The following is a 144,179-nucleotide window of genomic DNA, read 5'->3' on the forward strand; positions in this document are numbered from 1 at the left end:
ACAAATAAACCCAGATAAACTTTAAGATGAATTACTTAAGCAGGTGTGCAGGTTAGAAAAACTCACAAATAAATTCCCACTGTGAAAAGGCATATATTCACCTCGTTAACTGCCTGGGTTTCTATGTTCACAACTCTTTGGTCTTTGTTTTCCATTAATTTTAGTAAATGAAGGTATTTGTAGCAAGTGAAAGCAAAATATGAATTTAAACAAAACCAATACCGTTGAAAGGCAAATTTGCAGTATTTCAAGCTCATTTTGGGATTTATACCAAGATGTGAATCTTGCAAGCTGTGCTCTGAGTGTGGGAGAAGGAATATTTTGGCAAGCTGTGCCTCTGCGAAGAGCACAGCTCTCCAGCCACGTGCATATTCCTTGCACACCACAATTTTCACAAAACTCATCAAGCCTCCAGCTGAAAGTAAAATGACTGAATCCAAGGCTTAATGTAGATGTCTCATACATTTCCATCACATCATATTTACACTGAAAAAGGTCATGAGCTGAACTTTGTAAAACATAGCAGATCCAGTGTGGTGAATCATCATACTGTTGGCTAATCATTTTTACATATAAACAGGCTGAGCTTTCCTCAATTGTGTTTCAATACAAGCCTTGGCATAACATCTAGGTGGCATCCTCTTCGCTGAGCCAAAATCAGCTGCAATGAAGAAGAGTATACTCATTTATTCCCAGGACCTTTCAGTTAAGCCATCATTCTATAAGGAACAAATAAGCATTTTCAGGATATCTGCAATCTACTCCATTCTGCACACTTTTAGGCTTAGTTCTGCATGGGTCTGGCATCCACAGTCTCCCAGGTAGACTGGTTCAGGCAGCCCTACAGCAAGTAATAAAGAATGGAATTACTGAAAAGATGTTCTTGAGGGTTTTTTCCCATCTTCTATTTGCACTGCAAGTTATTATGAATTTTCAGTGTTTCCCTGGCACTCATTATGACACCTGAACACCTGGATACAGGCAATACACTTTGACCTGGCTGGCTACAGCAAAGTAAGTCTTCCTGTAAAATCAAGCTGTTAATTTGGGCAGCCTCTGTCATATGATTGGTTTTTTTATTATTATTATTTTACTGCCCAATATCAGGACCTCTGTATTCTCTTTAACTGACTTCTTTGTCTGGTTTGCAGCTGCTGCAAATGAAACACCTGCAACCATTGTGGATAACTACTGGAACACAAATTGGAAGTTGAAAGACTCACAAAATCAGAATGTAGTAAAAATTCTTTAGAGAACTGCAATAAACATCACTTTTGCCCAATCGTTTTGATTCTGTGTAGGCTAAACCTACAAGCTAACCTGCTAAACCTGCAAACCTAATATCCAGCTACACACAGTCCACATGACCCTTTGGTTACAGTGCAAAGATGATTACAACCTGCAGCCAGTTCTGGAGAGGCATCCAACAGATGAGCCATGCAAATAAGCCTTGTTTTTCATGAGGAGTCTTTCTGCTGTCGACTCTATTTACTGTCACTGTTACATTATCCGTTGTGCCGTGGAAAGTGTCAGACGTAAAAATAAAGTGGAAATCTATAAAACTGGTTTTGAGCCAGTAAAAAATGACAATTTCGTGGCAGTCTTTATTAATCCTATTAACTGCAGTACTCTGGAACCAGTAGGATTTCATAAGACTCATAATACGAGCAGAATTTGGATAAAAGAAGACACAGAAAGCCCATGTATGCGTATGCATTTGCACAGAACTTTAAGGGAACCACTCAGTGGCTGACATCCAGTTGTGTTTGTAATGTCAGAGGTGATACGGTTAAGAAGGCTATGCAGTCTTGTCAAGCTGGGTATCTTCTCCATGGTATCACCATGGGAAATTTTAATGTTGCAGTTTAGAAACGTAGCTTCATACAGTTGACTTGAATAATATCCTCTCCCTCACCTGTGGGCGGAGCTGCCATGCTGAATGAACTGTGTCTCCCTCTATGAGTCATGCCACACCTCTCTTAAAGAAAATCTTCTGTTTCCATTAGAGGAGATCTAATCCAGCTAGTCACACACAGTTAAGTTTGCAGAACATCTTTTGAAATGTTTTTCCTGCTATCAGAATCACCCTTTCATCTTTTTGCTTTGTGTAATATTCAGATTTACTATTTTTCCTAAATAATTGTGTGACATGCGTAACTGGCCTAGAGGATATAGAATGAAATATTTTACAATTAGAAATTCTGAAGGAAAAGAAAAAATTATTCTCCTTCTTCAGCAATATATTTAGCTCTAATCATATACAATAAACTAAAAGTCTGCCTGTGAACCTTTTCTTTCTCCAAGGGGAATACTTTTTCACATAAATAACCCTATTTATTTACACTGGGAGAAGTACTCTAAGGATTCCAAAGACAAGTGTCAGAGGAGAGTGTTTCAGCTGGAGCTGTACATGAGATGATGGGCTATGAACTGTGGCTTATTAATTCTTTTTGGCAATGTGACCTATTAAGCGCAAAATAACAGTAATGTGAAATATGGTATACAAAATGTGACTAACAGCATTTATGCTAACTGTGAGTATAATCTTGGAGAAAGCAGCAATGACAGATGCTCAGCATCCCAGGACACGTGTGGTTAACCCCAGCTAACTGGATTAATCTCCCTATGCTCTCTGTTATGTCAATGAGGAAAAATAAGTTCATTCAAACCATTATTCTAGAGCAAAAGCTCAACTTTACTTATTTTGACTTACTCCTGAGGACTCTCTGTGTCTGTCTCTCCACACACTGGAGGAGGACTCTTAGACTGTCTTAGAAAAGTGGCTCTTATAAATACCCATCTTAGAACTGTGGCTGAAAGTAAATTCCAACATGTAAATTAATCTAAGTTACATATGAATATACATGTTGAATGTCAAGATATAACACATAGATTGACACCAATGATGCAAAAGAGGGTGCAAATGAAGCACATGTTCAGTGGCTTTGGTTGCTGGCAAACATAAAATACAATGTACAAATCAATAACCACTGCACTGGGAAGAGCAAAATAATTCTATCAACACAGGGAAGAGGGCCAAGGGCCCAGGGGGGAGGTTGTCACAGGCTGCCCATGGCTGTTCAGTGCTGACACTTCTCTGACCTGGGGTCTAGCCTGGGCCAAGCGGTGCTGCCCCACACTGTGCCCAGGCAGCACCAAGGCAGATCCTGAATCCCAGGAAAGGTACTCAGAGGCTACCCTGCTCTGCGATGGTCAGAGTGCCAGCCATGCAGACAAGTTATGTCAGGCTGTTTGCCCCTAAGGGGCAGAGGAAAAGCTCTGGCCCACTTGATTTAATAGTGTAAAAGCAGCCTGTCTTGACAGGACTGCATCACAGCTGCACAATGTGATATTAATTTCCATCCCCATGCCTGTTTTCATGTCCATCTTCGCAGGCAATATGGACTCCGGTTTCAACATTACTATACACAGGGTCACAACCAACATAAAAGAAAAACCCTAATACCTCAGCCCAACCCCTGGCACAGGCATGTTTTGTTAGTATAGTGACTGAATTATTCCCTTACCCATGACATCCTCCTATTAATAATATTATGCTCTGACTAACAAACAGCTTTATTTTATTGCTATGATTTCTGGCTTTCTTACAGTCTTTAAAAATATGAACTGAAACAGTTACTTCAGGAGTGGTCAAAAAATTTTACTGCTTCAATATTGCAGGTAGTAAATCTTCTCACATATGAAAATTAATCCCTTTGCTTGTTTAGAGAGACACATATTGCAACATAAAATCACAACTGTAAGTGATAAGAAAATCTCCACAATTGATGTCCCTGCCTGCTTTCAACTGATAGCAGAGGTATCTGGTATAAGGAAATCTGCTGCTTTCGTAGCAATATCAACCATAGTGGAGATGACATTGCTGGTATGCAGCACATCAGCAGAGAGAGGAGAGAGAATTGTCATTAATAGCATCTCAATTAAATGGGATATACAGGGTCGATCCTGGGCATACTGACTTAATTGGTGGTGTTTGCTCTGTACAGACTTCAGAGGGAAAAGTAAGTCTAGTCTGAGGCCTCAGTCGCTGACAACATCTCTGTTCTCCTCATGGAGCAGAACTTTCTCTGAGGAGGCAAAACTTGGCTGGGCAAAGGCTTCCTTGAAGCTTAGTTGGAGATAGTCAAGACATCTAAAGTCTCTAAGGTCTACAGTAAACATCAACACATTCAGCTTCAAGTGCAAGGCGTAAATCTTTCCATCTGCCTTCTCTAACAGGAACACAAAATAATATGTATATTTAAAGAAAGAAAAGAAAAAAAAAGAAGCCTCACATACTTCACAGCCCACATATATCTAACTGAAGCACTCAGACACTGGCAACAATGGTAACAGAAACTTAGTGAAGCCAGAGGGGCTGCAGCTCAGGGTCAGGCAGTGCTCCATGGGTCCACAGCCACACAACCGGCATCTTGAGACACCTTCCTAGGTGGCTGAGGGTACCTCCTGCCCTGAGAACCCCTTACACATTGGGAAAACTTCCCTCACTGAGCCAGGACAGAGTGTCTAAGTTCACCAGTCAAGCTAAAAAAATTATATCTTTGGAGGAACCAGTCATCTTGAGACTTAGGATAGCTCGATCACATTCTAAAACCCCTAAGAATTATCCTCCTTGTTTCCTCTGCAGCAACATGATCATTGATTTGGGTGACAGGATTGACTACTTGGGCAAATGAAGGTGACACATCAATCCTAAGAGCAACAAACATCCTCTGCTGTGCTCCTGGCGACCACCCCTTAGCATGGGATTTGTACTGAGTGAGCTCGTACAGCTCCAAAGTAAAGATAATCTGTGTAAGTAAAAATGCAAAATCAAACCAAACCACCAGAAAAAAAAAACCCAAAAACCCACCCCAATTTGCAGTACTTTAATCAAGATGTGAAGGAACACAGGGTCCTTTATAGAAAATAAACCAACCACATTTTGTAGCTTTCAGGCAAGCAGCCACGTAGTGTGCTAATAGGGAGAGGGATGCTGGCAGCCTCAGAGTCCTGCCTCCCGAGGCACCAGCTCCCCATCCCACAGCATGTTCTTGGCTTTGCTGCTCTGGTGTGCAAGTATGGCCGCAGTTTAGATGCCTTAACAAGAGCAGGCCAGTTAAATTGGATGTAACCAGTTCTCCTACACGCTTGAGAAGGGGGATTGATGAAATCCTATACTCTGCAATCTAAATAAAAATAATCATTTTTTATTAATTTGAAACTTACTGTCAGAAAAGGAAATAAAAGCAAATAAAGCAAAGCAAGCTATTACAGCAAGTATTTCACTGCCATGGCCAGTTGAGCTTAAGGCCATGCATGCTTTCACTGGTTTGGTATGTTCTGAAGGAAGAAGGAGTTTACAAGTCTGGCGCACCACGTGAGCTGTGAGCCGGTGCAGGCTGCTCCACCCTGCCTCACAGCACCCCATGCCTGCCAAGGCTGCCGCTGACGTTCCCTCGCCGCCTCCTCCGGGACCCAGAGCACTGCACAGCTACCCCCTTTTTTCTCCTCCATGGGTTGTCACTGCCATGACAAAGTGTTTTGGGTGTTGGTTTCTTTTTTTTCCTGCTTCTTCTCTGTATTCTGTGTTACTTCCCACACTTCCTTAGGGGATATAGAAATCCAGTCTAAACGGTTTATTCCTGAAGCACGAGGGACTACCAGATAAAATAACGCAAACTAAGGAACATAGGCCAAGTATCTGTCCCAATAGTCAAAGTGAGTTTCACCACGGACTGCAAAGGGACTCAGACTTGGCCCTGTTTCTGCAGATATGGAAAACATTAGTGAAGCTTTAGAACATGCCTGGGGCTCTGTCCTAACCTCTGTTAAGCAGCTACAGCAAAAATGTAGGAAATACAAATTTCTCCTCTGCTCGTGAGCCGGGGTGGGTGAAACAAACCATCTGTGACAGCACATTTTGAAGGTGCCATACGTTTTCCAAGCTAATAGAAGATAAAAATACGTGCAGCAGCAGATATAGCCAGTAGGGAAAGGTGGGCTCCTCGCGGAGCACAATGCATCCCCTAAGGGCTGCAGCCAAGACATACAGTCCTGCTGGGAGCTGACAGTGTCTCCAAGGCAGAGGAAACATTAGGCTGTGCTCTTGTTCTGTACTGCTGTATGAGCTAGGCAGGTGTAGCTTATACTTCATAATTACCAAAGGTGATTTATTCTCTTGTTATCATCACAGAAGCTTAATCAAGAGAAAGGTCATAGAAAAGATCCAGACTTTTACACATTGCAAAAGTCTGGCTTGGATATTTTGCTACGTATTAGGAGTAGAGCTTCTTTGCTCCATAGTCTGAGCAGAAATGGACTTGGCAAAAGAGAGGATCTAATCAACTTCATTTGTACTTTGCCTTCTCTCACAGAAACTGGGAACATATGTCAAATCAAGCAACCACAGAAGTGTCCAGGATCATGGTTTTCATTTTTCTGGAAAAACAGAACAGATGGAAGGCCAAGTAACCACATTTATTCATTTTACGTGACTTTCTATCATGGGTGTGTAAGAGGTTAAACATTATCTTCTTCCTGTTGTTTGTCTGTTCAAGTTTAAGGAGTTTGATGTGGAATTCTTATTAAAGAATTGTGTATGAGACTGACAAAAACAGCTAAGCAATACGAAAAAAACCTCTGCAGAGTGTTTAGGCACATAACTGCAGTAACTACAAGACTTAAAGAAGATAAGAATTGCTATGGTGTAATGCAGTTTTGCTATGGGAGGGAGGTTAAAATCTCTCCATATGGTTTGGTCTTATTTTAGAGTGATGCACATAGACACTGTAATTTCATACACAACAAGTGAAAAGGGTGATTTCTGCATAACAATATGTCACTTTCCTCTGTCTCAGGCTGTTCTGTATTCTGACCATTCTGGCATGACCTTTCTGGTGCTGAAATCAAGCAGCTCCCTGATAGTGTGCGTGAAGGGTTTAGCTATGTTTGGTGTTCAATATAAAGATCCAGGCATATCATTTTGCCATGGCAAATTTAGAGTGAAAGAATGGATTAGTCATGGCAAAAATGCTAAGTATAGATGAAACTCAATAAAAGCTGTGGGCTTGTTTTGTAGTGACTTGGTGAGGGTTCTATCAGTCTATTTATCAGAGAGGGTTTTGCTGTTGATTGGTTTTCTGTTGGTTTCGGTTTTAAACATGAGGGTAGCTAAGAGTGTCATGGGTGAGGCAGTGCTGGAACTGAAGGCCTGCAAAGACTATCATAATATTATTGTCCTTCTATAAAGATAAAAGACATGTATTATTTACATCTATATTGACTCAAAATTCTAGCCAGTGACCAGGAGTTCAAAACATTTTTTGAAGGACACAGTGAAGACAGTCAAAAGCATAGAAATTAGGTATCAGATGAGAGGGAGTGCATGGCTTTAGGCAGAGAGTCACTGGAATATGAAGAAGTAGTGGCATGGATCCTGTCCCTCACAAGCATTTCCAGCAGAGCAGCATTTTGCTTTTCAGAAATGCTGGGTGGTACAGAAAGGGAAAATGAGAAGGAAGATATTGAAGGAGAATAACAAATTAAAAAGTTGTGAATGTTTCTAGTTCAGAGCATGAATTAGTTAGAAATAACTACAAATGTATGTGGGCCACAGTTAGTGATTTCCAGTGTGACCCAGGTCATGGCACGGCCTGAGCCCTGAGCAGCCATGATTGTCTTCAGCTGACATGAGGGAAGAGTTATTTTTGTCTTCCTGGGTGAAGGTCAAGACTCTCCAGGGCATGTGACAATAGGATCAGTAAACCCATCAAGTTTAGTGTTGTGAGTAAGTGCAAGAATCCCATTTTCCTGTTGTGAAATTCACTTTCTATTTGGGACACCCGTGCCCAAAGCAAACTCTCTGAAGTTCATGGAGTTATGCTGTTAAATTTTACTCTGGGAGATTCAAGTAAAATGTTCAATACTTGTGAAATTTCTATGCTCAACACTTCTGTTTGTTTTCCTTTGATTTTGGATTTTTTTCTAAAAAGAACTTTGATTTTCAGGTTGAGATTTTAAACACACAGAAGTCTTCAAATTCTAAATTACTGTTACCACAGCAAGCAGAATTGTATACACCAATTAAAGACTGTAAGTGTAACAATCACACAGTCTAATACCAATTCTTATGGAAGGAGTCTCCATTCTGGCTAATAAGCATCTTTGCTTGAGTTTTTGTGGTTTTATGTGGATTAGAAACAGATATGCAAATAATGACACTTCTCCAAACCAAAAGTCTTCCAATCAAATTACTGCAAAAACTTTTGATTGTAGAATTTTCTACTTTTCCTCCTACATTATCCTTGATTTTGGATGTAGCAGACAGTACTCCCTTCCCCCAAAAGCTAGAAATCTAAACACAAGAAAAAAAGAACAATTAATCTTGAAAATTAAACCATTATTAAACCAAATGAAATAATTTAGATTTTAATTACCTTTTGTTTAGTTCTGCAACTCTGATTGAAGGGCTTGTGTTGCACTGAAACTTCAGAAGCTGTCTTTTCCTCAGAGCCAAGTCTTATACAAAAAAGCATGCTAGCACTGGGCTGATTAATTTGCTTCGTAGTGGTTGTCATTAATTTATCACCCTGCTCCTAGAACTGGTAGATAGCTATGATTAAAAAAATTACTTGTTTCTCAAAAACTGGAATACAATTTTTTTCACAAAGAAACTGCATGCACAGGACTCATCTTACTAAATCAGTCTCTGGAAAAGCATGTCCTTCTCCACTGACCATAAAAGTGTCTGGCTGACAAGCTGAGACCTGAAGCCTAACTTTTACTCGCTAAATTCAGGTGAGATTTTTTTTTTTTTAAATGGATGATACACTACTTTTTTTCTGTCATTGGAAGCAAGGTCTGCTTGAAACTGACTTCTGAAACTGGACTTTTTGTGCAGCCCTGGGATAGCTGATGGGTTTTAAAGAAAGATGAAGCCACTGGGATGTCATGAGAACCCTTAACAAGTGGACATTTGAAGTTCCTATTACCTGCCCTATAAAATAGGAAGGAAAAAAATAATTTTGATTTTCAGGACCTTTAAGCTAACAGTATGCACAAGATGGGCATCACAGAAGGGGTGTGCACATGAAGAGGTGACACACTAGGGATTGCCTAGCTCAGTCCAAGTGGTGTGACGTCCACACACAGTGCCTTGCAGGTTAATCAGGCCACATAGTACATTAGCAGCTTATACTGCTTCATTTTGTCTGTGTATATATGCACTTCATGTCATGTGTACATACATGCCACCACTGAGCAATTAAACCTGCTGAAGATGACAGGCCTCACTGTGATGTTTTAAGCTTTACGCTGTCATAACTGAAGGAGAAAAACTAGTTTTAAATGGGGAGCTGTGATAAATAATAAATGTTAACATTTCAAAGAAAATTATTAATCAGTCAGAGGAAGCAATGTCCCTAGGTTTCAAGCACAAAATATTAATAGATTTCAAGGCCAGGGATGCACTTCTGAAAATGATGGGGCTTGGCATCCACCAAAATTTCACCCAAATAGTAATTTCAGTGTTTTATCATTCTTTGCTGTGAACTGATACAAGAAATCAAAACCTTGTGAAATAATTGCAGGTACGTAAAATTTGCTGACATTCAACCATGACTTCCTGGCTTTATGGGTCATCACATCTACCCTGTTTCCAGTAACATGTCTATTTACACTCCTTGGGGAAACACTTGTGCCTTCTAATCAAATAAATCCAGTAAAATCAATTTCACATGCAAATCACAGACATGATGGAAGATATTTCACTTCCAAACCATTTGAACCCTGAAGGTTTCATGCACCAAGATGCTAGTCTGTGATTTGAAGTATTGCTCCTGAGATTTTCAAGAAGGTGGCAATCTGCTAGGTGGATATTTAAAAGTATACAGCTGCTGGCACTTTTACTTGTTGATCAGAAACATTGTTTGCTCTGAATCCCCTTTTTGTGGTTATCCTGGAGTAAAGGAAAATCACACTAGAAAAGACATAGACACTAGACATGCAAACACATAAAGGGAGGCTGGTAGGATAACTCTCACAGTTTCTAGGCTGTGCTCATGTTTTATCTCTCCCATCACTTATACTTTTTCTCTCACACAGATGCACACCTGAGGATAGGAGTCATCTCACTTATCTTTATTCATCTGAAAATTGTCTAGTCTAAACTGGTTATCTAGCTTCCCTCTAGAGTCTGTGCCAGGAGAAAAAGCAAGAGGCAGGCATATCCAGAGGGCAATTTACTCACCTGCATTAGACACTCAGGATGAGATGAATCAGCTTTTAGAAATGTTCCTCTCTCTCCTTTGGCTGTAGACAGAGCATAGACAACCTGCCTGGAGAAGATAAGTGACTGATAAAGTTAGGTAAGGTAATTCCCACTCCATATGTAGGCACATCCTGCCCTTGGAGACTGTGTTGTCCTTTGTCGGGATTTATCATGGTAGCAGAAAAGACAAATCTTTCACTAAGACAAACCAGCAGTGTGGTGGGAATCTAATCTGAGCTCAGCCTGAACATTTTTGCTAGTGAGAAAGTGTTTGGAAAGCATCCTTAAATTTTCATGCACCAACGTGTTTCCTACTTCAGGTTAGAACTGGAAGTGATGAAATAGCAGAATCCTTGGCTTTCCTGCAAAACAGCTCCCATGAGATTTCTTCCCAGGCTGAAAAAGCAAAGTATTTTAGAATAGTTCAGTCAAATTCTGGGCAACTGTCTACACTTTGGGATGCAGCAAACAAAGCAAAGCACTTGAGAGATTCTTCATGGTCTTCTTCAAAGACTGCCTAATTTCAATTGCTGCTGAAGATTTGAAACTGAAGACTAGTATAGTGTATAGTAGACTAGCTACAGTGCAGGATAGGGCATATAAAGAACACAAGGCTCAGTGCATTAACTCTCTATGTAATTCATGGACTTAGTCATTATTTACTACAGTTTTAAAGAGGCTACCAATAGCCCCCTCAGGAATCAGCACTTGCTCTGCACTCATTGCAGTAGTATGCATCCAGTGAAAGCCCAATATACCTCTCACATGACACGAAGCAAAGTGTTATGGAGATGGAGAGTTGTTTAATATGTGGCCCCATGCTGCACACTATTCAAATGCTTTCTGGAGAGAGGACTGCTCCTGGGTGGCTAAACACATGCAGCAGCAGCAGTGCAGAGGTATAGAGGTCAAAACCTTCACTAGCCTTGAATGGCCATTCTAAGGCACCTTATACCGTTATTTTCAGAAGATGCAGCACTATATAGCATTCGCCATGTAAAAGGAACAGATTTTGTCAATGTAACTTGCGACAGTGAATCCACAGAACTTCCAAAAAACAGACGTTGGATGCTTTATCACAGATAAATATTTAGAAAATGAGACAAAAGGAAGAGAAGTTTGTTGTTTTGTTTGTTTGTTTGTTTGTTTTTAAATACATGAGCTACTGTAAAAAGTTTGGTTTGAATGTCTTGCTTAGCATGAAAAGAGAATGTAAAGGAAGAGAGAGACAGAGATTTATTCATATCAGTAGATAAATGCCTTAATTGCAAGTCTTTCCTCTTACTGCAGTTTATGCTTTGTTTCTTGCACATCCTCCCATTTCTGCAAAGGTCCTACAGAAAACATTTCATTAAACAAATCTTTCAGCTTTCAGTTCTTACAACATTCACTCTATTTTAAAAGGGATAGCTGAAGAAGGGTTCAAGACCTCACCTATAATCTTTTGAAATTCTGCTCCACAAAGCTTCATGAAAATACAGTCTTGCAGTTGTTGGGGTTTTTTTCTTACATCTCCCTTTCTAGTGAGAGAAGCTCTCAATGGGACTATCTAGTGTCCCAAAATTCTCGCATTGTCACTTTCTTCTTTCTCTCTTCAACATCCTTCAATAATTCATCTTGTCTTGAATATCATCTAGACTTGGCCTCATTAGGCTAGGAAAAATCCTTCTTCATTTAAGAGCAAAAGTAAAGTTTCTTAAGACAATTTATTAGCAAGTCACAATCATCAGCACTGGAATTTGGCATCAGTACTCCCTTTAAATAAATTGTCATTACAGCTTTTTGCTTAAGAGGTTCAGAGACTGAGCTGTACAGTTCACATTGTCCAATTATCTTAACCTGGAACAAAATAAAATCCTCAACTTTTACAAAACTGAGCAAACCTGCAAAGTGCATCTTAAAGGTGCAAAGGTTGCCTTGTCCCAGTCTGATGGAAAAGCTCTTGTACTGATGGTTACCTCTGTTTTGTAGCAGAAGAGTACTACAGACTGCTTAATGAGAAGTGAAGTGTCCGTGGCATACTTTAGTCACTTCTCTATTAAAAAAGGCAGCCTATGCCCTTAGTGGTTATCATCACTACCAATGACCCAATTGGAAGAAAAGCTGGAAATTGATTTCTAGCTTCATTTCTATTTTCTATAGAAAGGACATTTCTAACCTCTTTCTTTGTGATTAGAGCCTTCAACGTGCAAGCTGCTAGAAAAGTGATGTAACCAGATTGTCAGGATGGAAAGAAACAAGCAGCTGGGATCCCCATCTGCTGCAATAAGGAGCTAAGCTAAAAATCCTCCCAACATACTCATCTGAGGTAAAATGAGTCAATAAAACTGTATTTTTAGCCATAGAAACAGTCCACAAACTCCTTCCTTTTCTTCTACTTCCCTTTACCCTACCCCTTTAAAATACACTTAAACAAGCACCATCCAATATGCTTAAGGTTTTGCCATGTCCACAGTCTGCTATAAGAACAAAATCCATAGCACATAATTTATGTTTAATGTCAAGGGCATAATTTGCCTCATTGTCTTCAACAGTGCTACACAAATGTGTCAATTGTGGTGCTTCCTTTGATCTACTGACAGTTCCCACAACTGCCACTCCAGTGTGATGGAGTCACCGGTGTCACTGAAGCAGCGTTAGGCATTTGGTCCAGTCTTTTTCTCTTGAATGCTAGTCAGCAGTACAAATAAATGGTAACGCACCAGTTCCACTACCAGTGACTCCAGAAACTGAGAAATAGGGAATACTATTTTAAAAGATAGTTCAAAATATGATAAAAGACAAGATTGATTCAAATGAGAGACATAGTGGCATTTTAGGATGGGAAAAAACAGAGAAAACCAGAAAGGAATTGAGAGTTTCAGGTATGTATAATATTTTAAAAATGGTAACTCTTAATATGTAATCAAGAAATCAATTGATCAATAATTAAAATCAATCAACCCAATCAATAAAAAAATCCATTTAATCAATAATTTAATATCAATAAAGTTGAAATTGAAGTCATGCGGCCTTTCTGTCTTTGTTATTTTTAATTACTTTCCTTTTTTATATAAATGATACATTTAGTTTCTTTTCTTGGTCTTTTAAAATATTTTTCTTTTTATATATCTTTTGTATTCTATTCCCTCTATGTTAGTTTTTATATTATTTTTCATACTTAAAATGTTTTATTCTGTAAGTATAAACTATTTCCTCTTTTCTACTTTTTGACCTTGTTTTGGTGTTCTTTCTCTCTTCTTATTCTTTCAGTTCTTATTTTTGAATATTTGAAGCTTCAGCACGACTCAGAGGTTGATCTTTTATTTAGACTATTCAACTTTAATACTTTTTTTGGAGAATGGAAGAGATTTCCTTTCATAGAACTTTAAATTCAATTAAGGATTTTAAGGTATTAACAACAGCGAATATTTGATTACTCGATATGCTTATGTAAGGTTACATCAAAATGCTTAGGACAGAGACAAAATACTAATTTTTTTCCAGGTAAAATATTTTGTAACACAAAGCATTAGTATTTTAACACAGAAAGCATTTTAATTGTAATCTACAAAGACCCCCCCTGCTTCTTAGCTCTCAAAGCAATTTTTTTATTTCTTTGTAAACAGAGAAAAGCAGAGAAAGAATATAGGAGAGAAACAAGGGAGAAAGTGGGACCAGTGAGCAGTTTCAGGGTACATACACCTTCATACAAACAGAAGAAAACCAAGGTGCCCGAGCCATCCTGTTTGAGCAGTCTTGGCATTCTGCTTTGTTTGACAAAAAATGGTAATTATTCGCATGTATTCTCTCTCATCAGTGTACTCGACTTTGTTGACACCTCACACCAGCCACAGACTATGTCCATAAGATCATTGCATTGTTGCTATATAAGTTTATAAACATCAAACTAACATAATTCCACAGAGGATGTATAGACCTTGATGTTAGGATTTCAAACTATTTTCAAAATACAACTATATTTCTGCTGTTTCATAAATTCTTCATGGTGATCTTCCCATGAGGCTTGGTTTCCCCTGTTTTTACCCCATGTCCAACAGCTTCAGCTACATAGCTTCCTCGAGTACTTTATCTTTGTAATAGCATCTCAGGATCCACACTTTGTATGTATTCATCAACCCAGAGAAAAAGTGGCAGTAGGCATCTCCTATGTAAAGCCTTAGTACTGTGTGGTCTGTATTTTGCCATGGACCAGCAGCAATGACCTCTGCGGGTGGTAGACGTGAGCCACCAGACTCTGCAGCGGTGTATCTGGGTTTCCACTGCAGCACCATTTGTGGTGTCACACAGACTACCAGGCACCAGCCCCTTGACAGGACCACAGACACAGCTCAAAGGACAAAATGACAAAAAAAAAAAAAAAAAAAAAAAAAAAAATCCCAGAGAAGTAGCATTACACCATGGCTTATTGGCTGTGGTAAAAACAAGTTTCAGGGGTATAAATAGCAAGCAGAACTCTCTCTCTCTAGCACTGATGGTGCACTGAGGGTTTTTTTTTTAAAGTGCTCTTCAGATTTGGTGCATGAATTATCACCTCTAATAGCTGATAATTAAACCACTTCAGCAAAGCTGTGAAATAGAGAGGACTAGCAATAAAATCTCAATCTCACCTGGCAATTATTTTGAAACTGTGCTCCAAATAACCAGATAAATAAATCTGTCTACGTCACAGGCAATTCTCTGCAGACTGACAATTCCATAAATAAACACACACACAGAGATGCACACATCCATAGCCACATCTATATGTATAAGCTTTAGTGAAATATGGAACAGGTCTTCAAATCAATTGCAAAATCAAGGAGAAGAATATGCTAAAACTAGAAATGTACTCAATGACCTCTCTTGAATACTATGTAACTGGCTCAAGAACATAATAGAAGACCCAGATAAAAAAAGAGCTAATAAGCAGATATTTTTCATTTATGGAATCTGAAAAGCTATCTGGCAATCCTGCTTATTGTTCTGTTTTAGAAGCAAAACAAGCTGTTCTAGGGACAAATACTGATTTCACTGTTAAAAGAAAACTACCCATTCATAAATATTAAGTGATGATATTATCTCTTTCCATGACAGCTTTCTTGTAGGCAACAAAAGGACCATAATACGCATCCAGGAAAACAATAAATAGCTTTAGCAGCTACAGAATGTACTCATCCAACACATCTTTTAAATGGAAAACTGGAAGGACATTTTGGGAAGATATCCCAGTACTGAAGCAAGTAAGAGCATCCCATAAAAAACTACAGTGCCACAGACAAACTTCTACAGATATAGAAGGGACAGTATTAAGTCTTTCAAGACTTCTTATCTGATGAAAAATTCCCTCTGTGTTTCTTACCTTCAAAAAAATAAGGTTTTGTACTCTATAGTTGAGGGATAAAACAAAACAATAGCCTCATACAGTAGTGTAAGAACCTTAACATTTAGAATTTTGTAATAAAATTACAGGTTAGAGCTCAAAATTTCTCTGTACTTCTCCTTCCTTAGGAAACCAGGAGGTTCAAATTTAGAGACTCTTTAGGTAAAGAAGTAGAACACTGGAAAATTCTTGTGGTTGACAGTGAAGTTGTAACAGTTAATTTGTAATCAAGTCCAAGGACCTCTTCCAATATCTTTACCCTCTTCTCAAAATTGAGATTTGCTTTATGATTATATATTCAAAACCTGCTGACTTTTAGAAACAGTTGTGAGTTTTGCCATTTCAAGATGTAACTAATTTATTTTTCCATCTCTTCTCTCCAAGTTTGATTGATAGAAAATTTGGCTTGTTTTTGTTTACACAAAAGATGGTAAATTCCTATAGCCACATCATCTAGGAACTGGAGCTTCAAGAAAAACACTAGATGTGGAATCATGCAAAAAGAAACAGTAAAAGAGAAGAGGACACTAGGGCCACATGCAGGAGTAAATTAAGAGGACAGAAAAAGGTGTCAATTGTTAAAAACATGATATTTATAGTGCAGAAATATTTGAAAACACTTTCTGGGGTGAAATCTTTATCATGAACCCTGAAAAAAATAGTCACTACAGAACAGGGAAGTTGAGGTAGAATCAGTCCTAAACAAAAGCTTAGTCCCAGCTGGATGGTGCCATCTGTAGAGGAAGGCCATTTGGAGCAGAAGGAAATGTAGATCTACTTTGCCTCCCATGAGGCTGCCCTTTCTCCTTGATGCTCTGCTACATATTTTTTCCCTAGAAATACTTGAAAGAATTTCTTTTTGCTAGGTATAGTCATACAAAAATTGCCCCAAGGCCAATTGCAGGGAGGAATATAATTGATAAAGGAAGCAAAAAACATAGGAATGGGAGTATGCATGGTCAGACAGAAAGATAAACTAGGATTATGTTAGTCTCACTGATTTCTCTTGAGTTATTCCTAATTTGCCCAGCAAGAAGAATATCAGACCCAACAATTCATAGCTATTATTTGATTCAGAAATGTCAGCACAGAAGGGAACAGTGCAAGTGAATAAAGTATTTTCCCTAACGAATGCATACATATCATTAGGATTGAACTTTTTATTTTATAATCAGTATAGTTGCTAAAATTAAATATAAACCCAAATGCTTCAGATAAAGCCATCATCACTTATGATAGTCATGTTTCATGCAGTAGCTTTTATTATAGTGTAGGCAAGCAATGACTTTGTTTCTGCAGTACCAAAACCTCCCACTCTATAATCTACATCAGAATCGAGGAGATAGAAGTTTTCAAAATTTCTCCAGAGCTGACAAGGAGAGAACAGCAACAAGAACAACAAAACAAAGAACATTTCAGTTTTGAAAAGATCCTGCGAATTTTGATTTGTTATGAAAGGCACGTTTCAGATAAGTCCTAGTGGAAGAAGTTTTTGAACGGAAAAATCATATTCTTATAGAATTTGGATATAGTCACACACCTTAAATCCAAAGTAATAATTCAAGCACCTTGCACCTTCTTGTGAAGAATGAAGCAAATGCAAATTGTAAAGTTATGCAGCTTCTGAGGAATTTTTTGTCTGTGTGTGGAGGTTATGTCTAGGGGGTAGGCTGCAGCCTGTTTTCACTGTATTACTTCTGCAACTTTGGTGCAAAAAGCAAAGATCCTCTGATGTTATCAGTTAGCTGCTTTTTGGCAAGCACTCTATCGTTATTTAACTCACTTTTCTCTATCTAATACTCTATGCATTTCACAGATTAATGGGGTTTATACCTATATTATTATTTTATATTTCATGGTAGTGTCTCATAAAATAGCAACTTCTAATTTAAAATAAAAGAGGGTGAGTTAAAAAAAAAAGAAGAGTTACTGAAAGAAAAAAATGTTCCAGACAGGTCTACTGGTTTCTGTCCTGGTCTCAAAAGACCAAGCATACACACTGATGACAAAGTCACACTATAAAACAAGGTACATTAAAGGAATCCCTGAAATCCAAGAAAATATGTCCTCAGATAAGCCGTGCTAAAACAAAAATTAACTGCAGTGGTAAATTAGACAGAGACTGATAGGTTTTACAGGAGGAGCAGTGAGAAGTGAGGTGGGTAGTGATATGATAAAGTCACTCCTAAGCGGACTGTGAGAAATTGCAGATGGATCTCACAATGCTGACCATCCAAGTGGTTAAATATAAGATTAAATTCAGTGCTGTTAAGTTCAGTGCATGTGAGAAAAACAATTTTAACTGCATGTATACTTCAAGAGCCTCTAAATTACCTAATAACCCTCAGGAAAGAGATTTTACGTTCATTGTGAATGCTCTAGGAAAATGTCAGCTCAGTGCCTAGTGATGGTCAAAAGAGCAAACAGCATCATCTGAATTGTCAGAATAGGAATAGATAGCAAAGCAGAGCAGAAAATATGCTGCTGTAGAAATCAATGGTGCACCCATTCCTTGAATCCTATGTGCAATTTTGGTCCCACTATTACAAAAATGATAGAGTAGAGCTAGAAAAGTTGCAGAAAAGGGCAATAAAAATCGATTATTGAATGGTGTTGGGAGGAAAAATTCTAAATAAGGTATGACTCTTCAAGCAAGGAGTAAGGGGAAGTAGAACAGAGGTCTATAAAATCAGGTTTGCTAGAGAGAAGTTGCAGGGACAACATATATTGACAAGTGCCATAGGTCGTACAAAAATATTATTAGACAGCAGACTTAAACCTAGAAAAATGAAGTACTTTTTCAAACAACATGTAAATTCTAAAGCTCATGGCCACAGGAAGTTCTGAAAGCCAAAAATATAAATTGGTGAGGGATTAGACTGGCTTTTAAATGCAGCAGTATGGGTGTGACCTCCAAATGAGACAGTCCCCAGGCTGCCGACTGCTGGGAGGCAGGAAGGCGAAGCTGGAAAGCATGATTTCCAATATGCCTTTTAAGATCAGAATATTCAGAGGGTGACATTTTCCTTTTTGGCTTGTGAACAATAAAAAGCATTACTATGCATTTTCATTCTCTCTCTGCAAATACCACCTATTAGAATATTCCTGTTTCCTTTAAGGCAGAAAAACTAAATATCTGATTCTTCAGCTCTGTTTCAGGCTGAAACTGTCTTATGCTACTGCGTCTCACAGAAAGAGGGATAGAGAAGTAAATGGACCTTTCCGTTCATAAGTTATTGCTAAATATCTAGTAAAACAAGGTTTAAACAATCACAACTTCCTTAACTGTCTTTATATAAATGCTGAAGGTAAAGTAACATCCACAGTGCATCAAAGTACAAATTTCTTAAAGTATCATGTAAGAGTTTTCTTCCTTGCCATGTTGTCTTCACCAGTTTTTTTAGACTTGCAGAAGCTTTGTATCAGTCACAAACACTCATTTGAATTGTGTAAGTCAAAATGTTCTGGCATTATAGGGTAGATAAGTCTAAATAAAAGAGCTAGAGAAAAGGACAGCAAAAAGCATCGTATCTTCCTTAATAGCAGCATCAAGTATTTTTACTTCAAGGGCTCTGTAATGTCTTGTTTTTGTCTGACATAAAGTTGCATAACCAGAAATACATTCAGAAATGGTGTCAGAAAACCATTTATTTTTTTTTTTAGCTTTCCTGTTACAAAAAGAACAAGAACTTTCTTATGATTTATCTTACCATTTCTGGAAGTATATGGTACTGCCTATGCTGTTCATAACATCAGGTAAATAACAGATCCTCTGTCATTTCTTTAGTCTTCTCAATATACTGATCTTAATAATGGAGATCCTAAAGGAGCCTAACTGTATTTCTGCAATAAATTTGTCCTACTAGCTATCCGCTGTAGGTTGAGTTTCCCTGCTTTAAGATCATATTGCATTTTTTCAAGTCCAGCAGCTGTAGAGTCTGGACATCAACCCAGCTGAGTGTCCTGCCTGCAGCAAGCCTGGAGAGCTCATTAGGCAAAGCTTGCAGGGAAATCATTGGAAGGAGGCAGAGGTAACTGACTGAAAAAGCATTTCTCTCTGGGCTGTGGCTGGAATGCAGCCTCTTTTAGAGCAGCAGAGGCTGTTGCTTACACAGGTCTACGTGTAAATAGTGTTAATTTATGAAAACTTGTACTGAAATGCTGTTATACTTAGAAGCTGTCTTTATATTTTAAAATTTTTAATTATCTAATAATCAACAAGGAATGTCATTTTTTTCTTTGGTTTTGTTTTCCTCTATATACAGCTTGAAGAGGTGGAGGTACTGAGCAAGTGATAGTAAAGATGAACACTAAAGTTTCTGGAAAAATGCTGGTTAATCTTAGATTTCCTCCATATCTGCTATGGAGAGCTGAATGGGGAGAGTGCTGCCCTTCTGGGTGCAGTGTAGCATCAGTCCCGCTCCTTTTGTCCCACTGCAATGTCATGGGATGATCCATACTTCCATCTACAGTTTGCACAGCTGCATCTGAGCAACTCTGCACTGTTAAAGCAGAGAAACAGACACTTCTGGAGCACAATTAATCTCACATGCTTTAGTTGTTTACTTGAGGTTGAGATAAATTACATTCTAAAACTATTTATTTCTGCTGATTTAAAGGGAGTCTGGATGACTTGCTTGGGTACTTGCCATCTGTAGTGTAGTGTCAACAGTTAGGTGAGACGAATCCCCCACATTTCTCTTGCTTGCTTTGCTGCCAAGACTACACCCACCAAATCCCTACTTCAGTTTCCTTTGTCCATATTTTCTTCCCTGGGTGAAAATGAACTGTCCCAATCCTGTTTTTACTGAGCTTTGCTCTTGGGACACAAAACCTCGGTGGCTATGTCCCTGTTTCCACTATCAGTTCTGCAGATGCTAAACCATAATCTTCACCTGCTGGTCTGAACTCAGTCATATTAGATTTGATGCCAGTTGCATTGGTTCCCTCATGTTTTCCAGGTGGCTGCCTATGACCATAAAAGAAGAGACAACAGCACACTCTGTAATCACTCCCATTCCCCAGTGGGGCTGGTTAGACAGGCTCTGCTTTTTGCTTTCCTTAGAGCATAATTTTTCTGTCCTTAGTCATGGCACAATCCCAATAGAGTCCAGGAGAATTACTCCCTTGAGTTAATACTACTGAACTCCTGTTTCACTTCTCTTTAATCATTCTAATCTTCATCTTTTATTTACTAACTGATAACAATGGAACTGCAAGCTCTACCTTACCTTCATCTAAATCTTGGGCAATGATATGCAATCCCTTTAGGAATTCCAGAGAAGATGGGAGATTTAGCTCTTTGTTAGTGGCCATAGGTGAGTCATCTGGTGATTCACAAATCAGTAAAAAAAATATCTGGTAGACAAATTTGTTTGGTTTTGGTTTTTTTTTTTCCTGTTGGCATATTTTTCTGGCTTGGAAGCAATTTCTTGCCCTGATTTGTACAATACTGTAAGTAAAACTGATCTCCAGACATCACAGCATTTCACTGGGTGGCAGAAAAAAAAGGCTGATCTTTAAACTGCTGCTACGGCTATTCTGATGGTCTGTCAGGAAGCCAATACTATTCAACACCTATATGACTGATTATACTTCAATCCCTCACCAGACAACCAAACAGATGTCACCACCAACGATGCCTAGTGGCTGCTGAATAACATTTCTGCTGCAGTGACATGGCCTCAATCAGGAAGAGAGGGGATTTTCTCAGGGAGGTAATTACTTCTTACTGATATGAAATCTGGGTGCTGAAAACAGTGAAGCACCTAAACAGCGTGGTAGAAGGAACAAATTTAAAAAGAACAGAGGCATCCCACCTTACCTACAAATGGTGAATATGAGCCTAGCAACAAAATTTTTGCAGAACTAGGCTGAACTCTATGTGAACAAATACCTTCTCAAAGTGCTGGGGATGACAAATACTGTATTCTTGACTGCACTAACACATTATTCAGTCAACACAACACATCTGAGTGAAGAAATGGTCTTTGCTTTGAGCTGATATGCAGGAATGCTACCGAGACTCAGGCATAGCATTCAAATATATTTCGAGTATGTTTTGCATAAGCCATTTCTAAAGAAGAAAAAAGCTTCTGAAATATGAAATTTACACTAAAAACAATGAGTATGTTGATGGTTTTGTGATTTATTGCAGAATTAGAACAGTAACCTGTGTGTTTTCCCACCTCCTTGAAATGCACTGTGATAAACATGCCGAGTTACTGTTAATGATAGTGATATGTAGTCTGTTCACACAAGAAGAAATATATTCCAGATATGCATTCATCACAGCTTTAGTAAGCTCTGGAAATAAAATGGTATTCTTACCGCTATGTAGTCAGCTTTCTTGCCAGAGACAAGAACAGCATTTTAAATATCTGCTGAGTCTCTACTTCATTTCACTGTATTGCAACTTTGAAACCTCTCTTTCTCTGTCTGACCTAGCATGAATTTTTGTTTTCCTGAGGATGTTCTTCATTTTACCCTCTTGGTAAACTCAATATGGTCAACAGTTAAATGTGTAAGGTTTATTTATTTATTTTAGTATTTTGGCTAAGTCCCAGATAGCTTTTAAAATGTAAGTTTTACTACTTCATTTATACTCAAAACACCTATTATTATTTACAAGGGTTTGGGCTAGAGCTGTTTAATGTGGATGCCTAAAACATCATGCATAAATCTATACTGAGCTCCCCAATAAAGAGACTGACTCTGAGGAGGAAAATTTCCTCCAAAGACAAAGACTGTGATCAGATCCTATCCATAGGAGCAAGCACATAAATTCCCTTCAACTACGCTGGAGTGACTTTCCCAAACTTACACCAAATAATCTGTGGCAGAACATGAAACAAACATTTTGAGCCTTAGAATTTCCCGGTTCCTGCACCATGCTATGTAACAGTTGGGGTTTTTTTGTTTTTGTTTTTGGGGTTTTTTTTTTTGGTTAATATTTTTCATGTGAATTGCAATACTTGAAGAGAAAACAGTCCCTCAAGGTATTGGGTATATCTGCAGAGCACGCCAGACAGTTTTGCATCATTGAAGAAACCTGTCTCTATATAGCACACAGAGACTGTTGCCTCTGTTGCCTATGCAGCACATTGCTCCCTTGCAAGGTAGGCAGCTCGGTCTGAGCCAGGGAGGTGGGTGCTGGTGGCCAAGCAAGAAGCAGGAGCCCCCAGGACATCCAGACGCTGGGGACAACACAGACTGCTGGAGTCTTGGCTCCTCTTTATGAAACGACTAGACCCACTTGCTGTTGTCTTCATGGGATTGCTTGCATCATGGAGAGTTCAAGCTCTCCATGGGTTTTCTCTTTCCCTTCACATGCTCCTGGGCTGTGGCGGTCATTTCTGTTGGTGATCCTTGCTCACTCCATTTTATCTTCTGAAAACACCAACTGCAGCATTTTGTCTGCCTCTGCCTCAGAAAAATAAGAGATAAAGCTGTCCTTGAAAACTAGGCTCTGAATATGACCACCCATCCTTTTAGCGGAACTTTGTACCTCAAAAAGGCTGAAGGATCAAGAAAATGAGACAAGAGAAAAGAAGGCCTAAACCAGACTATATAAAAAATTGGTTTATTTTAGCATTGACTTGAAATGGCTTTGCACCAGGCCCAGATTTTGCAGAGTTGTTCAATGAATCAGATATTTAAACGAAGCCAACTGAGGGGACCTAAGGAGGCTATGTGCAGGAGACATTGCCAAATTCCACACATACAGCAATGTGCAAAGTTAAGAGGCCAAATGTTTCTTCAGAAAAAAACACAGTTTATAGAAAATATGCAGCTTAAAGCCAATCTGTGTTACACGCTAGGCATTAATATTTTGACTTGCACAGAGGAGACCTACAGCTATCTAATTACAGATCTCTCAGCTCATCTGCACTGATTAAGAGCCAGACAGTGATAAAAAGAGCCAAAGACTAGTCTTTCAGATAACACCTGAAAGGCCGCACGCCTTCTTATTAACCTTGCATGGTCCCTGACGGTGAGGTGGAGAGGAGCAAAAAGGACCTGTCGCTTTAGATTGCCTGTCCAGGCACACAAATAGCACAAACATTGAACTATGATTGTGACAACAGGGAAGGCTGGGTCCAGCTTGTACCTCCTTGATATAGGCTCAAGGGAATGTGTCTTTACTTCCAGGGTTTTTCTAAGGGTTTCACAGCTCCTCCTCAAGTCCCTTAGGGGCATGACTTACCACTCTTCTCTGAAGGTCTCCAGCAGGTCCCACGGGGTCACCCTTAGGCATATGTCACTGTTGGGCCTGACTACAAATGATGAGGTGTTGGGAGAGGAAGGTCCACACAGCTTTGGGATCATCAATATCTTGAGGCAACAACCTTGTCTGCTTGTAGGTGTGCAGCAGCCATCATAGACTTGAACACATTACTGACATACCATGCCACCAGAGTTTATTTTGTACTAACTATGGGCTTAGTCATATACCTACTTCAGTAAATATGTATTTACTTCTAGTAAATATCTGTTTCAGTAAACACCTACAGCAGATTTCTGCAGTGAGTGCCATTCAGATAGTTGTGAACCAGTGAACCAGCATTTCTACTGCTTCTGCTACAAACCTGGTAATGAAACACATTGTCTTTACTGATACCAGCACAGCAAGGCTGTTGAGCAGTTGATAATGAACTTTTGCTCTTTATTCACCCAAAAAGAAATTATAAGTTGACAAAGAGGAGAAGGTAGTCAGTAGCCATTATTTAAAATTAGAAGCTGCATCTCTGGAAGATCTTTTCACTCTGTGAGTGGAACAATCTTATATTTTATGTAAGACTAAAAGCTGTAAGGGAGATGCTTAGGCTAACACAGCCATTTTTAAGACCTGGGTAGGGGGGAAGATTAAAATTGTGAATTGGCCTTAAGGGCTTTGCAACCTGGGTAAGAATTTCATACAACCTTTGAGATCCATTGGTAAAACTTCCTTCTGAGCTTAGCCTCAAATCTCTGGTGCAAAAAGACCGAAAAAGACATGCCAACTTTCTGACAGTCCTGAGGCCAAAGAAACAGACAGACATCTCTTTAAACATTTGTCTAAATTCCACATGGAGCCTCTGCAGCCCAGCACAGGACATAGGGTATGGCCAGGAAAGAAAAGCAGTTCAGTGAAGAACCTTGTACAGTGCACTGCAACTGTGCAACACAATTTATTCTTCAGAAGAAGTAAACTTGTGTTTTTTCAGGTGCAGTCATTTTTTTTGTCATAGATAAAGGAAAACAATGATCAGAACTAAAGGAAATACAAAGGCTTTATGAAAGATCGTGGTCCTTCTGCAAGAAAGACCTGAAACACTGAGCAGCAACTGAGCTGTTACCTCTGCAGACAGCAGTACACAAAGGCATACAGTGAAAATTGTAGTTGCAGTTGCTGATGGAGCTAGAACCTCATGTGATGTTAGCTGGTTTGACTTAAATCCCAGTTTGGACAGTTTCCAGGAAAGAACAAAAAAATTATGGCTCAATGATTTCCATTCTTTGTGTTCTGAAAAAAATATTTCCGTCTAGTGTTTACCAAAAAATAAAATCAATAATTCAAAGCAGGTATTTCCTAGTAGAGACAGAAGAATATGCATGTTATCAAAAAAGGTGCTTGGTAAAATTTTATCTGAGTAAACGTAAGTTCACGTTCAAAAAAGTTCAATTAAACTGAAATAGGTGCCAGGAAGGGATTAAGGCACATAAATTTTCAGATTTCCTGATGGTACTTCTTTTTAGATGAAATGACAAAGATGATACACATCTGAAGAACAAGAAATACAAGTGGTTTTAAGGAGTTAAAGAATGCTTGTGCTACAAATTAGGGTAACAACATCTGTGAAAACTTTGCTTTGCCTCAGTTGTAGACCAAGAAGTTAAAATGTGGCTCAATGAACCGAGGCAGCTGCCTGCCTGTTGTTAGTATTCGTTATTATTTGCTCAGTGCTGACAGGGCATTCTTGACTGTGCATGACACAAAGACAGCCCCTTTCCTACAGAGTAGAGGGGGCCAGTAAGATTTACATCTGTAATGTATAATTGATACTCATACACTGTTATTAACTCTGTTCTTATGGGCTTTGCATACAATGGAGAGCTATTAGGAGAGCTTTGAACGAGAAGTCATGGGTAATTTGGCAAACTCTGAATGGGAATTTGGCTTCCTGCATGTTTTCCATGCATATATTCCATGTCCATGTCTAGCCTTCTTTCCTCATTAATCTAATTTCTTTGTGATTGTTCTTTGCCCCAGAGTTTGAAAAAAAAAAAAAAAAGAGCAAGAGAGATTTAAAATTAGTTTAATCTCATCACACAGAAACTGAAAAAACGTTCTGTGGTACCCATAAAATAACGAGTTCTGTCAAAAAAAAAAAAAAAAAAGCCTTAAAAAAAGCTGCTGAAACTTCCCAGCTTCATTATTTTTCATGTAGCCACTGTTTAATTTACAGTAAGTTGAGAGGCAGGAGGGATGATAAAGTTAAGCTCATGCTGTTGAGAACAATTATCCTGGCCCAGAGACATATGTAGCCCCAGAAGGTTGAACAGACCACCATAGCTTAAAGGCACTAAGATAAAAGGGCACGTGCTGCGTGGGCCCAGTGGGAGCAAGGCCACAGCCTGCAAACAGAGCCCACTCAGCTGTCATCCGATTTGTGCCTCTCTTGCTCCCTCTCTCCTTTTTTTTAAAAAAATAATTTTGATTTATTTAATAAGACCCTGGTGCATTCATTGCAAAGAAAAAGAGAATAGTGGCTGGGACAGCATGACAATATCAATCTAACATTTGCTACGGACAAAAATACTGGGCCAAGAATCATGGCAGCCTCTCTTTCGAAAAGATTGAAGACACTCAAGCAAGATGTAAAGTAAAATAGATGAAGTCAGGGGACATTCAGATTCTGCACCAACAGAATATCAGCAACTATTCTTTCTTCCCTCTGTTTCATTGATCATGCTGGTTAATTATTGGGATAATGATTTCAAAAGTTCATGTAGTACACAAAAGGATTATCCTCAAACTGCACATAGCACTTGGCATTTACTTCTACATATGCCAGTATCTCTACAATAAAATAGGAGGATGTTTTCCATTTTCCTTTTTCTATTGTGCCGTTTTCCTGGAAAAAGAATTGTGTATTGTTCTCAAGGATGGAAATAAATAAAGAGGAAAAACTTCAGACAATTAATAAAGGAGATAACATCTTTCTAAAATGGAAACAGCAAAGGAGATAAAGATAGAAAAATAAAGAAAACTTTTGCAGTTCAAGTGGTTAAGTCATATCTCTAAAAAAGGATTCAGTCTTTTGTTAGGGGTCTAGGTACTTTTTCTTTCAAAACAAAAAAAAACAGTGGATTTTTTAATATCTTAATAAAAGCTAAGTTCAGATTTCTGAAAATAATAGAAAATCAAGACCATTGTTTCTTTGATTCCAATCCTCACTGTCCAGAAAAACGTGATGCCTATCTGTCACTGAGGCTAAAGGGAAATTGCTTCTGGATGCCTTTAAGAAACTTTGCCCACCTGAATTCTTAAGCACTTAATACTTACTGATTAAAAAACTTACATATTTTTTACAAGCCGAGAGATCAAATATTTTTTTTTATTTCCATCTCGTTTTTTGGATTGGTGGCATTTTATTACTGTTTTACTTGAGTGCTTTTTCCATTTGCATGTAGAAATTAAAATATCCTTTTTTTCGGTTTTTTTTTTCTGAAGAACACTGCCAAACCCATCCTAAGTATTACTGATTCCTGTCTCCAGCCTGTAAGAAAGCTACAGCAGGTTTCTGTGCATTATTCTGATCTTTCAAAACTTTGTAGTGTTCCAGCACAGTGACTTGCGAGGCATTATTTTTTCTTAGGTAATCACCTAGAGAAAGACTGATTCCACAATTTAGCAGTTCCAAAATTCCCTCTTTTAATTCCAAAAACTTACAGATTTATTTGATACAAAAACTGCCCGCCAAAGGAAGAGCAGATAAAATATGTTAGGTTTCTCATATTTGTATCATTTTTTCCCCAAGAAATTGGTGCTTAAGCAGATAAGCAGTGAGTTGTTGCCATAGCAGTATTTTATGATGTCAAGCATGTACAACTTGCACTTTACTCTCTGTTCTTGGTGGAAAAGCAGCTCGGCAGTAATCCTCTCAGTTTACTCCTCCATGCTTCGAGCTGCAGTATGAGAAACTGTTTTGGGGCATTTTCTTCCCTGAATTTTTGTAACTCCCTCTAACAAAAATTTGGCCCTGTCTGAGGCAAAGCAACAATTGCTCAGGGTGACATCATAGTCACACATTTTACTACAGCAAGGAATGAAAAACTGATAAAAACACAATTCAGAGTGACCTGGGTTTGTCCTCTGTTTTACAGTGGAGGCATCAGGAAATCCTTTACTTTCCTCAGACATAAAGGTCCATTTCACAATGCAATGCAAAGGTGTAATCTGAATTGGAAGAGGTCTCAGAGTGCCCTGTATCAAGCAGTGTCCCCTTTAGATGCAACCCTGGATTAAATATCTAGAATTAATAATTCAGACAGAAATAGCCTTGTCTGTTTCAGTAGCAACTCCATGTTAGCCTTCCTACACAAAAAATATAAAGATGTTAATCTTTTCAAAAGGAGACATTCATGTTTCATCTAAAAATGACAGCTTTCGCTTTGCCTCCTCACTGTCCCAGCACAACCACCAGATCAGGAAGGACACGCAATACCTTGTGATCAATTGGGAGTGTCATATCACACTGGCACATCACGATAAATATCTCCTCCTTCTCTTCTCCCCTAAAAGTTGCATGATCTTAAATTGCAAATAAGTTAAAACCACCACAATCGACACATGGGGACTTCACGAGCAGGAATGAAGGTTAAATTCAAAGGCTAAATTATTTATTGCAAACTATTTGCTTAGCCCTGGCACTGAAGAACAGCGGAACAAATGGAATTGTTAGATGCAACACGTATTAAGAACAAAGGCTGCAATCCCATTTCTAGTACTCCATGCTTAAATTTCCCTTGTGCTTTAAAAACTGCAGCGTTAGCTTTTCTCTCTCATTAAGCTGCCTCTCTTCTGTATTGAACCTAACTTGTATTTTTTTTTTTTCATTTTCAGTTTACCTAAAAATCACGTGTTCTGAAAAATTCAATGGGTATAATGAATGAAAACAGAAATGGTCTATGAGGAAGTGTGCACAGTTATACAGACACTGGACTGTTCAGAGAGGGCATCTCATCACTGTTGTGATGAAATACTTAGAGGCTATAACTCATCCAAAACGTAGAGGATCTGCTTTCCATGCTGCAGGAAAACTGCAGCGGTCATGGATGCAGCAGAAGTGCTGCCTTTCAAAAGGTGGCGAGTAACAAGCTGGGACCATCACACTAGCAGTCCTGCACCCCCACACACAGTCCGTTCCACCCTTCTCCACCCAAGGTGCCAGCCCAGCCTGTTTAATCAGCAAGGGAACTGCTGCTGGCTTCTGAGTGTGGCCCCCCAGGAGTGAGGGAGACAGCACACTAGGTTGGCTCAGCCCCCTCTTTATGCTACTTTTGAAGCTGTTATGCTCTGTATTATTTTTATGCTCTCCCTCGGCATCTCACAGCCAAGAGACTGTAACACTTTAGTTATTATAGCCAAGCTCTGCCCTCGTTTACACACCTGCAACTCATGGCCCTGGAAGACAAATAAAGCCACCAACAAACCATCGTTCAAAGTTCCATTTCTTTAAAAAAAAAACCAAAAAACTCAAACAAAAAAAACCCCAACAAAACAAAAAAACCACACACACACACACACAAAAAACAACCAAAAAAAGAGAAGGATTTTGCAGCAAAGCGTGGTCAGTCAAGCAATACTGAGCTGAGCTTTGAGTGAGTTATGAGCTAATTTGCTGTGATATGGTGCATTATGAACCTGGTAGACTCCAGAGGCTTTAGAAAGCTGGATGTTACTCCAAATTCATGAAATTAAACCACCTTGTCCCACTTTTACATACAAACAGATTCTTTCTTCTGCTGATTCTCTGTAACAGTCAGTAGTCATAGTTACAATGCTAAATTTCTTGTGGTACAGCACGTGACTATTACGACATGTCTTCTCAGTTAAGGCATCTGAAACCCCATCCTGAGGATTCTCAGTAATACCAATGCTTTTAGAGCTAAAATTCTTTCAAATGTCCTGCGTCAAGCATCCTTCTGACTTTCCACTCACAAAAACAGTCCACTGACCTCAATAGGCTCCTATTTTTTTCCTTTTTTAACACATTTATCAAACAGTAAAAATTGTAAGATGACTTACTGGACACAGTATATCAGCATGATGTCCCACTTACCAATTTATTTTCTCACCATTTGTAGAATAGGTTTCTTTGCTAAAAACAAAACTCAAACATTAAAGTCACTTCTCCAGGTTGTGTGTGAGAGTTTATTACAAACAATGGTTTCGCTCATATAATAGCAATCTTTGAGAGATGTTCTAAGCTCTGTTTTCAAGACATTCTTCCCAAGAAGAAGTGTTGCATATCCAAAGACTGGAATAAAGCCTCAGATCAATGTTCTTTTAGCTCTTCCCAACACTAAGATATTCACATCCATTTTCTAAACAATTGCTGCAGGTTTGTGCTGCAGAACAAAGCAGATGAGAAGGGTGGCCATTGCCTCCTGAAAGCTACCAGGAGGTCACACCAGACTCTGCAGGTGCAGAACCAAGTACCTCCTGCTTCAGATTAGCAGGCATGTGCATGGAAAGACTCTTTGATTCAGCTCACTGGTTATTGCTGATCTCTTCAATGCCAGTTTCATAGTGACGTGGCAAAAAATTAGAGCTGTCTGTCTCCTGCTAGTTACTGATGCAAAACCCTAAAAATCCTAAACTAAGTTAATTATGCTGTGGTTCTGTTGCCATCATCCCACGTTTCTTCACTTTATGTTGCAATCTGGCATAATACTGACATTCATTCTAAATTAGCACAGTGTTTACTTTCATTTTGGTCTAAAATCCCTAGTTCTAAAAAAAGGTTTGCAAATTTGGTAGTTTTTCATAGAAAATGTCTTCTGTGAGTCAGACATTTATTTTCGGGGTTTTCAAACACTTCATAGCTCAGGAATAAATTAACAAGAAATTGAAAGCATCCAAAATTCCCTGGCTGAAATTATTATAATGTTTTAACAAGTTTTGGGTGGGGATTTTTTTCAGTACTTGGAGTGTTTAGCATGAATCAAACATATTTATAGAATCATAGAAACTGTGGTTGGAAGGGACCTATCTGGATGTCTCAAGGCCACATTTCTGCTCAGAACAGGTCTCTCACCAGCACAAGAGAAGGGCGGCTATGCCTTTGTCTAGCTGATCCTGGTAGATCTCCATGGATGGAGACTCCTTAGCTTTTCTGGGTAACCAGCTCTGGTCTCAGACTACAGAGTTTGTAGCAGAAGTCAGACATACATATTTATGCTATGATACAGAGGTGCTAATAATTTCCCAAACTTAGATGGAGACACCTAGATGGTTCATGTCTTCTTCATGAGACTGCAACCAGAAGGGGAAAAAACTAAAACAAACCAACCCACCCCAAAACAAACAGACAAAAAATCCCCAACAACCAGCTGGATAGTGGAGGTCACATCCAAGTGCAAAAAAAAGGTGACTGCTATCCTCCCAGCAGTTCCACTTGTTTTAGTTTGATTTAACATCCAGCCTAGACCAACTGGTAAAATCTGCAATACAGAGATAATTTTACTCCTGCAGAATTGTAATCTCTATTGAAACTGAGAAACAAGGACTTTTCCAGGCTATTTGTGACTGCATTGACATTTCTGCCGCACTTTGACCACAGTAGTCTATCTTACTTCAGTATAACATTCTGCCTTTTCCTTGACTTGATAGTGAATTCCTCTTTCTGAATTCCTTTTGTGCAGCTATGACAGAAAATGAATTCCAGCATAGAACCAGCTGTATTTAGTGACAAAAAAATGCAATTCACATGGATTTACACATTTTAAGAATGCACACATTTATATCCACATGTGTGATCGTGTATATATTATATATAAACACAGATATGTAAATAAAATTGGTAATACATAGGTAGATACAAATAGCCGTAATTATAATTACCATGTAATTTCATGTTTGTAACAGAAAATACGTATTCAGTCATAAAAAAAATCTATTTAATTATTGAAGAATTTACTTAAATTGTAGTTTAAAAATACTTCCAGCAGCCACAGTTATGCTTTCTAATTTGCTCTCTTCTTTTTTGTAGCTCCTATTTCCTTGTCCCTTTCTTCTTAGTCTTCTCAGATATGAGAGCTGTTCATGCCTCCCAAGTGCATTGAGTCACATTTTAAAATCACCTACAAACTTGTATTAGGTATCCATAGTCATTAGGTGCCCCTGATGGAACTATAATGAGATGGCACTAGCTGATGGATTAGACCTTCTACTCAAGATGAAGTGAATACAGTTATCTTTGAGGTGAAATGTGCCACAAAAAACCACAATGCAGATGCTATTTCAAAATTAAATGTGTCTTTGTGCCCCACTGAGCAAGCTATACCAATTTATTAATAGTAAACCAAATTGCTACCAAATGCCTTTACCAGCACATAGATTATATGATTATATTGTTTATACAGTGTTCATACATTTCAGTATGTATGCTTTTGAAGAGATTTAAGTAGTTTATATTATTCATCATGGAATTTCTCTTTGTACCTCAAAATAGCTGAAGGATTCTCCCAGCTGAACAGTGCTGACACCTCCCATGCAGTTTCCATAGCTCCCAGAAGACCATGTAAGGACAAAGATAACATTTTTTTGCACAGGCTATTTTGTAAAGCAGCATCCCAGAGCCCTGTCTTGCCTGGCATAAGGTGCTTACTTTGGGACCTCAACAAGAAGCATGCTCACAAGCTACATCTATGCTGCTAAGTGTGGCTGAGTTCTGAAGGTCAAGCACGATGGTTTGTGCCACCCTGCTTGGAGCTACCTGCCTCTAGAGCAGGCTGGCCATGTCCTTGTCATGTAGTACTTGCACTGGGTTTCCTCTAGGTCTCTGCTGTTCAGAAATATTAAAAAATGTAAAAAAAATGCAAGTTGCAGCTAGAAGCTGTTATGCAGCCCTCTGGGGAGGTGGTGGGGAGTAGATGTAGGTATCATGAAGTGAGGGAAGGCGTGGGGTGCCAGAGGATGTAAAGCCTTCTGCCATACTCTTGGAAGACCATATAGGCTATGCAGATTCAAATCAGGTGCTGTCTCATCCATACTGCCTTACGAGTGGTCTTGGACTGAACTATCCCCAAAATAATACCTGTTTTTTTCAGATAAAACTAGTTGGTTGACTCCAAAAAAGAAATCAAGAGCAAACTAACATTTATGTAAAACAGACCATCAGGCACCCTGTGTTGTTCATTGACACCTCAATCAAGAGGAGCTGGAGGCAAGGTTTTTCATCAAAATAATTGAATCACAAGTTAGGAACTTTGTTTGGGAGAGATGGGCAGATTCTGGAAGTGCTTGTTAAGGATTTTCTGATATCTCAAGCAGAACATGTTCAGTGTTGCAGCAATAAACAGACTGTGTAGGTGTTCATAGTGATAAATATAAAAACCCAAAAAACTACCTCAGTGGATATATCTACCATCAAAACCACACTTCTGCTCAAGATGAAGGTTACAGAAACATTAATTCAGAACCCCAACTTGTCGGCTGGATAGAAATGTTCCTTTCTGAGAAAGATATACTGAGATTCATTGTTGCAGTAACACACCCAGACATATTTTTTTTTTTTAAATACATCTTAATTAGAGGAAAATGACCTCATGACTTCTGTGGGCATACTCTGCATCAGCGCTAACCTGGGAACCCTGAGATTCGCATCTCCATAACCAGATCCAATGCTGTCTCAAGAGAGAGAGATGATACATCCTTTCCCATAGGATTATATTTTTCCTTTGTATGAAAAAACCCAGTGACTTCACACTCAGAAGGCATACATATAATAAAATAAATTTACACAGTAAATGATGGGAGAAGTAGCAGCTATGAGGATAGCTGTATTCTTAATTTTCTCATACTATATTTTCATTTCTTTCAAGACTTTTCCATGATCAATCTGAAACTTAATGTCACACAAAGCCTAAGAGCAACTGTATTATCTCTTCAACACATTGTAACACAGGAGTTCTACTTATTTCTATGGATATTGCTTATTAAGTCTGTCCTTTCAAGAGATAAATGTTGTTCTGCTAAACCTTCCCTGATCCCTGAATGCACATTTTGACCTCAGTTCTACAGGCTTCACACTGACTAAGTTCTCTTCTTGGAGAGTTTTTTCAAAGAGCTTTTGGGTCAGGTTTTATGCTTGTGACTCATGAATAAAAGCACTCAGTCCTTCCCATAACATTTCACTCCAGGTTAATCATTGAATAATACAGAGATACCTGAGAAACAGTCCCCTGACTATACACTCTCCAGAATACTGTAACTTCTGAAATCCTAGCCTTTCTCATCAAACTCTCTAATTACTTAATTAAAACTACAGTATGTGTCTAACAAGCTACTGCAGGCTCTTAGAAATGTTGCTTGCAGCAATTAAAACACAGTGAAGCCTTTATAACCTGATACATCTTAAAAGATTGTCGTTTCCATTCCCTTTCTTACTTCAAAAATCTGGTCTTTTGTTTTGCTTCCTCTTAATTAGCTTAGCTTCCTCTATGGTACCTGCTGCCTTGTCAGGTACCAAATTCACATATTTCTTGCCTCTGTCACCTAAATCCCAGCGCACTGTGCTATCCCAGCTGGTTTCAGGCTGTCAGCACCACTTGGTCAGCAGGACACTGCTAAGCACAGGACACAGACCTAGCTAGGAACAGATAAAAAGGCTATGAGCATAGGACTCACTCTCTGCCCTTTTCTCTTCCCAGCATTACAATAGAGGTTTTCCTGAAAATCTGAGAATCCCCCTGGTCTAGACAAGGAATTCAGGAGAGCCCTGCTCAGGATTCACACCTGTGGCAGCCATCAACCACCAGGCAAATGAGACTATTTCCAATTCCCCATCTCCCTGCTGAGGTTAGTGCAAACCAGCACCCCAATATATACTGAGGTAATTACCAATCTACAGGAGCAAAGAGTTAATTGAAAATCATAGGCTCTTTCAGATGGTATCAAGCCTGTGATTCTCCAGAGGATCCAGAAATGGTAATTACTCAGTGAGCACTTTTCCCTGTGCTCTAACCCCCTGAGGGTGACCTTACTTTACAAAAATCCATCCGACTCTGGCGTGCTTTAGGCATCTTCCCCATGGAGTATGCATTTTATGTAACAGGATGATTAATTCTTCATCTCCACATCAGGGAGAAAGTGTTCCTTGAAGAGGCAAAGCAAAAAGATTGGGGTGATGCAGTCCTCACTGAAACAGACTTTCATGAGGCTTTACTTTGCTTTTGTGCTCTGAGATGTTGATATTTAAATGGACTCAATGCTGGTAAGTGAGAACCAGAGGAGGTTTTTGCTATGCTATTTAAAGAGAATTGATTTTCAGCTTGTACCCCTGAGTATTTAGTGCCTGCTGGGCATTGCGTGATAGACTACTCCATATCTGCTCTTCATACCAGTTTTACCTGTTTACAAAGCTATGGTGTACCTGGCTCTGGTATTAAAAGATAGTCAGCATGACTGATCCATGGGAATTTTGACCCCATGTAAGCTTTAGCTGTTGTATTGGAATTAATGCCACTGAAGAGATCCTGTTCTTGTGTGCCCTCAGCTCCCAAACATTTAGCCAAGAGTTTAATTCATGTGTATTAATATCTACAGTCAGAAGGCTGTCTCAGTATGGGAGCACTATCTATAATCTTATCCCATACAGTTAAAAAAAATCTAAACTCAGACACCTAATTTTGCATATTTACAAGTACCCTGAATGTAAAAAAAATAGCCCAGCTGAAGAAAAAAAATGGTAATTACTGACCAGAGAAGTTCAATATCTTTTGGTCTCATTGACCAGCAGAGAATTTGTAGGTTCCATCTTGGTGTCGGAAATGCTGATACTGTACCCAGAGCAACAGTTGAGGCAGCCCAACTGTTTCTTTCCCTGCATGGTCACAGACACCCATTCTTTCTTCCATAGTGCTTGAAATAAGGTCAGTTGTTTATCTTGGAGTCACTCGCTGCTGTAATCAACAGACCCTTCTTGTCTTACCCTCCTTCAGCAAATAATGCACCTTTTGTGAATCTTAGCATACTCACAAACCTCAGAAGCTTCCTGGTACAGGACTAGAAAAATACTGGTGAATGTTACTGACAGGAGCTGCTGCAGATAACCATTCATTGCAAAGGTACTTGTTCAAATAAGTACTGCAGGTGCTATCACAGCTAGACTGTTTCCAGCGTCTCATCAAACCCACTGGCATTTCCAAACTAAAACCCTCAGTGCTGGGATGTCCAAAAAATGAAGACTTTTTGAAGTCATGGGGGGAGTCTGTGGCAGAGCAAGAGCTTAAGCTTAGGTCTCCTGGCCCTCATTGCAGTCCATTAACCCACCACTCCTAATAAAAAACACCCATCAAACAATGAACAGGCAGAAGAGTAAATGCACCTTGAGTGAATTCTCAGTGTATTGTAAATTCCTTGGAAATTTACTGTAGTAACTTAGCTTATTAAACCCTGGGGTCTGTTCACTTACTTGTTTATAGACTATATTAACTTTTTTTTCTGCTTATGTTGTTTATTTTTTATGTAATACTTGTGACAATTTCTAGCAGGTTGCTAGTTCATTTATAAATGCATTGCAGGCAACAAAGGCACCATATCTGCTCTATCTCCTTTTCACCATATCTGGGAAATCTGCATTCTTCACCTGGTGTGACTTACCACATGGCACAGTTCAGTGCAGATAAACACACAGAAACAGGAGAGAAGTTCTTGGTTTGTCACATCAGTTCAGTGTCAGCTTTTCATCCAGCCAAGACCTACTCTAAATAGATTCTTCCCGTTACACATGGACCAGGCACCTATGAGCAGTAATAATTGCAGTTTTTCAAAGAGATGACTTGCTAAACCTCAAGAACACTAATGCCACCCTAGGTTTATTTCTGTTGTGCAATGTCAGCAAAGGCAAGTGCAGGTCGCATCTCGCAGTGTAAACTTTGTATTTGAGCAGTTGCCTTTAACCTCAACTTGTTTACAGCAATGCATCTTCCAGACTTTCTATTAAAAAATATCAGTTGAATAAAGAAGTAGCAAATTTTGAAATTAAATATCAAAATTCTGGATGGATATATACTGATTCTGTCAGATTTTACTTAAAAAATTGTTGCAATAGGTTCTTTCCACCTTACCATTTTCACTTTCATTACAAAAGAGAACCTAGAGCTGATAAAAGAGTGACTCCTAAGCAAACTATATTGGTGACACTGAAATACTTTTTTTGAGGACATAGTTATGAAAAAGACCTGGGAGATTTCAGATTTCGTTAAAATTCACAAATGCATGAGCAGTACTGAAGTATTAGTACTCTTGTGTGGCAAGAATTCTGTCTTTTCTGCCAATTTCCTGCATGGATATTAGACTGGAAGCTTTCAGTAAGTAATATATAAAGCCAGATAGATGAAGGTGCAGTCTTGAGAAAGGATTGTTCTGAAAGAAAAACATTGTTGTGAGGTTGTAATGGGGAAGAATGACTGGTGCAGGGGCCATTCTGAGGAAGGCCATGGGCATGGTCATTGTGGTCTGGCCAAAAAACTGCCATAAAGTCTATGTGCCCAGCACACCAGGTTGTGATTCCTGAGACTGGTATTCCTGTGGTACAGTAGAAGAGAGTCTCCTGAAGGAAAACATGAACTGAGTAATACCTTGAGCCACCTTCATGGGGAGCTGTGAGCAGGGAGTGCATCACATTGACTTGGATCCTGTATTCAAAGTCAGGGAAACTGCCAAAGTGCCCTTGGCTGCACGGCTGGTTTGGTTATGGGCCCCAAACCACAGACACTTAAGCACAGGCTTAGCTTTAATAGAACAAGTAATTCAAAGGCAAGGATCCACTGACAAGCCTGAAGGGAAGTATGTATGTAGGTTTTTGCAGATGTGCATTTAAGATTCCTATGTTACTGTATTGTGGACCAGGCACAGATCTTTTAAGAACAAATACAGTTTTATGGTAGGATAGCTCTTAAAGAAGCCAAAGTTATAGGAACACCATTAGCTGGAAGGATGGGGCATAATTTACCTTATTGCTGTGAAACATCTCTAAGGCTATAGTGACCTAAAAGAGTTTAGCAGTTTGGGTTTTAAAGCTTAGATTTAGTGTTATGCCAGCCTTTGCCCTGCAAGTGGGAGTCTGTACTACAGCATGAAAAGTAAATTTTTTCACCTAAAAGATTTTTACATTATGTACTCAGAGTTATAAAACTTCATTTTGATTTTGTTGGGTGCAAAGGTGGCTTTAAAACTGTCTTTCTTCCAAAAAAACAACTGAAGATGTGGTCCTAAGTGTTTGTGGGACATTATTAATTTATCTGAAGAGTAGTCATAAAATTTCAAACTGAGGTCCTATACATAATAAGTCTCATGGCTGTTAAATAATTCCCGGTAGACAGTCATGAACGTTATTAATGAGGCCCCATTAATAGTTTAGAAAACCCTTAGTTGAACTCTACTTGCAGTTCCATTCATTAATTGCAGTAATTAACATTAAGGACTGCAAAAGTTTAATAAATGGCTTTTCCATTATTACATATATGATGCTTATAGTAAAGTCAGGTACTTACAGAGCCATAACTGTGGAGTGCATTTGAAGCAACAGCAGCTTTCGAATAGCACACAAAACTTGCAGGTTGTTCTTTGATATGTGCAGAAAGAGAAGTCATAACTGTGAAACTATGGAGGCTTCCAATCACACTGGTAGCATGACAGAATTTATCTTTCCGTATGTTCTTACTTGTGGTGTTGCACCATTGATTTTTCTGGGACTAAGGTAATGTGTAAGCTGCTGGGACAACTGATTGTCCTTCTTTTCAGCAAATAATCACAGTAACAATGGTGATTGTAATATGAATTGGATTCATCATCATTTGAATAGAATGCAAAGCCAGGGCAGAAAACAGCTCAACTGAGAAAGAAAAAAAACCCATACTTGCTGTGTAGGTTAGGCAAAACTCTTCAAACAGATGTGGAAAGAATTAAATGACGTGGAAAGAATTAAATTATGGAGAGTATCAGTTATCATTAAATTTTAAAAAGTAAAATCAAACACCAAAGAAACCACAAACCACATCAAAAGAATAAACATAATCAGCTTAGTCTATTTTCTATCAAAGCCATGCAAAACTTAAAAATAGTCCACCATGGAAAATAAAGGCAACAGGCAGTACTACCACCAGAAAGAACAGGTAGAGTGACATTTTGGCTGGTTCTTGCTTAAGACAAATGCATAAATATCCTTGAGAATATGATTACAGAACCCATAGGATGATATTAGTAAGACAAATCTAGGAAAAAAGTGTTAGAACTGAATATTCAAGTTGTTGATCAACCAATCTTTCTTCCTAGTGAGAAAAGGATGTTGTGAAGCTGGTTTATTTTGATGAAAACAAAACCAAAGCCCTGATGTAGCAAGTCTTTTTAAGGTATTTCTAGTTTCCTCTGTAGCACGTAGATCCCACCATTTTCTTTAGAAAAATAATTATGTTAATTACAAGGTCCTTCTCAAATTGCAACTGGATAATTGCATTTTGTCTACTTATATTCCACAGCTGTGACAGGAAGAAGTTTTATTCACCTGCTGTTTCAAGCTATTGTGTATTTTTAGTATTAATTAGTTGCTATGTTTCACTCCAGAAACAGCTGCATTTCACAAGTGGATTTAAAAGACTCCTGGACATTCTTTGTACATATATGTATAGAAGTGCTTTGATCCTTTAAAGTATATGGCTATAAGATTATTTTAATTAACTCATAATTCCAAAAAATATCTTTCTGGCCCTTTGAAAGCTGGGATGGCTTAGGAAGTGGAATCTTTTCCTTCTTTAAAAATTAGAGTACAGTACCATATGCAATAGGAATTTATAGGCAGATCCTGGCTACTGATAGAACAGTTAAGTATATACTCTTGCTTTCATTCTGTTGGTTTTAAAAAAAATTGGCAACTAAAGTACTTCTATCTACTTTTAGTTCTCAAACTCATGTTCAATACAAAGATGTAGCATATTTTTACTCTGTTCAAATGGCACCTTTTTTTTTTGTTTTAAGGCCTGGGGGGTTAAGTATTTTCAGATTCATCACAGCAAAAGAAAGCAAGTATATCTTTCATTAAAATTGATTCACACAGTGACAGAATATAATGTCATGAAATCATCTTTTCACTACTCTCTAGAGAATGTTGTGTTCTGGGCCTTCCAGGCGGCATTGTCATCTTTACCTTGATATCCGACAGCTACCTAGAAATCATGTCACTTAAGTGGAGCACATTTGTGCCGTTCAGAAATCTTATTGACTGTAAATTAGAGACGAAATGGATATAGAAACTAGCAGTCCAGATTGATACAGCCGTTACTAGATTCTTATTAATACTTCAGCTAAGTATTAATCATCTATATTATTCCCACATATGGATCGCTATCTATACAGGAAACTCAGTTCCTTAGGTTTCTGTGTTCGTAACAGAATTTTAAGTACTGAAGCTAATAGCAACAGAACTCTATTTCCCTGCCAACGTAAGGAGCGAGACATGAAGGCCTTTGGGTTAGGAAAGTCATAGCCATGATCTGGTGACAGGGTAACATCTAATTTCAGTGCATTCTTACAGGTGCCAAGATTCAAACAAAAGCGCATGAAAGGAAGGGTCCTTTCATTACTGCCTCAGGTAATACCATGATTTAGTATCAGTTGAATTTTTTTTCTGGTAATCCATAACAGTTTTGCCATGGGCCAGCTTACAGACATGACAAACCTTGCGTGTTCTGTACAGTGTGGGTATAACCAGGCACTAGCAGTTCCTGAGGTAGCTGACATCCACCATGGGCTAAGGCATTGCTCTCATTTGTTGGTCTTGGCCCGAGGAAAAAAGCAAGGTCTCAAAATCTTTTTGCTCTATTTCAATGATTTTGGGATGAGATGCTTTGAAGAACTATGGGAACCCTAAGCTTAGAGAGGATCTCACCTCCAAGATACCCAGAAGATCTGTGCAATCATTGTGGGTTGCAACATGAGTTAAATCCATTCTTATACCCAGGCAGATACAGCTTAGGCACTACCTCACATAAAAGATTTATAATGGTGGGAGCTGATTTAAGCTTTTTACGTCATGTCCCAGCAGAAGATGTGTAAAGGCCAGTACCAATATGATGCTAACATGGACATACAACTGCTAAAAATATGGCTGTGCCTATATTAGTAAGGAATGTGGTACAACAGGACCAAAACTGCAAAGCAAAAACTTTGATGCTGCAGAGCAGCACCCACAAACACTTTGATTTATTATAGTTTATTTTGGAGTAGTTCTACTCTAGCCTTGTGGACAGAGCATCTATTAGTACTTGGAGCACATGTGGTGCCCTCCCAGAGCCCGTCTTTTAGTTTCATTTGACCCAGAGCCCATCTTTTGGTTTCATTTGACCCATAAGGCATCCAGTACATGCGCTCCAAAACCACTCCATAATGTGATTCCAAGTCCAGAACATGAGGGGCAATCAGAGGATTTGTTTCAAAATTTACTTCTTTTACCCCAGAATGGAAATAAATTGGTAATGCAGATGCATCCACTACTGATGTCTATGCAGAGGAAGACTATTTTTGTCAATACTTTTTGTCCAAACCCTGAGTCAGTCAGTATCTCTGATGACTGAGCAAAATGTTCCTTTCCTATTGTTGCCATTGAAAAGCCATATTTTTGAAGCCACCTTTGTGTTGTTTCTTGCCCATTATCCTAAGATACAAAATCCTGTTCCCATCGAAGTCAACAGAATGTTTTCCAGTAATATTCATGCAGATATTTGCCCAAGATTTGTGTGCGCCCAAGATAAAGTCTCCTTCGGTGTGTGAAGAACTAGAAAGGACAAGAGCATGAAACCATGCTTATCCTAGGAGATGAATGACTGACTGGCTTAGGACACCCCAGATGTCTCAGCATCTGATGAAGATGCTGTAGTTCTACCAGAGGTCTGGCTTGGGATTTACCTTAGACATGAATGGTAATTCACATCTCAGTTGTTATGATTTGGGACAGAAAGCAGCACTGTGCTCAGGGTCCCAGAGCTTGAATTCAGTCCTACTCTTGGTGGGTATTTCAAGCAAGTCACCTTTGCCTCTGCTTCATTTGCTTCCTACCTCCTATCTGGGTTATTTCAGCTGTAAGATCAACTGTATAAGGTCACTTTCCATGCTTACGTGCAAGAGCGTTACACAGCAGGGAGCTCTGAGCATGACTGGCACTGACCTGGAACAAGTATCAGCATCAAAATACAGTGTTGTTCTCTGAGAAAATTGCTGTTCCTCCCTCTCCTCTGAGCTTTATCTGAAGTTTCTCATCTCATGAGAAATAAAGGATTAATGTCATGAAGGAAAAAAGCCTGTCACCCAGGAGAATCATGTTTTATGAGACTTACTTTTCTATTCCTTATCAGTGTTTGCACTTAACTAATATTAACCGAATGCTGATCAATGGTAGTTGAACTTCATGGGAGCTGTGAGTTGCATAGCACTATTTTACCCTAAAAGTTTTCTGGAGCTGCATTTACTTTATATCCTATTTTTCTTTCATCTTCTTCTTCTTTAACAGCTTTTATTCATTCACATGTGAGTTTCTGGCAGTTTCAATATGTTAAAACCCATTTAGACAACATTAAAACTGAGAATTCTCCACTGTATAAATTTAATTCTAATTACTCTTATTCCCTTGTTATCTGCTGGTTATAATATGAAGTACTTTCAAAACTGGCATATTAAAGAAGCTGTAATTTGCTCAACAGCTGTAGAAACTGTGATAATTAAAGGAAAAATTAATTGGTTTTATTTTGATGTTTCTTTTATTATATTGCAAGTATGAAAATCTTATTTTCAAGGTAAGAAGTCATCAGTTCTCATCTGTCCATCTACTATATATATACCTCAGCACCAGACTTCTCTGAGCACCTTCCAAAAATGAATATATGGAAATAATCTTTACCTCTTTCTTCTCCCTGCAGCCTGTAGAAGAAACAGATTGCTAGATTTTAAAGTCAACAAGGACCACTAGGTTATTTAGTACGAGATCCTTGATCAAGCATTATATCTAGGCATGCCTTTATTGAGCACAAGGATGTGATTTCAGGGAATTCCAGACAGGCAGTCAGTTTTGATAGAAAGCTTCAAGAAATGAAAAATTCAGCACTTCGTTCAGCCGTTTCTTCCAATGCATGCTGAGCACCTGTGTGCCTGCCTTCTGCTTGAGTCTCTGCAGATTTAACTTCTAGTTGCTAGTTCTTACAGTGCCTTTCTCCAGTAGACTAGAAAGCTCTTTAGCAGTGATTTTATCCTCTTCACAATGGCACACGTACCACCAAATCAAAGCTTATCTTGGTCTCCTCTGGATAAATTAATTAGATTTAAATTTCTATGTTTTCCATTGTAAGAAAAATTTCAGACCACAGGTGAGATGCATCGAGTTTCTTATGTCCTTTTCTAAATTACAAGATCCAAACCCAAACTCAGCAGCTTGATTTTGCACAGCTACTACAAGGTGAAGTGACAAAACCACTTCCCAGCTCTTAACACATGTTCCTTTTTTGCACATTCAAGGGCACAAGGCCTTTGCCATGGCTTTAGACAGGTTGTTCACTGGGAACTGCTTTGTCAGCCTGATTCCTAAAGCATTTGCAATCTATTTGCACAGTCCTTTCCTCAACTTTAGCTGTGAAGGACAGTTTTCTACTAGCCCAGGCACTAATTTCTAGCAAGTCCAGTTCCCGTGAAAGATGTCTTATGTATTGATTCTTACTATGCAGGGCACTTTAATCTCTAGAAAAAGCTGTCAAGAAAAAACAGTTTGGGCAAACCTAGCTCTGGAGATACTTACAGAGATGAGCACAGAGTAAACCTATGTGACTAGATTCACATAGACTCTGACTGGAGCAGATCAGCTCACTTTTTAAAAATAAGTGGTGCAGATTCCTCCAAAATTATAATTAAAGAATCATCAAATGGTCTTGGAGATATTGGATAGAGTCTTTCTCTTCCTTAAACTTTTAGTCGATACAAGGAGTATACAAATATTTATCTTTATAAACACTTTTCATTAAAAGCTAATTATAATATAGTTCTGCAATTAATTATTAGCTGCTTTAAGTAGATACCTTACAAGATTTTACTAAATAAATGAGAATCAGTCATTCTTAACATAATACAAGCTAGGAAAATATTTTAAAAAGAAGTTTAATTCCAGTTAAACAAGATGTACTGTCCCTTTTACATTCATTTGACATCCAAGTCTCTGGAGAACTTCTTGCTCTTTTTCTACTTTGCTCTGCATCCATATTACTTCCCCTCTGGACATCCATTACAAAGAGGAATTGGATTGCTGTGCTCAGACACCACTGCTGCAGCACTACTCTGAGTGATCTGTTTCTTTAGCACGCAGGTTCAATTCTCGTTGTTTATTGACTTTTTCCAGGTCTCTCAGAAAAACCTCCTTACAGCTGATTGCAGGTTGACTGAGATGCTAGCCAGAGGTCTGGATCTGGAAAGGGCAGGAGGAAGCCTGTGCCTGGGGGTAAGGAGCCCAGCAGCACCACGAATACATTAGGTTCCACTATGAATTCCACAAATAGTTAATAACAGGCTGAATTTCCTTTCCCTAGTTGGACCATGAAAATGAACAGAACAGTATGTAGCAAAGAAGCCACATACAAGAATGAAGGGGTTTGTATGTCTTAGTTATTAGACTAGGGAGAAAAAATGGGAGAGCTGGATAGATCTTTCTCCAGGTTGGTAACTTGTGTACTGGAACCATTTTACCAAACATAAAGCTCAGTACAAGTTACTATGTTCCACCTAGAAGAAATAGCTCTACTGAATGAAACCTAATGTAAATGAGGTTTCTATCTCCCTGCCACCTGGTAATCTATCCTTAAAGGGTTGGAAAAGAGAGTGGCAATAATGCTTGAACATACCTAAATTACAGCAAAGGGCACACAGGTTCCATTTTTTGCCACTGCAGATAAGATCCAAGACAATTAATCTGTGGACAGACACAAGAATATTTCACCTTCCAAAAGCAATTACTTCCACTGCTTGTTATAACAAAAGTTGTTATAACAAAAGCTTTCTACTTTCAAAGTGTGAAATCTGCCTTCAACTGCACATAACTGCAAAAGAAAAAAAAAAAATCACTGGAGTACCAGGCTGATGTTACTGATCTAATATAACAAAGATCTATATTTGATTTTAAACCATTCAAGAGAATTTCCCTAATTAATCATGCAGGTCTTACTTCATTTGCTAAATTAATGGTTTTCCCATTGTACAGCTTGACCAAAACAAGCCACATAGTACTTGTCAGGTCTCATGTGCTGTTCATTGCCATAGAAGGGCCCTCCCTGATATTTCATGGAGATTTCAGATAGAACTTTATAAATGCACTTTGAAATGAAGCATGATCCCAAAGCAAAAAGAGAAGTCTTAAAGAAACCAGGGTATTTTCTTGATGACTGTTCAGCCTTTCCTGGAGACTTGGAAACAAGTCCTGGAATCTTTTCTTTTGGCAGTTTGATTCTTTGCTGCAAGGTAATGGTATTAAGGTATTAAGGGCAAAGGAACAAATGTAAAAAAAAAAAAAAAAGACAATAAAAATGATTCATTGGCAGGCAGACACCATACATTCTTTCCATTTTGTTCCTGTCAATTTTTTTTACAGTAGCAAACTATTTCACCGTTTCAATACCTGAAGGAGGAGATGCAGTGGGGTAAGCTGCTCAGAGGTCTGTGGGTCCTGCTCTACCAGTGTGTGCTGTGACCATTGACTTGTGCAAAACAAGCTGCAAAGTAGTTGCAAAGCTGCTACAATCCTGCTAGTAGTATCATACACTGATCTTACATTCCCTTTACACTTTGACTATGAAAAGAGCAGGAAAGAGCATCAATCGGATTCTAGTCTTCTGATACATTGTACAGCTTTATATAGTAGGATAAGACTAACCAAACTATGTTGTGAAAAAAGGAGAAGTTGTGGAAATATGGGGGGTCTTTTCCATGAACTGGTGTAAAAATATTCAAAAGTGGTTAGCCTGGTATTCCCTAGGATAAAACAAACAAACAAACAAACAAAAAACAAAACCAAAACAACAACCAAAACCAAAATACTTATTTTAAGAATTTAAACCATCTAGATATAAATCCAGAGGCTATATAATAAAGCCAGATTTCTTCATGATTATCTGGACAGTTGAAAGAGTAATATTTAATTATTCCTCACTTGTCATTTAAAGGAAAGGCTGAGGTCTTTTTTGTTAAAATTGTGCTAAAAAGATAACATTTTCTGTTGTTTTTAATGATATCACTGTATGTGTGAAAGGCTCATTGGCTTCTCTTTCCATGGGTCTGTTTATTAGTAATGCACTATATGTTAAAAGTGCCTGAAGTCAGCTCAAAAGCATTAGTGGCCAGAAAGCACATTTATATCCTTTCAGTCCAACATATCTCATGAAACAAATCAAATTCACATAACAGACTACAAAAAAGGGTGAAAAAGTGGAGGGACTTTTTACTTATTAACAGAAAAGAAACTACTTCCGACATATAAAAGTGCCATTTCTGTGTCTGTTGCTTAAGATGTATAAACAACAAAGTAATCCTGAATTGTACACGGTTTTTGGTAGAAATGAAAGCCAAGTGGCCAATTTGAGACATTTTATGTCTTTCAGATGAATAGCTGTGAGGAACATCCTTTGAGGCAGACAAATGATCTGAGACAGTTCCCAAAAGGTATGATTATATATAAGCACCTGCTTGCTGTTATGATGATTCAGTCAAGAACAATTGTGAATGCTTTCATGAGTTCTGCAAAGCTATTAACCTCAGCAGAGTGCAAACCAGTCTTTTTCTTAAGTGTTGTAGTTCTGAAAACACTCCAGCAACTCTCGTGTATAATATCATGAGCAAGTCTTCATATATTGGACCACATAGTCCAGAAGGACAAAACTTAAAACTGAGGGACTACAAGGACAGGAGTGAGCGGTGAACCTCTACATGGGTGAAACTGTTTGGAAACTGAAATGAGTCTAAATCAAATAACAACTGGATCTGTGAAAGGCCTTTTCTAGTACACTGGGCTATCTTAACTGATGAAACTTAGTTTAGTGACAGCTTCTGGCAGAGGTTCTTTTTAGTCACCTCAGGATGCAGATGCAGATGTTTGAATTTCTGCAGCAACACAGGCAAAGACTGTGCAGCATGAAGTCCAGATTTAATTTGGACTTAGTCACAGGGTTACAAAAAGCAGCAAAAACCATTGAGACTAACATTACACCAAAAGAAATGTGAAGGAAAGGCTCTTGCCTTGCATGTTGTTGTGAGGCAATGACAATTAAACAAATAGGGAGTGTGAAAGAGGTGGTCCAGGAGAAAGAAAATACTGTTACTGTCTACATGCAAGATGTACTATTAGGAAGTCTTATATGTCAGAATAAAATAGCACATCCTGCTTTCATTTGTGTCCCTCTTAAAAATCAAAGACAAGAAAAGAGGAAAGACAACATTGTGTGTGGGAGCATGAATAATGGACCTTCACTTAGTGAAGACAGAGATTATGGACCCATCACCAGTTTAGAATTTCTTAACAGAAAACATTTATGGAAATTAATGTGGTTTAATAACAGCCCATATTAAAATGTCATGTGGCAAGTATTGTACAAATGAGATAAAATGATATTATATATATAATAGATGTAAAAGCATTATTATGCACATCACTTGATGACACATTTACTTCCAAACCAGGCAGTGGGCAGAATTCGGGATGTCATCCTGAGCACCACTAGCCCATGCGAACAAGAAGAATTCCACCATGAATAGAGCTCTTGAGCACAACAGTGGTGCTATGACCCCCTCTTAACTGGAAAGAAACGTAACAGTCAAGTCCATGAGCTTCTGTTCTGTGATCAGGGATCTCCAGATTCACTATGAAACTTTTCAGAGCTTCAAATGTCAAACACATGTACAGGAAGGGTTTATAAATATGTATTCAGCTATATTTTTCTGCTTTGCAGCAAGTTATGGCTTTTAAGAGTCCAGACATCTTAGCTCTAAATATTCAACCATGTTACAAAAAACTGGCTCATGTTAGGCCTATGTCATCTATAGCTATGCATATAACTGAGCTAGAAAAATTATTTTCTCATAGGCCTCATCAGAAAAAGCCCTTGTCTATGGAACAGCATGACCTAAGTGGGCACAGAATTAGAACAGAACATTTATATCCATCTTACTATGATGTTAGTACATTGATAAAGCAGGTCTTTGTTCAGTGAAGAGCACCTGGTCTCCCAGTCACACCAAATGAGTGAAGAGTGATTAGCAGAAAGACACAACTGGTGTCTTCCTGCATCATTCCTTTGCCTCTTTGGCTTCCTTGCAGTAGCTGAAGCTGAAGCCTGCACAGCCATGGCCTCTTTTCCCGCCTTGCCTTCCCTTACTGCTGTTTTCAAACTTAGTAGGACAAAGACTGATGTCTTTGCATCACCCAGATCAATGATACTTTTCAAAGAGATTGAGTCGAGCATGTAAAATTCCTCCTGTCAGCCTGCACTTTGTAGCTTACATAACCTTGATTGACATATGTGAAGTGGTTCGGTGAGCTGTGATCAACCAGGGATTAGTCTGATCTTGAGTTTCATGCACAGATGAAGGGGTTGGATAAGGGAAGTCAATTTTTTTCCCCTGCTTATTTGTGCTTTTTATGAGTGGAGATATTTGTCTTGTTTGCAAAGGCTGTTGGTAGGGAGCTGGATATTGACCATTTCTCCCCAGCTGCATGAAAGGCATGGAAGAAAAGGCTTCAATTGCCTGTGGTTTGCTGCTCTTCCAGTCTGAAGCTTTGACTGACTGCTGTATTAACCCAGACATTCAACCCTGAATTAGATCCCTCCAGTCAGCAGCAGCTCATACACCAAGCCCACACACTTAGAGCAATGTCTGTTCTGACTGCAACATGAATAAATATACCAAATCTAGTTTTAATCTTGGTAGTTTGTGTTCTAGTGCAGAAAAGATCTGTTTACACTGTTCAGCTTCTCAAGTAAGAGCTCTCACTCTCTGGCAGGCTTGCTCAGTATTTCAGTGTTGAAATTTGTGCCACCCTCTCTCCATTTATTGGCTGGTGTAGTTAGATAAATCCAGCTTGGCATTGTGTCTAAAAGCAGTGCATTCATTGCACCCATTGCCATGTAAGTTCTCTCCTGCAGGGTGGAAACACTTTCAACCTGAACAACTAGCTCATCTGAGGAGTATACAACTGGCTGCAGCTCACAATGAAGAAATAATCCACCAGTTTGGCACAGCCTAAACCTATGTGCACTCATACTTTCCTGGTGGCAGAATTTCTGGGGGGGACTCAGGAGAGCAGTCACATTTTTTCTGTAAAGAACAGTGAAAATACCCCAGAAAGGCTCAACTTAGTAAGTACTAAGAATGACTGGACATGGCTCTCTCACATAAATGATACACTACCACTTTGGATACAGCTGAGTTGAAGTACTTGGTGGAGTCTGCAAAAACTTTGCTGTAGACCCACCTAGCCAAGATCAGCTCTTGAGTTCCTGCCTGAAGTCAGGCTTTGACTCCAACATGTGCGTACAGAGCTGGTGAGAAATTATTCCGACAAAATATTTTTTCAGCAAGTGTTGGTTCAATAAGATGCTTGAAAAAAGTTGTGATGTACAACAAAACATTTCCCAAGAATTCCTTAAACATTTGACACCTGCTTAAAAGAAAGTTCCAGATTCAAGTCCATGTTTGTGTCATAATAAGCTAGCTGTTTTTCAGAGGGTATTTCTCCAATATAATTTATTAAATGCATAGTGAAAGGTGCCTGAAATCGCCGTCTTTTTCATAGGCTAAGAAAATTGTCTCCCATTGAGTATGAAACACACATAAGTGCAAAAGGTTGGAAGGGTTCACAACACCTGATTTTAACCCTTTTTGTGGGGTGGGAGGTATTTTTGAGTACACTAGCTCTCAAGAATCCCAAATTTTGTGTCCAGGTTTTCTTTTTTTAAGAGAGAATTGTAATTGCAGTTTTTCAGTCAACTTTATTTTTATACATACAAACTTTAACCTTCACTTTATTTGCTGAATGGGTGGGTCATGACTCATCGACATAATCTCTTCAAAGTCTGCCAGCCTGGGTGCCTTCCCTAATGATATTGCTTGTTTTGTGCATTGATACAGTGACAGTTGAGAAAAATGCTTATTCTTTGAAAGGTCAGTGTACAGCTTAATCTACATCAGAGCAATCAGTTTCTGCAAAGCCTATTTCTGAAACATAGTTTTTAACCTTTTTACATCTCAGCTTTTCAGTCCTCTTTTCACTTACTGTGCTCTGGACTGACACACCAGCTATTTGACGTTAAAGTTTGTATTCCTCTCTCCAAAATGATAAGTTTGGTAAGGTCAGGAGTATTTCCGTTCTTGCTTATCCTCAAGAGCATTTTAATGAAAGACAAGCATTACACAGCTCAGTGCTAAAAGGATTACAGAAATTGCAGAGCACAGCACTCCTGACTCTGTTTTATGCAGAGAATCAAAGCCAAAAGTGGTCTGTTTTTTCGCTACAAATAATGCTGGCATCCCATCATGACTGGACAGAACTTCAAGAGGTCTTCCTGTCTACCCACCTGCAGTATTGTTTTCCTGACATTTGCCATCAAGCTGTGGTCAATAAGCAGCTTGGGGCAGAACAGAACTTGCTCAGTGCAGGGTATACAATCAGCGCTGAAAGCAACTACATTAACATTCCTCTGCCTTAAGGCCTTCAAAACAGTACTTTGCTTTTGAGAGTGTTTCGTGCTGCGTATGCACATGCATACACACAGGAGGGAAAAAACAACCATACACATGGTTGGAAAAAGAGTATTTTGCTATTGCAAACAACCAGAGAAATTATTTAGGTGGGCCAGACGTAGATGTGCAAACATCTAATGAGACAATCAGCAGAAAGGCAGTGAACCACATAGAATCCTACCACATGACTACTTGAAATTTATTATGTGAGTTAAATAATACAGTTCAAAACCTTTTTACATCACTTTGCTGTTCTCCCTTGGCACAAGAGAATGAATTAGACAGCTGTCACCTTGTCTGTAAATAATGTTCAAAGCTAATTTCTTTGAAGATGTTCCTTTATGTGCATTTCAGTAAGACGAATGTAGATAATTAAATATTAAGGTATTTAAATCAAGTTGAATATAGTCAGCAGCCAAAGTAAATTACTACCTTGTACTGAATCTTTACCACATGAATCTGCTTGTTTTGTTTTGCTTTGTCTTACCCTGTTCAGAAAGCAATGCCAATGAATTGTCACTAGTGCTGGATACAGTGCTCAGATGAGAACCTCTCTTTTATCAAACAGGACCAAATTTTTCCCTGGCTTTTGTCTTGCCAGACATGGTGTAAGGCACGAGATGTGAGGATCATATTCTGATGTGAGACTGTATTCTGTGCTCTGTACTCAGAGTAAGTTATTGAGCAAACGCTGGAGTGAAAGCCCTTCTGAAGTCAGGGGGAGCAACCAGAAGTGGTGGCCTCTGTACAAGCAGCAACACCAAAGAGAAAGATGACCACAAGGCCAGAGAGAGAAACACCAGAGAAAGTTCAATGAGATTTTTAATTCCCATGGAGAGGCGATCAGGGCATTAGTGTTTAATATCCCAGTTCCACATCATCAAAGTCAAAGGGAGATTTGTCATTGGGCTTTGCCTGATGCACTGTCACAACACATCTTGGCTTTGCCTTGGCAGGAGGAGATGCTGAGCTAGCTGCACCAGAACTGAGCCCGCACTCCCAGCTTTTACACACATTTAAGCTACATTTGCTGGATTTATCACTCAGACTTGTCAAATATGTATGTCACATGACAGGCAATATGAGGCATTAACTGATTGGGAAATGGTTCAGTATGAACTCAGTAAAGCCAATATGGTTACTTTTTACTCCATGAATTTTATGCTGCACACTTAAGCATTCACAGACTAAGATATTTCAGAGCCACAAATCATTTGCAGCCATCATCCGTAGCCTATGAATGTGACCCGAATCTGCAGGAAACCAGGCATCTCTACCTAACTAAAATAAAATTTAATTCATACTTATTGACGCTAGCACTCAAAAGGAGGGAGGAAGGTGGGCATGTGTATAAGCTCTCAACAGAAGCAGAGCTATATGGAGGTGAGAACAGCAGAGCTGTCCAAAAAGTGGCACTGTTTTTTCCTTGCTTCCAAGATGTTTTGTGTACCATACGTTGTTATGTCAAGTCATCCCACATGCAGTCTGGTTTGGTTTTATTTTTTAAGAGTCTCACACTCCCTGGGTCAGGAGAACACTGCCAAAAATACAGATTTAACAGTGACAGGATAGACTCTTCCTTTGCATTCCCTTTCTGTTACCTGCAGCCCATAGTTTAATGGAGGAAAATGAAAGTGGGTAATGTAAGTGTATGGTGAAAAATAAAAGATTGTGTGAAAACACAAAAGTTGCTGTGTTCCTTAGAAGCTCATTTGCAGGCATCCTAACAGTACAATATTTTTCAAGCATATATTGTTCTTGTAAGGAAGGTGTAACCTCATTTTGGAACAGCACCGCTACACTGCAACACATTTGCAGCCTTTACATTTCAGTAATTAAGTTATTTATTGGAGAACTACTCTATAAATTCCCCCAAAACAGGCAGTAAAAAAGCCCATATACAGACACAGTGCATGAGTGATTTATAGGGACTGGTCGCCTTTAAGCTATGTAGCAAAATAATGATTCCTTCAAGTTAGATGGCTAGTTTTAGTGACGTGTACTAAACAGTTGCCATGTAATACCTCCCTGTAAACTGATACATTGCAAGTTGTCATTGCTCTTTGCAGTATAAAAATGGTGACAAACATACTGAAAGAGTGATCTGTTTTCTCTTTTAGCTGACTGTTCTTCCAAGATTGTGAGGAGAATAGCAAGCTTGTTTGTAATTAAAGATAACACACAATTCTTCTGTGTTATAGCTTTACCTACAAAACCCCAGGGTAAAACAGCTTTAGCATGAAAAGAAACACATATGGAGCTGCTGATGGGATATTCTTTGCTTGAAATACAGCTTAGAGAGAGCAAAAATTTTGAGCACGGATCCTAACAATAGAAAAATAAATAGGATTCCACCTTGTGTCTCTGTAGGCTCAGTACTCTTGTATAATAGCTGTCTCCAAACAAAATGCAGAAATAAAACTTCTCCTGGTCAGCCATTATCTGCCATTATCATCCGGGAAGATGGGACTGCCTGTAATCTCCATTCACTGCCCACAGTGGCCAGCAAACCCTCTAAGCGTGTGGAGATTTTCAGGTATTCCCCTTCCACAAAGGCCAAGCCAAGCCAAGCCAAGGTCTCCTGCTGACCACGTGGACACGATGGAACCAACTGGAAAATGTGTGCTCTTAGGAAAACATCAGACTTGCATGCAAAACATGAAAGTTAGTCCTGAGAAGCAGCACGGAGGTATTAGTGTCTTTCAGACAGAAGGAAAAAGGGATACATGTTACTATGAAATTTTAACTGAAGATAACGTTTAAGAAAGATCTGCTCTCTTACAGAAACTTACAGAATTTCTTGACTGTTTTTCAGCAAAATTCCCTGCCATGGCCATGCCCTGATCAGCAGGGCATGCAGAAGCAGGAATGGCTTGATGAAGCTCTCATCTGTCCCGCTACACCTGCCCATGAGATCAGGCTGCAGTCCAGGTGTTGTCTGGTCTTCAGGCTGCTCATATGTAGGCTTGTGAGGCCTCGTTCTCTTCTGTAGAGCCAAGGCTGCATGCCTCCACTAGGAAATGACCCTTTGGTATCCAATTCAGAAAACAGACTAGTTCTGATTAATAAAGATCACCTTACCCCTGTCGCCTCTCACTTTTCCTACATTAAATGATCACGGCTGTCCTTTCTGGTTTTAAAATCTACTAATTTATGACCCTGGATTTACATTTGTGAAGGCTTTGAAATATTTAGAACAAGGCCTTTTGCGCAGATTAATCTTTTTATTTTAATATGGCATACACACCGGTTTTGCCAGTTATGACAGGAAGCAACCCCAATACCTATGCTTGGACTGGAAAAAACAGGCACCAGTTCATTACACTCCGATTTATTAACATGCCTCAGTAAATCTCAATGGGAAGCAGGCATGGGTTTTCACAGGAGCATGGAAAAACATTTGAGAACACAATAACAATCTGGTATGTGACATCTTTTAGACACTATAATGGAAAAGACCATGGCAATTTTATGTGGACTTTATGGAAAATAATGAAATATATAAAATGTATGAGTAGAGCACTGTCAATGAAACTCTGCAATCAGTTTATTTTTCTACCAGGCTCTAACTCCTGCTTCATGATGCATAGCGTATATCACAACCTAGTATTTCCCAGTAGGGCCCATAACAGTGAGAACTATTGATTAAATGTTAACCCCTTGACTCAGAAAGTTGAAATTTCACAGAGTGCATCCCATTATCAGCAACAGTAATGTGCTGAGAAAGACCAACAATTCCAAATGGTTGCTGTAATATAAATTTTTATTTATGGATTTGAATTTAAATTTAAACAGTTCAAACTTATTTTTTTGCTGCATATAATTTTAAAACAAGTACATTTCAAAATATAGTATTGAATAGTGTAGCCTATGCACACATGCACATATATTTATGAAGTAGTGATAAAATATAATTTGTAAATTAGAAAACAGACAAATAAATATAAATCTACAAATGGATTTCAACATACTGTTATGTTGAAATTTGTATGTTTATTTTCAGCTACTCACCACATTAACATTGGCAGTTTCTGATAACTGATTATTTGGATATGTAATTATGGGAATTGCACAAACTCTTTAAGTGTATAAATGTGCATTTAATGTATTTCTTTTTTATTTTAACATAAGTTAATTTACTCTGAATTTCTTCATTGGTCTTCTTTCTGAAATTCAACTTCTTCCTGGCAATTTTTTTTCCTAAAACCTTGACATCTTATCTGTAAGACAAACTCACATGTTTTCATTTTTTCTAATGAAATATTTATGAGAAGTAAGATTTTCTTTATCTGAAGAAAATATATGATTTAAGTCAGAAAATGTTCAGCTCCTACAAGCATAATTGGCAAATTTAGAAAAAGGCAATTCTCAAAATATTCATTCAGATGAAAAATCTCTGGGATTCACACAACAGAGCAAAACCTCAAGGTGAAAAATACTGGAATTCTCTGTCTTGCTTTCTCTGGATGGATACTTTTGACTTCATGATGCAACAATGATTTTATTCACAGTGCTTTGTGCTAATAATGCTGTCAGCCGAGATGGCTTCAGGCGAAAAAACATTAAGTTGTAGAAATTATAGAACTGGGTCAAAATTGTGTGGTTTTGTGCACTTGGTTTGGTTCTTTTTTGCTTTATGGCATAAGAAAATAATATCAGTGATTTTAAGTGTTGCTATTAGTTTCATTACTGTTCTAGACATCAATAGTCAAAGACATTTAGATGCTTGCTTTCACTACAAGTTGCCTCTTATATCAAAGGATAGATGTGTCTACATTTCTCAGTGGCACTGAATCAAGACACAGCATAATGAGTCAGTGTGTAAAACACTGTTGTATCTGCCTCAGAAATATTTGTAGGACATCCTGAAAACATCTTCGGCAACACAATGTTGCAGTCAGGGGCTCTATACATCAAATCCATGTTTATGCAGTAACCTGTAAGGTTACTCCTTTGGAAAGTCCTTACCAAGGTGTAGTCAATGGCAACAATATGACGGCTTTCATTTATCAGGAGCAGTATAAAACCCAAGCACTGTGCTAAATAAGGAGGGAACATATGAGAAGTCCTGCAGAGTTTTACCTTTCATTACAGGGGAGTTCCGCTGTAGTGGAGTTTATGGACTTGTGATTTTATGGAGTGTGCTTTTGATTTCTTATTTTTTTATCTAGATCTATTCAATCAATTACTTTAATTTACTCTCTGGGCAGGCTGCAAGTTATTGTGTGACAAGTTTTCAATGTTTGCAAACAGTATGGGGCAATATTCATGGGAGAGAATAGCTGTGCCTGGAAATGCTTTCTGGAATCTTGTTCCCACCTCCCATATTTCTTGGGGATGAGGGGTTATTTTTAGCACTGTGCAGAAAGGAGATAGTGGTCAGAGGTCCTTTTACATTTTCACAAGTCTTGATACATTGTTCATAATCATACTGTAATTATTGAACATTACAAAGGTCCAGTTTAATCAATGGATAAAGTACAATGAATAGCAAATCTATAGGCAAAAATAATTTGATGTCACTGCACAAATCCAACCTGAGGCTTTGTCAGAGATGGTATCACAACAGATCACTAGCCTTTCTTACTGGATTGCTTTAATATCTAAGCTAGCTGGACAGCATTGCACAAGCTGGGAAAGCAGGCACACCGTGCCTCGGTTGCCTTTGCTCCCCTTTTGTTCTCTGTACTGGGAAATCAGCCACAGTTTTTATCCTCAGTAAGTTCACTGTGCAAAAGGGACAGGTCAAAAGCAAGGCATGGGTAGGAGGCAGCTGGATGCATTTCTCTTAACACACTTTCTTGGTCTGTACCTGGGTGGAAGAGCCTTGCTAGACCTCCACTGCTTCATCTGTGTAACAGCCAGAACAAAACCCGGTGCCATGGCTCTCACTTTTCGTGCTTTGGGCTGCCCAGAGGATGGCCACCTGCTATACTGAAGGGAGCAACAGCTTTCTCCTTCCATGTAATACGTAAGGGTTAAAGCACACACACAAGAAGTGTGAAGTCTGGGGGTTTAGGCTCCTCACAGCCTTTGGAAAACTGACTTTTTTCATCTCCCTAGGAACTGTCCAGACATATTCAGAAATGGCCCTTGGAAGTGCCCGGGTCATCTTGCTGTGATTCAGCCAGGACGTTTGGTTATGCTGCTGAGGCTGTGACTCCTGAGACAGGCACGGAAAATTGATGAAGCTTAAAAGAGAAGGTAATGGGCAGGAAGGAGCCTGGCACTCTGAACTCTGTGCTGTCATGCTGTGGAGACCAAAAATACAAATGTGTTCCAGGAAGGATTAGATTAATTCACAAGCTATAGGTCCATCAGGAGCTATTCAGTACAAAGACAGGGACAACTTCACCTTGCTCAGAAAGTCTTCAGATCACTGATTGCTGGGGGAAGATGCACATCAGTAGAAAGATATTTCCACATTTATCTTCTTAACATGCTCTTCCCTGACTCAGGACAGGGTGTTGGGATAGGCAGACTCCAGGTCTGAACCAGAAGGGCTGTTCTACTGGACCTTCTCCTGCAGGGGTAGTGGCTCCAACTCCCAAACTTCTTTACAAGTTTTATGTTAAATAGCTATTGATGGGAGGGAGTGGGGGGCATCAAAACAGCAGAAATAATCCTACAATCAAAGTCAAGCTCAAGTAAAGCCAGGGCAAATGCCCAATGAGAAAAAAACAATGAATGTTCAACCTCAGCCCTACAGGAGATCTTAGTGCCACTGCTGTCCTTGCAAATGTGCCAATGCATGCCATTTCAGCTGGCTGCAGTTGTGTGATGTACCTGTTTCTTACAGGGAACAGAGGACAACACTCATTTCACATAGACCACTAAACAGCTGACAGATGATAATAACTTCATGTCACAGGTGACCCAAAGGTGAAGGTCTCCGTATCTAATTACGTAGCCCCTTAGCTGTGCAGTAATCCCAAGAACTTTTTGTCTGGCCCACACTTTTTTGTTGGGCAAGAGAGCATCCAATCACACAGAATATTTCTCTCCCTTTGCCAGATTCTTCCTTCAGGATGGGAAGCCCCTCAGGCTTTTCAGGTCTGAGATACTGTATTTGGAAGGTTATTTTCACCAGCTTGTAAAGCCTGAAGCGGGCATCACCAGTCCCAAGCACACAGAGCTCTAATTGAAACCGTTCCCAGCAGCTCTGTATCTACATATACACATCCTGATTATGACAAAGCTCATGAATAATCACTGGTATGAACTTGTTCCTCATTGTCACAAGTTCAGGAAAGCAATGGGGATCCAATTGCATCACCCGATCCCTCTGCATGGCAAAGATGACAAAGTTCCCATTTTCTAAAAATAATTACATAGCCCAGTGTGAATTTGTGCTGCAAAGGACGCCAAGATGACTCACAAGCACAAAGATTATGAAAATGTATTCGTGCTGCAGCATTAGGATTAAGACAGAGTTGTAAATATTCAGCCTCACTTCAGGTTTCACCTCAGCTCTTCAAACTTCTGGCTAACCCCATTTGCAGAATTAACTCTGTGCTGTTGTTTCCTTAAGTACCTGAAAATATTCCTTTCTAAAAGCTTTTAAATGTAATGCAGCAAATTATTCTGGTTTTAGTGCTGTGCTCTCCCTCCCTTGTTAACATATGTGGCTTTCAAAGGGGGGAAATATAAACCAGGCAATTTCTGTTTTCTGACCCCATGAATCTAAAATGAGATGGTTTCATTGTCTTTCTTTATCCACATTGTAATTGCTGTTCCTGGTGTATTTCCAGAATGCACCTCTCTGGGGATCCACACACAATCACAGCATATTAGAATATTTCAATGCTTTTGTTTTCTTCATGGCTCTTGCAATACTTTTCTTTCATATTCCTGATCCTCACTGGCACACATACTACAGTGCCTTCACTGAAGTCAATGAAATGTCATTTATTTGTGCCTGCTGAGAATTTGATCTGAAACCTTTAGCTTTATCTGTGTTGTACTGCAGCCTAAAAACTTTATATTTTTCTTTTTGAAGATAAAAAGAAATAACATATATATATATGTATATATATGCATACTGCATATCAAACAGGCAGGTACAACTTATGTAACAGAGATTATACAAATCAAAGAGAGTATTAATAATGCCAAAAGAAATAATTTCAACATCTTAAATAGGCTTAAGCAGTGAAAAGTATAAAGAGAAATTTTGTCTCAAGATGGGACAGAGATCAAGTAATGTTCATGGTACTTTTCCAGAAAACGGAGGTCCCTTTTGAAAGTAGCAGGTAGAATTTAGGGTTAGGTCTGGTCAAACTGGGTATGTTTGTTTTAAGAGAAATTTGGATATATTTTTTTTCCATTATCAGTAGAAAATAAGGCTTTGGAAACATTGCTATAACAGTAAATTACTTACCTTGGAAATTATATTTAGGAAAAAAAAATTTGAATCCAATTGCAAGATACAGCATTTATTTCAAAATACAGACATTTTTACCTGCTCATTATACAGTTATGGTTTTGCATTGTTTTATTCCATTATACTCAGTAGCAGGACTGTGTAAATGTCACATACGAATGCCTAAATGTGGAAAAACAAAGCATACATCATACATACATACATACATATATATAAAAATTAAAAATGTAACACTAATCTCTTTCAATGATAGTGATTCCAAAACAAAATGCTTTCAACTGCAATTTTGTCCTTGATGTCTTTGATTTAAATGGGTACACACTGCAAAACATCTTAGTGGTTCTATATGCTGTTTTCTAAGAAATTGTTTTGCCAAAACTTTTAGACTAAGTGTGTTCAAGCTGCAGAGGAGGTAGCTGATAAATATGACTAAGATGACAGTAAGATACTAATTTTTTTCCCCGCGAAAACAGTCAAGCAGTGGAGCAGGCTGTCCAGAGAGTCTGTGAAGTCTCTATCCTTGGAGGCTTCAAAGACCTGACTAGATAAAGTCTGAGTAACCTGGTCTGATCTTAGAGCTGCTCAGTTTTGGGCAGAAGGTTGCACTGGAGACCTCTTGCAGTCCCTTCCCTAAACGGTCCTGCTATCCTCCAATACTAGGAAATGTGAATTATGTTGTAGGTCTAGTAATGTTTTCCAATCTAACTGAGGAATTAATATGCTACAGATTAAACCTAATTTCTATTTTTGATTACTCACATAATGTTCTTTTCTTTACTAGAGTCACCAGTAGGAGCTGCTTTAACTGGCTGGATATATTAATGACACTCTTCTGAGAAAAGTAGAAACTCAGATCAGTCACTACAAAGTCTTCTGAAATCCAGTTACAACTTCCAGCCCAGAAATTCTAGCAGGTGCATGAAATATCATGGACAGCATGTTGCCATGATCTATAACAGGGATACTGAAGGGTCAGAAAGAAAACAAGGTGGTAGATATGCCATTAGGGGAGAAGGAATAGACAGGCTCAGGAGCTACTGGTCTGGCACAGCTCTCACTGAATCATGTGCTTCACAGCTATAGATCAATCTGTAGCAATGTAACCTTCCAAAGCCGGGCTCACTATCAGGACAGTAATATTAAATGTGAACCATCATAAAAGAAATACCACGTATTTATTATTTTCAGCTTCACAAATGCCAAACCATTTGTATTCTGTCTTACCTAAATATATATAGCAACATCCCATGAACACCTTGGAATTATTTAATGAGATAAAATTAATAAGCTAAAATAAATACAGAAGCACAGAACAATATAAACCAGAGCCAAAAGTGTGGGTGCCTTCAAAGCTGAAATTGCTTTTTGCCCCCAACCTTTTACTTTCACCTGCATTCTCAGAAGCCTAGGATAAAAGATTACCTTTACGTTCTGCCTGCTTTTATGAGCACATGTGGGATATTGTAAAATATTGCCTGCACCTTGCAAACTTTCACCATTCTATCTGATTGTAGTCTTATTTTTAGTGACCTCCTCTGAAGTGGAGGGTACATGTGGATGTAGCTATGAATTACCTGTACCTGCTTGATTTTGGAAGCTCAGATCAAACCTTTAGCTTCTTGAGTTCAGGTCCACTGTTGTTCACTCTTTACTTTCTAGGAGGGTGATATTTTAGCTCAGTCTGGGCCTAACATTTTGCTTCAAGCTCATCTATTTTGGACAAAAGCTGGCAGAGCACGTGCTGGGTTCACTTGTAGAGAAAATTGGCAAAGATCTCCTCCCTTGAAAAAGCAAAATATTTGAACCGAAGTAGCAAAGCAAAAGAGTGAGAACAGACACAAAGAAAAAAATGTGATTATACGATGAACCCACAAGGCATAGCATTGCTTTGGCTTGTGATGAGTTTCAGCAGAGCCTTTCAGTACATTGCAGGAGAAAGTCCAAAGGACTTGCTGGTGGGGATTCTCCATTCACTGTGGGTATGAGGCAAATGCACCCCTTTATGGCACACTGTGGTGCTGAAACGGGCCATGGATCCCATGGCAGCTATAGGTAACATTCAGCAGAAAACCAAACTGAAAGAGATTTTGTTTCAGGGAGGAAATCCCAGAAATTTGTTGATCTTACTAGCTGTCCATGATACTCCAGTTCAATGGACTTAGTAGCTTCATAGTCTGTACAAAATGTTATGCTTAAAACAATACAAAACAATAACTATTGAAGTTTGTGTAACAGCGTTTTGCATTATCCCTAATCACAATCATGGTCCTATAACGCTCAGTGCTTTAAACACACACACAGAAACTCTTCATGCCTCAAGAACTTGTGGTCTAGTGACTATGGGGCAGATCATCACAGTGATTTCAGTACCTACAGATGCATAGGGGTGCCCACTGTGAATTTCCAAAGGAAAGAGAAGTGGAAAACAGCGCCTAACTTCAGCCCTCTCAAACATAACTGCCTTGTCTAAACTAGTATTCTAAGCTACTTTCCTTCTAATGGTGGATGGAGATATACAGGCACCTCTCAAGGCAGACTTCCTGCATCATAAAACAGGCAGCATGAATCCCTGCATGGGACACCTCCCACCTGTATAGGTATTTAAACTCAGAAGCCAAATGCAGGAGACATTTCTGATGATTTTGATGAAAAGCATCTAAAATTAAAATGAAATTTTCATTAAAATCTTCCATCTGACTTTTTAATAACAAAACTAAAAATTAATACTAAATTCTGAAAGAAAGAGTAGAAAGACTTGCCCTTTCATCCCCTTCCCCCTTTTCTTTATTCCTTTGTGAAATTTTTAATAACAGAAGTGAAATCTATGATTTTTTTCAGACTGAAATATACTTCAGTCTTTCTGCATCTCCAGCTTTTTAGTACTGGCTACAGTTTTAAATTTTCCAAGGGTGTAACATTTTGAAATGTATGATTGGACTTTATAACAGTACCCACAAGTACACCTGAAGCATAACAATTTCCAAAAAGAAAGGAGCAAGGCAAGAAAAAGGAAAAATTGGAAGGGAAAGATGCACATTATTCCCACAGACAGAAGTGATGAAATACTATCTGTTTCATTTTGATATACTAAGAAAAAAAAAGGATAAAATTTAAAAAAAATCAAAATATTTAGTTGCAAAGCTTTTTCTTTCCATCTGAAACCTTGAATAAACCTTATTTATTTCTTTCTCTCTAGTTTACAACCATCACTGATTTAAACACTTTTTTTTTTTTCCCCTGAAAAAAATTTACTGCTTACAGCTAGAATGAGATACCTGTAAGAATTCCTGAAGACAGTAAAGAATCTTCCCATCCAAAACCCAGGCAATTCAAAGAGATGTATGGGACCTTAGCAATCCAGCCAGCCACATGCCACACAGACTTCCAGCAGACCTGTAGTGCAGAGCTAATCACCTAGAAAAGACCAGGAGAGCAGACTAGGCTCATACTGCTCTTGATCTATAGTCAGAAACTCTTGTGTGTTTGACAAAGGTCTCTGCAGCAAAATAAGCCACAATCAGAGTATATAAGTAGATATTTAGATTAAGCCACTAGCCCCAGCATTAGCAAGGTGGTGTTAAGGTTACATTCAAGTCATGCCCGCCGCTTACTGTTTCTGCAAGTCCTGTGTAACTCCCTTAATAACCAGGCACTGAGCAGATAAGGTGGTGTTCAAAACCACAACTGACTGTTAGAAATTGGAAGAACAGATCTCCGAAAAAAGAGCTGAGCATAATTCTAGCTAATTTATAATGGGCTTTCTGCAGCGACTATTGGGAATTTTGAAGACCGGATAAACCAGGAGAATGGCAGGGTGGTGGACAAGTTGGCATCTCAAGCACTACAGGGTCCTCTGTGATTTGAACTGATTGCAAATGAGATGTCCCCATTACATCTTGTCCTTTTTGATTTAAAATTTGTGCTCCCTCTCACTGTTAAGAGAAGGCTAATGCTGACATATCCTGTGCAGTACAGGGAGCCCTCACAGAATGTAAAGGGCAACCAAAGTAAATCAGCACCAGGACACACACTAGTTGTTTAAAATTTCTCGACTATAGCATTCATTTTAAATGTGTGACTTACGCCTTTCACTTCAGTGCAGACTGAATGTTCACCAATGTATTGCTTATTGACCTTGTGCTTATACACTGAACCAAAGCATTATATCATCACATATCTTTTTCTTGCCTTTATTATGTTTATAATACACTTTGTGAAGACTGTATCTCATAAGGCTCTGTAACGCTGAACAGGGGAAAATCATATAAACAAATCATTCAAGAGCTGCAGAATTGAGAACATTCCCAAAGAACTCAGCCTAAAAATACATTTTGACATCACAAAATAACCCCTTTGCATCATGTTGTTTCTTTCTCTGAATAAAGGTAATAAAAATTCTGACCGTTTTAACTAAAAGCACATTCCTAATACCATAGTCCACTGAGCTCTGTGACACCTTCTTGTTTTGATTTCTAATGTTCTACATTTAGTAATCACCCCATTTGTTCTGGTGGGTAATAGGAATAGTATTTATGGGTAAGAAATGCTCCCAACAGCTCCTGTCCTTGAGAAGCCATTCACTGCCCTTGTACTCCTCATACACTATGCTCTGTCATATTTAAGAAGCTGCTCACGTACAACACTGTGGCTTCAATTCCAGGGGTAAAAAGCTTTTCTTTTCCAAATCAGGAAACTCACTATTCCTGAATAATTTTCAGAAAATATTTCGATGTGCAGTTCTGAGTGCTTAGTGCGCAGCCACCTTCTCAGTATTGGACAAAGATATGAGATGCCTAAAGGGCTAGGAAAATGTCCTGTAGGAACCTTTAAGTTTTAACTACAACAGTGGTCGGTACAAAGAAATACATCAGCAGAAACTTCTTGCTTTTTATACCTTTTTTTTTTTAATGGATATTATTTGTTTTTGTGATGTAGAGGAAATAAATATAACCTTGATAATGGCTCCACAAGAGACTGCATCTATAGGTGAGTGCTATAGAGACTGCTTCAGAGAGGCATTTTAAGATATTTGGCCTAGCAGGCTGCCTCCTGCCATGGCAGAAGATGGTTCAATCAAGACCTCACATCTATGGGAATCTTGGCTGGTTTACCTTTCTCATTTTTTTCTCAATCCAGATACTCCCTTGACATGCTGATAAACATCTTCATTTTCTTTGGGTTTAGATGAAAGGAAATCAAACTCAGACTGAGTAAGATATTGCTCAAGAATATTAGGATACACCATGGTAGAAGTTAGAGAGCTGAATAGTAGCAAATTGAGGAGATAAATTGCAAGTCACACATAGCTGATAAATCATGGTGCAAAAATATTTGGAACTTCACCCCTATGAGAAAAGAGAGGTATCACTCTTCTTCTCTCACAGTATTAGAACCTCACTTCTCTATCACAGTATTAGGTGCTGTTATTGCAGTAGGCTGAATATTTTTAAGGAATTTATGAGCTGGATCATATGTTCTTTATGAATATTCCCAAGACATAACTGGTATACACAGTCTTTCAAAAATGTGTTTTCTTTTCTGGGCTACAGTCTCTGCTCTGCCTTCCCAATCATACAAAGTTCTTCTGTGACTGTTTAACAGACAATGGATAGAGGCGGGAATAATTTATGCCCTCCGCACATTGTCACACCACAGGCAGGCAACGCCAAAACTCCAGAAAGTGTGTTGACTTTGCTTTTCCAGGAATTGCTGCTATTCCACTTGATTATTTTGAGAAACTCCAAGGAATGCAGATACTTCTTCAACCAAAGGGGAAAATATCCCCACTATACACCTTTTCTTTTCATTGTACAAAGTGAGACATCTGTACAGAAAATCAAATGGTGTAACTTGGTTTCAAAAAGGAAATATACTCTGATGGGGGCACAGCCACCACTCCCCATCCTGTAGACCCATGGGTCTATCCAGAGCATACATGCATGTTTGTTTGTTCAAAAAAATCAGAACTGAGTGGTTTTTGCTTCTAATATTACTGAAAACTCCTTGCAGAACGCTAAGTATAAAACAGGCAAGGTCAGATAAGCCTAAAGCAAGCAGCTGCATACCCTAGTGTAGAAATCCGGAGGCCATCTCTTATAGAGCAAGTTAAATTAAAATACAGATTGTATCAGAGAAGAGACTTAGCTTTGTACTTTAAAACCTGCCTATTGTGCAAAAGGCATTAGGCTTACCTCAGTCTAGCTGAGATTTTTATGGCAATTTAGATGATGGCAAATTATTAATGTAGAAGTACCTGTTTTATTGAGAATATCACTTTGCTTTTTGTCTGATTTTCATCATGTGCCATATGTACAGCAGTTGATCAAAGGCTGTGAATGCATTATCTCTTGCCTCGCTTATCATTTCTGAGAAAAGATGAGAAGGAGGAGAAGGGAGGGACAGAAGATGATGATCAGAAATAGAAAAGTTTCAAAGTAGATCAAATAAGGCTGTCCGTAATAGTTTCCCTTTAATGGAAGGCATCATTAATCAGCTGTAATGGTGGCTAAGAGTGTTGGTGAAACAGTACATAAGCTGAAAAAAAGCAGTCTCCAAAAATAAATGTACACTGCATTGCAGCAGACATACTTCTCATTATTTTAACTTAAATGTCACTAGTTAATGGGGAAAGCGATTTAGCAACTGTCCTACATGGTAGCACTCTAGTGTCTTCATCAGCCTCTCTCTAGGCTCCTGACTAGTGTACATGTGCAACATGCCAATAGCAGATATGCATTTATGAATACTTTCTAGAGCTTTTTTTACACCCACACCCCCAAAAAAGACCTGAGAAGGGGGATACACGGAGCTCTGTTATGCCTGTGAATGAAAAATTGCCTTGCTGGAAGCCCCGCCAGAAGGATTTACACTGCAGCACAGCCAGGGAACAGCTGGGAAACAAACGGATCAATAGTGTCGATGATACCGATGCAGTGCTTGCCTCAGCCAGGGCACCAGGCTGCAGTAACGCACGCTGCAGCCATTCCCTGCCTACCGCAGCCTGCCCCACCACCCACATCCCACGCACTGCCTGGCTTGTGTCCTCCCATCAAGGGGGGACTGACAGGGCTCTTAAACGGAGAAACTGGCTTAGCTTGTCAATAAGACCTTTGGAAAGTTCTTACAATAACCTCCTCTTAAGAGTGTCAGAGGCATTTAGTGATGGTAAAAGTGTTGTATCATTCTCTTCTGCTGTTTTGCAGAGACAGACCGCAGAGCTGTTAATAACCTGCCCGGTGGCTCCTGTGCAGGCCAGAGGAGTGGGCTGAAACCGGAGCAGAGACACCAGGAGAACAGACTCACCATTTGGAAAAGCCCCTAAAACTACACCAAGAGACCAGGGATTAGAAAGATCTTGAAGCTGTCCTAACTCTGCTTCTGCCAAAGTACAGAAACAGGACCAAGGAGAACTGTCCCACAACTCTGTCTTATACCTCTCTCCCATATATGCAACACTGAAAAAGCTCATAATAATTGATGAGAAAATTATCTTTTAAATATCAATTTTAAGACTAAACACAGGTATTTTGCATTTATTTGGATATAAAAAATAAGAGACATGCTATCTGGGTGAATCTAGCCATCTGAGAATTTATGGGCATGCAACAACAGGAAACCTCAAAACCAAATACTCAGCTATAAAATCGGGACTTTCTTTCATTCAGCCAGCAATATTACGTTGTCATGTACAAATCAAACTGAAAGACAACTAATGTGAATGGAAGTATCTTGAAAAAGTGAACTTAAAACTGTGGTGATATGATGGTAAGTGTTCACCAGACATGCGTGCCTTTTGTAGGCATGGCAAAGCTTTAGGGAGCATCAGAGGTTAAAAAAAGCACAGATGAGTGCTGACAAATTAAACTTTGACTTAATTATGAAATGAGTGGCTTTGCTCCACTGTTGAGCTTTTTCAGAATTTTTTCACATAAAGGAGAAGGGCACTTTTATGAGAAAAATTAAAACCCCAGATTTGGGTAATTGTTACCACTGGAATCGCAATTAATTGACAGCAGCTCCTCTGAAATTACTACTTTGTGGATATAAGGGAAGCATGAAAAGAAGACTTCAGCACACTAATTGACAGGCATCAGATAGAATGACTTCCTCCCCTCCTTTAAGAGCAGAAGTTGCTTTTAACAATATTGAAACTGAAAGAACAGAGGTGTATTCAGATCAAAACTTGGAATTAATGCATAAGGAAAAACTATAGAAAAAAGACAAGCACACCTGGATACTCTCCCTAATATATCCTCTAAGCTGTCGAAAATCTTACTATCCTAAGCCAGATATTGTATCTAAGTATGTGTTTAACAGCCCTTGAGGATCTTTTTTTACCCATTAATTCCATGACTTGCCTTTTGCAGCCATTTATACTTTTTAACTTCCACAACATCCTGTGGTAAAAAGGCAAAAACTTCCTCAGATTGGCTCAAGTCATGCAAGCATTAGAAGGCAGCTTGTGAAACTGCAAAAAGTAGTAAATAATTTTTCCATATTTGCTTTTTTCTGTCACTCGTAGAGTTTTGTAGATTTTTATCATCTTCCCTTCATTCACTGCTTTTCCAAGTTGCCACATGCCAATCCAATCTCTCCTCACAAAAGATCAAGCACCATTACCAGAAGGCTTTGCTGATCTTACATGATGTTTACCATTTTGCCATTTGCCTACAGAATTCTACGGAAAATGGGAGCATCCAGTTGTATTGTTTTTGCTCTATGGCTTAGTTCACATCGATTTTCCTTCATATCTGTCTCATGCCCTTCCCCCCCCCCCCCGACCCCCGGAAATGAAGTGGAAAGTAAGAAGAGTGATTTGCCAACCACACCTCTGGGTGTCTGTGCTTCACCATGGACCTTGTTGATGCTGTAGCAAAATGTAAGCATCAAAGAGTCCACAAAGTCATAACATTCCTGTTCAATGTGTTATATTAATGGTCTTCAACAGCTCATTATCAAATTACTCAGCTACTTTTTAAAAACACTTTAGATAAGGGCCAAATAAGGAGCAGTTCTAGCTGCCCTTACAGATATTTCTGATTACCCACTAATTTTTCCTATGAGAATGAGCTCTGCTAGAACAGTAAAGTGGCTGAAATTCAGTCGTTCCATGTGCCAAAGCAAAAATGTACCCTTTCACCTCCAGCACTAGGGAACAGTTGGTTTTCAGAGAGAACACATAAAAAGTCATGTCCTGCTGATTTGGTTTACTAACTGTGGAACTAAAAATACTCCTTTTGGCCTGTCAGAACAGCTGATCTTGTAATTCACGTCAACATCCAAGTGACCTGCACAAAAAAATGCCTGCTTTGTTTTTTACCTAACCAATTTCAATAAGCCAGTGCACTAAAGAAGTGAAGAAAATATCTGACTGAGCTGCAGCTGGAGAATACGGTTTACTCCCACTCTCTTTTACTGCACATTTGAAAAGAGAAATCTGCTGAGTTTTACAATTGGAACCAGATTTTTGCAACGTGCTAATTTGAAATGCATGGAGCAACTGGGAGATTTTGCCTGCACACTGGAAAGTTGTCAGTTTGTCAGCATCTGCACTTAGAAACTAAGGTAGAAGTCCTTGCACCCAGATATCTCTCTTTATTTGCTTGCATACTTTCTCCTATGTACCCTGGGTTAAAACTGTGAAGAAACCTTTAATATTGTCAAAGAAAAGAAGTTATTGCCCTACTTTGAAAAGACTCCTTGAGCTTTTTTAACGCTGATTAATCTTATATATTTACCAGTGAGAACTGGTAGTGAGCACACAATAATCCCAGCTGCAAAAACTTTGCTAAGTAGCACAGAGTTGAAGCCTGACAAACTGAGTTAGTAAGCACTCCAACAGGGTCAGGAGCAGGGCAGTTGTTAAAAGCATCATCTAAAGCATCAACAATGGTACCATGGTCCTACCTGTCCAGCCAATTCATTGCGTGAGTGATGCTAAAGGCTTTCCAAGAGCACGATTACGTTAGGCTGGAATTAAAACACCATCTGGCTGGTCTGGATCTTCACCCGAGATGTCATCATTAGAGTCAGCAGAATGTTATTTCTAAAGACAAGTGATGGAGTAAGGCTGAAGTTGCACATCTATACTGAGACTGGAGGTGCCCTCTTCCTTGGAAACAGACCATTACACATGCTCAGGTAAAAACAAGCCTGTTCAACACTGGGAATAAGCAGCCAGTGTTTTGATGCCATTTTATTCTAGATCTAGATCTCGGTCTACTAATTTTCTTCAGCTGTGCTGTACAATGGACTAGCAGACTGCTTTGAGAGTTATCAAGAAAGAGAGGAGTTAAAACTACAAAACCAGGAGTGTGAAACCCAGATTGTTGCAATAACAGCTGTTGACAAACACAGGACAAAAATACCTCAGAAACCAGTTAACTAGCAGCGTGTGATCAGCCAGATATATGGACTTTGCTGTGAGAGGTTAAGAAATAACCATCTTCCCTATGACCAATGCAGGTTTTCACTTTGAACTTCAGTCAGGAGATCCTCCTGTTTCTGTCCATTTTCTGGCTGCTCCAGCACAGTCAGCAGCACATCAGAGACTGTCAGAAAAGATCAGCCTGAGCTGCAAAACAGCCAGCTCTATACCATTCAGCTCCATTTAAGTCTTCTAATAAAGAGGTTTGGTTTTGTTTAATTTGGTAGAATTCGATACTAGCATTGTTGTCTGCCAGAGATAGAGCCCAAAGGGTAACATTTCCATTTAAACACTTTAAATGACATGTACAGACTTATCTAGATGTTTGCCTGCATTTTTTGCTGCTTAGAAGAAGAAGGATGCTTAGGTCTCTGAGTTTATGGTGGCAGAGAGGAAGAGGCACAGTGCCAAAATATTTTGAATCAGATCACCATCATGAGCTCTGCTATCTCAGAAGGGGAAAAAATATTAATCTTGCCTGCAGGTGGGCAAAATTCATTGCTGCCAAGAAAAATGCAAGCAAAACTGCTTTTACCTCTACAAAAAGTATCTCCAGCTGCTGCATTATGGTACCAAACAAGTTCCACATGTCAGATGAGGAATGCAGTGTGGTGCTGAAAAAAAGAAATGGCAGGCACCATCTGTATTCTTACAAATTCAGCAGTTGCCTAGAGAGTTGCTGCCATTGAAAGAAGCAAGATTACTTCTCTGCTATTAATAAGGGAACTTGACAAGATTGAAAAAGGGTTGAAGGAGCTGTCATTATAGAAGTTTACATTCCACAGCATCTCCCAGCAAAGAAAATGCAGCACTGAAACATGTAGGTATTCACCATCCTGTGGTTGTCTGCCAAAAATTTCCAGTAAATATAATCTAGTTCTTAAGGAGGAAATGGCTTGGGCAGTAGCAGATCTTTGTAAAGCACTTTCAGGCACTGTTTGGCTTCACTTCTTATGAAGACTTTGGAGCAGCTCTATTGGTGAGTAGGGGGATCAAATGTTTACTGGACAACCCTGCATGAAGCAGCCTTGAAACCTGTACCATGAAATCAGGAAAGACTTGTTCTGCAGCTTTGCTGTCAGCACGTGTAAGAAGATTGTCCAAGGCAAGGACCAAGTCTGTGTCCATAGTCCCCCAGCTGATCGAAAGAGGCATGAAATGAAAGGAAGATTAAAGGGATAGGTAAGGAAATCTGTGGTAACAAGTTGCAGCATTTTGCATTGGTAGATATATATTTGCTTGTGGATGTGAGAGAAAAGAAGGGTGCTGTTGTCATGTTGAATGAACTCGGGGGCTTTCATCTGCCTGGGCTGCCTGCCTGCCTGCCTGCCTGAATGCCGCTGCCTTCTCTAAGCATGATGTACCATGAAAGTGAATGAACTTTTCTGAAGTGGCATGGAGGTGAATATGCCAAGCAGCTCATTAGCGTAATGCTGGTGCATTGCTCATTGTTAAGATGCCAATTCCCATTTTGAGCCTGGAGGGTATGCAAAGGGCAGGTAAACAGTTAATGAATACAGTTCTTTGAATTGAGAGGCTGAATCTGTGCTGAACTTTTAAATCTTTTATAGCTGTGATATTTCAGAGTCCTAAAAATGAATCAGAACATCTGACAGGTATGCCATGAAGTTCCATATACATGCTGTGCCAAGATTTAGCACTGAGCATTTACCTTCTGAAATGCTGACAAAGGGAAAATGGTTTATGCAGAGGTCTGTGGGCTGTTTTGCACCTAAAAGAAGCTGGTAAAATTGAGCTTTCTACTGTTTCTTTTCTCACATAGGAAAATTCCATTGAAATACATGTAGTGGTTTCCCAGTACTGCCACAAGCAAAAGGTTACTTCATCAATAAAGTAATGTTGGTGCTCAAAGGCTTAATATGTATGTTACTGAGGAGGTAGCACTCAAGGTCAATATTGAAATAAATACAGTCAGTAGTGTCCCAAATGTTAGACTTGCCCTCGACACTTACATTGCCCAGTTCATCTCAAATCTCCTTCCTCTCTAAACAAACAGGGAACAGTTAACCAGCCTGAATTACAGCTACAATTGCAATGCAGCCCCTTTGCAGCATTTATTTACCATCCTGCAGTAAAGCTGCATGCTTTTGTTGATCAGAAAATCACATATTTCCTTGAAAAAGAAGTAGCAAGTTTTCCAAAGAATTTCTCATTTTTCCAGAGCCAAAGAAAAATGAGAACGTAATATTTCATTTTGGTAAAAACCAGCACTGCTACTTAGGTTTCTGCCTTTGGGTTTACAGATTGCCAAGGCTGTGTCTGAATCTGTTGCTGACATCTACGTTTTTGGGACTGTCACTCACCATCCCCTTTGCCATGCCCACATACAGATGCTATAAGCTGCTCTGTTCCTGTACTGAACCCTGCACAACAGCCTGCTGGCATGTTACCAAAGCAGTGTGGACCATAGAGTTTTTTCAGGACCTGGCTGGATGATGCCCTGAGCAACCTGGTCCAATCTCACGGCTGACCCCGCTTTGAGAGGAGGCTGGCTGGACAAGAGACCTCCTGAGGTCTCTCCCAGCCTGAGTTACTCTGTGATCCTTCCTCCCTGCTGGAGTGTACAGCCTCTGATGCTGGAGCATAAGCAAGGGTATAAGGAAAGGTGAATGAAAAGTAACTGGTACAGGAAGAGTTTGCTTTCATAAGGATTTTGAGGTAGAGGAAGAAAAATTTCCAGAATTTGCTACTCCAGATATTAAACTTTTAAATTTTCTCAGGACAGTAGATTTTTTTTTCACTTAATTCCTCTCTAGAATATTATCACATACAGAACAGGAACTGCTTCCAAAGACACAGGTGGATTGTGCCAAGGCATGGTGTGGGCTTTTTTTCCACACATATGCCATGAACGTGGGGTTTTTTATTTGGTATTGAGAACTCTTGAGTCTCATCTAGACATGTCCAGCTGCACTGAAAGCCCTGTTCCTGCAGCATGCTTCCCCCCTTTCCTTCCATGGACAGGGATACTCTGAGGCAGACATTTCTGTTCAAGTTCATATTCATAGGAAGTATCTGTAAGAAAAAGGGAAAAAAAATGAAAAAAGGTAGACATTCACAACAAAATTCTGGCAGAGAGAAAATAAATATTTCTGCCCCTTCCTTGACTTGAGTAAACGTACATACAGAAGCAATTAAAAAAGGCTTAACTTAAATTGGTTTTCTGGATGAACAATGGTTTGGATAGCAGTGATTGCGTATATAACATTTATCCCTTGGGTTAATGATACTCTCTTCCAATTCTCCTTAATCCCATTACAAAGTCAATAAATATTTCTTTTCTCCCAATAGCCTTCTTCAATATTGTTTAGAAAAGGGAAGAAGAGAAGAGAAGGGAAGAGAAGAGAAAGAAGAGAAGGGAAGAGAAGAGAAGGGAAGGGAAGGGAAGGGAAGGGAAGGGAAGGGAAGGGAAGGGAAGGGAAGAGAAGAGAAGAGAAGAGAAGAGAAGAGAAGAGAAGAGAAGAGAAGAGAAGAGAAGAGAAGAGAAGAGAAGAGAAGAGAAGAGAAGAGAAGAGAAGAGAAGAGAAGAGAAGAGAAGATGACAAGACTAAATTTAGAACCTGAGTTTGAAGAAGCTGCTGTCTCTGGAAAATCTTTGCATTAAAATTGCCTATCTGATCTCAGACTTCCTCTCTCAATGGCATTTCAGCAGTTCCCTCCAACAAATGCCAGAGCCTATATGATGTGTTATGCCTCACTGAGGGGCACTTGGCACAAATGTAACACATAGCAAAAACTTCCAATAGTGTCCTCTGCATCCCACCACCATACCAATACTACTCATATGCAGAGCTGCTACAGCTCTTAAATGTTGGTTTCTTATCACTGCATTGGATTATAAAACTCTTTGCAATCTTCTCCTAAAGACTTCCAGCTCCTCATTTTTTAGCTGCTGGTCTTTGAAATTTGACAGGAGAAAAGCCCTGTGATCATTAGGTGCCTTTCTTTGACTATATATATGATCTGTGTATATATATAAATATATATGTATGCACAAATTTGTTGATCATGATATATACATATATATAATGTATCATATGTATGATATACACATATATCATATGTATGACATATGTATATATCATACATATATGTGTGTATCTATATTATATCATACAAATATATGTAGCTGTTCTTTTCAAAGTTACTTAATGATATATACATATAAATTATTAAGTCAAGTCCATTTATAGCCATAATTACATCACTTAATCCATCCCAAAGACAACTGGATGGATTGGACAGAAAAACCTCTGTCTGATTTCTTTTATCTTAAAGATTTTGATGTCTTATGTGATTCCCACTGTACTTAGTTCATTTAGAAAATGTCTATCCAAAGGAGCACAGTCAAATTTTTGCACATTTTTTTAAGAATATCTCCATTAAAATACCATCAGAACACAATCTGGTTTTGTTACGCCTGTTGACAATCAACAAAGCTTTTTCTGTTCCTTGAACTGTGCTTATCAGCTAAACCACAAGTAGGAAGCACAACAAATGCTTCAGAACAATGCCATCAGATACAGAGAATTTGTGATTGCTTCTGTCCAACCAGCTTTTTATGAAAACTGCAGGTTACAAAAGATTTAAATTTTGCCTTGGCTGGGTTCATTTTTTAAAAAAAGGGGGAAAGGGGGAAGGGAGCCTTGGGAGGATCAGAAGAACAGATTAGCTGTCTACAGAAACACTAGTTATGTATCATTAACTCCACTGAAGCTATTCACAGTTAAACCTGAAAAATGCCCAAGCTGACATTCCTTCCTCCCATGCTGACAGGGGGGAGGCCAGAGACAAGATTTTCCACTTCATCTCCCAGTTTCCTTTTATATACAGGCTCTCAGCAAACTGCTTATGTTGCCACAACAGAGACCTTGAACCTTCAAAGCTATCTACAGAGGCAGACCCTTATCCCCAATCAATATGGCTCAGCAAAGAGGCACAGGCTGCCCACACAAATCTCTTTGCAAGACTGGGACTTACGTTTTCAGTGACTGAATTTACTTTTCATAAAAAGGCAGAATGTCACTGACAATTGGTGTCTGCAAAGGGAGCTAAAAAGGTCTCATTTTCATAGAACTATAGGAAAGGGGAGATACTTTGTTTGGAAAGCCAGTTGTCAATGTGACAGAGAAAAGTCAGCTGTATGCCCACCCCCAAATCCTTTTCTGCATCAGGAAGTTAGACCCAGCTAATGGCAGAGGAGGTGATTTTTCTCCAGAAAAGAGTTCTGCATTAGCTCCAGCCTGAATATCAACACGCATGACAGAAAGGAGAAAAAGCTACATTAGTTCATTTTTCAAATAATGCTAAGCACTGAAGAAGAACAAGAATACTATGCAATTCAGAGCATGAGCAGAGTGCAACGAAATAGAAATTTTCTTGAACACATGCCATCCACAGGAAGAATCATTCATTTCGCAGACACTGCTGAGGAAGAGGGGAAAACCTGAAAAGTATGACCCGGATGGAAAGTAACATCAGAAGGTGGAAGTTAAGCACAACTAAAATGCTTTAAAAAATGTTTCAGACCAAAGAGGCTTGGTTGGAATGCTCTTGTCAGCCTTTTCCTCAAATAACTTTTTAAGAGAAGAACTTAGCTGAGCCTGTGTGTGTCTCCACTGGTCAGAGAATCTACCTCCAACAGAGATGGCTGCAGAACCACAGGCAAGGTTGTTGTTTCAATCCAGCGCTGCCTCCTCATTCCACCATGCAACCAAGCTGATATTTTTGAGATGCCAGATATAATTTGTTTAGGGGTACCAGTTAGTTCTTTTTGCTTCAAGGATCCCCATATGCTTTTGCCATGTGGCACCCCACCCCTCTAAGGCAAGTCTCTGCCCAACACATACTGAGGCACAATGGCTTTTTCAGAAGATCAAAGTGTAAGGTTTTAGAAATAAGGAATTGAGGAGTTTGTGATGTTCCCATGATGTTTTTCTTTAAAGGTATTCAATTTCCAAGGGTATGCCTGCACTTTGTATTCAAGGAAGTTGTAAACTAGTTCTGGTGAGGGTGCTGATAGAAGGACTGCCTCCCACAGAGGAGTTGCCTGTATTAAATATGTATAGGCTGACTAAACAAGATCCATAGGGAATATTAAAGTGTTTTAATAACTGGAGTGTAAGGACAAAGAAGAGGGAGGAATGTAGGTGCATATTACTGGCAAAACCAAAATGAAATAATATGATAAAACATCTTTGACATTTGTACATTTATGACATGATGTTAATACTAGACCTGAAGACAGCCAGCATAGAAAAATTCTGCACGGACTAGCAAATGCTCCCAATGAAAGTCCACAGAACTGTAACATATTCCTCTCAACTTTTTTGTCCATGTTTGTATTTACAAAGCAAATATAAGATTACAAGACCCCTACCAAAACCCAGTTGTTCAGATGTGATTTATGAAATATCAACAACTGTGAACATACCTCAATATGAAGCAAGCCAGACATGCTCTGCTGCGCCATTTGTACTGAAAGCCTGATGGTCATAGGGAAAAATTATAGGGTCAGTATCCACATGATAAGAATGAAATACAAATCGAATGCATTCATGTTGTCTACACAGCAAGGCCACGCTTTTGTGTTTTGCTTCATGAAAAATTACTGTGTTGATTATCAGCACTGCAGCATTGATTATGCAGACTACAGACAAGCTGTTTGAGGCTGAAAGGATGAGAACAAAACACCTAAAAAGGACCAGAGACAGCAAACAAATCTCTCTCCTCAGCTCCTGGGGACACAAGTGTCTCTGTGCACGACACACACATGGTGTGACACACCATCACATGTGAGTGGGACATGGGGCTCAGCCAAGGTAATATTCCTGTTCTTATCACCTAGGAAGTAAATTCAGATTTTGTCCATCTGCTATGTCAGATGGAACATGTTCAATCTAAACAAGGTGGAGGCAGGTCTATCCCCTCTAGTGCCTTTAGGAAAAGCATAAATAAAAATCTGGAACATACTCCTTGTAAAGTCCCCTTCACGGGGACAGAAGATGCTGCCCTCTGCACACATACACACAGCCTCATATGTGAACAACCAAGGTATCATTTACCAGGCAAACTGGCTGCTGGGATCCTTGCCAGAACAAAAGAGCCCATCCATCTCTTGTGCCAAATACCAGACCCTTGAGCCTAGGGTCAAGCAGCCCATCATTTGCTGGACTGAATAGGCTGAGATGCCTTAGCCTTCAATTCCAGGCAGCACTGAGAGGCCACTGCTTCACTGTGGACATAGAAACTTTCTTAACACATTTTTTCTTGCATAGCAGAGAGACACACATCTCTCTGATAACTACATTGCTGTCATGGGTACAAAAAGACATCCTCAGCATCCAAGCAGAAGCAATAATGGTGTGAGGCAGCTAGACCGCCCCAGGCACAACAAACTAAGCAGGAATACTATCCATCTTAATGTAATTTTCATCACCACAAACTGGACTTAACTTTTTTTTCTATCTTCATTATAATCAACCACAACCTCCAGTAATCCTGGTTACACATTGTTATGAAGTTTTCTTTACCGTGTATCATGTTGGCTATTCCCAGTACAGTGTATGTTAATCTTTTTCAAAACAGGCCTTGAGCTTACTCCAGATTATAAAGAAGGTTTGCTTTATTTTCTTAAGGGAGAAATGCAGATGAACTCCTTCGAATTAGAGATCAATCATCTTTAAAGAAATTCTGTATTGGATTGTTCCCTCTTTTTGCTTAGTTTCCCTTTGAAATAAGAAAAGAACATCTCAATTTGAATGTTATTTCAGTGGTTGCCTTACATTAAAACCACAACTCAATAACTGTGGAAGAAGTCAGGTGAAAAGACTTCTAAACAAAAGAGAGTTTGTCTTGTTCTCACTAGCAAAGAGGAAGACAAGAAATTTCTGGAGAAAAATGCAAAAGCATCTGTTCACTGTAGGTAATCTTTTTTCCTTATAGAAAATAGTTATAATTCTCTAACAGTGTTTATTGCAAAGTCCCAACCAGGTGCTTCAGAGCTTGTGCCTCACTCCTGTCCTCAGCAGTGGTCCTCAACTGGTGATGCAGGTTTCAGTCTTCTTCTGACTGAAGTCATGTGGACTTTCACCTGAGCAAAGCCAGAGTAAGGAATGGGAGCCAAGGGCTCTTACAGACAAAAACCACTATAGAACAACATGACAGACATTTCAGCTGGCTCAGGCACTACCTAGCCCCCAAAATGCCAAAATTAAACTAGCTTACACAGAATCCACCCTATCAGTACATAGGCAAATAGTATTCCTCATTTCAAACTCATCACCCAATCAAAACTTTACCTCAGAATTTGTGTTTGGTTTTTTTTCACACTGATTATGTTTTCCACCACTCCTTTTTACTTGCATAATCCATTAGAATTTTCCTAAATATCCCATACTTCTACTATGCCTGCAGTCCTCATATTAAGGGAGGAGGCCTGGAGAACTTTCTTCCATATTGTGTGAATCTATCTGCCATTCAAGCCTATCTGAATGGCAAAGCAAATCCTTGGTTTCATAGAATCACAGAATAGTTTTGTTTGGAAGGGACCTGTAAACGACACCTAGTCCAACCCTCCTGCAACGAGAAGGGACATCTTCAACTAAATCAAGTTGCTCAGAGTCCTGTCCAGCCTGGCCCTGAATGTTTCTAGGGATGGGGCATCTGCAACCTCTCCGGGCAGCCTGTTCCAGTGTTTCACCACCCTCACTGGAAAAAATGTCTCCCTTTTATCTAGTCTGAATCTACCCTCTTTTAGTTTAAAACAACTACTCTTGTCCTATAGCAACAGGCTCTACTAAATAGTTTGCCCCCATCTTTCTTATAAGCCCCCTTTAAGTATTGAAAGGCCACTATAGGGTGTCCCCAGAGCCTTCTCTTCTTCAGGCTGAACAACCCCAACTCTCTCAGCCTGTCTTCAGAGGTGTTCCACCCCACTGACCAATTTTGTGTCCCTCCTCTGGACCCACCCCAACAGGTCTATGTCTTTCCTGTGTTGGGAAGCCCAGAGCTGAACACAGCACTGCAGGTGGGATCCCACCAGAGCAGACCAGAGGGGCAGAATCACCTCCCTTGACCTGCTGGCCAAGCTGCTTGTGGTGCAGCCCAGAATACAGTTGGCTTTCTGGGCTGTGAGTGCACATTGCCAGCTCATGTCCAGCTTTTCATCCACCAGTACCCCTATGTCTTTCTCCGCAGGGCTTCTCCCAACCCCTTCACCAACCTGTATTGATACTGGGGGTTGCACCAACCCACATGCTTGACCTTGCACTTGGCTTTGTTGAACCTAATAAGGTTTACATGAACGCACTTCTTGAGCTTGCCCAGGTCCCTCTGGCTGGCATCCCATCCCTCAGGTGGGATTGAGTTTCTGATACATTCATCTTTTTTGGCTAAACATTGGCATTATAGCTGCCATTTCTCAGTGTCCTTACCCAGCAGGCAGTCCATGATGTGCAGAGACGAAAAGCCTGAAGCCCACATCCCTCTCACAACCCAGGAGACAGGCTGATAGGAACTAGTCAAACAAGCTGGCAGGAAACATGGGGATTTTTTCCCTGAGATTTTTTTCCATCATTAACTACATCTTAAAATGCCCAGAATCAAGACGTAAACATGCAGTAGGGCTCCAAAATTAATCTTCTGTATATGCCATATGGAAGACTTGTAAAATTTATAGATATAGGTCTTTTCATGTTAAACTGAACCAGGTGGGTGTTGAAATGACTATGCTCTGCCTATGATTCAGTCTCGTAGCAGTAAAAAATATTCCCAGCAAACTACCATCGCTGTATGTCAGGGTAGATCTTCCCTGAATGCCAGACGGAGGCTTTGTGCAGAATCTGACGGCAGAACAAGCATGACCGGCCCACAGTGATCCCTGCAGACACACAGCTTCTGCCTCTCCTGCCAGCAGTGCTGCACGGCAAGCGAGGGGCTGCCAGGGATATGTCTGTGCTGTGCTCCCAGCCTCAGCCCCATTTGCAGCTGATTCTCTTCTCCATTAGAGCAGCCCCAAAGCTTCAGGTGTTGCCTTTGGACACAACAGCTTCCCAAGAAAGGCTGTGCTGTGCCTGCTTACTCGCCTCCACACCCCGTCTCTGCCTTGCCTGGTTGCTGTTCGGCCGGACCCAGGGATCCGCTTCCCTGACAGCAGCCCTTGCTGTTTTCAGCAGCTCTGTACTCTCCCCCACCAGCCTCTTTGTCCTGATGTTCTTGAAGCCAATTTCATTATGCAACTTTCCAAAGCTCTTGGGCAATCTGCTTTCATTCTCCTGCTTTCCTTTCCTTATCAGTATTTATACTCTTAACTCCAGTACCTCATTCTTTACACATGGCATGTCCCTCTTTCTAATGCTTGATTACTTTTTGCACTCACTTATTCAGAGTGACCTTTTTCACTCCTAGTGTATTTATCGCTAGATGGCTCTCATAACCCTTGGGCATATTGTCATTTATCTTTCAACCCTTTCAATTCCCTCCCTATCCAATTCGTCTCTGCTTCGTATCCCTTTTGTTCCTCCAAATATTGTGTTGCTGAAAGCAAAGCATTTTAAATACTAAAAAAAATAAATATATATAAATTGTTGCCTAGCTGCTTCCCCACTATTATGTTTCCAGTGGTTATATTTCCATAGAGAAAGAACAGTCAGATGCTTTTAAGATGAATGACTTGAACATTAGGTTGAGGAAAACAGCAGCAAGGCAGGAATTGGGAGATGACACAGCAGAGGTCTGGGAGGACAGCATGGCTGCTGCCTTTGCCATCCAGCTGCCAGTGCAGAAACGTCATAGAGTGTCAGGCCACGTATGATTCACCTGTTGTATCTCCCCCAGCAGAAAAGTAAGGCAAGAAGTGATTCATTCCAGAGAGTGTGTGAACACTGCTTCTAGATCTTAATAACCTGTGATGTTTTTGAGGAAAAGCTTAACAAAGTGATGCAATCCTCAAATGCAGTCCTCACTTCTCCTCTCATGCATTATAAAGGGAATTAGCCACACCCTAAATTGGAAACCATATTGTCCAGTTTGTTAATAAAGCTTGTTCTGTTTACATCTAGCTAAATTTGCTGCTAACACACTAACAAAGTCACTTCATGAAAAATGGACTAGATATTTAATGATGACGGTCATGCATCTTTTGTACCATAAACAGGGCCCCAGAACCAAACCTGCTTTTAGTTTTTTAGTTTTAGTGCCTTCAGTATTTTTCTGGCCATGACAGACAATATTTTTTGAGCTCCACTTGCAAAGACTGGCTGCAGGATGGACTCCAAGAGTCTGCAGTCTTCTCCCTTGTATGATAAGTCAGTCAAATTGGCCTCTCTGTTCTGTACAGATAGATAAAAACAAATCTCCTTTTCTTCCCACTTTAAGAGTTAAACCACTTGTCGTGGTTTAACCCCAGCTGCCAACTGAGCCCACACACAGCCGCTTGCTCTCCGCTGCTACCAGCAGGATGAAGGAGAGAATCAGAGTGGTAAAAGACAGAAAACTCATGGCTTGAGACAAAGACAGTTCAACAGGTAAAGCAAAAGCTGCAGATAAACAAAGCAAAGCAAGGGATGAATTCCCACTTCCCACCGGTAGGCAGGTTCAGTCACCCCCAGGAGAGCAGGGCTCCAGCATGGGTAACTGTGACTTGGGAAAACAAACACCATTACTCCAGACATCCCTCCCCCTCCTTCCTTCCAGCTTTATCTGCTGAGCATGATGTTGTATGGTATGTAATATCTTTTCGGTCAGCTGGAGTCAGCTGTCCTGGCTGGGCCCCATCCCAACGTATTGTGCACCCCCAGGCTACTCGCTGCTGGGGTAGGGTGAGGGGCAGAAAAGGCCTTGGCTCTGTCTCAGCGGTGCTCAGCAATAACTAAAAGTCTCTGAATTGTCAACCCTTGTTCCAGTACAAATCCAAAACATAGTCCCATACTAGCTACTATGAAGAAATTTAATGCTATCTTAGCCAAAACCAGCACACCTGAACAATCAGTAACTAAGGATTTCCCGGCTCAACCAAGACGACAAATGCAAAATTTAAGCTATGACTGGGAATAAAGTATCCACCAGCTGTGTTGACTGAACTGTAGTGCAATAACCCATCCATTGCACAGAAAATGCATTTTCAGCACTGGTAAATGGCACAGTCTCAAAATATCCATCATCCTGAGGATACTGTTACATATTTACTTAAGGAAGTTTAATTCCTGAAACCAAGCCCTAAAATTAAGACACACATTAAAACAGATATACCTACACAGTGACTGACATTCATCACCAGGATTTTAGTCTATTAGGATAAAAATGTAAGGATCAGTGGAGAACATGCCCACTTTCCAACATTTAGGCAGCTCAAGAAACAGTTCTGCAATTCCCTGCCTAGAAAACCAGCTGTACTTAAGTCTGTGTGGTGGTTTATTTCTGTGAAACGGTGTTCCTAATGAGCAGTCAAGGCTATCCAGAAGTCCTACTACTCTGCAGGTCTCCCTTTCCATTTCAAGAGGTGAAAAGCACACTCCTCCCAGCCCTGGCAGCAGAGCTTGCCATCTCTCCCTTCCTGCAGGCAATATCTGGGAGACTTTCTATGCTTAATTTAAGCCGCATAGGTTAGTGTAAGCCTCCTGTGTTCTCGTCTTCCTGTTTCTCCTGGGCTGGTGCTAGCTGAGCTTCATGAAACACTGAGTCATGAATTTAGCACTCCAGCACTGTGCTCACCTTGCAGCGCAATTGTTTCAGGCTGCCTGCAGACTCAGGCATGCACCAGCTGGCGATTGCATTAATCTTGTCTAGCTTTCCCTTGCAACTAGAGCTGATAGAAACTTGTATTTTATTATGAATTTGAGTTTAAATAGCTGAGCCAGAGCTTTAAGCAAGGGCACGTGGTACATGTAGTGCTTGCTGCTGTGTAACATGCAGGCAGCAGCAAGTCCCATGGCTCTTCATCTCATTTTCCTGTTCTTAGTCTAATATAACAGTTTCACTAAAACTGGACAGCAGCAGAGAGGAATTTAGGTATTTTCTCTAAATTACAATGAACAATGACATGCTACAGGTTTCACTGGACTGTAACTCTGGATGGTGTATTTCAGCAGTTCTATAAATACATTTATTTGTCAATATTTTGCTATTCTGCTTAAATCAGCATCTTACCCATTTCCATTAGATTGGATCAGAAAGTTGTACTGTGCTTCAGTGTCTAAAATCATAGAATCAGACAATAATTTAGGTTGGAAAAGACCTTTGAGATCATCGATTCCAACCATTAACCCAGGACTGCCAAATCCATCACTAAACCATGTCCCTAAGCACCACGTCTATGCATTTTTCAAATACCTCCAGGGATAGTGATTCCACCACCACATTGGGCAGCCTGTTCCAATGCTCAACCACTGTTTCAGTGCAGACACTTTTCTTAATATCCAATCTAAACCTTCACTGGTGCAACTTGAGGCCATTCCCTCTTGTCCTGTCACTTCTTACCTGGAAGAAGAGACCAACCCCAGCCTCCTTTCAGGTAGCTGTAGAGAGCAACAAGATTCCCCCTGAGTCTCCTCTTCTCCAGGCTAAACAACCCCAGTTCCCTCAGCTGCTCCTGATAAAAATTGTGCTTTACACCCTCCACCAGCTTCATTGCCCTCCTCTGGACACGCTCCAGCACCTCTACGTCCCTCTTGAAGTGACAGGCCCACAAATGAACAAGTATTCATGATGTGGCCTCACCTGTGACAAGTACAGGGGAATGATCGCTGCCTTTGTTCTGCTGGCCAGGATGCTATCGACCTCCTTGGCCACCTGCTGGCTCATATTCAGCCGTCTGTTGACCAGCATCCTCAGGTCCTTTTCCTCCAGGCAGCTTGTGTGAACTTCTATGAGCCACGTTTCCCACTGCAGCTCCTGCTGTCACACGACGGCTCATCCAAGCCTGCCCTTGTGACATAACCTGACGCTGGACAGGCAGAAGCTCAAGGAAGTATAATCTCTGTGTTAAAGATTCATAACTGTAGAGTAAGCAAACTACGGATAAACTATCTTTGTATCCCAAATACCAGGTTTCCTTTCCTTCAGAGAAAAAATCCTGGATCATAGGACCAAGTGTGGCAGGTGCACGGGTACAAGGACATTGGCAAAGCAGTGGTTAAACCAGGATTTGAGACAATTCAAGTTTCAGGAGTTGGAGGAATTTCATATGTGTTTTAAATGTAAACTTACCTAGGAATTCCCAGACTAATTTTTATAGGTTGAGTTATTTAGAAAATGCCTTTTCCTCTCAAGGATTCTTCCCTTAGGTAATTGATAAATATTTATAACCCAGACTCCCTCTTAATGAAGATTTTTGCCTGGGAATAACAATTAAGAGACTTTGTCAAAATCCCAAGTTGAAAATAACTGTCACTCAAATGTTATTGTTTTGGAGTATGCGTAAAATATTGCCTTCCAAGATCCAAGGAAAAATCTTTGTTGGCAAGTTGTTTGAAACAATGCCTTACTAAATGTGAAGGGGCTTGCCTTAACAGCATACCAATGAGGTGTAACTGGCAATCAGGTGTGACTTGTTTAACAAATTAACAATATGTTTCTTTAATAGGGAATTTGTTGCTCCATATTCAGCATTGAAGATTTGCAGCTACTTAAAAAACCTAGAGATTTGCAACATAATTAAGGTTAAATTTACTTTGAAATTCATGATGGCCATATAAAAGCAAACTAGCAATATGGCAATATCGTACATCTGGAAAATCACACCTTCATAATATTCTTTAAGTCTTTTGTTACGGATAACTCATTTACACCTAAAAAATAAACTAGAATTCATCAAACTATCAGTAACAGCTGTATCTAATCCTGAGGGGGTTTTGTTAAAAAAATCAGGCATCTTAACCTTACTCTTATTTGATTTGTAAAAATTTCTGAAGGCAAGTTGAAGAGGAATTTGAGTTTATGCAGATAATCATAATTCATTCCATGCTAAGCTACTGATCTGTTCCTGTTTGCTAATTCCACAAAGAACTGCAGCATTTATCAACGTGCTGTGAGAGGCCATTTCTGAACAAGTTTGGTCTAATCATAGATATCTATGTTTACTCAGCTAATTAAACAGAGGCCTCTCTCCCCATGTCCAAGCAACTGAGATGTGATGGCCTCCATGTCAACAGGTTACCTGTTTCCATACCCTGCATCTGCTCCAAAGTATGCCAAAGCTGCAGGCACATTTGCTGAAGAACCCTAGACTGGAAGAGCTTTTCATTGAGTCTTATTACTTTCCAAGTCCTGAAAAATGCTTTTGTTGTTTTTGCTACTGCTGTTGTTTTATCTCCAAATATCTTTACCCTAGATGGTATTGAAAGATACATAAATACACCTTCTCTCTTCTTAGCAAAGATGGGCATTAGATGGTATACATCTAAACATGTTTAAAGAAAATGTGACAAGTGTTTATAAAATGCACTCATAAAAGACCATCTTTAAACTCTCATTTCCAAACCTACCAGTGTTAGATTTCATCCTTTTTCTCAGCAAAACTATTGATCCAAATGGATGTAGATCTTTGAAAAAGCCACCTCCATTTCAACCAAAGCTTTAATTTTTTATAGAGAGGCAATAAAGCTTATAAAAATTCCTTGAAAAAGCCACATTATGGAGAAAATGAATAATCAATAGAAACTGAAAGGAAAACCCACTTTGGAGCGTGTCACCATGATGGACCTCCTGAGGAGGACAGGATTTCTGATGAACTACTCTGCATCCTCTACAGAATGGGAAACTCTTATAAATGCATTTCTACTAGTGATCATTTTAATTTTATTGGTCTTTGCATGGAAAATCACTGACTAGTTAAGGAATTCAGCCCCTCCTCTGGGCTGCCTGGGTTTTTTTTCCCAGATGACTTGTACTTCTGAATCTCCTAAGCAACAAGATGGCTACAACTTCCCTTGAGAGACTCCTCTCACCCTAAATTTATTTGTTTACAGTATGAAAGTTTTTCTTGATGTGTACTGTAGTTGTTCCTTTCCCTTGCTGAACAGGAACCCTCCCTTTTCTCCTTTCATCCCCTTTTGGATATCTCACCCTCCTTAGCATCCTGATTCCTTCTACCTCTCCCTGTAACATCTCTCCTCAGTTCTCTTTAAGTCCTTTCCAGCTCTTCAGTATCACTACAGGGACCAGGTTCATGTCACTTACCTTAGAATAGCTAAAGATTTAACGATCAGCTAAAACAAGACCCCTGCATTAAAGGTGGTAAAAATTAGGTGAGTTAATCCCAGTACAGGTGATCAGAAAGGATCACAACATCATCAGCGTTGTAGCCTGCTTCTCCCTTTTAGTAAGATTTAACATGATAAGGTTAGTGTACATTGAAGAATCCTGTAAGTGACAGTGCACTGAATAATAGCCTTATTTTATGTGGATGATTTTTTTCAGAGGAGAGTGAAAGACCATATAATTACCTCATTGGCCAAGAATCAAACATTTGCAGGAAAAAAAATATTGTAGGGTGTGTAGCCAATTTTTAGCTTTTCAACAAAAACAGATAAATTAATATTTATCAGACATTTCACCGAGTCACAAAAGTTTTCTGTTAAACTCAACCAAGATTGGAGAGTTCTTAGTATTTAGGATACCATATTAATATATCATAAATCAAAAAAATAATGCAAGATAACGTACATTTTACTTTCTTTTAAGTCAGCTTTCTTCAATTTGTGATGTTATATTTTTTCAAAACTATTTGTAAAAGCCAAATTCCATGATGGTGAAAGCAACACGGACTGAAACCAAAACATTTATATCTTATCATAAAGCTAAAGACAACGTACTGCATTGTCTCGTTCCTGATTTCAGCAAAGAGTGCTGAAAGTTTACAGGGGCATAGCACAGCAGAATACCTAGCAGTATAAATAAAATGTAATATTTAGGTGCATTTCTAATCTTTTTGAATATTACTGTATTTAATCGACATATACAGAGAGCAAATCTGAAACCATTTGAAATATTTTTAAAATAAGAGGTGTTCCTTGAATTCATTTTCACACAACAAAACCAGTCTTTTATTACAAATCATATGAAATATCCTGAGCAAATCCAGTTAGTGCAGTCAAGGAAAAGACAAAGGCTTATTCTAACCCAATGAATATATATCAGAATTGAAATCATGTCATAAGTTACTAAAACCTACTGCTCCTGCTAAGTGTACGAGATCTTCTAATTGCATTATTTTACTGGTGCTATTAACTTTTATGAACTTAAGACCAGTTTTGGCTTTCAGGTATATTCAATAACTCCTATGACTTCTGTGAAAGCTCTACAAATATAAGACAAGATTTTAGTCTGATCACTGATTTCTGAACATAGTAATATACCTCTGTCTTGAAAACTCATTTACAGAGGAGGTTAGGCAAGCACATCTGGTGCACATATATAGAGAAAGACACAGACTTGTAGATAAATATATTTCTTATCACTCTTCAGAAGAATGCATCAGAGCCACCCAAACAAGATGTTCTGGAGCTCTTGGGCTGAAGAAGTACAAACCCAGAAGATGCTGAGGGTCCTGCTTGTTCACTGCAATGATCTCTCGTCAGTCCTGGAGGTGACCTAATCAGTCAGCAACCACTGAGCACCTCTCTGCACACCAAAGCAGATGTGAGATGGTGATTCTCAGATAATCATGAAACCTAAAAACCAGACAGCCCATTTTTGGTCATTCACTACATCTCAATAGCAGTACTGGAGTTCAAATGCCAGAGGAAATATATGCCATAATACATTTAACCTATAAAAGTAGAACAAAATCAGTGATACATTTTAAATTACTTACAGTTATAGTTATCTGCATAGGTATATAATATTTTTATTCAAGCCTTGATCCCCAGAGCCTTGATCTGACATGGTGCCATGTAGATACAGACTTAGGTTGTCTTGGCAGATATGTACTGACAAAGTTTTGTGTAATGTTGATATCTTCATAACTCCTCCATAAACTTGATTCTTGTCACCTTAAGATAATTTTTATAGATTTACAGTGGCAATAGTGTTTAAGTATCATTATGACCTGTGATTTTTAAGAATAATGCCATATAATCAATGACATATAAATGCCATACGTACTCAGGGAAGATGTGCATATGTCTTTGTGTGCACGTATTCACGTGTAGGCACGTCTGTGTGTATCCACATGCATGTATACATATGTATGTAATACAGTTGCAATATAACAAACATTTTAATTTAACAATGAAAATTGTTTTAATAAAAAGTTTCTTACTCTTCTCTCTCCCTTTACAGTTCCTCTCTATGAATTTGTGTGAATAGAAGAATAAAGCACAGCTATTGTGTTTACTCTGGAGGTTTCATTATGCAAAGTAAAAATCTAAATTAATAAAAATGCTTTGCAAGACATGCCTGAGGTCATCCCCAAGTAGACAGTGTGGAGACTACAATGCCAGGTTAATACTCAGGCCAAACAGATCAATTTTACAAGGTTGTCAGATTGCTAATGTCATAGATGATGATTGATGTCAATCAATCTTTGTACATTTCAGGTAGAAAATGAGCAGGGAAACAGATTGTCCCAGAAATACTGCATATGAGAAATCCCATAGGAAGTGGTATGGCAAGTCAGCAGGACCATGGAGGCCTCATGAATCCCTAGGTACATTCACAAGATGTATTACTCTGTAAAATTTCAACTACCCAGCATCATAAGAGGGAACAGTTTGAGAAAGGTATCTGCCCAGTGATGGCTGCAGTTCTCTCTAGTATGACTTTGATGTTGCCTTGTTTCTATACTCTCCTCAGCCCATGGCACTTACACTCTTCTGATTTTAAAAATCCCAAAACCAATTTGCATATGGAAGAGACAAAGGAGCCTGAAAGCTGAACTGACCATTCTGTCTTCATCACAGCACAAAATGTGTCAACTGAGAAATGCAGAGCATGCTGGGAGAAGACCAGTTTTTAGTAATGAGCCAAATGGATCCCTGGTGTGACTTCGCTCACTTCATTAGAGTTATCCCCAGGATAAATTTGTCCCAGCGTACTGAAGACTTTAAAAGTTTTGAGCTGAAGAGAATAGCAGTGGATGGGAAAATGAGTCTTTCCCTGAATATTTAAACTGGATTGTGAATCCAGTGAATGTGATTCCAAATTATGTTTGCAGCTTGTTTTCGATACAGTCTCTTGAATCACTTTTACAGTTCCAGAAAGTGTTGCATGATCCAGCCAGCAACATGGTGCATTAATAAGCAATGAGCTATGCAGTCCTGTCAAAACAAGCTCATTAGTAAGTTGGCTGCTGGGTTTTTGCAACCACTAGCTAAACTTTGGCAATATAAACAGGGGCACCTACAGGGAGGTCCCACAAGCTCTCTGTACTTTAAAAGATTTAAGGACTTATTTTCCAACATATAAATAGGACCCAGCATCAATTTTCAGCAGTGCAAATACAAAATAATTTTCCAAAAGTCTCACAAAAGCTTTATTGCATTGATTAGGTAGAGAGTTTCTTCTCATGTAATAAAAAAAGTATCTCGTAATATAAACCAAAAATGATGCTTCCTGATATATTGTTAAGCTCATAAAACCTGACTCTAGTTTTTCAGGACCGTAAATACAGTAAGGCACTTTGATGCTCTGATGATTGGATGGTAATTAGAGGGCCACGGCCACACAAGTTCATAATATATATGAAGAGCATAATACATTAAAGGTCCCTGTTTATGAATAGCTCACGGATCGCTTCTCCACTGACTCAACCAAGCTTGTCCATGAAAATGAAAGGGTATTGTGCCTAGCCTTTCTTTGCAAGACTACAATGATGCACTCAGAGTACCCTGGGCAAGCAGTAAGTCCTGTCATATGCTTCAGATAACGAAGAGAACTGCTAGAAATGACTAAAACATTTGAGTCTAAAAAAATACTTTCATGGCAGAGGTTCTGAATGTATTTATTTGTCTTTATTCTGTGATTCTATGACTGATTCTTTGTAAATATATATATGTGTATATTTTTAAAATCACTTTATACTTGATGCAAGTTGTTAAATTTTAGTTATTTATCAACAGCCTCGGAATTTCAGAGGCTCTAGTTATCCCACTCAGGGGCAGCATCCACCCACTGACACCACCTTCCTACCATCTGCGTCTAAGCATAGAGTCCCAACTTCTAAATCACCAGTGAACAGCAGCAATAACATGGGTGCTGGGTGGATTTTGAAACTGCCTGCTTGACCAGGAGGCAGTTTTTCTCTTGCCTGTAGCCTCTGCCTCCACAGCTTTAGCCTTTGTCACCTGAAAGCTGCAGTGCAGTGCTCCACCTACAACCCATGTGGAAAAGAGAGCTCTTTTGCAACATCACCTCCACTGCTAAGTGCCTTGCCACAGGGATGTGGTATTTGTGCTCTGTGAGCAGACATGGCTTTTCTGGATAGATTACCTTTGACCTGTGAAGCTCTGATTAGTTTGTTATCTGCCTGCTGTGGAAATCACCTGTCTCCATGAGCAAAACACTGCTTCAGCCTCAATACTTCCATTACATATGTTAGAATGCAACGTTTTTCATACATGGATACCAGACATATCTGTCTGCAATAAGAAAACATTGGTGTCTGTAACTAATCAATGCCAGTTCAAAATCTTTTCCCTGGGCTTTTTTCCACACTATGTTTCTGCAGAAGAAGGTAAAGGTAAGGACCACTGGGGCAAAAAGAATGGGTGAAAGTCAGCATCAGCAGAGGTCATGCTCTGGCTTTGTATCTAAATACATACTATAGTGCCTAATTCCTAGGACTGTTAGCCATAGAAAAAGGAACTAGGCCCTTTCATTTTCACTGAAGTATTCAGATTCAGAAGCAGCAATATTCATTTTAAAACCAGAAATTAAAAGCAACCTTTTGAGAAAGACAGTGACCATTAATATTACTTTCTAACTGCAGTCCTGGCTGTAATACTGTGATGCCAGCAGCTTTTATCCAATGTCCAAACTGTATAAATGTGTAAAGATAGATAGATAGATACACATACACATATATTTTATATATATATGTATATATACACATATATGTATATATATATATATGTTCTTCAATGACTAGTGGTATAAAAACTTGTATTTTGTTCTATCATGTAAACCTCCCCATTCAGGTGACAGGCAATTTATTGCAAATTGCAGTACTTCAGTGGATTGTAATGGCTGTAGTAACTGTGCAGTTAAGTGCTGTTTCTAAAAAGTAGAACTGGCAAAATATTTAATGAAGCATTTGGCTTTCTGTGCGACAAGATGAGAGCACCCTGTTGTATGCCAAATCAATCTGATTTTGCACAATATATCCATTCAAGCAGCAATTCTGGAGGCTGGAGAGCCAGAGGAGCTGAGAGACTAGATTTTTCTAGGCTGTAGAGAAAATACTACTTCCAGATGTAATTTCCAAGTACTAAGAAGTGCCATTTACTCTGGGAGATATGGATTTGCGGCATGATTTGGACAAATCCTGTGGAAGCTCTTCAATCTTTGCTGAAAGTCAGCAAGAATTTTCTTCAATGTTATGACTGCTACTCTGGGTTTAACACTGTAATATCAATATTTAACACTTCTAATTCCCTAGAAAATGTATATACTGCAATCATACTCTACAAGGCGGGGCACACAGATTGGGTAACTTCTGAGAATGAGCAGCTAGTTTCACATTACACATGTAAGAGTCATGCAAAGATTTCTCCCTCTCTTGTTTTTTTGGAGGTGGGAGTGTTATGTTGTTATTTAATGCTTCTTTTTGACCAATTTCCACTCCATGTTCAATGTCAGTGTAATTCATTTCCATGCATTTCAAGAGTACAGAACCTGACGGGCAATCTTTCACCTACTGTCATTAAGGAAAATACTACAATGATCACTTCATACAGACACCACAAATCCTCTGTAAATTTCTTCCATAAATAGCTGTAAGAAAAAGTAGAGCATCATTAAACTTTGAGCACATACCATTCCACTGAAGTAAGAGCTGATCCCAGTGGGTCCTGGATCCCACAATTCTCTCAGATTTCTGGCCCTGGATAATCAGCTTATGGCAGCCTCTCTTCAAGTTTCTTCATACCAGACTTCACTGTGCATTGTAGATGTGCCTGGAAAACACTTGAAGAGTTCACAAGATCTGCTCTGCTGAGTGGAAAAGAAAAGCAGTAAGAGAGCAGCTGAGCTCTGACACCACCATGTTCTCATTCTGAGAAAGGATTAATAAACTGTTGGTTTTAGAAGCACCACTGTTGTCACCTGCAATGTTACCAGTATATTTATCACCCTCAGAAGTCTCTCTTTGGCCAAACAATTATTAAAAGATGTCATGGGATTGATATTTTTAGATAGTGTCTCAATCCTTCTGTGATGCTGGAAAATATTTGCTGAAACCAACAGACAAACTGGAAACATTCAGAGTCTGGACGCTGAGAAGAACAAATCTCCACAGCATGAAATCAAAATTCAGCCTCTGCTGCTGATAGAGGAAGCATCACCATGCCCTCTGGCTGACAAGCACCGAGCAGTATAGGCAGAGAAGGCAATCCAGCCAGCCATCTTCCTGCAAGCAGAAATGACTTGTAGGTATGCTCCTATCAGCAGACTATGCTGCTAACTTAATGCATTTTTTTCTGAAGAGTATCAGGAAGATTATAAAAAGTTGCAAAAAGTGTTTGAGGCCACCCAGAATTGAAGCTATGTGACTGCTCTCCAAGGAATTTTCAAACCAGACAGATGCTGCGATGAGTATTAATAAGTTGCCCTTCAGCTTCAGGGCATCACAGGAACGTGAACTGGGACAAGAAGGCTGCTCAGAGATTACAAAGTCATTCTGCAGCAGCAGCAGCGCCATGAGTGAGAGGGACCCTGGATCTCAGCTGAGGTGTGACTGAGGCTGTGGCTGCAGCAAGGCTGAGCCAACTCCCAGGCCCCTTTCAGCAAACAAATCAAGCGAAACAAGATTTGCCTAATGCTGCTACCTCTTGCTCTTTCACAGCTCCTAGGATCCTTTTTTGTTGTTGTTGGTTTCCTTTTAATTGGAAAAAGGCTGGTATTTTTCATAGTCTCATAAATTTTTAAATAACCCCTGAGCTTAATAAAGTCTTTTCTTCTGCTCCATGTTCATAACACCTGCATTTAATCAAGCCAAATGCTCCTTTTTTCCGTCCTTTGCATGGGTCTCCTGCATGTGTTCAAAAGGACTTGTGGTCCCTTTCCTTTGACTCAATTCTTTATAACTGTTCTTTGCAGATATCACCAGTTCAATGGCTGTCACCAAGATAAGAACATTTCTGGATTTGAATTCTCAAAAACAAGCCATTGAAGACATACACATTCCAAGAAGGATGAGTCATCTGGAAAACAGAAGATAAAATACAAAATGACCTGCAATAATTAAACTTTTACTTTGTTGCAAAAAAGACATGGAAGAAAAAGAAATCAAATGTGGCTTGCTTTTAAATCCAGCTAGTTAACTATTTCTGAAGGGGTTTCAGGTTCTGCTGCATTCTGAAAAGTGATTCCTTCCACTTCTTATAAACAATCCTCACTGGAATAATATATAGAGATAAGTCAAAACTGCATGATCACTTCTGCAGGGTACACTGTTTCGGACCCTTATTATGGAACAACACAGCAATTTCACTCCAGAGGGGACATGTTGCACATGTAAAATTAACATCAGTGCAAGAAAAATCACAGGGGAGTGGGCAAGGAAGAGCTTTCAGAGAAAAAATGGGGTTTGATCTTCTCATCAATTACATTACAAAAATATTCTACTGAATTATTTTGCACATCGAAGCAGATACCAAAAGTAGAGATGCATGAGTTTCAGGGAATAATTGCCCAGGGAGCAGCTCATTCCCTCTTTCTGGTGCAATTTTAGCAGGAAGGTTAGACACAGCACAATAAATCTGCAACGGGGTATCAAGTAAAAGATGTTGCGGCAAATGATGACTCCTTGGAGAAGAAAGATCAAAAAGAAGCAAATGGCAATCATTTAAAGCACTGTAGAAATAAAATTGCTAATTACTCTTTAAAACATGAATAGAACTGAAAAACTGAAATTCAATACAAAACAAAATAGTGGCTAGCTGTTCTTTTCTAGAGACACTGAATTGAATGGCTTAGGTATAGCTGGAGTAAACATTCCAATCCAGACCGAGGAAGTAAATCACCTGAAGGGTTCAGAAGCATTTCGCAAAATTAACTTGGAAGCATTTATGTATCTGTGTGCAGTTTGACTTGGTCTCTGTTCTCCAAACAAGATGTTCATCAAGCTCCCATGAGCTGTTGGCAAGCAGCACTATTTTTTTTTGGAAGATAGAAACCATTTTCCACATACATCCAGGCAAGCTACCAAGTTGCCACAAAAACTGTGAACATTTCAGGGGTGACAAAATGGATAAAAATCAAAGGACAAAAGTTAGGAGATGCGTTATAAAAAAAAATAGCCTACAGTGTTCCCTCAGTCCTGCTTCAGTCCAGGTCTGACGACTGAGCTGAATTCAGATTTGCCTTACTTGAAAACAATAGGTCAAATAAGGGAATAAAGTGCTCCTCATCATGACTGAATCTCACTGAATTCGACTTTCTGCTTTGTTTCTAGCACCTAAAAACTTCTGTCTGCAGCAACAACAGATTTGTCACAAAGACAACTGAAGTGCTTTAGGAACCTGTTTGCTAACTGAATGACTTATTATTGCACAAAACAAATGACACATCTCTATGCACTCTCACATTTTTCTCAATCACCTGTTTCAGCATGGGCATCTCTCAGTTTAAGCCTAATAATGTCATAAATCATCACAAGAAAGATCTGGGGCTGTTCTAATTTGCAAGACAGTTTTCCCAGATTGTCTGTTCTTTTTTTATTTTCCTTTTTTTTTTTATACATACATTTTAAAAAAACAAAACCCTTGTTTGTAAGGAAAACTATAACACATGAACAAAAGATGTAAATCCTATCCCATTTGTTTCCACAAACACACATGGTCTGATTTGAATTTCATATTGGTTTAACTTGTACGGTTCCTATGGAATTGTGATAAACTCTGGTGTGAAATCAAAGCAGGCCTGTAACAGGTAGCATAGCCAGAGGGGACCAGCGAAACTTTAAAAACTTAATATCCATTGGTTATTTCAGTTCATCACTTGCATTATTAGCAGCAGCTGTTCTACTGGAAACCACATTTTCCTACCCTTTGGGTATGCAGTGCTGCACCTCTAAATAGCCGCAAAATGTTGATGTAGCCTGTTAAGAACAGTTGACTGCCACCTAAGGTTGCTGGGGAATCTTGGCAAGATCCATTTCATCTTCTTTCTTGCAAAGAATGCTCTGTTTGAAATTTCTCCACCTGTTTATTCAGAAGTGACTTTAAAAATATTCTCTTCAAACATTAATAGAGCTGCTGCTTCACACCACAGCTCCAGTTAAAATCCTGTTCATTCATATCCATACAGCTTGGTGGCTCTGAAAATATATTTTCAAAACATATGTCTGTTCTCTGTTACCATCATTAGTAGGAAACCGTTACTGATCTATCCCACAGCTGAAACATGGGCATTCCTGCATCTGTTTTCAGACAGAGAAGATATTTCTTCCAGTCATTGTACTATTTTTGCTAGAAAAGGTGACATGCAGAAGGAACAAGGGAACTGCAGACCAATGCTCTTCTAAGAGACTCATGAAAAGCTTTCAGCCAAGGCAAAAGAGATAAAGAATTGAATTAAATTCAGTTTTGGGGTGAAGGTTTGGTAAACTTTTAGAAGAGATTACATTTGAATCATTCTGCTTTGTCCATCCCTAACCTGTTTTCATCTCATGAAAGAAAAATATTCATGGTTTTCTTGAGATATTTCTATTTTCATTTTTAGCTGAAGAAATATTATGCCATAAGCCACAGATTAATTGTGACTAAAGGAGTTTTGAAACTACATAGACCCAGAAATCTTGGCTAATAATAAGCCAGATATAATAATTATACAGCCAGACCATCAAAGCCACTGTCATACTTCCCATTTATGTCGTTATGCAAGCTAACTTTCTATTTCAACTATTTTCCTCGCAATTGTCTTTCCCTTCCTTGGCAGACAGACTTGCTATGCTAGCTCTCAAATTAGAACTTTACAGTGGAAGGAAACTCCCAGATCACCAAGTGAAAATTCCTGCTGTCATAGATAACTCTGCCTGATAATCTTATCCATAAACTGTGCCAGCTCCACCTTATTCCCACTGGAAGGTCTTTCCAGAACCTCACAGTTCTCATGGTCAGAAACTTTCCTCTGTTTTCAACTGAAGTTTTATTCCTCTGTGGTTCCTTCCCACCCACAGCTATTTGCAGACAGCATTCATATATCCCTTCTCAACTTTCATTCTGTCATGTTAAATAATCCTAGCTCTGCCTGTGCAAAATACTTCTATTATTTGATTACAATAAAAGGACTAGTTTTAGACAAAAGTTCCTTGACCTAAGTTTCCTACAGCTAAGGAAAGCTTTTTTCTCTATTAATTTTAATATCCTTTCCTACTTCTAACTTATCTGGGCTTCCTGCGCTATTTTTTCTACACCAGTAGTGCCTACCCTGCAAAAACCAGCTTTATTTGCTCATTAGTTTTTCTCTCCAGTATAGGTTCTCCATTTATTTCTAATATCTGTCTGATTTGTAAGGACGGAGTCTAGCTCAGGAAAGAGCTTTGAGATAGTTTGCTACTTCTGACAGAAATTCCCAGATGTCTTCACAGTTAGTTCCCAAGTTCCTCAGTCTGGGCTGACTGCCTTCACCTACTCCTTTAGTATGTTGCATTCCCTCTTGAAAACGTGAATCTTGGCCACAGAGTTACTTTGGCACCAAGTTCTCTGTTCATGTCTGAATGATTTCGACCAAAATTGGTTTTAAGACTTTGCAATTTACCACAGACAGGTGTAATTAAGATGGCTGCATTACCTTATTTCAATATCTGTCCTCTGTGAACAGCGGCATTTATCAATACCGGTACTTTGGTCATGACTGCTATCTCAGTAGGTTTCTATAGCCTCTGAACCATCAGTGTCCTATACCAGCACAGCAAAGTCTCTCCATTTTGTTTTCCAGGCTCTGGCATTTAACTGTACCTTGAGATGTAGTTGGGACTCACCACTCCCCCCAGTAACTGACTACTGAGAACATTTCTGCCTCCTCTCTCTGAATCTGCGATATGCCCTTACTGCTGCCATTTTTCCTTTGTCATTTAGAAACATTGGGGGGATGACTAGGAACCTCTTCCAGCTTTCTTTCCTCCCACTTCCTAGTTATCTACATTTTTCTTATCAGCTGCAGGACTCTTGATACTGGGTTATAATTCAATCATATTTTTGGAGAATGGGGAGTCTGTTTTCTGTGATTTCACAGAGATCACAAAACACATTTCTCTACAGTAGCAGGGGCTACATTCATTGATCCAAAGGTAACTTCCAATCTAATATTGCCAAATATGGCCAAATATCCCAAGACCTTATAGCATCTGCCTTGGGCTATCCATTGAACTGCATTATCTGCTCACAACTGCACCCTCTTCCCAGGGCTAAAAATCACCTTAGCCATCGCTTCCTTGGTCCTACCTGGTAGTGTCATTTATCCTGATTTGAAGGTGAGCCACGAATCCTTACCCACTCCCTTGCACACTCCTGAGCTGCGGTCTATAGCTCTGGTCCTCAGGGAGCTTTCATCCTCAAACAACACATGCTTCATTTTGTTGAACATTGAACAAGTGTCCCATCACCTACCTTGTCTTGTACTGATGCACTGCACTCTCTTCACCCACTTCTCTACCTGTACTCCCTGCTTTTTATTCACAGTCTGTTACCTTATTGTCTCCTGGAGCCTTTATCCCTAGCTATTTCCATTTTTATTTCCTCTCTTTTTGTGAAATTTGACTGCTCTTGTGTCTTCTTTCTTGCCATGTTGTCCTCTCTTTTTGCTTGCTTATCCTCCTTCAGTGCAGAAAAAAAATATTCTGTTCCTCAAACAAAAAACTTCTCTGTTGTCCAAGCTCTGCTTCTGCCTTGGCCTTAAGGGGACGTACTTCTATGAAGCACCTCTTTCAGTGGACATTTGGCAGGCTAGTACACTATGCACCCCCAAATTTTGACCTGCCCTAGCAGTTTCCTCTCCCTTCTTCTCCTTGCTGTTTTCAAACTGTTTTGAATTGCATCATTATCCATAGCCTTGAATTTTCTCATCCAAGAGCTCTTTCAGCTGTCTTTTCATAAAAAGAGTCCTTTCCTCAGGTAACCCCTCAAGGACAGTATTAGCCTGCTGCTTATTCACGCAATCAATGCATAAAACACCAAACACACAAATCCCCAAGTAAGTTCTTCAGCTCTCTGGTCTTTGGGCTCTCTTTCTAGTCACTTGGACTTTTAATACTTTCCTGTCCCTTTCAACAGTTGAATATTCATTAGCAGCAATTAAAGACAGGAAACCTAACTCCCTTAGCTACAAGGCCTTTGACCTCTCACCACACACAAATACAGAACTACCTTTAAACCACAAATGACAACTAAACCTTCTCATTAAGAACTGCGATCAAACCCGTGAACCTACAAATGATGAAGTGCAACCTAATAAACCACTAAGCAACAAAAAAGACCAGTTAACTTACCCTCAAAATACAAGAACTTCTTTATCCTCCACCAAGACCAGCTCCCATCCAGACACTCCTGTTTACTGTGCTCCCATCAGTGAGTTCCTTTATGCCATGGAAAACCCAAAGTGCCATATATAAGGACTGTCTTCATTTAACCCTGGCTGGTAATTAACCAGGACATATGTGCAAGACTGTTGGGTTGTTTTATGATACAATGCTTCATTAGGTGGGTGAATTCACGCTTCTGTCCAGATTTTCAACTACGTCTCTACAGCAAGCACAAGAGATACTGTAAACTCAGGAGTGTAAACATATGATAAAAAATATTAGGAAGATGATGGTAACTGACTTTAATGACTATGATAGGTTAAACAAGGACCATGTTACCATTATGGAGAAAAATCAGGCAATTTTGGTAACATCTTTGTGCATACAAATGAGAAAAAATAACCTAAGGCCCATTTAGTTTATTTATTATTGCCATCTGAGTCATTATGAGATGTTGTGACTTTCCATAGCAAAGCCACATAGTGCAAATGTCATTAATTCCTTTTGCTTCCTAATCCAAAATTAAGAACATTAAAATGCATTAAATTCAAGACATTATAATTTAAAGGGAGATTTTATAAAGGCTCTTTAGTAGTCAAGGCTATATTGGTATTTCCGTTCTATTTTTTAAGTGCTTATAAATCACCCATAAATGCTGCTCATTTTGGAATCTGCTATCCAAGTTTTCAAGCCACAGCCGATCATTCATTATATCTTTTCCTGAAAATGTGATTCAGATCAATCTTTCAGCTGGGTGAGGTGAGTTTTTGGATGCCAGTGATCTGAAGCAGTGTGCCAGAAGGACAGAAAAATGTATTATAATGATGTTTTAATGTAAAACAGAACTCTTGCTGATTTAAAATAATGCTCTTTGTAGTCTGCAAGAAAACAAAACCAGAATCCAAATAAATTATTATAGCTTCTCAAGCTATAATATACATTTGTAGGTTTTGAAAACAAATCAAGAACCAAGCCAGTAAAAGGATGAAGACATCTTTAGGTTGCATAAATACTTCCCAGCTTCCTAGCTCTTATGGCTCCTACAGCTAGTGGGGAGCTCTGTGTCCGTCAAAGCTGGAAAGAAGCAGGCAGGCGATGCATCCTCAGAGCACCTTTGCTTTCCATCTTGTTGCCCCCCATTTAACAAAGCAATCACCAATGCTGCTTTTCAATGTCTGGTCACTTCCTAGCCAGGCTTCCTCACATTTTGAACCACCCTACAGGGTGGAGGGAAGGAGGAGCATGAAGACTTTGTCTTTTCAAGCTCCAAACAGGCTGTTACAGGAGATCCAGGAGTGAAGCAAAACCATCTAACTGCAGTCTGGAGAGGAGGAGAGGATTAGGGCCAGCTGCAGCATCCTCATCTGTTTGCCTGCTTTATTGTTCTGCTCACAGACATGCTCAGTCATGTGAGAAAAACTATCTTAGTGGTACTTTAAAAGCAAAAGCCATTGGACCCACAAATATGTCTGCAGCTGGGAAGAGGACATTTGTATTACCCAACTCAGCTCAGAGAAACATTCTTCAGTCTGACAAACACACCAACTCTTAGGGAATCCGTTTCAGTTCTTATGGCGGGGCAAGAAAGGAACAGAAATCAAAGTCTTTGTCTCACTAAAACATGTGTGCTTATTAATATTCTTTCTATAATTACTATGTATTGCTGTTAGCTTTAAGAGGCCTCCAAATGAATTAGGTCTCCACTGTACTCAATGCTGCCTGAATATAATGAAAATAAGGGCCATGGCCAAGGAGCTTACATTTCAAATCCAGTGATCAAAGTACATACCAGCAACAATACTAAACTTTCAAGGCTTATTAGCATCAGAAACAAAAAATTAAAAAACCTTCCAGAACTGAGCAAGATGATCTTTTGACTCTGAATCTGGATTAGTGTTCAGTTTGGAAGGAGAATTGTGTTTTAATAAAGTCAAGAACACTTTCTGCTCTCTATGGAGGCGTGCATTGAAGTGATTAAAGAATGGCTCTGTGGGATAGCTAGCTTTCAACTGAATAGGTGAAGAATCTTATTCTGAGATCTTTTGAAACAGAACAGCAGCTCGGATAAATTGATTATATTTTTCTCAAAAATATAACACCACAGTTAATTAACAGATACTGACACAAAAAATAACATGCACAAAAAATAATACAGTTTCAGGAAAGGCCTTCAGAGTTTTTTATAATCTGTGTTTGTAAATATAATGTTTATTTTATAAATATGTCAATATGGCCCTAAGAATTGTTGAACTGTAGAGCTGGTCAAATTATTATTGAGGATATACTCTTGTTTCTAGACCTTTTTTTTTTCCTGTTTGCAATTTACTCTTGATAGTAGTTTATCTATGTACATTTCATAAACTATTTACTTCATCCTTAGATCACTTGAGGTGTTCAGTTGTTTACAATTATTGTTTTACTTCTTGCCTGGGTGACTGTGTGTTTTAAACTGAATGCTGAACACTTTTACTATTGCCTTGCAGCTAGGAAGTTGGGTTTTCAAGGTTGGAATAGCAATTATATTGAGAAAGGTAAATCAGCCTTCAGTAGATTATTGTTTTTTCCACCAGAAGGAAAAAATTGAGCTCAGGTGTCACAGAAAGGTGCAGAGGCTGCTTAAAACACAGAATCCTCTTTCCACAGGGAAATTCCTTCAAATCTCTTCAGGTCACAACAATTTGTGTACGCACAATTTAAATATTCTCTACCTTACTCCTCCTCCAACAAGGATAAGGCTTCCTTGCTCTGAACTTTCCCTTTGGTCCCAAGGAACATGGGACTCCCAAAGGCCAACCTTACCCGTAAAGACCATAGTGAAGAAGACATCAAGTACCTCGACCTTTTCTGTGTCCTCCATCACCAGGTCAGCAGCAGGTTTGCATTTTCCCTAGTACTCCTTTTGCTGCTGTAGAATCCCTTCCTAATGGTTTTCACATCCACCGCCAAATCTGATTTCAGATGGCCTTGATTTTCCTAGCTTCATCCCTACTTGTTTAAACATTGTCTCTACATTCATCCTGGATGATTTGACCCTCTTCCTAACTTACATATTCTTTTTCTTTTATATCCAGGTTTATTTAGGTGCTTCTTGTTCATCCGTGCAGGCTCCTGCCACTTTTTCTTGCTTCCTGCTTGTCAGGATGGACCATTCTTGAGCTTGGAGGAGGTGATCTTGAAAATCAACCAGCTTTCTAGAACCCCTCTTCTCTTCGGGGCCATGTTCCATGGGATTCATCCTACCAGGACTTGAAACAAGACAAAGTCTGTTCCAAAGTTCAGAATTGTGAACCTGAATTTTGTGCTGCTCCCACCTCTCAGGAACCTGAACTTCACATCTCATGGTCACTGCAGCCAGGGCTGGCCCCAGCCTTCACAGCCCCAGCCAGTTCCTACTTGTTTGTAATATCAGGTCTGTGAGAGCATCTCCCCTTGTTGGCTCCTCTATCTCCTGTGTAAGGAAGTAATCATTATATCTGCATTCCAGAAACCTCCCAGATTGCTTGTGTACTGCTGCATTGCCCTTCCAGCAGATATTGGGGTGGTTAAAGTCCCCCATGAAGACACGGGCTTGTGAACATGACGCTTCTTCAGTGTCTGCAGCAGGGTTCATCTACTTCTTCCTGATAGGTCAGTAGCAGGCACCCACCACCAAGTCACCCACATTGTTACAGCTGCTGATCCTAACGTGCAGGCTCTGAGCTGGCTCATCATCCATTCCAGGTCAAAGCTCCATGTATCCCTGCTACTCTCACACGGCACTCCCTGCCATCCACCTGGACGGTTCTTCCTGAAGAGCCCCATCTATCCATGGCAGCGCTCCAGCCTCACGCTCTGGTTCAGACCAGATCTACGCTTGTGTGAACACAAACATGCTGTTAAACAACTGAGTCATTCCCAGGGTTAAGGCACCATAAATTTTAGTCTACGCGTTATGTCCCTTCATGAATTAAGGCAATCCAGACAGCAGGCAGTGTTCTTGTTAACAGTTCATTTTCTCTCCCCTCTACATCTCCTGTCAGAAAACAGCTTACAGGTCTTCCTGACAGTCTTCTAGAAGAAATCATAGTTACACAGAGAATTTTGCAAACAAATTCTAGGAAAAAGAAAAATAAGAAAAAAGACTTTGAAATGTTGCTGATGTTGCTGCAGAAAATAAAGTCAATAAATAGGAAATTTTACTGCTCTGCAAGCACCCTCACACTTTGTCTTTTCTGATCCAGGGCTAACAGTAGTGGACTGAAATAAGTGCTGTTTTCACTCATCTTCCATCATAGTTTGGGTCAGTTCTTCATTTCTGGAGGGTGAGTGCCCTTTGGAAGCTGTTTAATTCACTACTGAGTCATGACCATTTGCCTTTATGACCTCTAGCTGAGCATGGCACACTCATGGAATGCATCCTGGCTACTTCCTACATCCACATGTGGAACATGGACTCTGCTGACTTCATATTTCAAACTCTGGGCTCAGAAATCTAGAGATATTTATGACTGGACAGCCTTTTGGGGTGATTAAATACATACTGCTGCACAGTTAAGCTGTTAAGTACTGACTGTCCTGAGAAAACATGGGAGTAAATATTCAGCCTATACCATCTTCCTCATCATACATCAAAGCAAGCCATAAAAAACTGACTTCCAAAACACCTATAAGTTAGTTAGAAAAGGCTGGCTAACTGCAAATAGCCAGCTAACAGAAAAGCACTTGTCTCTGTTGAGTGTTCCCAGCTGCTTATCCTCCACCATATAGCACAAGCAAAACTCTCTACACCCGGATGAGAGCAACCTCATGAGGTGATGAGCTGCAGAAACCCCACTCACACATCCACACAACCAGCAAGGGAACATCTTCTACTGCTAAGAACAATGACACCCACATCAAGCCTGGCAGTCACTGCACTTGCTTACTCTGTTAACAACCTTGCACACATTGATTTTACTAAGGATTATAGTTGTCGTGATTACTGTACAGACAATACACCTTCCCAGACCTTTTTCTATTCAAATATATGAAATTCGCTCATGATCATGAACACAGAAAACAGCAAGGAGTGTTGCAATTATGACAATGAAAAAGAACATAATTTCATTGATCCCAGCATCCAGCCATCTGCTGCCACCAGGACATGGTGCTTCAAAGAAGAGAGAGACAATATTCCTCATTTGACCCCCACTGCCTATTAACTTGCAACCTAAAGCCCAGGTTTGGAAATCCTCCTCATCAAAACAAAGTTCATTGCAGAAATCCTGAACTTTCTTAATTTGGCACAAGAGCTGTAGCAGTGATATCCATTATAAAACTTCAGAAAACCCATATTCCAACATTGCTCTGCACTCTTTCAAGATGCATACATGTCCCTCTGAGACTGGCTTGAAAAGTAAGCAGAAAAGCAAGAGTAATAAATAAGCAACAGGTGGTTTGTAGACAGTGGTGGAACGAAGCCTATCTAGTAATGTAAATTGCTTACAAAGTGGCCCTGTGACTACAAGTCAAAACATACAAAATAAATGTTTAATATTTCCTTATTAATGTCTTTAACAGCTTTTCCCCAACTGACTACAAAGAGATGCCATTTAGAAGCGGATATATCCAATGAGCTCAACTCATGCAGCTCTGTTGGCTTCTTGTACAGCGTGTAGTAATCCTAAACTGCATTTTTTTCTTGTTTCATCTTCAAGTTTTAAGCAAGAAAAAGGATTGTGAAAGCATTTTCAAGCATATTTTGGTAGTTTCATTCAACGACACTTTCTGCTGTCTATGGTTTAAATTATTCATAGCATATTGTGCAGATTCAGATGTCAGCAAGTCATTGGCTAAATAACAAATTCCAAAAGGACTCTGCAGCCATTCCCATAACATATTGGAGACATTCTGTACCCAGGCAGGAGTGATCATTTCTATTCAAGTAACATTAGCAGCTAAACTCATCTCATTCTTTAATGACTTTAAAGCTATTTAATGCTCTGAATTCACAGGTATCAGATGGTCATGTTCTGTTTAAAAATTTCTCTAGATCCAATTAAATGGCATTCCCAGCTGAAATCAGTTAACTGAAGGATACATGGGACTCTACCCTAACAGTGCATTCTGTCAAAAAGACCCTTCAGAAGGGGTGAAGAAGAGCTTTCAGGTATTGTCCTCATTTTGTTTGTTGCATTTCTTTTTTTCATCAAACAATCTAAACTAGTTTCAGGCATTAGCCTGTGAAACTTCTCGGAGTGGACATTCCATTCACAAATGACACCCTCTTTCCTACATCCACTGTAACAGTTACTACCCAGTAATCCTCGAACTCTTCTCCCCATGACAAACAAAAGGTAGCCTAAATGAAGGAAAATCTTGGCCAGAAAATCTAAACTGATAAAACAGCAGAGATTCTTCTCATTCCCCTTGAGGGCACTTTGGCCATGGTAGCTGCATTGGTACAGCAAGCTACCAGCAGTCCTGAAGCCAACCTGAAGACCAGTCATGTAGATGGTTCAGATAGGGTACATTGAAGCACAAGCTCAACATGGGCAATCACAACCTCTGCACACCCTTTGGGGACAAAGGAAGTTAGGACACCTCCAGGCACCAGGGGGGCTGTCTGCAGGCTGACTATACAGCAGCTCTGGAGACAGGTGGTGGGCTGTCATACCAAGTTCATGGGCCCTGGAGACTGGTCTTGCTGAGAAGTGCAGGCACATGCACAAGCATTTCCCTAACACCTGAGAGTACACTGGGCTTGTAAGAGAAAATGTGTAAAGCAAACCTCCTACCCAGAGGAATTTATGATTGAAAAGACTGGATTGACATTTCAAAGTGTTTTATGTTCTGGAACAGGCTGGAGGGAGAGGTGAGAATGTGAAAAAAAATAAAGAGTGGGAAAAAAAAACTCCCATTAAAAAGTTTAAGGGCATACAGTTACATCCATGTGTCATGGATGCCTAATGCTTGTCTCTAAATAAGGTTTTTGTATGGGAACATGGCCAGTTCAGCAGCTACCCGGTCACCCGTGGATGAAAGAAACTGATTTATGTGAGCACATTGGGCATTTACACCCATAAATTACACAGTTACTCACACAGTACACGTCTGGGTTTAAAAGTCCAGGTCCCAGTTTGCAAAGATCTGGGGGAGGCCTCTGGACAAACAACTGATAAACAATAAAATCCTTTTGATGCCAGATCCTCAGGGGCCAGGGATGCCCAGTGTTAGCTGTAGGAGGTAACTCACAGGCACCTCAGAGAGCATCTGGCCCAGGACAGTCTCCTGCTGTTTCCAGCAGTGACTGCATAAGGCACGCAAAAAGGAGCAGAGCATCAGGCTTCGCTCTATTTATCAGTCTTTTCCTGCATCCTGTAAGTCCGTGTTTTTCTCGCAGCCTTGCCTGGTTTTGAATAAAACACAAAATGATCTCCAAAATTAGACCAATCAATGCACAGAAAGCACTCCAAGCACTCTGTCTGTGCCTGACCTGTGACTGAATACTCACCATATATTTAGCTCAACCATTTGCAAGTCTGTGATGTTGAACAAACGCTCTACTTTCCACTAGTTTTGCAAAGTGCTCCTAAATTTAACTCTGAGTCAACACTGTACGACTGCACATTTAAGTTAACCTGCATAGTCAGCTTATAAATTTTTAAGAAGCTTTTCCTTCTCTAACAGTGAATGTAAATGTGAGTTGTTTGAACAAAGACACTAATTTATTAGTTATAACAATGAATGCACCTCTTTGGCTACTCCCGACTGCTTGAAATGTGCATTTTCCATTAACATGGTGATAAATGACAAAAATTATGTGTAAAGTGCAGAATAAAAATCAGAAGGCCAGGGCTAGTCTGGTATAAATTGCCATGCTTCTAGAAACATCAGTGGTGTTATGCCCATTTTTTTGTAGCTGAAGACCTGGCTGTTAGTTTCTTACTTCTCAAGATACTTTTGTGGTATCTAATGCTTATAATCTTTTCACCTAGTGCTGACTTTCTTTTGATTTGAAACAATGATAATACATTGTTTATGTTTTTACTCTGTCTGTGAACATGTCACCTGTGCAGTCAACAAGTTTTGAACAGCACTTATCGATATTAAAATTATTTATGAATCTTCATAAGCATAAGCTTATGTTAGAAAAAAAGAAAAGGCATTGTTGTTGCTTCTTTGAGCCTTGACCCACTATGCAGACAGAAGAGAAGAGCATTATTTAAGAAAATTTTGGGGAAAAAAGGAGAATTAAGTAAATTAAATAATGCATATTCTGTGAAAGACCCACATGAAAGAAAAGGGCAAAAATACATGGGGGAGAAAGAGATTAAGGAAGAGTTTAGAGTAATGAGGCCACATTTTCTCAAAATAATGGTTTACCCAAAATCAACTAGCATGTGTTTTGCACAAGGTCACATTCAGAATCACAGAAAAAATGAGCAAATATTATATTTGTGGGAGCCTTCCCTCTTACAGTAGTAGTACTAGCATTGTGTACTGAGAAAGTTTGTGGGATCTCTGATATGAATTAAGGCCCCACTGAATCAAATGCTGTGTAACGATGGGCCCACACCAGTGATTTTATAGTGAAAGAATCAGAATGGACACACCTCTACACCCAACATGAGCCCATGGCTGGTGGATGCAAAGCCCACCACAATCAGCTTTCTCAGCTCTTATACTTCCTTCTCTATTTCCAGCATTTGGTGTTTGCAACAACTGCAAACAGTAGGCTATTTGACTATTGACAAGGCTGCCTTTGTCTTGAATCCTATTTCAAATATTTTTTCCTGTCAAATAAATGGATACTTTCTTCAAGCACAACATTAGTCATTAGCTCTCCGAGCCACACATATTCTTACCTAACATGTGCGGTCTTTCAGTGAACACCAGTCTTCTATTTTAAATTTACATTCACTGACAGAATTTAATTAAATCTTTATTATTATTATTATTTATTATATGCACAGTCTAAGATAAGAGACACATGACAGAAAATGAGCATGGACTTCAGCAGCCCAGATCAAGTACTTTGGCACATACGCAAAGCAGAGGAAGAGAATGTGTAGCTGCATGCAATTATTCTCTTGTTCATGTCCAAATTAATGCATAATGAACTGAAAAGGGCCCCAGCCATCTTGATGAGGTAGAAGGGACAAGAGCACTCACCTGTTCTAGTTTTGAGATGATCCACTGTATTTGGCTGGATCTTGCACTGATACTTACATTTGAATAAACCCAGATTATGCCCTATCAGATTGCACACACTGAGAAGAAAGGCCTTTGTTGTCTGCTAAATGAGCACAGGAAGAGGATATTTACTTGTAGAATAATCTCAAAGAAAATTTTCACTTACCTTTTAATCCAGAACCCAGGGAAACCAGAGGGATCCTAGGTCTCACTGTTGACCAGCTGAGGCAGTACTCCACTGGGTAGGTACATCAGCAAGCAGCAAAGGCACCTTCATCAGCCTTGATGGTCAGAACTGCATCTTCAAGTCTCCCAACCATCTCCCCCTTACTGTGCTTTGATTTGCATGACAGAGCCTTCTCAGAGCACACAAACCAGATCTCTTTAAGCTGAAGCTAAACCCAAAGATGTGCTCCAGCCACTAAGGAGCATTCAATTTACATGACCAGGCTATAGCAAGCATAGAAGTCCCCAAAACCACAGATAGTGCAGACGTCAGTGCAGGTTGTTTCACTCGGCAGATCCACTTCTAATGTAGCACACTACTCGCTAATGTAGAAAGAGCCATGTTCAACCACTGCACAAACGGACAATGACAAGTGGGGACAAGGCTGATTATAGTCAGCCAAAATCAACTGTCAAGCCCTAACAAGCTTGTGATGAAGCACAGCTGATGTAATTATCACCTTAGGGTCCACAGAGAAGTGCACTGATATAGTAGAAGACAAATGGGCTAGTAAGCAAGAGTCAGACGAGTAAAAAGCAAGGATTCCCAAACTGAAGGCTGTGATCAAGTCAGCTGCATGGTGATAGTGAGAAAAAGTGCAGTAAGACAAAATGCAAGGTAATGCAGCCAACAGAGGAGTGTAAGAGAGCAGTCACTTGAGTAAGGAACCCAAAGCCCATAGTTCATGCTAAATAACATAAATAGACAATTGTAGTTCCTTAACTCCTTTGACAGAAAAAAAACCCCAAACTATTAGGGGAGACATCATTCTTTAACTTCTTCCCTTTTCTGTCTTTCTTCTGGTCTCATATTATATTTTTTTCATGAAGGCTGCAAGGATTTTTCTACAACTCCCAAGGCAGGAATGATGGGGCTTGCTGTTGACATTACTAGTGAACCAACATGACTTCATAACAGGTCCCACTTTCAAAGGAGACCACATAAGAAATTACTCTCACACAAGCATTTTTTTTTCCTTGATATCTGATACCATAAACCTGTTACTTCCTTCATGGATCAGAGGTCTTTGACGAAAAACAAAGTGGACAAGAATTTCTACAGAAGAAAAAAGGTACAGTTTCTACTGAAGAAATGTGTAGACATTTTTATTACATTATAAAGAAGACAAGAAAATAAACCCTAAAGCATTTGTATTGTGCTTTTAGGTCACCTTTAAAGAGTAAATAACAAACAATTATACATACTCCATCATACTGAGTTCTGTGTATCACACTGATGTTCCTCAGTTCATCTGTCTTTCACACTGAGGGGACTCATCCATCAGCTAGTCATCAACAAGCCTGTCATATGGGGGTGATAGAAGTTATCTTCAAGGTAACTCACTGACACTACTTAATTAAATATCTTGAAATATTGCATATTATTTTCCTGTACCACCACTGGAGACAATGGTAATTACATGGTGATTCCCACAAATGCTTTATGAATCCTCAATTATTGCACTACTAGCCAGATTTGACATTATTACTGCTAGACTGTAATGAATTATTTGTAGTTAAATATTTGAAATATTCAGCCACCTTTTCTGTTTATAAGTTATCCAAGATTGTCCATTCTTCAAAGTTACTTAGATTGCTTTTGCAAAATATCCAATGACTAAGTGTTTGAAAAACTCTTGATGATTTTGACTGGGTCATGTTCAAGGCAACAAAAAGTTGCAACACATCTCTAAAACACAGCCATTTTAAGTGCCCACAAATTTATATATATATATATATATATATATATATATATATATATAAAACAGTTTTTCCACTAATGAGTATTTGATCTCAAAAACATTAGTAAGTGTGGACTCAGGGACATGTATTCCTCGCATTTCTAGTATCTTCCTCCCCAAAGGACATGTAGACACCACAAATGTTACTATATTAGGCAAACATGGGGCCTGTTTCTCAGCCTGTCAGTAGACACGCTCCTCTTTGCAGGTCATATTATCATCAGAGGAGTCACACATGTCTAGATTTCCAAGGATAACAGTGGTTCACATTTCTGCCTGTCCAACTCGTTCATGAAGTTTCAGTGCAAACCAGAACCTTCTTCCAGGGAGCTGACAGCCATAAAGCATTTGTGAAAATTTCATAAATACTCTTGTATCACTGCAAATCAGAGCGTTTGCTGAGCATTGTGTAATATGCTCATTCCAGTTGCCACATCCTGTTTATATGTGAGTGCTATTTCTGACCATGCAATTTATTGATGTTGTATTATGTTCGTTCCAAATGGATCTTGCAATTTCTCCAGAATTTTCTTCCTCCTGCATCTTCCACCGATGAGTGCAGTTCACCCCAGGATGCATCACAGACAAGACACTTTCTGGGAAGATTAGCAATGGTGTGAGAGAGTTGCGAGAGACATTAGCACACATGGAAAACATATGACTTACTTAAAAACTTGGAAATAGTTCTGTGTTCCTAAAAATTCAAAATCTCATTTTATCTCCTTATTTTCACTAATTATAATTGCAGGACATAAATCCACACTAGTGTCCCCCAGGGTCTCCTCCAGATATTTTGCTTCCATATGCTGTGAGGCTATTTTCTCCTTTTAGTTTCCATCTCTCTTATTCTCTCTAACTCCTGCTATTTGCTCTACTACATCTCTGCTAAGCTCCAGGTCCCAGTGGACTCTCCCCCTCAAGTTCTTTATTTGCTTTAATATGCTCCTTGCCTGAAAAAATGCTATCTGGTTTTCTCTACTTGCACTAATTTTCCTCTCCTCTTCATCCTAAACATCACTATTTCCTGAATCACAGTGAGCCACCTGAATATTTAACTGCCACTATAAACCCTCACTTAAGTACTTAAAATATTTTTTTCATTCCCTTTTTCAAAAGGTCTGGTGTTTTTCTACTTCATCTATGAAATAACAGTTTAAATATATCTCAACTACTGTTGACCCTGGCTAATGAGGATACTTTGCCCATGGATGCTACAGCTCAGAGTATTCAATATCAGTATCTGCTGTCCTGGTCCCTCAGCCAGCAACCATGAAGCCTAGCCATTGTATTCCACCAGATCCCGAACACAGCCTAGGGGGATCTCTCTGACTTTTATGATTATTGTCCATCCCTGGAAATCTTTAAAGACAACAGACATTTTTCTGAAAGATATCTTCTAGATGTTTCCTGTGCTAAACACTCCTAATGTTCCTAATCCCAGTACCTTTGCCACAGTGTCTGCTTTTACTTTACAAGTGTGCCATGTTGTACTTTGTGGAGTACAGGCAGGGAATACTTATCACCTGCAGAAGTGTTATGATCATTTCCTCCTGACATTTTATGCTATCAAGTGGTATAAACTATGATGAAATGTCATCATTCAAATAGAGCAGCAAAAAGAAGCCAACTCCAAACATGAGCTGACTACAGAGTATGCGGAAAACACCCCCACTTTATCAGCAAATAGTGGAAAAGTAGTTGATAATTTATGTCATAGCATACAAAGTCTCTGAAGTCATACATTATTCATGAAAAAAGTAATCTACTTTGTGTCTTTAAAGAAGACACATTAAAAAGTACAATGTTAAAAATAGATGGCATTTTGTTGGAGATCATAATTATTTTAAAAGTTGGCAACAGGGCTTTTTAGTTCCTAAAATGACCTTTCAAGATGAAATGAAGAAAAGAAAAGCTGCTCTGAGGAAGAAGCTATGAAAAACTCCAGTGCATAAAGAAGGCATTCATCTTTAATCTGAATTTTAGTGTATTCTCCAATGAGGACAGAGGCAGGTGAAGTCACATTCAGAAGTATTACTACATAGCAGAGTATGTCTGTTGAATGATAGTATTTGGAACCTTGTTGTGACCAAAATTGCCATGATACATCTGTAATTTGGAAATCCAAACTTTGCCTGGGCAGTAAATAAGAAATGCACAAATATATTGAGGATGATAAACACAACTGGAGAGCAATCCCTGTATACAATTTACATGTTTCAGTGTTGCTACATGTATCATCAGTAAACAGATTTGCTTTCATTTCCCTTAATCAGCGTTCATTCTTCTGCTTGCTTTCCTCCTAAGCAAAGACCACGCAAAACTATTGATAGTGTTAAATTTTAAATCAACAGCAACAGCATAATCCAAGCTGGACAAATAATTGGCCAGAATTAGGCAGGAAAGCAGTTAGCAATTCTGAATTACCTTTCGACTCCCCCTGCCCTGCCCGTGCTTCATTCTGCCTGCGGTATGTGATGTGCGGTCAGTCTGGTGCAGGCGCTGGGACCCCAGGTGTGACCTTCCACAGCATTTACCAGGCAAGATCCAAATGAGGATCAGAAAGGATGTTAAGTGCCTTGTTAAATCCTGTTGAGGCCGGTGAGACTGAAAAAAAAAATAAATGCTTACAGTTAAGCATACTGTTAAATGCTTTCTAAACTTAAGCTGTTACTGCTTTTTGGACTAGCACCTTGTTCCTGGAGGCCACTTCATTCCTCAGGGGCAGTGCAAAGAGAGGCACAAAGCTCTTGTCTCTGCAAGGGGGGTGATAACTGTTTGCCCAGGTGCACTTCTCTGCTATGTTAAGCAAGTTCCAGAGGAGAAACCATGTATTCCATATTTCACTTTTATTTACATTGATTCTCGTGTTTATATTAAACAAATCTAAACCAATGCATTAATTAAATAACTGCTTTCCTTTAGAGCAGTTGCCTCCTGTTTACAGCTGCCTGAATGGTAAGTGGGAACTCCGTAGCACAGAAATGCAACTCTAACTTCAGAAATGAACGAGAAGAACAGAGGTACAATGAACAATCCACTGGCTCCAAAGATAGCTGGCTCAAAGAAAGATAAATCTGGGACATAATCAGCATGCCCACAAATTTCAGTCTCCTACTGGATGGCTAAAAGGAACTAAATTGTTTAGTGAGTGCCTGGTATCCCTATTAACTGCAATGATCAGTGGCAAACTACCCAGGCAGCAGAGGCAATGTGCAGGCAGTAGGCACAGCATGTGTGGCTACAAACAGATATTACAGCACCAGAATAACAACTTTAACCTCTGCCTTCAAAAAGTACCGCAAATTCTATATTTTATTATTCATAGGAAACATTCTGCATGAAAAAGTATAAACATGGCTTTAATGCAACAATATTGCATTGTCAGCTCTTGGTAAAAGGTTTAATTTTAACTCAAGAAAGCCACAAAAAAAAATTTTAAAAAAATCAAGCTTTTTGTATCCCTTTGCATTCTTCGGGTTTCAAATGAGATTTCCAGCAGCTTAAATTCCAGTGTATGGTGGCTGCACGTTGAATCATTAATTACCTAAGTAGGTAGCACAGTCTAGCTATCTTCTGGTAGAAAAAAAAAATACAAATCAGATTGAAACCCTAAGCTGTGGTTTTTATCTTTTTAAAGAAATCCCATCTGTTAGTTTCCACTCCAGAACATGCAGAAATGCTTGCCTGAAGGGAAAAAACCCTAAAACTAAAAATGTCATTGCAGTAGTAGGAGATGGGCTTACCTCCCACTGTGTTTTGAATTCAGTACTGCAGTTCTGGCCCTCAAACTCATTTTGTGCGGTGACAGGTCTGAGCTGCAATATTGACCTTACACAGGTTTGGGGAGCCAAAACTTTAAAAAGTTCCTTAGCGTGGGTCAGAGCATAACTAAAAAAGATGCCTATGGGGAGTGGCAAGGAAACAAGAGCAGATGAAAGCAAAAGGGTGTTTAGCTCTATGCAAGAACAGGAGGTTTTGAAAATATCAGGAAAAAGTTGTCACTTTAGAACAAAGAAGAAACTTTCTCCTGTTATTTATGTTAGTGTCTGTGCCAGGGAGAGCACTGAGCACTCAGGGGTGTCCATGCTAAGCACTCTTGAACCACACAAGAGTATAGTCACATCCTTGGAAAGTTTTCAGTCTAGGGCCTTTCCTCCTCTGCTTTTTGCAAATATTGTAAAGCTATGCCTCCTCATTTAATGGCAAGGAAGCGCTGTCAAACTAGATAAAGCAAAATGCTTGCTGTGCTTACCATCCCTTTCAGAACACATTTTATAATCCATAACAATAAAGTATAATTTATGCATTTTTATCAAACTCTGCATTATTTTAATAACATCTGCAAAGATCGGATTGCAATATGTTCTGGGAGATATTGTTTTGCCCTGAGTTCATAAAATGTTATATTTTTCAGTTAAATCTCCTGCCACAATTTCATCTGCAGTTACCAGTAATTTTTTATCTATTTTGCCAGATCTCATTTTGAGTGTTAAGAGTTCTCAAAGCCAGATGATTTGCAAAACTTTCTTCAGTTGGCTATGAATACAGATTTAAAGCAGGACAGAAACAATGACCATAGCCCATGTATTTGGCTTCTTTTTTAAAAGGACATATGTAAAAGAAGCATCAAGAAAACCAGTCTTTTCATAAGCTTTTCCCTTGTTTAAGTAAACCCCACCCTGATGGAGGACTGCTCAAACATAAGCTGTTCCAGCCTTTCTGCAGAGTATCCTACAAAGGGTGTCCCACTGAAACGCTGACTATCCACTGCTCTCGGGAGCATTTGCTCCTCTCACAAGGAAAAAGCAGGCACCTGGAGTCACCACTTGGATCAGTTTAATTCAGGATTGCACCCCTGCCCAAATTACTGCTGTGTCTCAGCAGTTTCTCACACTTTCATGCCCTGATAGGACTTCCAGGGACTATCCCCTGTTTCTCTGTGCAGCTGCTCCAGGGCTCTTCCTTGATGCGCTTGGGCAAAATTTGTCTGTCCTTCCGAGCTCCTGAAGCGGACTGTGGAAAAGGTCTGAAGTCAATGATTGTTAGCAAAGCGGCCAGGTCATTTCCATGAAAGAAAAAAATGCTGGTAGTCTGTAGTTCTGTTCAGATGAAACCATTTGGGACGGAAAACAGGCTTGCTTTTGGGTCAATACTTCAGGCAACAGGATTTTCAGCAAAACTGGCACAGAAGCCAGTGACTTTAGCAATGAAAACCTGCCCAGGGCAAGGAGCCCACCTCTCAGTTCCTGAGCAAAATTCATTGCCCTCAGTCTGCCTTTCCAGGGAATGCTCACAACTGAATAGACTCGCCCTTTATTTGGGGCTGTCTTGCCTGAACTGCATAATGAACCTACCAGGATTTTCCTTCTGGAAAGTCAACGAGGACTCCACCAGAACCCTGCCATAAGAGGCCTGTGGCATACTAAAATAACAGGCTCTTTATGTATTAAATTTATCAGTTGCTGAGAAGGACTGAGGCCTCTTTTCTGTATCTAGAGCTGACGTGTTCTGTTACTTACCTGCATTTTTAAATAGGATCCATGCCTTGTATCACATCGAAAGGACATGCACTTTTCAGTCCTGTCTCTCTCCCGCTACTCTCCATCACTAATCTGACACTGCAGCAACCAAGAACCTTACTCAAGGAACTAGATGTTGTCTCCACACTGGTGTGCATACATTGAATTTGCACGCTGTAATTAAGGAAGGATTAGCTGGTAGTTTGCACTAGCTACTGAGACAACTTCAGAAAATAAGCTCTTTATTGTAGAGGTAGTTAAAACAGCTGCTTTACTTTATGACTCATACACAAACAAGTATAGGAGTCTTTATTGTTGTAATAGAAACCATAAGAATTGTAGCACTAAATGTTATCTTCAAGGTAACTACACTAGGAATTTTTGAACCACTGGAAATAAAAGAATGAAACATTTTCTTGCCCTTTAAGACATGTGCTCCACATTTCTTTCATTCTTCTGAATAATAAAAATGTACACATAAGTATGTTTATAAAGAGGTAATTCCATCCCTGGGCTCTGACACCTATAAAGCAAGGCAACTTTGTTTTCCTTGTTACAAACGTCTTATGATCAAGTTATACAACTAGACATAGTTGAACATATATATATATGTGTTTGTGTGTGTGTGTAGTTAAGCCCATTTAAAATGATTTTGGGCTAGGAAAACACATTTGGAATGTACTGCTGGTATCCAAAAATGTAAAGTTATAATATCCCGATGGTATATACAAAGAGAGAGTAGGAATTTATTAGCCAGTATACTACAATAAGGTCTCAAGGCAGAGAGCAGGAGTAGGTTAAAAAGTGGGACAGTGTTTTCCATCGGCAAGGCAAAGGTGAGGCTGGCTCTAGGGTGACCTAGCAGGAGCACCGGCTGCCTCAGAAAGAAGACCCTGTAGAAACACCTACCAGGAGAACACATGGAATTCAAGGGATAGGGGGGGAAACTGAACATATCTACATATAAATGCACATACACACAGTGCCAACCGTAAATGGCCTCCATTGTTCCTGATCCCGCTCCTTTATTCCCACCATAAAAAAAATTATGAGACCCAACTACTCATACAGCATTTCCAGAAATTTAATAGACCGTATAGATTAAACTCTGAGGGCCAAGCACTGGTGTCAGGTACACCCAATGAAACCCCATCTGAGAATAGAATTTGGCTCAGATTCAGCAGGCAAATGAAAGTTTTTTTTCCACTTTCAGAAGAAACCCAAGTATGTAAAGTTTATAGGCACTAGTAGGAGAATAAATCAATTTAAGTCCATGTCACACCATTCTTTACAGTTTTGTAACAAGGTGTACTTTGTTAGATTTTAATCTGCATACATTTGAGACAGCAAAGCTCTTCAAAATCATCTTTTAATGGCATCGCAATTTATAGACAGTAACTAATTTCAAACTTCATAGCACTTGGCTTTTATGATTATTTCAAATCATTTAAATGCAAATGAATTTCCAGAGAGAGAAAACATCAAATGCCCTTGAGTGGCAACATGTAATAGAACTGCGAACAGAAATCACAGTAGGAATTTGAAGCAGTCTGATAGGGTTTGACGGGAGGTCTGTATAAAAGTGTTTGCCTAAATCCAATTTACATTTCATTTCACATTATATTCTATTTACCCATTTTGTCATTTTAATATGACTTATTTACTTAATCCTGCTCTGAAATCCAATCTCCTATCAAGAGCAAATGTGGAATTCTGGTCAGGATAGGACTTACAGCTATTTTGCGTTTTAGGACAATAGTAATACAGTTTCTAAAATAGAGCTAGCTCTCTTTTTCCCTGCAGTTAATAATGTTACAGCACCATGCAGCCAAAAACATTTGTGCATGCCTTAAATAATTACATTTCTTTCAAGCTAAGCAATTGTTTGCCTACTGACAGAGTAATATTTCCTGGGAGGCTTTGCTAAGCTACAGCACATACTAAATATTTGGACACAGTGCTGAGAAAGATCTGAACTACTCTTAATGGGATTGTGCTCAGAAGGTTGAGAACCATCCTAGAACTCCCTCCAGCAGCAGTTACAACGAAGCACCATGGGCTGTTTTTTTTCCAGCCAGCTGGATTTGCAGGAGGCAGCAAGAGCTGGTCTACCTCTAGTGCTTCCTGTGCTTTGGAATAAGCAGGGCAGGGAAGGACTCAACCATGCCTCGTATCCTGCTATCATCCACCCCTCCATCAACACCCAGCCCTTGCATTAAGAAATGCACATATCCTTTTGTGGGTTTTTTTCTGAAAAAACAGTATCTGTCCATTTGCAATTGCAAAGTGATCATATGCATTCTATCCCAGTGCAAATTCTGTGCTAGAAGCTAGAACAAGCTAAACTATGTCATTTAGCACTTTTACAACAGGCAGAGGCAATTCTGCAGTTTTCACAGCTTGCAGGGGAATTTGAGCATGGCACAGGCCAGGCTTACATATGTTACAGAGACATACATGTCTGTTCTGAGGAAAGGTGAACTCCAGTGACCAACCAGGCCCTAATTTCTTCACACGCCTTTTTTCCAGGCCCAGTATCTGAATGAAGAGGCAAAACTACACTACAAACTCACTAATCCCAGCAAAGGCCATAAACAGTATCCTGAAGACCTCCTAGTCTGCCAGAGAGGACAGAGGGGGAACAACATGAGTTTGTGTTGCTGCTGGCATCTGAATATTTCCTTATTTTCTAGAGATTAACTGCACCACTTAAGACTACTGTAACAAAGTCTAAAATTTAGATCTCATGCCTTTCTAAGATCTGTATTTTTAAAGGTAACAGAAGACACAAATACCTTCAGACACTTGGGGCTATTCATTATTCTTTGCCACATTTTCAGCAATGTAGACATGGTTTGCAGAAATCCATGAATATTTTCATTTTTTATCAGATATAAATTACTGATAGAGTTGGTACGATGTTGCTGAAAACTCCTATAGCTGAGTAAACAGAGTGATGGATTTGAAGGAAAATAGGAATAAAATATTGTGCTTGGGGTAGAGAGATTACTAAAATTGTGCTATTCCAACAGCAGCCAATTTCACAATCAAGATGTCTTTTCTATTTTAAAGGTAATTTTTATACGCCTCCTGCACATAAATGTCACTATTTTGTTTATATGTTTCTTCTTCATTTATTTCATTAATTTTGTGTATGTTCTCTGTGAAGAGACTTCTAAGGAAGTTTGTCCGCTGTTTTGAGCAATTTGCCTTTTGCAAGGGCGATTTAACTGAGTAAAAACAATAATACATGGCCTTTTATTGAAAACTTATCAGCATGGTTCAAACAACTAGGCAGTTCATTAGGTTTGAATAAGCTAACTGCTGGGTTAGGTTTGGATGTATAGTTTGCCAGCTTAGACTGGCTATTTTTTCTCATCTTTCAAACTTTGTGGAGAGAATTTCTCAACTAATTACTCATATATCAACCAGTGGTGATCAAAAGTAACAATCCTGTAATAAACATCTTGAGTCTTTATTACTACAAGGTACACCTCTACCATCAACTAATACAGCTCTCCAGTGGGCTCACAGGTCTTGGTGACTGACTGACCCTTTTTCATCAGCATGGGTTTGCTCACAAGCTCTGCCTGGGAGGTTCCCTTTGAAAAAACCCAGTGTGAGGTCTAGAGGAATAAGCCCTTCCAGAGGCCACCCTCATAAATCTTAACGGCCAGGCTGCAGATAATTTTATTCCAAATTCCCTGGTCTTTCCCCAGCGCTATCTTCCCACGTGTCATGGTTTAACATGACTAAGCCCCCACGCAGCCGCTTGCTTGCTGCCCCCACAGTGGAATGGGGAGAGGGCCAGAAGAGTAAAAGTGAGAAAACACGTGGGCTGAGATAAAGACAAAAGCCACGCACGCAAGCAAAGCAAAACATGAGATTCATTCCCCCCTTCCCACCAGCAGGCAGGTTCAGCCACCCCCAGGAGAGCAGGGCTGCAGCACAGGTAACTGTGACTTGGGAAGACAAACACCATCACACTGAATGTCTCCCCCTTCCTTCTTCTTCTTCCAGCTTATATACACCCAGCATGACATCATATGGTATGGAATAACCCTCTGGCTAGTTGGGTTCAGCTGTCCTGACTGTGTCCCCTCCCAGCTGCCCGTGCCCCTCCAGCCCTCTCACTGGCAGGGCCCGAGAGGCTGAAAAGTCCTTGACTTAGTGTAAACATCACCCAGCAACAACCAGAAACATCTGTGTGCCATCAACATGGTTCTCACACCAAATCCAAACCAGCGCTGCACCAGCTACTAAGAGGAAATTAACCCTATCCCAGCTGAAAGCAGGACACTGCGGGGCACGGGGACTGCAGGGTTTGGCCCTGAGCAGCATCAGCCTAGGCCAGTCAGCACTACCTCACCTGGCAACAGGGTTCACCATGCGGAGGGGGGAAATCAAGTGCTGTAGACAAAGCCATTATTTGCTGAGTTCACCAAATCATAATTTGCTGAGATTTGCAAAGTACCATGCTCAGTGCAGCAGGGGAGAGATCGGTCCTTTCACCGTGAGGTTATGCTGCACAAAGGCCATAAAGGGCATCTCCTCAAGGACACCTCTGAATCCTGACCTCGGTCTTGCTGGCTTTAACTAGATTCAGGTGTCACTCAGTCCTGTGGTGGCATACCCCTTGCACATGAGAACCACTCAGCTGACTTCAGTGAAGCTGCCCCAGGTGTCTGCTATCTGCATTCAGCCAGGTCCCCTCCCAGGCAGGTGGAGTTGCTCAGTGGAGAGCTGAAATCCACGGCAAAAAACTTTTATAACGATAGAAAACAATCTTAACAAATTAAACAGGTGGAACCTAAATCAAAGATAAAATCTGCCAGGCAACAATATAACTCACCTTTCCTTATTTACGCACAATACTGAATTTCCTTTTTAATTTCTTCCCTCTCCCATTACTTTTCTTTCCATGGAGCAGTGGGATGCTTTTAGCAGTATCTGAAAGTCACGATTTTATATTTATTTTCGTTTCTGTAGTGGAATAAAGCTTTTTCTTCCTGGAAGTGTTGCTACTATTTTCTGAATTTAAATATGAATATTATACGACAAAAGAAGGAATTAGAAAGTGGAGAAAAAAACCCCACACCCAAGACTTTAGGCAATACACTTCGTACACTTACAGTACACTTCAAAGCCAAGAAGCACTAGTGTTAACATAAGAACAGTTGCTTTGCAGACATCTGATACAGTTCTTCCAAACCCGCTGAGTGGACTGCTTTTTTTCCTACGTTTGTTAAACACCCCCTGCCCCGGATAGCTCAGTATCAATAGGTCATTTTATGCACAACATAACCACTTTGAACAAGTTCTGTATTTTTAAAGCAAATACTTCAGTGCCTTTTATGTTACAGGGAAGAAGGGAAAAAACACAATGATGACGCCACTGAACTATAATCTTCAAAAAGTAGCATGGCTGAGAGATAAATCTCTAATTTTATGACTCGACAAACAATAGAAGGAGAGTGGGAGACATGACAGTCACATTTCTATCCCAGAGATTAACTATGATGTGGTACTAACACAGATTGAAGGGACTTGTATCAGGGCCAGAACTGAGCAAGGGTCCTACCTCTCCACAATGTGAGATTGAAAATAAGGGACAGACTTCCACGCAGGACATATACATGTCCCATATGCATACTACATCATTTACTAAATATTCATTAATATTTCAAACTGACATGAAAATTAGTAGCTTGAAAAAAATCAGTTTGCTGCTCTTCATTGCAAAGATTTCTGCAGTGAAAAGACTACTGAGATTATGAGCATCTCACAAAACAGTTATTCACCTAGTAAAAAATTACAATTAGCATTTATAAAAATATATTATACTCAAAAACTAGTTCTGTGTGTACACGTGAGTGATTCCACACACACAAAACTAGGTATTTAGGGTAAGAATTAATATTCAGTATCTGGCAAAATATTCAACATTTTCCTCCAGTGTAATCATCTTTTTAAACATGTTAAGACCTTTTTGCAGGTCAATCACAGTTTTCAGACAAGCTGTAATTTAAATCAGCTCCATTCTGCATTTAATATGGATGTTTCACTGAAAAATAATTAAAACCAACCACACTACTTGCAACTCTTCGCCTGTCAGAAACAGACCACTGTTGTGCATGCACATCGCTAATCTCAGGGAAGGAAACCTTGCAGAAAAGACAAAGAGGTGACAGAGTAATTGCCCGCAGTGGGTGATTTGAAGAGTTGTAATAAAGAGGTGCTCCCTGCTTATGCTACCTTCATCTCACCTGAACTCCTCCTATTCAGCAACTCACTTGCCTGCACCACCCTTTAGGCTAATAATGGAAATAGATAGCTCTCCTGGCAAGCAACAGAGAGTATATCAGAGCTATCGACTATATCTCTACTTTTTCAGCAGCAAGATGGTTCGGTTTGTTCATCAAAAGAGTCTCAGCTTGTTTAATCTCCTTTATCAGCCCTGCTTCCCTCTCAGGCTTGCAAAGGCTCCTGCTCCTTAAATTGCTGCCTTCATCTAAGTCAATGCAGTGCATATTTCCCCCTTCTACGATGTTTCAATGCCAAAGAGAGAGAGCATGAGAGAGAGAAATAATCTTGGCACTTGTTCAGGTTGTTGTGGAGAAAAAGAAGGGAAAAAAACCCAGACTGCCAATGGGGATTTCCTCTGTAATAAGCCAGATGGCATCATAGGCTGCTTGGGGAGACTGTTTCTGTCTAATTCTCTTCAGCGGCAGAAACTGCCAAGGCCCGGCTTTTGTGGTAAAACCAGTGACTAGCTATTTTATATTCCTTCTCTTTGCTGTGCATGCTGTCCCCACCTGTCACTAATGCCTTTCTAATGCAGCCAGTGTCCGATACAAGCTTCTTCCCCTCCTTTCTCTCCCTCACTCCTAGACTCCGATATTTCCCTTCTGCCTACACCAGCAACATGGCTGAAACATTTGCTTTACATCCCACTGACTTACAAGATCATTTCATTCTTCAAGGGCAAAATATTTCACATAAAATGGGGAAAACCAGCTGTGCAATTTCCAAAGGTTGCCATCCTGGCAAGGGACCAAAAGCAGGGAGTGACGCAGTGAAACAGGGAGCTGGTGCTCAGTAAAACACAGGCTCTCAGGCAGCTCAGAGGTCAGGAGGGACAACCTATTCAAAATCCTATCTGGGGTTACAAGGCTTTTTTAACCTATATTTATAAATTTTATCTATATACATATATGTCTGCTTATATATTTTTGTCATATCTGCAAAACTTTGGTGTTTCTGTTGCATTCTGAAATGTGGGCTTGACCTCTTTGCATACCAGAAAGATAGGAGAGACTACATATTCCAGAAACATGGAAAACCTTATAGAAAACCTGTATGTGATTGCTGTGGGGTTTTTGGCTCCTTAATCAGATCCATAAGCTCTCTGCCTCCCTTAAGGGCTTGTATATGCAGTGTATGGACTAAAATGCATTTCCTCTCCAGAAACGGTCCTTATCTTGTATTCAGCATGGAGCAGTTAGATATTTTAAACTCACTCTTTGCTCAGAGCTAAGTAGCATTTCCCCCCTATTTTCTGAAGCTGCTTCTTCCTTTTTGACATGGCTCTTTGTCTCCAAGTAGTCATCATGTGCAGATATCACTGCAGCAGAGTAAAGAAATACATTCCAGAGTATCGTTTCATATAGGCAATAAAGCTGCTAATGGCTGCTGTAGCAAAGGCATTTACAAAACTTTGCATGCAGTATGCTGGTAGGAAGGCACAGAGCTAATGCAGTGGTGGAGGCTGAGATACAGACAGCTGCTAGTCTGCAAAAGCAGGACTACAAAAGTCATAATAATTGCAACATCTATAACCTGATAAGCGACATGTTCATCGATATGCTGTCAACTGGGATAATCTAAAGAGAATCAGAAGTTATTTTCTTTAGCTATAAAATAGCGAAATAAGGCTTACAGGCTTTTCCTAAGATGGAGTATATCATGACTACTTGGAAGTAAAGCTATGCAGATAGCTGTCTCACTGTGAAGTTGATGAATGTTTCAAGATACAAATGTGTGTGTGTGTGGGGGGGGGGCAGTTAAATAAAGATGTATCTTTTCGAATTGCATTTTTGTGAGCAACAATAATATATATCATAGTGGGTTTACTCTTTTAATTTATGAAGAGAAACCTGAGGACTGGTAACTGGGGAGTGAGGACCAATCTCCCCTTCCTCTCCCCAGAAGCTTTCCATGCCTCTGGCAGCAGAACAGGCACAAAAACCTGAATGGTGGTGAGCCAGGTCCCAAAGCATCCTGTGGAGACCAGGGAAAGCCTCCACCCACGCTGCAGCTGAGACTGGGGGCACACGTTTGGCAGAGCGGGTCTGCTGGCAGCACTCAGCAGGGCAGGCTGGTCCATGGAAGAGCTGCACGCTGCCCCATGCGGTGGAGCAGGGCAATGGGCTCCCTCTCTGGCCAGCACACTGTCCCCTCTGGGGCAGAGCTCAGACACCCCCACGGGCTCCCCGCATGGCCCCTGTGCCCTCAGCTCTGTTTGTCGCTGTTCCTCTCTTGCTGCATTACTTGCTCATGCTGGCGCAGCGGAGGAGCCCTGCCATGGTGGCGGTGCTGGGGGTCCCCTCCTCTCTGGCCCCCACCTGACACAGCAGATTTCAGACCCAGAACAACCCTCGGGGGCCAGGGTGAGCAGGAAAGCAGGTTTTCTTGACACTGCTCTGTCTAATGCTGGGAGAGACACGGGCCAGGCAGAACTGAGGAGCCTAAAGACAGCTTAACACCAGCTTTTGCCGCATGCCTTCCTCAGCTACAAAGTGTTGCAGCCAAAGCATAACTCAAAATCCCAGCCAGTACATTTAAATACGGCAATAACAACAAAGCCATTTCTTTTGCTCCCAGCTGTGTGTTGAATGCTGTTTCGTGTTTATGACCACATCACCATCCAGTGCAGATCACCCGGCTCTGCGGCCCGTGGTGCCCACCGTGGTCCCAAGGGCCGGTGCAAGCCCGTGCTGCTGGCAGCCTGTGCTTGCCTCTGCAGAGGCTTTCCAGAGTTCCAGGTGACCCCACCTAATGCCTCAGGAGCACATCCAAGGGCAAGGAAAATAAATCCTTCCCCCCACCAACAATTTTTAAATCCAGTATAGAACATACCAGACTGACCTAACTTTGAGTGAGCTGTTTATTTCCATCCTGGTGAGATTTACCCTAAAAAGCAAGGCCTGAATTTGCCCTAACTCAGGTTTACTTGGGTTAGGAGTTACAGACGAGCTGGGCAGACTTCAGCAGAATGACATGTTTGTTCATTCTCAGAGTCTTGGTAAATTAGGCAATGAAAGGTATAGTTTATAATGAGGATAATAGGAACAGCTATATCACAGTAAGTTAATGGGATACTCCTGGGATATTAACGGAATAAGATGCCAGTATCTGTGTTGGTTTAGGAATGCTGTATGTTTTACCTCCAAAAAGATTCTTCACTAGTAGCGGTAAAGTTCATGTTGCCAATTCCATAAGGTCAGATGTATTTTCTAAGTATATAAATACCTAATAATGTCCCTATACTATTGAATAGTAGCTAAGAACATCCTTCCATACTGCAGGCATTTGTGTGTCCTCCTCTATAAAAAACAATGCTGATTTGGGGTATAGTGACCATTAAATATGAAAGAAAGCCTTATGTTGTGGGACTTTTTCCATTTCAATGAAATTATTGCAAAAGTAATCTTCAGGAAATTTGGAAGTATAATTTATCTGTGGCAAGAAAAATCTTTTGTGGAACACGGGATTTTTGAAATTAGTATAAATGTCAGAGTCTATCCTTTGACTGTTTTTTTCTTTTTTGAACCGGGTTTGCTTGTGGATATCCATCCATTAACAGATATTCAGTAGAGCTCTGTTCTTGATAGTGGCTGCCAGGTACCTGTGAAATACAAACTGTCTCATAGAAGCTCTAATGCAGTGAGGGGAAGGAGCTCAGGCTGAAGCTGCATTATCACAGTTTTTAAACTGCAACCTTACTGCTCTGACAACACACCTAATTTTGATGTGTGAACATAGTACCGTAAGGCCTCTTATCAATATGATCACTATGCTAGTGGAAGTTTAGAAAACTTCAAAGCAGGCTGATAAATTTCCATAGAAGTGTTGCCAGCCCATAATCACATGGCCAAGACTTCCCAGTTGCATCAAATATAAAAAATGATATTAATTTGTCCTCATTTGAACCAGTCCTACTGAAATCAGCACTACCCATATGTATTAATATCAGTACTTTTTCTGCAAGAGCTGGTTTTCTGTCAGTCCACAGATTTAGGGATTTTCTTCATTTCTGTTTCAAAGAGTGAAAATGAAAGGAGCAGAACACAAAAAAAAAACCCAACCTCAAAGGACTCCATCCTATTTAGACTGGAGTTATTTTTCTTTGGCAATCCAAACCCTGCCTTTGGCCTTTATGTGACTTTCTCAAAGTCATAGTCTGCTGTTTCCTCTTCTAAAATTTAAAGTGCCTGTTGTTGAGATACCATGCTCATACCCAGTTGCTTCTACAGCAACTCTACAAAAAATACTCTATAATTTTTCCAAATCTGGAAACTGAACATTTGTTTTATGACTTGTTCCCACTAGGAAGGATCCAAATCAAAACTCTCCTCCCACCTCAATTTTGCGTTTTTCCTTTTCTATGGCTGCCTCACCAGTGCAGGCAGCTGCAAGCCTGAAAACATGGACATTTAATGTAACTGCATTTTTTAAGCTGGAAAGGTTTTACTCCATAGGAGAGCTAATTAAAGTTATTTTGTAGTGAAAAAGAATGTCATAGAAACATCCAGTTTAACTGAGGGGATGGAGAAAACGCAAAAACCAGGGAAAAAAGTCTTGTTCTAAACTTTCTTGATAGAGAAACTACTAATAAGATTCAGAAGCCTTCCATAATTTTCTCTAGTTCCCTTCCCCGCCCCCCCCCCCCCGATTTATTAAATTAAAGACCAGAAAGCCCCTCTTTGACAGCTTTGCTCATCTTAGCTGATTAAAGTATTCACCATCTGTGTTTAGCTAATGGGTACTTTTTTTTTTTTTTTATGGAAATTTATTTCAGAAAGCCCTTCACCTTGACAGGACACCTAGGAATGAAGGATCTATCTTCCTTCTCAGCAGGTTGCTGCTGACCATCCCTTAATAAAAGTGCATGCTTTCTCCCAGCTTCCACACCCAGCTGAGCGGAGCTGGAGTTCTGTGCCAGGCAGGACTCGAGGAGTTGATATGGCAATAGCGGCATTGTACAGCACCTGCCCTGCACTACTTGGGACAGGATGGGACTAATTTGGCCAGGCACAGCACCATGCAGATGGAATTGCTGCTCCTCCTGACCTAACCTGGGGATGCAGGTAACGCTACAATGTTGGGCAGCTGCTACAGCAGACCCTGCAGTTCCTATAAGCCACATGCAGTGGTTTAATTTTTTACAGTTGTTTACTTAAAGGCTTCATTTTTAATAACTTTGAGAGAAGGATCAAAGCAAAGCAATGGAGCCTCTAGCATTTTCTTCTGCTTCCTTTCTGTGCTGGCACAAAGAGATGAAGAAGGCATTTCCGCAGAGTCATGACTCAAGTATAAAAACAAAATTTACATTTATCATATTTGGAGGCAGCCAAGGACTACTGACCTCATAGTATGAGCTCTAAGAAAGCTCAGGAGGGAGAAATTAAAATAATTAGTACCAATTACTACCAAAATGATGGTACTGAATAGGACAGTGCCTAATAATGAGAGGTCACAATTACTAATGCACCCTTCTGTATGCTCATTTGTCTTCTCAGTATTGTAGTCATTTGTGTTGTCCTCTGCACAGCAGGATCCCCACCGCCACTTTCCCTTTTATAAGAAGTTCACAATAAACAAGGGTTCAACATGTTCAGAGCAGCAGTTTGTGCCTTCTGAGGGCTTGAAATAATATGGGCTTTACTGTCAGTCTCTCTGTAAAAACAACTTTACTGCATCTGAGCTTCATTGTCTTTCACTTACCGCGTTACAAGGGAATGCAGCTAAGAGGTGAGCAAAACCGAGTTAATTTATGTTTTTACTGAAATAAATGGAATCAGGATCAAATTTTCCATTCTTCTTCAGGCACTTAGGTTTTGCATACACTAGGAAGGTTTTTCAGTGGATTTTACTGATGGAGCTAATATTGGTATGACAAGAAGAAACCCTTTTAATGTCATCACAGTATTAAAATGCTTGCACAACAGTAGTACCCACATAAGTATTTTTATCAAATTAAATCCTGAAAAAACTAATACATGTAGTTTTGGGTCTTAAAACTTGAAACTCAACATAGCTTCAAGAGAACACCTACACCATCTGCCTACTGTGATATGTTTCTACACATGTATAGTAACTTGAACTCCTAAAACTCTGCAATTTGTAATATTGGTCTAAGAGCATATCAGCACAAAAGCATTTTGTTACTTCAAAATTTTTAATAACAAAAAAAAAAGGCTTGTGGGGTCAACCCTTTTCTCCTTAATCAAAATGTTTTCTTTCAGTACAAATATGAAAGTAAACTTCAAGAAGTAACATTAAAAGATAACTTACAGTCTATTCCAGAAATTTCATAATACATTATACCAACTCTAAGCCATTTTTCACAGCCAGTTCTCAATTCAAACCATTTTTTTCTTGAAGGACATTTTGATTTCAACATCAAAGCATTTTCCAGAGGACAAGTATTAAAAAAAATGTTGACCATATTAATTATTTCTTGCTCTAGCTAAAAGTGGAAATAGCATTAAAAAAACCACAATGAGCATAGTACATTATGTTGTTTATAATCTAGAGATAACAGCAATGTTTTTTAAATAATCCAGAAGTCCAATGTCATCTATTCCCAGGCAAATTAACTATCTGACATGGTCTAGACAACCAGCAAACTTCCTCCCTTTCTTCAGGGGACAAAAGTCCTCTTACAGATCCAGGTGTTTCAGTAAAATTACCCTCCTCCTGGAGGCTACAGCCTCCACCAGAGGGCTGGCAGAGCACTCTATCAGAGAACTCTAATTTACTTCAGGAAAAATCAATTAAGATAGCTTAAGTGACTTTAACTGGGAAATTGCTGGGGACAGTAATCACCGCTGTAGTCAGTGATGACAGTGATGAGTACACAAGAACAGCAGCTTCTTCCATCAACACATTTGTACCAAAGTGGACATCTCCCCATTGCTTCAAGTGTCTGAGCCAAAACCTGGTCAAGTCAACAAGATTTCCAGACTTAAAAAAGTAGAATCTAACCCTCGATCAATCTCTGGCTGGGAAATAATGCTTCTCACAGCATTTCTTTATCACCCATTTCTATATATTTTTTTTTGTTTGTTTCCCAGGCACTCTTGTGATTGAGTAACCTGGACTGAAAGAGAATATCTTGATAAAGTCAACATTGCGTGTCTGAGTCAGTACTACACAAAAACCCAAATGTCACTCTGCTGCTTCTGCCACTTCAGCACCACTCCAAAGGTCACTAATTCCTTGAGAAGCTGCCATAAATAGCCTGCCTCTCACACAGAAATGTTCTGCCAAAATTTTAACCGAGTTGCCTTGTATTTTCACCTTCCATCATCAATACCTTTTGACAATCCTTTGCTAGAACACACTTTCCATCTTAAAACCTTGTTAATTCTGTGGCTATATCTTTCCCCACACTCCCACAGTAATTGCAGGACTCCCACTCAAGTTTCATGGACACCAAGAAGTATTTTCCACTGTAACTAGATGGGAAACTCTCTCCACAGTGATGTAGCTCCTGCTGAAAGAGTTGTGCTTCTGCCGGTTCCTCCCTGAAAGTTAAACTACACCAGGAAAGACATTTTTCTATGTTTAAGCTGGATCCACAATAGTGCTTTTGCCAGCACTGAAATGCTGCAGGTGAAAAAAAATTTACATCCAAACTCAGTAGTTCAACAAGAACAGAGGTTTCCCCTGTGAGATGTGGCCTCAGTTAAGCAGCAGCTTTGTCTCTGCTCTTCTTGCACGGGCACCCTTGGTGGGAAACACAAAAAATGTTTCCTATGAGCATAACTACAAATAGGGCACCTTGTAGTATCATTTGCTACACACAACAGACTATGCACATAAGGAAATGAATAATCTCAGGAGGGAGAAGACTGATCCATCTGCATACATACCAGCTGAACTACCTTTTTCAACAGAAAGTGCATGCATGTGTGTGGGCATGCAAGAAACAGAGAGAGAGAAAGCACAAGGGAGAAAATACTGTGTCTTTAAGCTTTACTGCTCAATGTCGCAGTACTGGAATCCAGTTAGACATCCTCCAGCTGGAGAAGCCTCCCTCATCCGCTGCTTGGTGGAACTACTATAAAAATAAATAAATACTGAAGGGCTGCCTTCTGCACGTTACTGCTTTCTGACCTTCGTGGGTAAAGATGACTTTACCACAGCTAGCACAAGCCTCCAAAGATTATGGAGGATGTTTTCACAGAAACAAAATGAGCACAGTAATCCTAACAAACACTGGATAACATTACTGGGCAGCACAGTAAACACTGAGCCAGAATAAGTGAAGGGCTTTGCTTCAGGGAAAATACTGTGAGCAAAAGAAAAGGCAGATGAAAGCAGCCATTCAGAAACCACATAATCAGATGTAGACATATCTTCAGAATACAATAAAACAAGGACATGAATCCCATATCCTGCCCCTCGCTTGATCAAACGTGAACCTTGTTGGTTCAGAAATACAAAGGCTTAGAAGGAATTAGAAGATCTCACTGGATGGACCAGGTATTTAAGACCAAATAATTATCCTCAAAAAAAAAGCATTGAAGATGCTTCTTTGAAACATTTCATACAGTCTTTTCATGCTTGCAAAAATTTATATCACTGGAAATAATCTGGGGGATAAAATCCAAGACATAAACCCTAAAAAGTATGCTACCCAAGGGGTGAATACTGTAATTATATAAAACCTGTTATAGTACTTAATAATCTGTAGCCTACCTGGAATCAATAGGACTAACTCAGCAGGCAGAGAGCAAAATCTGTACCTTAATTTCTTTTCTTACTTAAATTAAAAGGCTCATTTTCTGTAGGATTTTCAAGGTCCTTGTAATTTTCAGACTTACCCTTGAATTCTTCATTACTTCTGCTACTGAGCAAAGTCTTGTCTTCAAATTGGCAGCTTTGAACTGTTGCCTATATGAATGTTTGCAGAATCTTAAAGCCTGCAATGAAAACAGTGGCAGTTTAGGCAGAAAGCAAAATATGAGTAACAAGTAAATGTGTTATGTAGTTTCTACTGTCATACTGCTCCTCCCTTAATAAAGGCCCTTGTCCACACCCTTCATCTTCATCCCACAACTACTGACATATTTTCTTTTTGGTTTTCTTTCTTCCAGGTATGTTGCTAAGGTACAAGCTACTTTGAGGGACAAGATCACATTGGAAAGATTTGAGCTAATTTCTGAAAATGACTGAGCCTATATTAAAAATACCTTCATATGCATTTATTCAGCCTATATTTCTGTTCTTTTCTCTTCTATTTCCCCTGTTGAAGCTGATTACAGTACTGGAAAAATTAGTTGAACAAGTGGAAAAGGTTGAACACGCTTATTTAAAGTCCATCCTTGTGTTCAGCTTTGGTATCTGAGTTTTGCTGACTCAGGTTTGCTGACTGAGTGGCTAACTTGAAACTTTTCAGCCAGTGTTTAGTCACAGGTAAGGCTTTTATTCAGTTGAGTCAGCTCTCACTCACCACAAGATTTGTACGAATTATGGGCTATGCTTAGAAAGCAGCATAGACATCTTCTATTTAGATTAGACCCAATGTCCTTGAGCTAGGCAGCTAAGCCCTCTGTGTAATATGGGAAGTACTTTAGCATGGCATCTACAGCTCTGCTGCAGCTGTCAGCCAGTAGAAAAAGATAAAAATATGTCTTCAATCTCACCTTCAAGGTGCTCCTGACAGACATGGCATAGCAGACTTTTTCCTAGTTTAGCTATTTTTGTGTTTCCTTGTAAAGATAGAACAGGGTGGGAATGCTGTGTCACTTCCACATACATACCTGAAGAAATAATGGCCACAAATGGTGACCTATCTAAGTGATGAAAGTATCTACCCAGGATGTTGAAGACCTATGCTCTGATTTCCTATCTTAAAACTTTTCATGTGTTGCATAAAGAAGCCTCAGAGCAGGGATCAAACTCATGTCTCCCTTCACCTAAGCAAATGCTAGTTGGGCAAGAGAGTCCTGTTGTGGCTTGCTGGTTCAATAACTGCTGAATTATTCCTTGGACAGTGACACAGCTTCAAAAGGAGGTGTGGATGGTGCCTGTGCCACAGAGTTGCCCATAGATCTAATCCTCTCGAGGTGGTAGGAACTAGAGCCTGGGGAGGAGCCCATCAAGGCTGTGCAGACATTGCTGACGTTTCCCCAGCTCACATAAGTGCTTCTGAGAACCCAGCCCCAGCCCTCAAAAACTGACCCCGAGATCACTGGGGAGCCAGCGAAGTGCCTGGTGCATGGATTGATGTTTTCTGAGAACTGCTGCAAAGGAAGCAGGCAGTTGCATCTGCCAGCTGCAGCTTTTCCAGGTCCTGCTTTCATGCCAGGATGAATGTTGTAATAATTGAGTATGCAGGCAGCAGAGACATCCGACTAAGACAGGTCTTAACTGGAAATGATAGGATGCATTGCTTTTTGTAGGTAGGGAATCCAATGTCAGCTGGGTTTGCAGGCAATCTCATCTCTTGCAGGCTCATCTGAAGTGCAATGCAGTTCATATTGCAAGCAAACTAGGGATTCTGGTTGCACAGCAAGAGGAATGTGTCCAACTGGCAGCGAAAATAAATACTTCTCCGAACAGACAGTAATCAGTTAACATTACCCTAAAACAAACATTGAGAAAGCACAGCACTTTAGCAATTAAAGGTCCAAATTTGCAAAATTAATTAGTGTTTCCCACAGCATAGCACTCTACTTATGAACAGCTCTATTGTAAATGTATGATGCTCTAATATGAAAAGAGAGTATTCTTATGTTAATTATCTAATTAACTAATCTGGGCACAATTAGCAGCTGAAACAGCACAGCGTTACACTCTCTTCCTTATTCCCTTCCGTATTCAAGATTGCCTTAAGTATGTACTTTCAAGTGGCAGGGGACCCTGATGACAGATCTTGCTACCACGTTAACCAGACCTCAGTGCCTGCGAAAGTTCCAGTGAGCAGGAACCAAAACAGGAGAGGCAGAAATATCTCTGGCACGTAATTTAGGAGAGGTAGAGTCAGCTATTTAATCTCATCCCTAAAGTTAGCCTGCTCTCCAGGGAAGCCATCCTTGTCACTTCACAGAAAGTCAGTGTGAAATTCTGAAGACTACAGCAGTCTGTTTCTCTGTGCCTTTGGAAACCCAACGTCACCTAACAAGATCTTCCAGACACCCATACTTTCCAAAGGATGGCTCAGTGGCTATTTCAGAGGTCTGAAAATAGTCTCATTCATTTCTGCTTTGCTGCCGGGATAGCTATTGACTTCACTAAAGTTTACTGTGGCATGAAGAGAAGAACTAGAGAAATGGCATGCAGACCTCTGACAAAAACATACCAGAGGGAAGTACCTTTGCTGAAAATGTCTAAATCAGCCTCAGAGGATGGCTTGGACAATTTCTTTAAGTCCTGACTCACCTTCCATTACAATCATCTGAAAACAGGGTTAGAAATGTAAAGTAAGATATTGATTTCAGCATTTTCACACCTGTACATGTCTGGATCTGCTTTGGAAATTGATATTGTGTTCAGTAATTAAAAAAAAGACAAAAAGGTAACATAAGCTGTGAGTGACAAGTTCTATACCGAGTCATACAAATGTTGATCAGTCTACGCCATTTTTGCTTGATTTTTCTTTTGGATATTTTGCTTTTCAGGTTCTGTTTTTTAGTTCATTTTTCAATATAGGAAGGAGGGTTTTCAATTAAAAAAGAATTTGGGTAGATCAACTGCAGTTTCCCTTCTCTCACTTCTTCAGTGCCCTCCAAGGAGAGGTGTGGTCACACACCTTTGCCTATGCAGTGCAGGGCTGGTTTTGAGACAGTGCTGATCCATTGTGCATTATGGAATTACAAAATAATTTATGTTGGAAAGAACCAAAGTCATCTAATCCAACACCAGCAAGGCTAGCTAGATCAGCTTGCTCAGGACTTCTACTATTGAGCTCTGAGCACCTTCAAGGATGGAGGCTCCAGCACCTCTCCAACCAATCTGCTCCACCTTTTGCTGCTCTTACAGCGAAAAAATTCTTAGCAGCTAACTGGAATTTCCTGTCTTTCAAGCTGCATCTGTTGCCTTTTGCCCTTTCACTGTGCATCTCCCATAAGAGCCTGGATTCGTCTCCTCTGCAGTCTCCCCATAGGTAGCCGCAGACAGCAATGAGACCTCCCTTCAGCTGTCCCTTCTCCAGGCTAAAATAAAGCAGCTGCCTCAGCCTCTCCTACACCACTTGCTCCAGCCCCTGACCACCCTGGTGGCCTCTCCATCAGACTTACTCCGGGTGGTCAATGTCTTTCCGGTGCTGAGAAACACAGAACCGGGCTCAGTACTCCACCTGACCTCTGACTGGTGCTGAGCAGAGGGAAGCAACCCGTTCCCACAGCCTGCTTGGCTGCACTCCCACCAGCACAGCGCCACAGAGGCACTCTGGGCTCGGAAGGTTATGATGCAGCACGTTGGTGGACAGGTGCTGAGAAACCTGAGCTAATATTGAGGTTGGCCTGGCCTTCATGAAGCAGGGGTGTAGTAGGTCATCTCCAGATGTCCCTCCAGCCTAGGCTAGCATGCAGGTCTGTGCAGATCCTCCGAGGCACCCACCTCCAGCACAGAATCCATCCCCTGCCCACAAGAACCCAAAGAGTGTACCTACATGGAGCAGCACAGACTTTACCCAGAGTCTGAGCACTCCAGACTGATCCCTGCTTCATCCCAGGGGGCCACAGCATACCTGGAGTGAATAAATCTCACCGGGAGAAAGAATGAATCATCTCAGCAGCAGCACTGCACTAAAGAAACCCACCCAGCCAAAAGCTGCCTTGCACGCCCTCAGGCCCAAGAAGAGGCGCTCACATTTGTCCATACTCATCTGAGTAGACATAACCAGAGCCTGAGACCATGAACAGCCCATGTGCAGTGCAGAGGGAAAAAAGCTGAGCAAGAAAAGAAAGAAAAAGAGAGACAAGACTTCCCAGACACTGTCGCTAGGTCCAGGCATTGTGAAAACCAGCTCCTATTCAAAATTCACTCTTACTCCATAGTTAGCTCATTCACAGAGGTAAGCTCCGTGTACAATGTGCTTCTGGCATAACAGCTAACTTAGGAAAGGACTCACCACATTATATTTCCTCGTGGAAGGAGCTTGATTCTTCCAGGACCTTCAAATGTACTGCTGGGCACCTATTTTATTTTATTGATACCTTTTGCCAAAATGAATTGTCATCCTTGGCTCTTAAATGATGACTCATGAATTAGCCACACAAATCATTGCATCTAATAACCTCTATAAGCCAAAAAAGAATCAACTACTCCAACCATGCAAAATTCTACCATATCAAGAATTAACCACTACTGACTGATACGATGACAAAGAGAACTACCTGCCTTTGCTGCGGCAAAAATCAGCGTACTTAATATATGTTACCAGATGCCACCACACTTCCATGTGTTTTATGTAAGCCTTGCATGATTTGTATAAACCCATAAGAACCCTTCTGAAACTCTCCTGCTGTCCCAGAATGTACCATGATGCACTCTGGATAACTTTACTAGACTATTCCTAAAGCAAAATATTTGGGCGTGTAGAGCGTTTCCTTACAAGCCATAATGAGCCTAGACACCTACCAGTTCTCCAGTCAAGTACAGAAGTCAAAGCAACCTCCTACCTAGGTTGTTCCAGGAAACCACCGCCTCAGATGCCGACTCTTGCACAACACAGCAGGGCTCAAATGTGCATGGTGGCCTTCAAACACCGTGTCAATAATTGTCCTACCTACACACAAGAAATTAGTGTGCCAAGAGTCCTGTGGAATGTTTTCTAAAATGCCTTTATTTCAGGATGATTCTTACCTCTTTTGGGGAACACACAGCCACAGGTGCTTTAGGGGCACAAACCCCAAATTACAGTCACACATACTAGAATTTGCCAAACCGTGTTTTCAAGCTAGAGGCACTAGTGCACAGCTGTATGCCTTAGTATGAATCTTACCGCTGTACAGAGCCTCTTGAGTTCCGCTACAGAATTACAAGGACACCAGGGCACCCAGTAAGGCATCTGCTTACAGCCAGAGCGCCTGATTTTTGACTGGAAACAGTCATTTCAGAATTTCTTACTTATCCACGCAGTTATGGAAAATATGTAGAAAAACAGCACACTGTGACTTACATTACAAATTGCTATTAAGCAACAAAGTCTGAATTTTGCTATGCTGAGTGCAAACTTTTATCATCAAGCCAGGGGGAAAAATATTTATCAGATATATGTAAGAGATATTTGTGACCTGCTTATGGATATCCTACTAGCTGGAAAAAAACCACACCATACGGTATTAATCAGGCATACGATTCTCTGGTTTATTTCTTGAGCGTGAGTCTTGATTTTTTTTTGGTAAAGATCTTCTTGGTGAAATAAGTCATGGAAGTACTGAAATTCATCCTCTTTTGGGACATCTAAGTGAATGTTTCCAAATTCCTTACATTAACACATCAATAGAATTTGTTACAAATATTACTAGTTTGTGCCAGAAAGTTTATAACAAGATGCTGGCCAGCTACCAAACCACTAACCCTCTAGGACTGGCTTAGTGACAATTCAGTATGTTATTTAATGAAAGAGCATATATAGCCTATGAACGCCTGGAAGACTTATTTCACAACGTGGCTTGCTTACTCAGTGATCAGAGAGGGACCCACCCAGGCCAGCTATGCTGAGACCAGACTGTCATCTGAGCCATTGACTCTCCAGTTTGGCTCAGATTGCCACAAATTGCATTCAGACTCTCTATTTTAAAGTAAAGGCAAATGGTGTGCACAGACATAACCCTCTATATGGGATGGAGTGCTGATGCCCTGCTCCCATTCAGCAAGCAATTATAAAGGGCACAAGATGCATTTTAGTGGTAAAGCTGAACTTCTGGTAATGCTCAGTGATGCCTCATTTTAGGGTTTGGGGTTTTCTTCTTTTTCTAAGAGGGAGATCAATACCGTACTTTCCTCCCCCATACTGTCTTTCATCCTAAAATACCTCCCAGTTTAAACATCTGTTTACCGTAAATTTTTTTTTCATCCATTCCTAAGCCATGGGAATAACAGAAGCACCGTGGTGTAATGTGCAGAGCATCACTGCTTTTTAATTGAGACTGGGAAGCAGTGAATATTGCCTTTACCTGGAATGAAAAAGTTAATTAAAATAGCTGGAATATCAGGTTAATTAAAAACCCCTCTCTGGCCTAGGAAGATTGTTACCTAGTCCAAATTATCAGACCCCTCTTTTAAGATCATTCACGTAAAGCAGGGTGCTTTTTTTAATAAAAAGACACTGGTATTTGTCACATTTTTTAAAAAGTAAAATAAGTGTTCAGATCCTTACAAGGTGCTTCAGGACTCAAACGCGATGTTTGTGCATGCCGATTCTTCATGCAAGCTAGCAATTGTATTTCTGTAAAATTTTGTTTCCTTAAACTATTACTCCTCTTACCCACCCGCCAAGTGCTCCTCTTTGATTTAAGAATACAACTGAGTTAGTTTTACAATTATTTTACAGCACAGAGCAAAACCAGTGTCAAGGACCCAATGAACACTCGGAGGCTGTTATTGATGAGCTATCGTGTAATCACTGTAAAGAGGCTGTGCATCCTGCTCTTTCCCTCCTCCCTTTGGGGACTGACGTACCTGGCTTCTCAGAGGTTTCATGGCACTTTCGAAAAGACTTTCTAGAAATCTCCTTCAGATTTGAGACATAAGTCAGGGACATAGTGTACTGAAATAAGCAAAATGACTGCCAAGTCCTTAAGGCAGCTGGCATTTACAGTGGGGCAACCTTCAGCATCCAAGAGGGAAGGAAGGAGGTGCAGCTCTCCTCCTCCAGCAATTCATATTCAGAGTGGCGGCCTGCCTCTTTTCTCTCCTCTGTTAAATCAATTACTGTTATTCTTGTAGTTTAGATAGTACTGAAATAACAGTGTCCTTAAAATACACATGTTCTCCAGAGATGCTCACTACTAAATCTTTTTTTGTCTCTATTTCACTAATTAACACTGGTACAACAGATGAAGTCATCCATGGGTTTGTGTTCTGCTTAACTGGTGTTTAAGCCACAGGTTGGTATTAATCTTTTGGAACCAGAATGCAGCAATAAGCAAGACAGTATATTTCAGCTCATCTCAAAGCAACAATTCTCAGTCCCTAACAGGGCAGGGTAATACTTCTTAGGGATAAGAAGTGTTCTAAATGCTGCTCCTATCCTGTCCATCTCCACCACAAAATGCTTTCTGCATTCTGGCATGCAAGGGAGAAGAGAGGTATTTATGTCAGTGGGAGCATGGGGACGAGAAAGGGCGGATGGGAAAGGGTCAAAAGGCAATGGCTGCTTGCATGGTGATGACTGATTGGATTGATTTGATTAGTCATCATCATCATCCCTGGGCAACAGTCAGCTGAACAGTTGCAGCCAGCTGAACTCATGCAACCATGCCAGAACTACAGAAAAGGCTGTTTTTTCGCTTTGCAAAGTTGCCCAGGACTATCAGCTCAGGTGAGACCACTTTTAGCCTGAAATGTGAGATGCTGGGTTGTGAGGGAGAGATATCTGCAGAGTTACAGGTGGCACAGAGACCAGGGTAATGACGCCTGGGAGAGAGGGAGGTTCTGGGTACAGACATCAGGAGCAAGCTTGGCTCAAGGGGTGCCGCAACCTCCCCTCTAGAAGGTATTTGCAGGATTCAGTAGGGGACAAGGCCAGCTTTGGTGTGTCTTGTTCTCAGGATGATAGGAGAGACAATAAAGCACACAGCATTTTGCTCTGTAGAAGCCAAGGGGTTGCAGAGAGTTGCAGAATAAGAGCATGGGAGTAGGAAACCAGCAGGATGGAGCCCGAAGTATTACAGCAAATAGGAAGGGGGAGGGGAGAATCATGTAGAGCATGTGCAAGATGCTAACTTTGAAAGTCCAGTTGCATGTCACTGTCAGGCATGCTTTTGAGGTACTAGCTTTCAGGGATGCTCTTTAATCTGTTTGTACTATACAATGAACACTCATAGCCTATTAAAATATTCCTTCTCCATTGTCTAATTAAAATCCACTGTTTTCCCTAATAGACAGGAAGTGTTTGAAAATATTCTTCTGGTGTGAATCTGACAATCCTGCGCTTTCTTCTGCTATTTTCATCATGAGGACATAGCAGCAGGGACAGGTCTGTGACAGCTACTGCCTCATGTGACATGAGGCACACAGTTTGCACAAGGCAGTGCCAATGATATTTTTATTCCTACTTTTTTAGTCCTACTGCCCAGTAGATCTGCATCTGAGATAAACAGCAGAAGTACCGCTATAGAAACATCTCTCCGTACCAGAGTGATACAGAAGCCTGTGGAACAGCTATTTTTCTTTATAATTCTTCCCATCTTCCCATCTTGTCCAATCAAAAATAAAGTAATAAAATGAAAAAATACCCTTGAAAATCATGAAGTCCCTCTTACCTAGTTCAGCCATTGTCTCCAAAAAGCTGGAAATAGTTAAACTGATATTTACTCAATTTATCTCAACTGCAGCCTACCATCTCCCACAGAAAACTTCCCCGTGTAGAAGAGGGGAAGTTTATCTAGCTGCAGTCTTGGATTACCTCGGTTCAGTCCTGAGGCAATACAGATGTCAATTATATGATACATGTACCATACATCTTTAAATTCTCTGTTAAACTATCCCTGAGAAATAACTGTTATTCTCATTCTAATCAGGCATCGAAAATACAGCCGACACACTTCCTTACCTGTTGGTATGAAGTTAAACTTTTGGTGTGTTTGGTAACAGGTTCGTTCTTCTGTGTGTGTTAGTTATGGTACAGCAATCATGGTTTGGTCTGTAAAAAGACTTTAATTCCTTACTAAACACAAGTTAGCCTGCATGCTTCCACATCACTTGAAATGTTAAAGCAACTGCTCATCTCTGTCCTCTTCCTCCCTCTACTTTAGGGCTGCATTTGACTCTCTGGTCTCCATGAAATTCTTTGTGGCCATTAAGTGCCAATCAGTCTCAGGCAATCTCTTGTTCTTTGTATAAAGAGCTAAACAAATAAAAAATTGTAATTTCACTCCAAAGGAAAAGACTATTTCTTTTAAATCTTAATAGTTTTCATAAAGGCAGAAAACTTCATCCTTCAGTATGCAGAGTCTGATCATAGACTAGTAAGGCAATTGCAGATGGCTGAGGCTTTTTTTACAATATGATCAACGATATTTTTCAAACCCTGCTATCCAACTCAAGCTGACTTACCCAGTTTTAAAAAGTACCATTTTGCCTAATCTATTAATTGTGTAGACAAGCTTATGTGACATCTTAAGTTAACTCACCTCCACATTAATGTCATTGCCACCATGGATGTCACCAGTGTATATCCCAATAACCCTCACCAAGGTGGCATCATAACCTCTTTTAGTATCCGTGAGAACATAACCACTAACCAAAATTTCAGGTTTTCTACCTGATTTAACTAACAACAAACTTTAATGAAATAGAACTCTTCACAGAACTGTCTCTAAACCCCTGAATCTTCCTGTGATCATCATAAGGAATGGTAGCCTCCAGACTGCTTGCTGTTGAAAAAAAAATATTAATAGAGCATGAAACAAACCTACCTCCATGAAATCAGTAGACGCATGAGACAAAAATTACGTACAGCCATACTCTTAATTCTCTCAAAATTCTTTCTAAGGAGAACACTCAAAATTTCCACCTGACCATGCCTGAGAAATAAATGCGGGACCTGACAACGTACCTCCACAGCCACCAGAGTGGATCGCAAAGACACACACCCTGGGAGGTGCATGACCATGGGAAGCACCTTCTTCCCTCATTGAAACCACACTAGTGAAACCAAGTAATCACTGCTTCCTACACTAACACCCAGGTACCAGCAGGAAACCACTTTTCACAAAAAAAAAAAAAAAAAAAAAAAATAAAATTACATCTCTGGTCTCTTAATCTTGTTACTTATGAGAGACAAGAACCTTCAACACGAGCCTGGAAACAGAGGTTCATCATTCTATTGGCCTCTTGAAAAGTGTGGATTCCTAGAGCTACAAGGTTTATATTACATTATTGCTTTCTCCATTACCTACCGCATACTCACCATTGCTTGTACCATGGACAACCCTGACTCTCTATTGCCACCCTCAAGATTTCTTCTTACTGACTGCTGAAACAATGGAAGCAGTGCCTGAAAATTACACTGACTGCAAGAAGACAGACTAAAGTTTAATTTCAGTACACTTTGATGCAGATGACTACCTCCAAGGGAGGCAAAGGAGACATCCACATCAGGAAAACTTCCTGTACTATGACTGATGAAAGAATGGGCATAGTATCATGGAAAGGATTTGAAGACTCTCAACAAAGAAATTACATAATTTAAAGTTTCATTATATTAATGTTTTGGGGTTTTTTATTGCTTTCAAAGTAGCAGAATTTTTATAGTCTTTAAAGAAACAAATGTTCTTCAATGGAACACCTGGCTCTATCCTCAATTTCCTTCACCAGCAGAAAATCCACTTGCTAAGACCTTATACAAAAAGGAAGGTGACAGTCACAAAGCTGGATAACAGAGATCATCAACTATAGTAGCCTTCCTAAAAAAAGTTCCTCTTCCTGTTACACATGGGGTATCTGGTCTGGGAACTACTGTAGGTTAAAACCCTAAGCTAAAGCCATGCTAGGCAACTGAAGAAATGACACAGAGTGACAAACACCAATGCTAAACACAGCTATATTCCAAAGGAGTCTGTTAAAAATGACACAAGCTTATTCACGCTTTGAAATCTAATCATTTGGTTCATTCCCTCTGTTCTATTTCAGCCAGGATATCTGTAAGACGTGTACCCACCGTTAAATTGGTAGCCTTCTTTGAGCAAATTGATCATTGTCATGACTACTACTTTTCCTTTATCATTCAGGGAACAAGTAATTCTGAACTGTATTATGGTAGGTTTTCTGATTTGAATTTTGTTTTCTGGTTCTCTTTGCTTTTTGTCTGCTGTCATTTCTTTTCCTGGGGATATATTTTGCCACTTGGGAAGTACTGAGAAGATAAAACACTGTGCGATTAAAAATTCTTAACTGTTCAAAGCATGTGTGTTTGCATTTGTAGACACTCTATATTTGTTCTCTGTCTCCCTGGAAAAGCTCCTAGCTTTTTTCTTCCTAGCTCATCTCTGGCACTTCATTTGTAACATACTACAGGCTTCCAAAGACAGATGCAACACAAAAAGAAAAAGGGAGAGAGAAAATGCTGAGTTCATCACCATAAATTATTGATGTTTCTTCTACTTAACTTACTCATCAGGATTCATTGTTAATGAGGTGTGGATTTTAGTTTTAAATTTGCCATGTAGCACTGCAGGCATTCAATTTGAAGCACTGCATTAAAGAGGATGTCTCCCAATGTGTGTCTCTGGTTCCATTTTCTGCAGTAGGTCTTTTCAACTGTGACTTGGCAGGCACTGATGGTATTTATCCACAGCACAGAATGCAATAGGAAACAGAAAGACAAGAGGAAGATTTTTATTATGCAACTGATAAAACACAGAAACAGATGCTGCAATTGCTCTGGAATTAGTTGATTTATTTAAAGGGTTAATTGACTCATTGTATTCCTATGGGGTAAACTGGAATTCAGATGAATTGCAGTGATCCAGTGTCTGGGAGCACCAGGAAATCTGCCAACATATGTTACTGAATTTTCATCTTCCAGTTTGCGACTACTTTAAATTAGGGTCAGATGCTGCTGCTATTGTCGTTCCTGCTGCTGGACTCCCACTGCCTTTAACAGAAACAGAAGCTGGCTTGTAGGATGGGGTCAGTGCTGGGATATTCTCAGTTAAACAGCCAAAATGAAAACTAGGAGGGAGGTGGGAGTGAACTAGTTTGGGTTTACCCCAGAGGAAGCTTCCACCAAGGCATGCTAAAAAAACAAAATGGGATGACAAATCGATTTGCTTTAGGGTTTTTCCAGAGAGTTCCAGTTGTGACCTGACCATCTGAACTGAAGCTAGTGGGAGCTTTATCAATGGCCACGGGAAGATCAGACATAAACCAGTGCAGCATCTTCTTGAAAACTCCACTTGGCCCATTGTGCCATGAGGCTCCCCAGGGCTGAATGTCACTTGCAGGACTCCACATGGCTCACACCTACCTTCTGGTACAGGTATTGGCCCCAGACATCTGCACAGGAAGAACAGCCCAAGGCTGAGAGGCTGAAGTTCAAAATCCTGTTCCATCATCTGCTTCCCACGGGACTTTGGGAAACCTGCATTGTCTGACTGTGCCACAGCTCTTTATCTGTAAATTAATACTAGCAGTTCACTGCTTTAAAGATCTATTGCAGGGATAAATATGTTATAGCTTATACAATGGGTACAAGATCAAATGAGTAGCTAAGACAGGCAGACATGAACATCCTGGGGTTTTTTTCATCCTAAATCAGGCAAACTAGCAATTAAAGTGGCCTTTTTTTTCTGCTACACAGTAAAAAGGAGTAGGGGAGAGGAGGAAAAAAAAAACCCACTTAAAGAGCTGCTCCTAAAAATATAAAATGTATTTTAATTATGAAGGGGAATTAATTTTAGATTGACTGAGGAAAATCTCATGGGGCATCCAGCCAACCCATCCATCTCCTATCACCAGAGAATTTCAGCTTTCCAAACAGACCTGTAACATTCCACTTCTCGGGATCTTCTCTGAATACCGAACTTACTATCTTTCAACTCCTTCATTATCTGTCACTGTCATAAAAAGCAGCATATACTCCTAAGGAAATTAAACACTGAAGAAAAAAATGTATTATGCTATCTAATCACCCTTCCCCTCCCCTTTCCAGGGTTTCTCCCTACTGTATCATCTTTGCCCTTCAACCACGTGCAAAACCTTGTCAGTTTTGCCTCTGCTCTTTCCCCTCCTGTCCCTCCATTTTTTGCCACTTTGTTCCTTAAATTATCCAAACGCAGCTGTCCAGGCAGTGTCAGGTGAGTGGGGACACGATGCCATTCAGACAGTGTATGGTCACCATTAGCTGGCAGAGCTGAGCGCTTTGTCTTGGTCTCCTCCTTGGACAACACAAATACCAGAAGTTTGATTAAAACTCGTAGTACAGTTCAACTCAACCCCCCCACGCATGGCTCCTCGGTGCTCTGCCTCAATGCCAACCCAATGCTCAGGCTCAGGCTGTGCCTGACCTCACTTGCAGCACTGGGACCTTGTGGCTATGGTATTGGAGAGCTTTTGGAGAGTGAGTCGTCCCCCTGGTTTTGCCACTGGCCTGGAAAAATGCCTTTGAGCAGATCTCTCTACCCCAGTATCTCCCTGTGTAAAAGGAGATGCCCTTCATCACTGGGCCCTGTATGAAGTACTAGCTGCTGGCAGCAATGGTAACACAGCACCACACTTCCAACTCCAGTCCCAATACATTCATATGTGGAAAATGCCCTTACGACCTCACTTTCCTCTTATTTTCTGGAGTACCGATATTTGCATTTCTTGTTTCAGATCAGGCATCTCCCTGTATTCCAAACCATCTCAAAATGCCACTGCTGCCTTTACCTCCACCCCTGCCTCCTGCTGTTTCATCAGCTACTCCGTGGGTAGCACTGCTCCAACAGCCATCAGATTAGCGGGCAGAAAGTTTCCTTATTTTTACTTTTGTAATACATCTGAAAGCTCACATCTTCCAGCAGCACGGTCCCACAGCACTCTCCTCCCCTGACTGCACCCCTTTACTATGTTGCACTGTCCCCAGGGTCTTATCCACACTGCCTGGGTACTGTATACTGCCCTGTGCTGAATGCTGATGGTGCTTTGTAAAGGAAAATTATTTGAGAAAAGTAAATTGTGAGATTCCTCAAACAGCAGACTGGAAGAGTTTAAACTATTTTTTAATACAAATATTTTCAAAAATATACTAAAAACTTCAGCGTCCACAGCTATCAACGGCAATAGAAAAAATGAAAGAAAGTGAAACCATTAACATGCTTTCTAACTGAAAGAATAATGTCATTTTAAAATAGTGCTGTGGAGAGTATGGGGATTTCCCTTTACTGGAAAAAATGATTGAATTTTAGAACAAGAGAGAAACATGTGA

The sequence above is a fragment of the Falco cherrug genome, chromosome 1, assembly GCF_023634085.1.
Source record: "Falco cherrug isolate bFalChe1 chromosome 1, bFalChe1.pri, whole genome shotgun sequence".
NCBI classification, from domain to species: domain Eukaryota; kingdom Metazoa; phylum Chordata; class Aves; order Falconiformes; family Falconidae; genus Falco; species Falco cherrug.